Raw genomic sequence first — 144,179 nt, forward strand, 5'->3', positions numbered from 1 at the left:
AAAAATAGGAATCACTTTTTAAATCTAAAGATCAGTCTTGTTCAAATTGTCATATTGTGTTGAATAAATGGGTATTTCATTTATTTATTTTTATTTAATTTAACAGTTACCCTATTCATATGTGTGTACGTATATCTTATGAACAAATATCAAGATTTTTTTTCATTTTAAAAGCTAAAAGGTACTATATATTATTGAACTAAATGTCCGGATTAGAATAGTAAAAGAGCCGTTTTTACGTATCCACATTAGAGGAATCCAGTCTGTTACCTAAACTTCGCGCATGTGCAGTGTCCTATATTTTCTAGCCCGTGAAGCTACAAGCCCGCTAGACAACTGTAAGCTAGCACAGATAAATTGGACAAAGAAAACCTTGTGAAGAGACTGAATGAAAAAGAGTCCAAAGTGCCGCACGGTGGAAGGAGCGATTAAAACACAAAGCTATATGTTTCATTCGATATATATGGGAGTATAAAATTAAAAGGTACGTCATTACGACGTGTTTTTTAAACTTTTTGTAAGCAGACAGGAGGGAGAAGGATTAGCCTTTCGCTAGCTGCTAGTTAGCCGATGTTGTTTTTACTTCCAGTAACAGCGTGAGGATTTACATTAGCTTCTGGTTAGCATCCTGTCATTGGGATCCGTGTAGGGCCTTTGTTTTCACCGGGTACTGCGGAGTCCAAACATCATCTTCCTGATTTAACTTGACCCATCCCTGATTTGATTGTGTTACAAGCCAGGAGTAACATAGCAAAGTGAAGCTTACAGATGGTTCGTGAGCAGATAAATTCGCTACATTTGCACTGTGAAGGCTAAAGTGAAGTTAATCTTGCTAGTGGAAACATTAGCTTGGCTTAGCCAAATATGTACCGTTTATTATATCGTGTTTTTCTCTCCGTCTAGTTATGATTATCGTTTTTGAACAACTCTTAAGCAGGGTTAAATGTGTAATAACTGAACAGTGAAGCCATGTAGATGACGATCGGAAATGACTGTTCTAACTGAAACCCGTGTTCGCTAACAGTTCTCGTTTCATCTTTTGTCACACTCGTTTTTACATCCTGAATATCGAGAATTGTGAGCTTTGTCCCGCAACTTTGGCAACAGGAGTTGAAGATAATGCAAAGATGCTAGAAAAATGTTTGTACGCTTTGCATCCTCTGTTGCATTTTTGGCGTTATTGCAAAACTCTAGCTAACGTGTTAGCCAAACAGTAGTTTCTGGTGAATTCTTGAGTTCATCAAATTGATTTCACAAGAGCGTTTTTCTTCTTGAAAACTATGTTTACCATAAGATGAATATTGCAGTTTATTTCAGTTCTCTCGTAGTGTAGGACAGATTTAATATCGTTGCAGTAATTCTGAACTTAACGTTGAACTTAATGGGGGCAATACATTTTTATGGTGTAAGTTTTTAGTTCGTTTTGATCTTGGTGGCTTTTTTCATATATATTGCTATGATTTGTTGACAATGCAGTTTTTTATACAGCATTATTTTTAATCATTTGCTATACCTAATCTTTATTTGTTTTTTTCTTTTCACTACAGGAAGATGGGACAATGAAGGACTCTACAAATACATAGAGGAAAAAACTCCATATTTTACGTCTTTCAAGAATTCAAAAGGTGATGCAAACGTTTTTCATTCATTACTCATGTTGCATGACTCAGATTTTGTAGGCAAGCTAAGGGGGAGAAGGGGACAGGGACAGCAACATACTCAAAACAAATTTTGAGTAGCAAGCCTATGCATGCTAATACATGTATTCTCAGTATGTGATCTCATTACTGTTCGGCAAATGATATTTCAAATGAACATACAAAACATGTTAGTGTTTTTTACATAATCAAAGTGTTCTACTTCACTTGGTATTGCATATTTTCTTGCATTTTAAAAAATTGCATATATGTACATTTATTTAATCAGCAAATGTAAACTTAAACATGAAATCTATAATCACTAAAAGAGCTGCTCAAGTTAAACACTAGGCATAAAGGTACCATGCTGAGATTTTCACATTACAACTTTGAGTAAAAATGCCACAATATTTCACATAATCCCTTACACAGAAATGTGCAACATGAATAAATTGTTTCAATTTAGAACACAAAAGTGACAAATATTTGGACTCTTGCAAAAATAATGAAAAATATTGATTAATTTTAACATATATAGAGGATCATTTATATAAACTGATTTTGATACGTACACTGAAGCAAAGAAACAGAATGACGACCTGCTAAATTTCTCAATAGCACCAAAGTACTTAGTGAGTATAAAATGTGTTTTAAGTTTTTAAGTGAATAATTAGCTAAGCTTTCTGCTCTGGTAGCTTCTTGTAAGCATAGGAAATGTGACGGAGCATTCTTTAAGTTAGCAGATTAGCAACACACAGTAGCAGATGAGGGAAGGTTATTTCCGCTGTACTTTTTGCTATGTATAGGTGCAGACCTAAACAAACATTAGACTGTATCGTGAATAAGTTATCACAGCAAGTATCATAAACATAAATGGCAGTGATTAGTAAAACATTTACAGTCAGATGTTTAAGAAGCTCATATTAGTGAAATGGGGCTTAAAATTCATGTGATTTTGGAGGTAATTTGAAGAGTTCGGTGTGGCATATTTAAGTTGAACTAAGTGGAATTTCATTTTCAGTTTTTCTGTGGAAGGAACCGTCAAATCTTAACTAGAACAGCAGCAATTCACACACATAACTAATTTCTTGTGTCTTCCTGGTTATTGATGTCCCGGCGTTAGAACACTTTTTTTGTTGTTTTTAGTTATCTTGTTTAGTGTGACTGTTTTTTTTTTTTTTTTTTTTTTTTTTTTTTTTTTTTTTTTTTACTTCATAGTGTTTTCTAAGCATTCTTGATCAGACTAGAAGGTATAAAATGAACCCATAAGTTTTTGGTAATTTTCTCTGGCCTGTCAAATTATGAAATGTTAGTATGCATTGAACAATTTAGCAGCAGTGAATTTGCACTGGTGTGACTGCCAGATTTTGCCTTTGTCTTTGCACAATACTTTCATCAAAACGTGTCCTGGCCTGCAAAATCTCTGAAGTCAGTAAAATGTCTGTTCAAATGTTTCTGGTCTGTTGAAGAACCAGCGTCATCTTGCAATATCAAACGTTTCACCTCAGTTGTTGATCTTGTGTGGAATGTCCAAAGATTTTCCTCAAATGTATTTTAATTCAATTTTGATTATTGTCGTGTATATGTCATTCTTTCTCTGTGTGCAAAATGTTAGCAAGTTCCTGTAAATATTCCCACCTAAATAACATGTACAAGTATTTTGAGTAACACTGCTTTTAAAGTTCAAATGGACTTTACAGAAACTAATTTTCTGCAAATAGTATTTGTTGCTAGCTTCTAGTGTTTTAATGAACACACTAAAATCATCACGTCATTGATGCTCTCTGTACGGTCAGTTTTATTATTCTTGTTTAGCCGTGACCTTTCAAATATTTACTCCGAAAATGATTTTTGCTCAGTTTAAAAACCTAATAAGGAGTTGGGCATTCACCATATCGTTATCAAGAAACGAAATGAAATTTTACTAATTTTCCTACTGTTTGTTCAGTGAAGCAAAGAAAAATGCAGGTTTGTGCAGTTTGATGAGAAATACACTTTTTTATGCCACCAGTGTCCTAGGAAGCTTATTTCAAAAATAGCATTGTTTCTGAGCAGTGCTTGTTTGTGGGACTTTGACAGTCATGGTATGTAGTCAAATTTGTCTGTAAAATTCTAAAGAGAAGTGATATTGTTTTTACCAATGTTTTTTTTTATTGTTATGATGATAAAGGACAAAATTGTCTTGCACACTGCTTGTTTATTTTTGGGAAGAAAGCCAATCATAGTGTAAGTTAGCTGTGATTGTGATTTGATTCATTTTGTTACACTTTTAGGAAGATTATTGTAATGCCTCAGAAATATTTGGCTATTCTGTGTGATTTACATTTTAAAATCATTTTAAATGGTTTTGTTGCCAAATTTAACCAGAAAATCAGAAGTTGCCATAAACAATGTTTCCAACAAAGAAGTTGAGATAGACTGACAATAACTAAACTACACTTAGTCGACTTTAACTTTGTGTCTATAAGTGACAAAAGCAGAATTACTATGTGTGTGATTTACTATAATTTAGAAATTTGTATTTTGGCTTTCAACAATCAAAATATATGTGGCATTTTTACAGAAGATGCATCTTATTTAGGTTTTGTTTATGTTTTAAGCCATTTATTACCACAATAACTTTCCAATCAAATGTGACTTGTTAAATACTTTTAATTCAAGTTAGTGAGTATTTTGCCAGGCATTTTCCACTAATATTTGAAAATGTTGAAACCATAGCTGATGGTAAGTTTTCCAGAAATAACATTTGTGTTTTCTTTTTACTTGAAACTGTCAGAGCTTTAAGGACGTCAGTGAGTGGTACATCCGAGCCAGTGATGTCACGGGTTCCCACCCCTCCTCCTCCTGGGGAGATGTCAAGTGGACCTGTGGCAGAGAGCTGGTGTTACACACAGGTGCAAGAATAAATTCATTTATTTAATTATCTCTTTTGGACATCATGTTGATGAGAATGATGAGAAATAATGTAGTCCTATTTTGAAACTCATATATTTAGGTTTAAAATTGGATATTTATCTTAAATTGTCCTTAAACTTTATCAGAAATCGTAGGAAATTAATTTCATTATATTGTAGAAGATAGAGGACAAACCAACATGCCATAATGAATTTTTGAAGTTATTGACTTTGAATCTGTTTGGATTGATTGGACAATACATTTTTCTATTGAAACTGGATCTGTCAGTAAAATGAAGCAATTGTTTGAATTGATTAACTTCCAACCCATAATATTTGATAAAATCAAGTTATATTTGTGCTTTAAATAATAAAAAATAATCTAATTTTCTTGATTTTTTTTTAACATTGGTTTTCAGGTCAAAGTAGTGAAGTTTTCCTACATGTGGACCATAAACAACTTTAGTTTTTGCAGAGAAGAAATGGGAGAGGTGTTGAAGAGTTCAACCTTCTCTTCTGGTCCTAATGACAAAATGAAATGGTTAGTATGAAAGTATTTTACTCTAAATTTTAGTCTAAAGTAAAAAGGTTATTGCAACTCATATTCATGCATAATCTAATCTTCATTACTTTAATCTGTGCCAGGTGTCTGAGAGTTAATCCAAAGGGACTTGATGATGAAAGCAAAGATTATCTATCACTGTATTTACTTCTTGTTAGTTGTCCAAAAAGTGAAGTCAGAGCAAAGTTTAAGTTTTCTTTGTTGAATGCTAAAAGAGAGGAAACAAAAGCAATGGGTAAGTAGCAGCAATTACTAATATTTTCATACAAACCTCACATTTATTTTTGTTGTTAATTAAGATGCAGATTTGAAGAATGTTATAAAACTTGACATTATGTTTCTATTTCTAGAGAGCCAAAGAGCGTATAGGTTTGTCCAAGGCAAAGACTGGGGCTTCAAAAAATTTATAAGGAGAGATTTCCTCCTTGATGAAGCTAATGGTCTCTTACCTGATGACAAGCTCACACTTTTCTGTGAGGTAAATGTGATTCTAATTGTTTTTTGTTGTTTTCTTTTCAATAAATGGTATATTAAATTGTTTTCTGTAGTGACTTTAAATCCATTTAAACAAAGCCGCATGTCAATAATTACTAAATGTGACCAAACTATTTTCTTGTTCTGTTTTGTTTATCTTTACAAATAATTAAGGGGATTTGCTCTTGTTTTTTTCCTGGTTAAATTTCTTCATAGTGTTAGAAATGTGTTGATTTTTACATCTCGTGCCTAGCCTTTTCAATGGGAAGAGTAGCAGAATTATGTCATGGCTGGTTTACTTCTGAGAAATGCTGAATTATGGCTCACAGTTTAAATTTGCATTAAATGACATTTCAACAGAGTCAAATGTTCCTCACATCTTACATTTAAATTGATGCTTGTTTTCAAAATAATTAAATTCAGAATGTCAAGAAGAGTGAGTATGTTGGAAAATGTTCTTTCTAGGGACAAGCTAAATGAGGTGTCAGTGCAGCCGCTTTAATATTGCCATGATAGGTGAAAAAAATGCCACTTTCTATAAAGAGAGTAAGACTTTTGTCATAAATTATATGTACACTGCTTTGCAAAGGTATCCCTACATCTCAAACCTTTTCACTTTTTGTCATGTTACAACCACAAACTGCAATATCTTTTCAATTGATAGATCACTACAAAGTGTGTGGAATAAAATCTAAAAGGTGCGGCATGCTTTTTATTACTCAACCTCTTTTACTCTGAGATAAAATCCTGTTTTTCATATTGTGCCAAATATATACATGTACTATATTACTTTACAGTTAATTATGTGTTTAACCTAAAATCACACATATTCTGCCATATTGTCTTCAACGTTTCTTTTTTTTTTGGTTTTGTTTCTATTTAATTTCTTAAAATTGTTAGTGATGTAATAAAGTGATGTCTGGACCACTGCAAGAGTAAAGGCAGCATAGCTGCAGCTTTACTCCTAAATATACACAGTGGGAGAACATCCTTTGATCAGATGAGACCAAAATCAAACTTTCTAGCTTATATTCAAAATGTTGCCACGATTACACATCATGGTGACTTCACAACGCTGTGTGGGGATCTGCTTCCTCCACAGAAACAAGAAAGAATAACTTAAACGCATCTAGTCCAACACACCTAAATCAAATGGCTAAACTTAAGAGTCCTATCAACAATTGATTATTTAAATCTGATGTGTTTTAAGCAAAGGTACAGCTCAGAAGTGCAGGGCACTGTCCCTTGAGAATTGCAGTTTAATACTTGAGATTTAGATTAAAGCTTTTTCATATTGTTCTACAATAAACTGTATCAGCGAGGTTAAATTAAAAAGCTCGTCATAGTGTAGATTTTTATTGGTAAGAAGTTTCGAAAACCCTGTCTTCTTATGCATAATTATGACAATTATGCATAACTTGGTGTGAATTATTACATAAAATATAAATAAATACTCTGGAGCTTATTTGTAAATGAACAAAATGTGATTAAGTAAAAGAGACATCAGTACTTTTGTATAGAGTTGTAAGAAGTTGACTAATTTTTTGTTCTAAGATGCTCTTGTTTCTTAATCTATTGTTGAATTTAGTCTTTTTTTTTTTCCTGTTATGTATGTACAGGTAAGTGTCGTCCAGGACTCTGTCAACATTTCGGGTCAGTCTAACATGAACATGCTGAAAGTACCAGAATGTCAGCTGTCTGATGACCTTGGGAACCTGTGGGAGTGTTCACGCTTCACAGACTGCAGCCTCTATGTGGGAGGCCAAGAGTTCAAAGCCCACAAATCCATCCTTGCAGGTAAGACATTTTCATCCCCCATCAGAACTGGCACGCAACATTCAGGAGCGCAGCTCACAAGAGGCACTTAAAAAAAAAGATACATCAATGCTTCTTGTGAATGACCTCTCATAGAGAGCCATAAGCACCTGAGAGGCTAAGGAGGCTCAGTGTGCTGGACTTGATGTGTTGTGGCCCAGTTCTGCAGTGGTTGCTAATCCACAACTTCACTCCTGCTTGGCTCTGCTTGACCCAGATGACTGGAGGATCCAGGAGATTGAGAGGCTGGCTCTATGCGCTTATCTCGATTAGACATGGTGGCTGGTGAAGTGTTCAAGGAAAAAAATGCTTACAACGTGACTATTATGGGAATTGTGCTGCAGTTTTGTTTTTTTTGGAGCTCTGAACGTTAAATGTTGATTTTCTCTGCGCATTGGACACGGGCTTTAATCCAGAGTGACTAACAAGTGAGCAACAGCATTTGAGTTTTAGTACAGGAGGAAACTGGCTTGAGGTATTACCTACCGAGTCTGTTCAAAGGAGAAAAGATGAGTGAAAATGTTTAAAGATGTGCGAAATAGGCATGCAATATTGTTGGAGTAAAAAGAGAAACCTCTAAGTGCACTGAAGCATTGACTAATCCTTTTTGCATGCAAGTTTATTCATCCATTTCTGTATTTACTTTAACAGCGAGGTCTCCAGTCTTTAATGCAATGTTCGAACACGAAATGGAAGAAAGTAAAAAGGTAAGAGCACCAACTTACTTCTGTCCCATGTCCTCAATTCACAAATTGTTTCCTGATTGCTAACATGCTGTAGCCATGATAGCAATCAAGAAGATGTTTCCTACCAAATGGGATAAGAATTTGCTCTACAGAGCCTCTTTTCACACTTTTTAGAATTTCTTGTGTTTTGCCTAGTTCCCTTTGTTTTTTTGTGCAGTGTATTTAGCTCTTAACTTTGAGTGGGCCATTTGTTTTTCTGTCAGAATTTTGTGCTCATGTTGTTTAGGTTTCTGCCACTAATAATGCTCTTCATGTGAGCCCAAAACATCCAGGTTTGGTCTTATCTGATTCGAACACCTTATTTTATGCATTTTCTGTCTTCCCTATGTGATTTTTAACTGTTTTTTTTTTTTTTAGATATTTAAAAAAAAATTCCACTACTAACAAACATGTATCAACTTTGTTGTTCAGATTGTGAAAAAAAAAAAATGAAGGGTGTAAAAAGTTTTGCAAAGCACTGTAATCCATGATGTCATAATTTTATGTGTAGTAAATTAACATTTTGTATGATCTGCAGAATCGAGTCGACATCAGTGATGTGGATCCAGATGTCTTTAGGGAAATGATGGGCTTCATTTATACAGGGAAGGCGCCAAACTTGGAAAAAATGGCAGACAATTTGCTGGCAGCTGCTGATAAAGTAAGTACCTGTGGAAAGTTAGCTTTGTCAGCTCTATTTGTATCTGATCATTATCTTCCTTTAACTTTTTCTTAATTGGAATCCCTAATATGGCCAATCCTCACAATTTCTAGATGATTATCAATTAATAATCTGAAAACATACGGTAATTATATATGAATGATGTATTTTTATTTTCACAAAGAATGCTTGTGCAGCTTCTCAGTTACCCAGGAAGTGGGTGACTGAAAATCTAAGTGTTTAAACAGAAGGAAACAGGATGACTGGTTGCTTGAAAACATTTCACCTCTTATTCTAAAGACTTCTTTGTCAGGATTCTACTTAAGACAAAATAGCTAGTTTAAATTAAATCTTTACTAATTGAACAGTCCATTTTGCATTTTATAGCCCTGAGCACAATTATGAACTCTCATATGCTCCACTAGAAATGTAAAACAGGGTAGAATATCCCATTGGATTTACTGACAACTGCTGAGATTATCACTCTAATTCAATGGGTCAACACCTACTAAATATGGATTTGACCCTGGAATGCATATCGCACATTTTCGCATCCCTGCTGAAGATCCTAAAAATAAATGTTTACATATTTTTTTATAGCAGGATAATATAACAATAAAAAATTATTTCATGTGGAAAATATCAACTTCTCAGATTCACCAGTAAGATGATGCATAGTGTTGTCCTGTTAAATTTTTACATGGTTGTGTTCATGAGCATTCAGAAAAGGGGATTTTTGAAAAAGTGCCCTTGGGAAGTGTGTTTTGCAAGTTATTCATAGCCCACGCCAGGAAAACACCTAACCCCACGGACGAATTTATTAAAAGTTAGTTTAAATTTTAGAAATGGTTCAGTTATAAAAACTTCAAATTAAAGATCACATTTTTCTAAAACTTTTAATTAGAAATTATTTCACTACAGTTAGGAATTTTTATAATTCCATCCACCAGGAGTTGTCAGAACGTGTGGTAGGCCATGAAATAAGCAAGTTGACAGGAAAGTCATCCTTTTAGTATATTAAATTGTGATATTTGTGTTGTAGCAAATTCTTAGATTCAATTTAACGTGATATTTGTAAAATCAAAAATGTGTCTGATTGTCAACTTCTGAAACTTTTTGCTGTACTGTATACTCAGAGGAACTCCCTGGAGCAGCATCTGAAAGTCACGTCTAGTTGGAAGAACCATTAGTCTCTCAGAAACTAATACAGCAATGCTAAAGATGCATTTACATCAATTTCATGGACTTTAATCTGGGCATTTTAAATACGTAAGAACTCAAGCTGCAGAGTATCTGAGGTTTAATGTGTTGGATAGGAAGAAAAATGACTATCACCTTTGAGAGCTTGAAGTTGTTTTTGTTTAAAAATGTCTTACCAAGTTAAATTAGTTCTAATAGATGATTTTATTCTGAAATTTTGCATGTTCCCTGTTGGAAATAAGGTAAAATACATAATATCTTCTATTCCCCTATAAAAATTGCACACTCTTGATTATTTTAACCATGAGACATTCTTTCTATCTTAACCCTCTGCTCAAAGCATTGCATTATTAAATGTTATTGACATGTTTTTGTAGCACAGGCACCTCTTGTGTCATATTAAATGTTATTGACATGATTTGTTGCTGCCTGATTAGTTTTGATGATGCTGCGTTTTTGTGGACACAGCTCTTTGAGAACTCTTGAGGTCGGCGCCTCTTCCTTCATCTCTTGTCAGTTTCATTGTAACAGAGACAGGAAACGCAGGGGAAATGCAGCACATTTGTGAGACGTTACACGTGTAACAACATGTGGAGCCGATGGGCCAAATACAACTAGTGGTTGCAAGCACATGGTGTACAGGCAACATGTGATTTAGCTCAATCCATCCGGAACATTTGTATATTGATGGAAAGGTGTGTTCCTGGATACAATAAAAAAAAAGTTTTAGACTTCTTTGAATTTATAACTGTGGCTGATGGAAAGGCAGAACCAGACACTTCATTAATAAAAGATTCAGTTTTTTAATAATATTAGGAGTATAATCAAGCTTTTTGTAATGATCGTGGGTTTACTGCACACATTTTAACTGAAAACAGAGTCTAAAATAATAAAATCTCTAAACCAAATGAATGTACTTCCTAACCTTTTAATCACGGCTGTGTTCCCTCTCTTGCCCCCATTCCAGTATGCTCTGGAGCGTTTAAAGGTCATGTGTGAGGAGGCCTTGTGCAACAGCCTTTCAGTGGAGAATGTGGCCGACACCCTCATCTTGGCTGACTTGCACAGTGCCGAGCAACTCAAAGCACAAGCCATAGATTTTATCAACAGGCAAGTATTGCAAAAAAAAAAAAAAAGGCAAAGTGATAAATTCCTGCTGCCATTTCTGTTTACCAGCCCTGAATGCTTACCTTTTTATCTCCTTGCCATAGGTGCAGTGTCCTGAGACAGCTGGGCTGTAAAGATGGAAAGAACTGGAATAGCAAGTATGTAATTAGCTGATATATGTGACACAAGATTAATAACACGCTCTTATCTCTTTCCCCTACCAGATGCATTAGAATTCATTGTTTTAGCTTAGGCAGACAGAGTGCTGTTTGCCTTTTCAGTTTGAAGCCGCTTATCTTTGGATCCAAGTTATTAATAGACTCATACTTGGATAAACCCCACAAAAAGGAATATTTGTTTTATTTTTTAAAGAAAGGAAGCAAGTTTTTCTTTTCGATGATGTAGTGCAGTGCTTCAGGACACCTTGAAATGAGAAACTTTATTTTGGTTGTTTTATGCATGCAGTGGTGGATCCTGGATCGAGCAGAATTTTATGGCTCTTTTTCTTTTGCTGGTTTTTATAAAGCTGCAAGTTGCTGAGGTGACATCCCACCGATCGACAAATCAGTCTTTATGAAGAGGATTTTACTTTTTTAAAACAAAGATGACATTTAAGGTTTATTTGGCACTTTTAAACAATGTTATCAATTAGCGGAACTAACATTAATGATGGATTCATTAGAGAATTTAGAGCACTTACCTGAAATTTGAAAAGGCAGGCAATATTTCTAAATTTCTTTCTTTCTAAAAGCAGGTTAAGTTCAGAATTCACATTATCTGCCTCAAGGCTGAAACAGTCGATATTTTGTTTTTGTTTTGGTGCATCTCTTAGAATTAATTATCTTTTTATCTTTGTGAAAAAAAAAATACTTCTGGTCCTTTTCTGGATGAAGATGCAGCTGCTGAGTCAGAGCTCTCCTGCATTACAATCTCATTTATGTTTATTGCTTTTTAATGTGCTGATCATGGCGTCTTGGTGTTAACTTCACTTTGCCTGTGCTTACAGTCACGCCACAGACATAATGGAAACCGCAGGCTGGAAGTCAATGATCCAGTCCCATCCTCACTTGGTAGCTGAAGCCTTCCGTGCCCTGGCTTCCGCACAGTGCCCACCCTTTGGTCTTCCGAGGAAGCGCCTAAAACAGTCCTGACTGCCCGACTTTGCTCCTGGACTATAAAGAAGGATGTGAAGCATGGGGTTTTTACAAAGACAAGGACTAGTGAGTGTGCCACTCTTTTATTTCCACCAAAACTGAACACACTTGAATAAAGAGAAGTGGAGCTTTCTGACCAGAGACGTGGGGGGGAGGCTGGCACATGGAAGTTTGACATCTGTGGATTGGAAAACAATTGATTCAATCGATGTTGCTTGCTTTGCTGCCCCGGCTGAACTCTGTTTAGTGCGGACAGCAAGCCAAGTTCTCTTCTACATTTTTTTTCCTGTAATTTTCAAAATGGCCTTAATATATCTGCCATTGCTCTGGAGCTGCTCAAGAGCACTTCGTCTATTTTACTCCGTGCCTGCCTTGTCACAGAGACCAGGCCTCCTCCAGGTTGCACTAGTTCCCATGTATAGTCATTTTGATATGGAGTTCTATAGGAACGTAACAAAGGTTTAACTAAATGGGAAATATTATATATTTGTAATGTTTAGCCCGTTTTGTGACTAGACATTAAAAAGCATGAACACTCAGTGCAAGGTCAGTTCTTTACACTTTTTGAAAATATGCGTATGCCCCATATTGATGGCACCATTTCTATGTAAATGACAATTGAACCATCTTTAGAAGACCAATGTACAAGAAAGTGTGTTCTATTGTGTATTTGTCAGGGGGAGGGGGGTAGTAATCTGCTATTTGAAGGCAAGTGTCAATCCATGTAAGATGGAAAAGTGTCTGTTTGGCCCAAATATACGAAAACATTGGAAGTTTATGGAAATATGTTCTCCGTCTCCCATTCAAATTACATATTCCAGATCATACATCTGTGAACTCTTACTAAATGAAAAAAAAAAAAAATGAAAATTTGTTCCTTTTTAGTATTGCCAACTTTCAAATATATATGCTCAGTATATTGTGGTGAACTAAAAGTGGAGAGACTAATGCATGGTTGTTTTATTGTCAAAAGAAAGTGTCAAAAGTTCCAGTTTTGCTTTTAACAGCTTATTTTCTGCAATTATTCGACATCTGTGCAGAAGTACATGAATTGAGTAAAAGGTTCCTCTAACATGCTTGGATATCTGTAGGATGCTGAGCATCACTTCTACTGGCGATGTTATTCTGTGTTTCAATAGGGGGGGTATTGTCATGGTTATTCAGTCCGTCTTGTATGTAGTGTGGTGTGACAGACACTTCGGAGGATTTTGTAAAGTGAGAGTAGCATCATTCTTCGATGATATTACTCGTCAATCAGCGTCACGTTGAAAACTTTGGAAAAAATTATGAAGTTGTTGTCTGCAAGAATGCCTGCATTAACCCATTAAAACATTTTCCAGCAGTCTGAAGTGACTCGGCTTCATTACTGTTTTTTTTTCTGGACTTAATTCAATGTTAGTCTCTGTTTTAGCACAGATCTCAGCTTATGGAAGAGTGATGATCATCCACGGTTTCTTTTTCCAGTTTTGTTAATGGATGTGGATGTTATATTGTGGTGATTGCTTTTTCTATTTTTTTTTTTTTTTGCTGCATGTCTTTTTCAATTATAATTACAAAACCGCTTAACCGGCCTAATCAAAAGGAAATGCTCAGAGACTGCACTGTTAAAGCCCCATTGTAAATGTTAACAACCTCCCCACCCGCACACCACCTTTAAAAAAAAAAAAACACATAAAAGACTTTTTCCCTCTTGTTTTATGTGAATGCGAGGCCCCAGCTCTAATTAAAGTGGATGTGCGGCCGCTCTTTCCTGCTAGAAGAGACGTCTTCATCAGCGGCTTGCTGATCCACGTCCGCCCCTCTCAGCACAGATCCTTCGAAAAGGCCTGATACCATCTCAGCTTCGGGATGCCTCTCCAACCTTTTATCTTTCTCCTTCGCTTTTCTTCACTAACTGCAGTGCTTGAAAGAGAAGCCTGCAGTTGTGCTGTCAAAATTGAAAAATTCTGCTGTCATTTAGATGGTAGCAAATATGCACTGGATGATGCCACGGCAAGAGAAACCTAAAGGGATCTTTCAGTATTTCTAAAGTGCTGAACCTACCTGCTGTTGATCATTTTTCATGTATTTCACTAAATTAGAATGTTACTCAAGTAAATTTAGTTCAGTAATTTAATTCAAGGTAAGGATTTAATGTTGATTTTAATGCTTTATGTTTGCTGCTGATTAAAACCCAAAATAAAGTAACGGTTCTATATTTTATTATGGCAATATAGAAAATTACTTTTAATTCTAAAATGTTCACATTTGAAGCTCTTGTTTTTGGACCATGGAAATTCTTGGCTTTATGATCTTTTCCACGCTAGTATTATTGCAATTGGTTATGCATTTTTTTCTATCACACATTGCACATGCAACTGACCACCAGCTTCTTTACCTGTGACCTTTTGTGACTTACCCTGTTTGTGGGGAGTGTTGGATACTGACCACTGGACAACCATCAAGTTAACATTCTTTCCACTGAAAGAAAGGTTGGCTATATTTGTTTTTTTCATTTTCATTTGCTGGACATATTTTACATTTTTTGTTGAAATGCACATGTATGAATCCGAATCTGTTGGTTATCCTGGCTGAAGGTAATGGCTAATTTAAGGATAGCCAGAACCATCTGAGTTTCAAAACAACTCAAATGTAGCTTTGGGGCTCTGGTGGCCTTTATTTGTTAGTAGCTGGACTGGAAGAAGGGTGGAGTAAGATGGGGAACCAATGCAGCAAATGGCCTGAAGCAGGAAATCAGAACTGGGTTTGTAACTTCTCCATATTGTCACTTACTCCTGATTTGTGCAGTTTTTGGTATGTGGTACTTGGAGATTGGAGGCAGTGCATCTTCATTGTTCTTCCTGAGTGAAACACATCCCAGTGAAAAAAGTTCAGTGAGTATGTAGAGTGTAAATAGCAATAAATCGCTGCAATATTTTTTCATTTTCCACCGCTATATTTTTGTCATATGTTTATGCTCACGTCAAATGTTTTCTGTTCCATTCCAGGTCTTCGTTTCACACAGAGGTCATTGCCTCAGTTGCTTTATTTACCTTGCTAAATGTATGAGCTACTTTGTGCTGTGAACCCAGTTCATTTAGCCTCCTGGAAAAAACAAACAAACAAACAAAAAAAAACTCCCAACTTTAAATAACAGTCATACTTCCTTTTTATTATTATTTTTTATACATTGTTTGGCCCACACTATATTTCCTTTCTCACTATGGCTTTAGGCACTGAAAATCTATTTTAGAACTGGCAATGGCATGGTGTAATGTTCAGTTACTTTTTGTGGTTTAGAACAAACTTTGCAATTGATGTCAATACATTTCCACGTGTTACTGGTATTTAAATGAAGCTATAAATTATGTAAACTAATTTTATGGTCTTATAAGTGTGCAGTCTAAACGCCAATACTAAGAGAGGTGAAGCATGAAAATAGAAATACATATCAGCATGGTTTTAAGGGATTTGGATGAGTGCAGCGGGGGAGCCTGGTGTGACTTGATGCTGAAGGAGTAGGTGCCTCATCCTGATCAGATAAGAGTAATGGAAGCGAATGAAAAGACCCCTGTCCCTGATGGCCACAGCAAAATGGATGTGCTCCCTGAGGTGTACCTCTGGTATCATCCACGCCTGTGGACACAGATTTATTGCCCATTAAAAAGCTACACCGAAATGTACCTCTTAAAAATGGTGTGTTTATCCTGTTGAGAAGGCCTTTCAGGAATGAAACGAGACAACTCTGAGCGCCAATAGACCGTGGAGACTCAGCGTGACAAGATGCTGGGGAGCCAATTTCTTATAAGGTTTAATGCCATAAAGATTTAAAGTGATCTTCAACCATTAAATGTTAACAAAATGAATTTCCTGTGAAAATGAACATGTGCAATCACGGATATTTTTTTCCCTATTTTACAGGAGTAGATTTTAAGCAAGTTTACCCAAGCAGGTAACCAAAACAGGAACACTGTAAAACACAGAAATGGGGAAATAAAACGATATGTAACAGTTGACAATAATTTAAACATTTATGTACATGATAATCATGATAAAACACCAGAAATGAGGAGGGGTACACATTGTGAAATATCCTTAAGGAAAAATGTAAATAAACTGACATCATTTACTTTGAAGCCATAATTAAACACGTCTGGTTGTAATTACAAGTAGTACACAGCATCGACACGAGGAGTAAAACTAAAAATATCATTTCACTGTAGATTGACTGATTTATCATACACCTCACCAACAAGGTGACAGGATCATTTACAGATGATGGGACCATGAAGTAGCATCGGCTGAAATAATTGCAGTGTCATCTGTGGCACATGCCCTAACCTAAAACCCAGGATGTGTGCAAGCAATGCAATCTACGGCTTTCCGTGTGATGGTGCGTTTCAACAAAACCTTTTAAAACTGTCTGGGTGATTGCAATGTCAAAGCACATTACACCGTGTACTGCTAAACTGCTTCTTTTCCACTTTAAGTCTGCTAGATTAAGCTTCCTGTACATTTGGGAAAAAGCCAGGATTTTTTTTTCCAAATACATTCCCACTTCTTGAAATCGCAGACAAGGTTTTTTTTTTGTGTGTTTTTTTTTCCAACTTCTGCTCATTTTCTTTCCTTTTTCAGTCTCTCTCCTCTTGGTGAATAGAAATTCCCAGGCTAATTAAAGCCTATTAAAGACAGGTAATGTCAGGGCTGGTAGCAGGACCATGACAAAGTGCTGATAATTGTCTGCCAGACTCACTAAATCCACCTGTCCTGCAATTATTGCATCCCTCTCCCCTTCTCTCCTGACACATTAATCCACTGCATGGCTCGCTCGGCAGGCTGCTGCCTCAAAGTGCATCCTGCAAACACAGATGTTGGATTTCAGACCGGTTTAGCACACACATGCCTTGGGATAATTGCGGCAATCAACACAGGAGAACTGAAATACATAATAGTGCCTGGCAAAAGTATTTATACCCCTTGGAGTTCTCCACATTTTCCCACATTGTAAAGACAAATATTTGTGTATTTTATAGAGATTTTAAGTGAAGTAGCATCTTAAAAAAGCAGTGCATAACTAACGAAGGAAAGAAACTGTACTTTGTTTTTGTTTTCAAAACGAATTCTCAAAAGTACTGTCTGCATCTATATTTAGTTTCCTTTACTCTAACACTGACAAAAATCCAGTGCAACCGATTTGCTTCAGATGTTACATAAACAGTAGGATAGACCAGTGGTAACATAGCAACTGATTTCAGAGATCCACAGCTCAGGAGCAAGAATATGTTAAAAGCACTATTAAAATTAGTATTAGTTAGGCTGAACACTGGTGCAGCTGTGTGTGGGTTTTGCATGGATACTCTGGGTTCCTCCTGCAGTCTAAAACTATGCATATAAGGTTATTTGTTTGCTCTAAATTGCCCTCAGAAGTGAATGACCCAGAAGTGAATGACCCATGTGGTTTTTTAAACCACATGGAGGAAAAGGATTTGTTATTATTATTATTAGCTGTGTACGTCACAAATTTGGCCTTTATAGATGAGCAATTAGAAGAAAGACATTTTTTAACTAAAACCTTAAGGGGTTTTATGCACAGTTTGACATAAGCTCTTTAGGATTTACAACAAAAAATATACTGTGGTCTACATGCACAATGTCATCTTGACATAAACCTAAATTACTATTAAACAAGGTGGTGGCAGCATCATGCTGTGGAGAGGCTGCTCAGACTTGATGGAAAGATGGATGGAGAGAAATATTGGGCAATGCTGAAAAAAACACGAGGCTCGGGTGGAGGTTCAGTAGGACAAGTGCCGTAAACATATAATCAGATCTGGAGTAAAATCACAGCATATTCATGTGTTAGAAATTCTCAGGCAAGGTCCAGAAATGCTCTAAGCACAGAAAGAAATAATTCTTGATTTGCAAAGCTAGTAGACACTCCAAAAGTCCTGCAGCTGCTACTGCAATGAAAGAAGGTTCTACAAGGAATTGATCCAAGGCAGCTGAATGTGGAAAACTTCAAGCAGTATGAGAATGTTTGCAGGGCATTATATGCACTATAAACCTCCAGAAATCTGTAAATTGATCTGTGTATTTTGTCATGTGTACACTGGAATAGGCTTAATTAGTCATTTTGATCATATTAATACATATGTAAGAAATTTAACAAAAGATGTTCCTAAATATTAATAATTATTCAAATCTTTGAGACACTTATTGGATAATTTTGAAGTAAAACACTATCCTTTTTGACTTTTCCAAATGCACAAATAGATATCCGCTCTAGTTCAAAGTCAAACTTTGAATCCATTCTCTGTTTTTGTAATACCATATCCTGACATGAACATTTCATTAATGTATGCCTTTTTAAATGCCAGAGTTTTTTTTAAAGAGAATTTTAAGATGCATCAAAATCTTGTCTCGTATGTTAAATGACTATCTCAATTAGGTGACAGTTTTTGGCTCCAGCACTGCCAGATTCCAGGTTTGCACTTTTAATTGGTGCAACATTTTGCCCATGGTCTAGCCTTGAAGAAAACATCTGGACAACACACTAATTACATCAGCGAACATGTGCTGTTGTGGGGAGGATTTATGCAGGGTTGGGAGCTAGCACTGCCTTTTACTTTGTCAAACCCTTAAAACCAAGTCTCAAAGGACCAAACTGTCTGTTATTTTTTTTTTTTTTTTTTTACTGGATACAACTGCTATATTTACAGAGGTTTTTTTCAAATATTTGAAGTGTGTTTGTCCTCATCGAGTTGACTTTCTTTCAGCAGACTCGGGTGTTTTGTGGACTGAAACCTTAGAGTTTGACATTTACATCGGTTGGAGATGTAACCAAAGGCTGCTGCACGCCAAGAGCTAGGTCATCCTGTGGAGGAGTAAGGTGTGTCGCTGTGGTAGTTGTAGTCAGGGCATACCTTCTGCACCAGTTTATAGTCCACACTATAAAAGGCAATGTAGATGCATATGACTTTGAACGGTTTTGAGCACAGCCATGACACGTGGCTCTGCGTGTGCTCCTGATAGCACACCTTGGACGGATCAAAGCCACACAGGGCGGTCTTCTTGTTGCGGTCCGTCTTCTCGTATTCAATGCGACAGTTGAAGGACTTGGTGTCTTTGGTCTCCAGTGTTGACTGCTGGGCGATCTCGAACTCCACGACTTTGGAAGGTGGCACCAGGCTCACGGAGACATTCCCCATTCCGGTGGAGTTGTGGCGGAAGTAAACGCTAAATGTGCCATTCCCGTGGTCCACGATCTTTCCTGTGATCAGTAGGTTGAGCTTGACTGTCTTGATGTTTGAGTGGAAGTCCCCCCACCCAAACATCTTTTTGAATTTGCCAGTCTTCACGATGGGTCTGCGTTTAGTTCTGGCCTGTGCACCCTGAACATCTGTCTGGTTAGATAACCAGTCCCAAAAGTCCTCCATGTTCTGTAAATGTGTCATTTCCCTCATGTTGCTCTTGAGCTCAGGGGAGCCCTTGGCAAACAAACGCAGGGGGTTGAGAATCCGTGATCTCACCCCCGTGGGAGAAATCTTCTGTTCGCTATCACTGTCCCTCCACTCGATGAGTTCTGTGGCGCCTCCATGCACTTTCCTGCATGCGACCTTTACAGAACACAAAGGAGAGGTAGAAAGAAAAAACAATTTTAAGTGAGATAAAAAACACTTCTAAGCATAACTTTACAACAGTTTGTTACAGATTTAGATGAAGGAATAATCAACAATCTGCCCATATAATCCAGACTCAGTTTTCTCATTAAATGTTACAATTTTCAAGTGCTAAAAAAAGGTTTTCCTTGGATTCTATATTAAATACAGATCTTAGTACTGCATGGCGACCCCTGACTTATATTTTTGAGAAAATATAAGCTGAAATTTTCTCAAAAAATTTCAGCTTATATCTTTAACCCAAACTGATTATTATAAGTAGGTTATTTAAAACTGATTATTTAACTGTAGGTTAAACTGCAGTGATATGTCACTATAGTATCAGTCTCTGACATTGGTTTGATGAAGGTAACCAGAATTGTCACTTTCAGCTGCCAAATATTCAACATTTCAATGAGATCAAGGTCTAAGCTATTTAAGGGCTTTTTTAAAATATATATATTTCTAAATATATTGAAGCCAATCTGTTGTGGATTTAATAATATAATTTTGGTCATTCTCATGTTGAAGAGTTCAGATTAATTTTTTCCCCCTGACACTCGGGTACCCGGAGGGTCTTTTCTGGTAACAATATAAGTCAGATTTCAACTCATTTGTAAAAAGAACATTATTCTAGAAGTCTTGGTGTTTCTGGCAAACTTTAGTCTGGCCTTAATGTTTGTCTTTTTTGAGCAAATATTTTCTCCTTGCCTAACAGTTGAAGGTATAAAATCTCTTTTGATTTGCATGTACTTTCATACAAACAGTTCCAAGGTGCTGATGTAGGTCCTGAGATGATTTTTTTGGACATTTCTTGTTGCGTCTTGTGGTGTGCTTCTGAGATGAGGAGACATGTTTTCAGCTCCTTTGAATATGTTTCAATTGTGAGAATAAATTTGAGACATGGAACATTTTCCTTTCTAAAAACATGCTTTTTTATCACATTTCCCCCTAAAATGCAACACTTTATGTTGTTCACGTATTTTGAATTTCAGGTATTAAACCTTTTACATATAGCAAAAACAGCAAAAACTGTAGGGAGTCCAATTATATTCAAATAACAGTAGTAACCATTCATTTTAATTTATTTTATAATTTGCCTATTTGTTTGAGGGGACTGGAATTCACTCATGTTGAATTTTCTCAAAAAAAGACCTATGTCTATATAAATGTGTTTTATATCCTGAGCCTTTGAGTCAAGATGATTGAAGTTAGCCAGAAATTTGAATCTCTCACTAATGTCCGACACTAAAACCCTCCTTTGTAGCAGCTTCACAACATACACCAAGCATTGTGCTAATCCAGACACTGCGATGGGCTGCGATCCCTCCTTGCATCGCTCCAACCCTGTTTTTGCTTCGGGAGTGATTTCTGGTCCACTTCAGATAAAGCTGCAGTAATTCACAGCAATAGGCTTAGCTAGTTTTATTAGTAATTAGTAGTGCTCTCTCTCCCCAGGCCCTGTTACAGGGATCACTGAGAGAAGCAGATGTTGAGAGCACACGGCAGCGGCTGTTTGAATCATCACTGAAGACGCTGTGCACTACTCCCAGACTAATTATAATTTTGCTGTAAGCCTAACTGAAACACATGTGTACAAAGCTAACAAAGTAGGTCGTCTGGTTCAATTTGTTTTGTCGCAGTCACATTACAAACCTCTCCATCTGACACGTAATAGGGCTGCATGTTTTATAATTACAGCTTCTTTTAAATGCTCCTAATATCCCACACTGTGGTGGCACCTTAACGCCTAAAGGGGAGGAAAACGACTTGGCTATTTGGGTATGGAATGTGAAATCAATATGTCTGCTAGAGACAGTGAGGCTGGCCAATCCATCAGCCTGCACAATGCTTAATTAAGACAGTTGCTCCCTGTAAACACGGATGAATGAGGCAACTCTGTAATAATGTTCCTCTGTGTAGTTCGCGACAGCCACAGCCGTTTAATCGACCAGCCACCAGTGGCAACATTCCCAGTGGATGCTCCTCTTTCAGTAATACCTCAAGTGAGTTCTGTAGTTAATTTGATTGGACTCTAACGACACCAAAATAAAATCTGTGTTCTCCCAACAGGAACGTTTCCTCATCCCTGCAAACAAACGGAGAGGTGACTCTCGTTTCCGCCAACAACCTCAAACTGTTTTATCCATTACATAGTAAGCGTCATGCTGCGCTGCTCCAGAGGTGAAATGAAATTGTCTTTCGTTGTGAATCTCAGGTGAGCTTTGTCTTGGATAATTATAATGGAAATGAGAGAGGAACTTTAAGTATGATGAGCAACTGGGGAAATTGCTGTGACAACAAGCGGATCAGCGCAGGGATATCTAATACTTAAATGCCTCGGGAGAGATGAAGCACGGGAAACTTGAAAGTGTGCGCTGAAAACACAGGCTTTGCTTTCTCTTCCTCTCTCACTTTCTCTGCTAACACCTAATTCATTTAGGTGAGAGTGTCTGACGAAAAGAATACGAGTGTTTGTAAAAAAAAAAAAAAAAAAAAACGAGGCAAGGTCTGATGAAGGAGAATCTACAAAAGCTTAATTAAGATTTCTTAATCGGTGCAGGCGTGCTAGAGGCATTTCAGGGCGACTTGAAACAAGACATTATTATGATAATAACTGCAGACTTCATTTCAGCAGCACGAGGCAAAGAGGCGGTGGATATCTGTCTCTGTGGTTTGGTTTCTTTCTTCCTTTCTTCATTTCATTCTTTCTTTGCCTGTACGTCCAACAGAAACACAAGGAAACATGCATACCAGCAAAGGTTTTCTCTTTTGCACCGCATCATTCAGTGTTATACCAGAGCCACAAACAGTAAGCATTTCAAGTTAATATTTAGCATCAGGTGGCACGCACATTAATTCTCTGTTTAAAAAAAAGCAACAGATTCATCAGACACGCTCAACTACTGCACCCTCCGGTTTTGTTAGCAATCCCTGTCAAAACTGTACAAAAACTTAAGATGTAGAAAAATCAAGAGCTTTAAGATAATATTAATATCTGTTTTATGTCCTGTCTTCTCTGGTCACATATTGACATTTTATGGAAAAAAATCAAGTAACTTTAATAAACAAATTGACTGTTTGAATCCAGCTTTTCCTATCTGCATCTACTGACCAAACTTAAATCTTTTTTAAATTGACTTGACCATTCACACATTTATTAGCTGTAGAGTTGATTCCAGTAATGGACTATATATTGGTGTCCCTCATTCTTCCCTGGTACGACTTCAACGTCTCCACAACGCAACTGACAGTCTTTTAAACCAACACCTCCAGACGTGAGAACATTTGTTTGATCCTGTTTCCATTGGCTTCCTGTCCATTTAAAATTGGTTTTAAAGTTTTATTGATTGTTTTTAAAGCCATGCCCCATTTTATTTTTTTGAATTTTTAAGTTATTTGGAAACCAGTGAAAGAAAATATAAACATTTTATGTAATTACTGTCTGTAAGGACTAAGTGTGTGTATGTTCATTTCCCTTTGTTGCGGTTCACTGGTTGTTTTAGAGGTATTTAGAAAAAAAATGTCAGCAGTGCTGATGTCTAACTATGAGCTTAGGAAATTGTTTTATCTCAATCTTAATCTCCCCACTGAGTGAGTGTGGTGTGCAGCAAAATCCCGAGTCCTTGTATAGCCTCAATGCCTGTGGCTATGAGAAACGGGCCTCTGTGTCACGTTATATTTATACCACTGGGAGAGAGTAGGTCAGGGTCTGTTAATTAAGCATTTCTAGAAACTCAGAACAACTTAAAAAAGAGGAATAAATAAAGAAACTCAGTTACCTTGGTTTTATAATTGGTCTCGAAATAATTGTGAATCCAGTTTCTTTTAACAACAAAACTTCCTTAAAAGGGGATGGGACGGTAAAAAACAGTTATCTCAGTGTTACGAACCAAATTTGTTTTCTATTGCTAATTTGCACAGTCAATGGGAAGTGGGCATTTCTCAGTGGTCTGAACTATAGAAATGATTGATAGGCTTGGTTTAAGTTATTTGGTATAAGTTATTTGCAATCTAATGCATTGAAGGTAATAAGAAATGAACCGCTGATGAACTATGCTAAAAAGTACCAGGGTTTCAGCCTTCAATAGCTGATAGAGGACAAGAAACTAAGTAAACCAAAAACAGAAAGTTCATTACTGGACTTTAACCAAAAGATAAACATGCATATTAACACCCCAAATTTGGACTTATTGATTTACAAAATACTATTTCTATAACTTTCAGAAAAAAAGTTAAAGAAATAGCATTCAGAGAGCAAACAAGAACAGAAACAGAAAGAAATGTGAAGCATTTGTACACATGCATATCTGAAAGGTGGAAAAATCTTCCTTAGCAACATTCAGAGAGGACTTTCAAAGCCAGGGACTCTCTTGTTGTATTAGATGAAGAAAACTGCATGTTTATTGTTCAATTCCAGTTGCATCTACAGGCTTTCATCTTCATCTTGGTCTATTTTAAATAATTTCACATTGGTCAGAAGTGCATCCTCAGCTGAACAAGACTTTGTTAGTGTAGCTTTGTTTTTAGATTATCTTCAAGATAGTGCTTATACAGAGTGTTTCAACATGCTTTCACTGTTTGCATTGAACAAAAATAGATAACGCTGCATAAATCCTAACACGATTTTATGAAATGTGTATCACATTAAATGCTTGGAGGGTGCATATCAATTTTAAACATTGTTGCTGTCTTTCTGAGTTAGTCAGGCATTTCTTACTGAATAAAAAAGCAAACACAGTATGCATAAAATGTGTTTGTTTTGTTACATTTGAAAGCTGTTTTCGGTTTGCTTTTGAGTTGTTTTGTTGCATTTGAAAGCTGTTCTGTTCGCGTTTCATTTAGAGACTTAAGCACTAAAATTCACACAGTTGCCTGAGCACCAAAGATTCGCACAGTGAGTCGGGATGAATCAGCTCTGACATTTGTCTGTAATAAGCATTAAGGAGCTGGCTGCCTGTTTGTCCCATGGGTAGACATATCTTTTAGAGCCCTGACATAAAGGTAATTGCCACAGCGACCAGAACTAGCCTCTCGAAAGTTATTAAGAGGCCAGTGACATCTGGCCTCTGTATCATGCGAAAAGATGCCATTGAAGTGTATTTGCAACAAGAAGCTGGCCACATTGCGCTTTGCTGTGATGGGTGTAGGCCTAGGGCCATGGGAGAAGCGGTGGTGCTGCTTATGATGGCAGCCACAAAAAATGTGTCGCCCAGTTATCAGTTTGGTCTGTGATTGGTATGCAAGAAACTGTTTTTGTTTAATTAAGATGCTGCCTATGTAACAAAAATAATCAGTTTGAATTTTTCATACTGGATTTTTTTCCCCTGCACATAAGGCGGGGATATGTGTCTAGCGGAAATTGGTTTCAGGAATTTCTCACAATAAACAAAATGGGCAATTAACCTGCTCATCAGTGCAAGCACAGTAGTCCCAATCATGCACCTAGCTGTTCTTCATGGATTGATCTGTGCAAATTGACCTCACTTAGGTGGTGCAATTCATTTCTCTGCTAATTTTCTGTGTCCAAAGCTTCATTAACTTGATGTGTTTCCGCGTTGTAAAAATCTGGACACTTCAGTAAAACTGCACCACCTTCGCCATCGCCTGTGGTAATACCGTTCCAGCACCACCGAAACACAACACCTGTCAGCTGCTCAGGACGGTGCTGTTAGCATGAGGCCACAGATTGACTGCAGCATTTTGCTTTCAAGCATCCAACATGACAAACAGCTCAGCTGACATTAAAACCACCACAATCTCCCGACTGCCCACAGACCTTCCCATGCCATCTTCTTCCTGATGTTACGGGGCATATAATTTGTAATGATTCACATCCAGAGCTGGTTCCAGGAGAGGAGGCCCCTGAGGCGCTTTGGGAGCACTGAGCAAAGAGCCTCCACCCTGCCGAAGAATAGATTGGTGCTCTGATCGCTGGAACAGCCTCACGCTCCAGAGCCATCACTTTTAATCAGAGGCCGGCCAGGGAAATACATGGCAGGTGCTTCAGCACTGTGGTGGATCGCAACAGCAAATCCACACCGGGGGGCGCCTTACCAATCACAGAAGGCTACCGTCAGTGTGTGCGTGAGCATGCACCATATCTGCAGCCCCCCAGCATGATCCTTCAAGTCATTACCAGCTGACCTCTGTGAGAACGAGGCAGCTTAGTGTCTGCACTCAACCCACAAATCCTAATTCAAACTGATATGCGATCAATTTGAAATCAATATTCACATAATTTAATATAAATTGCACTTTATGTAATCAGGTAATGTTAAATCAGACTTGATTTGTTAACATCTGATCTGTGTCTAACTTATGTAAAATATCAGTGTTAGGCTTAGAAATATAATGTACTTATTAGTAAAACCTTAATAGTTTGTAAATTACATGTCACCTCCCCACGACCTTCAAGTAGTCGGTTTACTAATTTCAAAAGCACATTCAACATGAGATAAGTGTGATATTGTAGGACACACTAATGTAAAATAAACCATTGCAGTGATATTTATTTGGAGTTCTGCATTGACAAGTTTGTGCAGATCAGACTATCAATGCTGGTTAGAAGAGGAGCATAATTTACAGCCCATGTTTATGCTGCTAAGATTTGAACTTAGCAGTTCTAGTCAAGCAGACTGGGCTACCAACAGATCCCTTTGGTGCTGGTCCATCAGGTTTTCACACTGCTGCTCTCAGAACATGTTTTGTCATACAGTCAGTGAAAGCCACTAATTTGTAACTGTAAAAATATTAGTTAAATTGAGCATGCAAAAGTGACAAAGAATAAACAATGTAAAAATATATTACACATATAAAATATAACACATTCTGCTTAGGGCCTTATTAAACCACCTCTATGACATCTACCATGTAACGAGTTGTAAAGGTAAATGAGAGGGTATAATTTAATACAAAACACAGTGATGTGATTAAAAATAAATTATAAATCAAAGACATGTATGATGGCTTTAAAAAATAACTGCACATATGGTTTTGATTGATTCTGGATATTTTGTGTCTAAGTAAATTTAGACACACAAAGTTGTCTTTTTAATTCCTCTGAAAATGAAAAACTAATAAGAACATCATCCAGAACTTAGCAGGTCATTTGCGCAATAGCCCAAAACTAAAAGTACAAAGCCCTTAAAAGGCAAAACATCCACTTCTAATTCAAATAGTGCCATGTTAGAACACACTACTGTAAGAATTGACCCTGTACCACCAGGCAGTCCAGGTTGGCTTTATTTGTAGTTTCCAGTGATGCTAGAAGAATCTCTTGAAGACTCATTTTTGTAAGGAGTACCACCTCTCCCAACACCTCAAACATAGCAGATCATGCCTCACCTTTCCAATCTTGCACCTCATTCTCAGCCTTCATCAACATTTAAATGAATCTTGCACCTAATATTAACTTTATTGAAATTCCTTATTTTTTCTTCACGAAGGCTTGAACTTTGGTTTTCACCAGTACATCCTGGAAAAGACAGTGCATAAAATATAAAACTAGAGACTGGAAGCTTTCTTATTGTAGTTTATTTTTCAGAAAGTAACAGTCAACAATGTCCTTTAAAAATTTTATTTTGACATGTTACCTATATTAAACTGTTTTACAGATGGTGTTTAAAAGTGTGAAGATTATTACATTTTAGAGTCGTAATAAAACAAAAACATCCCAGGACTATGAGAGAGAAGTAAACTGCAATAGGTCTTTTCATTGTTTTTTATGTTATTTCAGCACACAAAAAAGAGCTATAACGCCACGTCGGCCGTACCAACATTATCATATTCTAAAAATGTAGCAGTAGGTCATAGTTATTGTTTTTGTTTCTTTCCCCATCTTACTTCCACAAAATCAATGTGTACATATTTTCAAGTGTACACATTGAAGATGAAGACTTTGAAACCACTAAGTTTTTCTTTGTGTTATGCATCGGTCCTGTAGTCTAATTTTCTGTACATAGTTCTCGAATATAAGTGTTGAGAGCTGCAAGTCTGAACACAACTGAATGGAAAAGTTGTAAAAAAATATATGCCCTTTTAAAATTGAGTCAACCATCAACATGAGCAAGCAGGCCTGAGCAAAATTCTGTTTCTATATCTTCCAGACTTGTTGATATCACTCTCTTCTGAAAAGGTTGTCAGGTTCACATTCTTCATTGAAAACTTCCGTATCCTTGTTTAGTTTTTAAGTCTTAAATTTAAAAAGTATGTTTGCTCCAGCTGAGCTATTCTGGTGTCAAAAAGTGTATTCTAGCAGCATTTTGTGTAGAGGACTTTTTGTGCCCTCCTGTTGTCACTCAAGGCTGTTCTGTGATTAGCATAAAATTATAGCATGTAACTTAACCCTCCTCTGGCTACCATAAATCTTAAAATGTGAGTCATTAGTCATGTTTACAGTGTCAGTGCAGCTCTGCTCTAGCTCAATCACAGAATTCTGTATTTTTCTTCTGCGTCAGAGCAGTCCGACTCAAATGATGCCAAGCCTCATCTCATTTGGACATTGACAAACTTGACTGCTCCAATGGGCGTTGACTTCATACTGAAGCATTTTGTATCATTAGAGAGCCACTTCCTTCAAGAAGTGATGCGCTAAACTCAACAAATTGCTCACAGTTTCTCCCCTTGCAATGAAAACGCTGCATGCACAGACTTGTGAAAACTCTCCACTGATCAATAATAGAGAGCGAACAGTACAGCAGGTGCTTTTTGCTCCTTTGTAACCCTGTCACACTAATTTGTATGTATCTTGGGCTTCAGTAGACACAAAGATGCTCATTACTCAGTAAATAATGCTCAAGCATCATCTTTACAATGCATCTTATACCACAGCATAAATGCAGTTGTATTCAGTAAATTAGAACATGTGTTTGGAGACTGCTTTGGTCAGATTAAATGTATTTTGAAAATAAAGGAGCTAAAACACACTTTCAAGATGCCAAATCTTAAAATCAAATTTTGTTAAATTGTGCTAGTAAATTCACGTAATGTCTAAATTCTAATTCTAATAATAATAACAGAAAAATTGTTCGAGGAAACTTGAACGACTAAAACTGCTTCTGTTGTCAGTGCTTTCATCATATTCCCAACACCGTAACTAACTGATGTTTAGCTAGAGTGAAAGAGACAGGTGACATAAATAAAACAGCACCAAATGAGTGAGCGAGTGAGAAGAGACAGGGAGGGGGTGTTGCAGTGAAGGTGTGTGTGTGTGCATGTGTGCGTGTGTGTGTGTGGGCGTGTGCGTGTGTGTGTGTGTGTGTCAAACGGCTCTCGGAAAACAGAAAGGGTGAGAAAACACAGCTGATATGAGTTTATTGATGTTGCAGAAAATGAGTTTTGAAACTGCTGGCAAATACAAACACAATTCCAAAACTGTAATGAAATTCTGTCATTTCGTTGTACAGATGTTAAGTTGTAGTCAAAATATTAAAATATTCTAAACAAGAAGGAAAAGACAGCAACCTTCACGAATGTAATGGTGTTGTAAGGATATTAACTTGTGTCAAATTCTATCATTGTTATAAACCAGCCAGTATTATTGAATCCTTAAAAATAAATCTAAAGAAAGAATTCTTTAACTTTCGACTGAGGGATTTTATGATATATTTAAAGAATTAGGAGACTTCTGTGTTTGTATCAGGATAAAGTCTATGTAGAACAAATGCAAAGATTATTCAGCACTTGAAAGATCGATGAGAGCTAATCACTGATAGAATCAGAAATTACATCTATTTTTAATTAAACAATCAACCCTCATTAATGATTGTTTAAGAAAATGAAACAAACAAAGATAACCAATGCAATAATAATTAAAAGGGTAACATTTTCAATCCTGGAAATTAAATTGGTAATCTAATAAATAAAGAAATAAAGACTCCATTCCCAGAGGGCTGGTGTCTTTCTGCTCCAACACATCTGATTCAAATGATCCAAGTATCTTCTCTGCATGTTAAAGTTCTACAACAAATGAACCATGATTTGATTCAGGTGTGTTGAACCAGGGAAAGAACTAAAACTGACCTCTGAGGCTTGACTTTGGACACCTTTGGCCTAAGGATAGTGATTTTATGACTTAGTTCCAAGTTTAACTCTATACTTTAAACCACAATGTTTTTGATCTTCAGAACTAAGTTGGAATGATCAAACTTTCAAAATCAAATAACAGCTACATTAGGGAAAACTTTCCTTTGGTCCAAATCAAGCTTTATGCCAATTATGAAACATGCGGAATCTGTGCAGATGTGCGGTTTTAAATCAGCCTTGTCCTCCTGTTTGGTAAACCAAGAAGTTGTCACACAAAATGGTGATCAAAATGGCTGGAAAGCGCTCTCAATATGACCAAAGGAAACTCCCTTATATAACTAAAACTGCTAAATGCTAAGACTGGAGGAAAACAAAACATAGCCATGCAGAAATTTGTGTTATTAGTTTATTAGAACAGCCAGTGATGAAGCACATCAAACCAGTTCAAAAGTCTTAAAACTGGCTCCCTGGATCTCAGAAAAGATTTATATAAAAATACTTGTTTTAGCTTATGAAGCACTGAATGGCTTAGCACTGAAATATATTAAAGACCCATTGTTGTTGTTGTTGCATCAAACTTATAGCTCATGCAGGTGTTCTGGTTCTACTTTGCTCTGAATCTCCAAAATCAAAACCAAACTTGGAGAAGCAGCATTTATTTTATGATCCATAAAAGCATAAAGGCATATTCTAGGTTTCCAGAATAAATTTCTGGAAACCTAAAAAAAATTATGAAAACATTGACTGACCCATTTGCTTAGAGTTGCCTTTAATTAATGATATCTGGGATCTTGACTAATTCTAGTCTTTATTCCAATATTTCTGATGATTTTGATGTAGGCATTTGAGAATATGCAATGTGCTGTTCATATCTTAATTGTGTAATTTTACATCTTGTTTTGCCTGCTGCTGAAATTTGCTGTATAAATAAAGTTGCCTTGCCTTACTAAGCAAAAGACAGATTTGCTTTTTACATATTCACAACCAATAATAAATTTGGGTGTAAGTATGGCTTTCATCATTTCTAAATCAGTAAAATAATAATACTGGTATTAGAGGGACTTTAACATGTCCCTCTTATACCAGTATAACACTACGGCACTCAGGTTTCCAGACTGCAGGTGTGGATAAGGGGTTTGCATTGACTGGTTAAGTGAAGTAATGTTTTGATGTGTGCCCACTCACTTTTAGTTTTATATTTAATCTGCACAATGGTGCAATGGTCATAATTTTATTGAATAAATGTATATTTGTTGATTTTGCAATGCAATATTTGTCAAGATTTCAGCAAATTTGTCATCGCATCTAGATTGCAAATATATTTCTACAAAACGAATTTAAATCAAAACTTTTTAAAAGCATTCATAACTATGCTATTAAAATCAATAAAAACATACGTATGTTAATGATGTAAATAATCCAGCTTAATGACAACTGACTAAAATTTTAATTATAACACACTTTTAAGATATTCTTCTTCACGTCCATTTGTGAATTAACTGCGAAAGGCCCTGGGGGTGAAAATGAGATGTTACCCAGCATTGCTCGGTGTTGGAAATTTAAATGTAGCGATGCTGTCGGATGTTGGGGAAGTGTTAACGAAGATCCTGGCAGGAGAGGAGGAGCCAGCGAGCGGCGCGTCTCAGAAGAGAGCCTCCAGGTAATCTGGATACTCTCCGTTATCTCGGCACTTGTCACATACGACAGCGGCAAAGCCCTCGACACTTCACTTTCAGGCAGCCGTTACCTTTCAGTGCATCATCACTTTCATAATCCCCTTACATGGTCAGAGCACTAACTCTGTGTGTAGGCTCCTGACACCTGCCGCACACCTCTGGATTTCTGATAGCAAGGATTGAAGGGGATAATACCGCAAAGCATTTAGGACTCAGTGTAATTATCTCTTGACCAGTTTTAACACCGTGCAACAATAGTGAAAGCACTTGTAAATCTTTGTAGTTAATACGAGAGGAAGTGTGTTTTTATTGTTTGTCACTTCACTGGTTTTCAGATTTCAACCGTAAAAAAAAAACGTCTGAGCATTTCTTATCCATGTTTCTGTGACAACTACCGTTTATCGTTTTTGCTCTTTTCAATACTGAGCCGAAAATGATAACAGTTTTTAATGAAAGGAAAAAAGAAAAAAAAAATAGGAGGCTGTTTTGCTTGATTTGCTCAAACGTACATCCGCTAAATTTGACAGAGCAAATGTTTCCATTCTCAAAGCTGACTGCGCCGCGTCTGATTTCACAGAAAACGGCTCCCTTTGAAGAAGAAACAGGAGCTGGCAAGACGCTGCTTCCTTTCTCTCCGAGACGCTCTGAAGACAGGTATATCACAAGAAATACACAAAGACACTGGGAAGCTGACAGAGCTTTGTCAGGGCTGAAAATGACAAGCTGCAAAAGAAAGGCCTCAAAAGCTTAGCGGCAGCAGGAAATGCAAAAGTGGGAATAATCAGAGGGGGAGATTTATTGTACTTATTCTGAAGCTGTCACACCTTGCCTTTTTACAGGGAAGCCATGCACTTTTTAATTAAAGAGGTCAATCATTTTCCTGAGCTCTGACATGTGGTGTGATTGCCTGCTACAGGACTGAAGCGGGTGGTAATTAAAAACTCTACACGTCAGACAGTAAAAAGGAGAAACCGTTTGCTTGTTTGAGTCACAACAAGTGAGAGAACAGTTACAAATGAAAGAATGCATTTTGAAGAAATTGGCCATGATTCCAACTTTTCACACTTTTTTCACACCTCTATTCTGTAACTATTTGGTGCCAAATTAAGACATTTGACAAATAAGTTCTGGAAGAGAATGGAGTCAAATATCTATGAATTTTTATAAAATTTAGAAAACTAATAATCTCCCAGGCTTTCATAGTTTCTTACAACTTTCTTCTGATGAGCAAAATTGTTTTAAAGCAAGCCACTGCAGAAATCATAGCAAGACAAGCTGTTCTATCACACTGACGATCAGGAAGCAAATATTGTCATTTAAAGGAACCCAGACTGAAATACGTTGTTACTGACAATAAAAAAAAAAGCTAATTGGGTTTACATTTGTTTTGGTCATCACATAAATGATAAAGGCATACACCGTAAATTAATAAAATGGAAATTTTATTTTGTTGCAGCCCGGCTGAAAAAAATAAAAACACGGTCAACAGTCTGTTGAACAGTAATAGTTCCACATAAGAAAATCCTGCCTGTTTTTGATATTGCAGAGCTGTAATGACAGAGCCATAAGGTAGCAGAAGCTCCCGGTATAACTCGCCGGAGGCTGCACAACGGCTATAAAAATTCATAGCTTTGGACCTAGACCACAAATCTCAACAACACATTTAACATAATGTTTCCTGCACCAGGAACACCAGCTCGTATATGGCTCAAACAAAGAATAATTTGCATTTGAGTTCATCCTGAATGTTGCCAGTATATTTTGTGACTTTTATTGTAAAGGTGATAAAATTAATTAAAATTCATGACAGGACTTTTAGTCAGAGCCTCTTAAAATCAAACATTGCACTAACAATAAAACTTACCAGTTATATTATATTGTTATATTTATACAGCAGTAATATTCACCTGAACTATTTAATTCAACCAGAGCTTACAAACATCCCTATTTAGAGATTAGAAAGGCTAATTATTCATCGAAATATAGGTTTCTTTTTTTAACGATGACGATAAATGACACAATAATTGCCAAATGGCTCTCATCAAAAGAGCAGCAACTACAAAAATAATCATCGTGTTAATAACTGTTTGGCTCAAGTCTTTAATGGGCCTTCCAGTTTCCAGATTAGCGTTTTTGTCAGCGCAAAGGGCAATTGTGTCACAGCGATCAATCATTCAGAGCTTCTGTCTCTTCATTCGGAGACCTTTAGCGAGGATTCATCGCCGCGTTGGTTGTAAATGAGGATGGAGAAAGGAACAGCTTGCAGGGATCCATACAGTAAAAGCGCAACCTGTTGTGGCTGCGGGCTGCATTTGAGGGATTTAAGCCTCAAAAACGACAACCTTTCTCCTCGCAGAGGTGATGAGCAACATGCGGGCCGAGGACGGCAAATGCCACAGACGGGTATTGTTCATGAGGGATTATCAAGTCAAGCCTTCTGGCTGCAAAGATTGTAACCCCAATATGTGCACAGATACACATCAGCACCATGTAAGCTCCGAAATGATTCCTGGAAGGCTGCGCATGCATACATGCCCTCTTCAACTCCGTCAAATCCATGTTTTAATCACTTCCACAGAAATTTTCACCGGCCTTGCCTTGCCCATTTTCTCTCACATTTTTTCTCTCTCTCCACCCAGTTTCTCTGGTGGCTTTTTGAAGACTTAAGTTCTTCTCATTTCTCCCCTCCCCGCTCTCTTTCTTACAAGGCAAATCCTGGGAGAGGTTGATGTGAAGACCAGGCAGAGCAGGGATGTGAAGAATATAAACACATTTTTTTTTATTGTCCAGGGGGAGGAAGGAGGGGTGTGTGTAGTGCAAGTGTGCAAAAGGGTTGGGCGGTGGGGTCTGTAAAAGAGACGAGGACCTTATCACAGCCCAGCAGCTCTGTAATTCGCCACCATGATAAAGTGGCAGCGCGGAAAACCTTACAAGGCTGGCACAATCCAAAGACGGATTAGGTTTTTCTGACATAAGCTTCCTGAAAAACTAATCAATCAGCCCGTGCAGCATTATCAGGAGCGTGAGATTAAAGAGCTGCTCCTAATCCCCCCAACTGTACATTTTATTACACTTCCCAGTGTTAAGTTGCCTTTAAATATAAAGTAAATAAATAATAAAACCAAACCTAATTGAGCATGGGTAAGAGAAAGAGGGTTAAAAGGTCCTTAGAGAGGGAATTTGTGTGGAATTTGTGTTTTGTTACAAAGACATGGATAAAAGTGTTGTCCTTGCTGGAGCCGACTCTGACTTTGAAAGGAGCGTCGCTCTCTCTGCCGCTGCGGAGAAAATAAGGAGCACAAACTGCTTTTATTTAAATAAACTAGCGGCAAATACTACATGAGGTTCGAATTCTGCCCTCCTTCATCTCCTGGTGGAGAGATAAATCATCAAACAGCCAGGGGCTTTTTTGACGTGGCTCAGTAGCCGGGGTGCCATGTCAGAACACTCCGAACACTGAAATGGACTTTTGATTCAAGGGCTACTTTACTATTTTATTCATTTTTAAAATTATATTCTTCGATTATTATGTATTTCTGGAACATGTCCACTTTGTCACTGAAATCTACAATACCGGTTTGCGTAATTCTAGACTACGTACATAATATATTTTTCTCTTAATGCCTGAATTTATTTACAATTATATAGGAAACTAAATAATGTAATTTTTCAGTCAAACAGATTCTAGATTAATGTGAAAATAGGGCATCAACTAAAAAGATTTAAATATTTTGTTTTGATTAAGTTTAACTTTCACATAATTGGGTAAAACTCTCACATGGCAGCATATGTGCTGAAATTACATTAATAGGCGTGAATCTTATGCAATGAGGCAGCCCTGCAGTTTGAGGTGACTGTCGCAAAAATAATCTAATTTTAGATTCACGAAACCTGATTGATCTGTAAAAACAAAAGAAGAGCAGTTTATTTATTTTTTTGTTTTCATTAACGTAACAATGATTGAGACAAGCGTGAGAAGCATGATAACCCTAAAAGGTCAAAGGGTGCAGAAAAAAGGGGCTCATCCAGGACCAATTATTGCACGAGCTGCTGCCACTGCATGCAGCACACGTAGATAGATAAATAAATAAAAGCTCACAACTACTGCCAAAAGCTTTGAGAAATCACTTGTAATCCCTTAAATCACTGCACATCAAAGTTCGACGGAAGAACCGCAGGCATGTCACAGTTCCGAAAACAAAATGCATCCAGGCTCGTTTCTTCACTCTGATCTAACTTTATTTACTTTTTAAACACAGACGTGTGTGTATATATATATATATGTCCTTTAGGTGACACAGGAGGTTAGCACTGTCACTGATCCCATCAGCACGGGCCTCGTTGAGCCTTTGTTCCAACATAATACGACCACAGAATCGCTATCCTGGCTATAACAGCTCAAGCTGGTAAAGTCTTTGTCAATGTCTCTTCATACTTAATCCTAATCTGAGTTTTAAAAGCTACACATTCCACTGTGAGAAACTCTGTGGGAGTAGAGTCACCCAGGGCAGGCAGAGGGGAAAACAGCGGAGAGGCTTTAATAAGTTTCGTCTTCATCTGTCCTGTTGTCATTGAGCTGGGGATAAGTGCAGCACATGTCACAGGGCAGAACCCACTCTCCCAGCATGGCTTTGACCCTTATATTTGTCCCTGGGGTTTGACAGAGATGCTTACTTCTTCTCCACTTGAAGTGTATGTAAAGTGAGTGGGAGGAAATGGATGTCCAAATGCAATGTAAAAATGTATTTTAAACTGAGCATTGCTGCATCCTATTGCAGTTTTGACTATGTGTTGTCTTGTCTGTTCTATTACCTTTATACATAAACATCTTTAAAGTTCAGTTTCTTTTATGTTTTGAGTGAATCTCAGCTAGATTTTGTAGCCTACAAAACTGAAGTGATATTGATAAAGTCTAAAATTTCCCCAGTCAGACGTTTGTGGGTGTCCTGGGAGGAAAGCCACCGAGGCATATAAAGAGAGCCTCCCCTGGGAGGTGGCCTGCCTATTTCTCTCTGGAGGCGCAGCTCCCAACAGGCTCAGTGCTGATTACAACAGAACAGACAGCCTTCTGCTGCTGCTGCTGCTGCTGCAGCTGCACGGTTCAAGGCTATCTTTAAAAGAAGCTCTCTTTGAGGATTGAGCACAGATGTGAAGAACTTTTTTCAATCCGATGGCATTTCGCGTTCAAGTCTGATCATGGAAAGGGGATAATCAGGATAAAACCAACAATGATAAAAAAAAAATACAATATATGAAGGAAAAATGTAGAAAGGACACATCAGCAGATGTTCATCAAAGAAAAGAAAACCCTTTGAATTTCCCCAAAGATCACAATCTTTCTTTATAGGGTTTAAAGCAATAAAAACAAAATCACACTAAAGGAAGATTATATCAAAAAAGCTTAGCACAATAAATTTCTAGTAAAGCCGAAGTAATTTTCCTTGCACTGACGTAAGCCTTATGTGAATTACAAAGAAGAAGTAGCAAAAGCTTTACAAGAAATCCCCTTTTTTACTTTAATCTCTTACTTGAATGTGTCCTTTTTAAAACTCTGGCTTATTTTGTTCTACGCCAGAGCAAGTATATTTACCAAATGTTACCAGTTCGACACAAAGGTTCCAACTCACAGCTGGGACCAAAAATAAATCTTACTGAAACAAAGGAGGTGTTTTAGGTCAGGCTGCAAGTCAGAGAAAAAGGACATGAAAGTCAGCTTGATGAAAAATAAGAAAACTCGGCAAGGACACACAAAAGAAAGGACTTCTCTTGACATTTTCTCAATAGCTGTCATATATATATATATATATATATATATATATATATATATATATATATATATATATATATATATATATATATATATATATATATATATATATATATATATTAGATGTTATTTTACAGGAAAGGCACTGTGAGGTATAAGGGAGTTTACTTTAATGTCTGATATTTTGCAAGCGACAAAGACTACAATCAAGTGATAGTATGTCTCTATAAAGTATGGTACTCAAGTGTGTAGCTTTCTCTAGTTTCTTTTGCGTTCTTTCTGAAATGCTGAGACTTGAGCAATTCGGTAATAAGTGCCTCCAGTCAAGACCAAATTTCAGCACAATTTTGTAAAACTGAATGGGAGGTTTATGGTCTGACGTTAATAAGTTTTATCTAACAAAATAAACTCCATGCAGTTTCAATAAATTGTAATTCAACACAATGAGGGCTACCCAGACTAAGTTTCAAAGTGCAACTTCAACACAGAATAGAAATGAGCTACTCAGTGAACCCAGTACTCACCTGGTGCAGGAGAAAAAACAGCAATAATGTTTGCAGGGCTCTCATCTTCAGCGACTCGTCAGTTTTAGTCAAGATGAGCGGCGGTTAAATCCTCTCTGAAAGACTTGGAGAGTAGAAGACGCGCATGCCGCTGAAACATCGCTAATATCACCTGCAATGAAAGTGGAGAGATTTACCAAAAAAAAAAAAACCTTCAGTAATAGAGGGTTTTATTTGTCCTTACTGTTCTGCAAATTTACAGATACCTCGCGCTGGAATCCTTCCTGTTCAATCCAGCAAAGAGTTCTACAATCCTCTTTAAACGTCCCCGTCTCTCAGGATGCTGGAATTTCCTCTAATGAGGCGCCTTCAAACAGCGACTTAGTTGTCTAAGTTTCAAATCCCGCCGAACACTTTTCTTCTTTTTAATCCGGAGCGATTTGAGCAAGAAGTTGTCTCTGTGCGTCGTGAAATTCTACCAAATGAGTCCCGAACCGCCGGTGCCAATGACTGCGGTCAGTCAAGCAGATCGTTCCTTCAGCTCTACTTGACTCCAGTGCGCAAAATCCACCGCTGCGCGCTTGGAGACTCCAAGGTCGGCGCGCATCTGCTCAGAGCCTCAGCACCTGAAGATTTACCTCTGAGAGTCTCCCTCTCTCCTTTTTAAAGACATAAGTAAGAGGCTTGATGTCACAGTTTATCGCTCTTTTCTCTCTCTCTTTAACCCTTTAAATGAATAGAAGTGATTAACTTGAAAGAATGAATGGAGGTTGTCGCATTTTCAAAATGGCTTGAGAAGCGCGTTAAAACGGTCTTATGGCGATGTCAAGAAAGCTCTTCATATTTGGAATAAAACTTATTAGGTTCTTGTTTTGTTTTCAGCTTATAAAAGTGTCTCGCCAAACTGGGATTTATTTATTAATTTTCTTTAGATGGTGAGTAAAAGTTTATTGTTTGGGAAGCAAACTCACTTCAGATCATACAGGGAAAGACAGCAAACGATGTCAAACTGCATGCAAGTGAAAAAGCCTTTTCACTCTGTCCACGGTGGACAAGACCGGACCGATGAAGTTGCTCTATAGAACGTGTTCCACTCTGTAAAATGATTGAAATAAAACAACTGTTCAATGATCCATTTATTTACTCTGTACAGAGTGCACGGCTGTCGTGTGGTTGCAACCACACGATGGAGCCAGAATGTAAAAAATGTCATCGGTCCGGTCTTGTCCACCGTGGACAGAGTGAAAAGGCTTTTTCACCTATATGCAGTTTGACACCGTTTGCTGTCTTTCCCTGTCTGATCTAAAGTGTATCTTCAGCTGCTTCCCAAACGTTAAACTTTTACTCACCATCTGAAAGTTTTCCACTGAAGTTAATGAAAACATGACACTGTAGATTATGTAAATAGAATAGGGCATCAAACATTTAGGACATTTTTTATGGAGAAATATAAGTGTATTGAAAAGCATTGCTACTTTGAAGTGACCTTTGACTTGGCTAACAACCATAATCAAAATGCATATTTTAAGTTACTCTATATACACTGAACACAGAAGGCTTTACAATTGTGTAATTAAAAACTGGTTTATAACCAGGATCCAAAATTATAACTACTGAGCCTTTTCACAAAGTTTTTACTTTACAAATACATGTTGTGATGGGTTGTATTCTGTGTGTCTGAGCTGTGTCTGATTGTTTTGAGTGTCTCTAAACTTCAGTGTAAAAGGTTTTGAGCATTTTTACTTTCATGGTTTCCCTATCAGCGCCGTCTCCTGTCCCAGCATCTCTGATCAACGTCCTTGCCTTACCTCATTCCCACAACATGCTGCTGTCACTGCTGTTTTTACCAAAGGATTTGTGAGTTCAGGTTCATGTTAAATGTTTTTGGTACAAAGCATTTCAGCAAAACCTTTTCTCTTGCCACTCTTTCATAAACGCCACATTTATGGTGTTCATTGCTAATAGTTTTTTGTCTGCAGATTGTCGACCCTGAATGTCCATTATTTCAAATTTTGTAAATTTCCTTGAGTTTGATATGTAACCACCCGTACACATCCACCATGGATTGGATTTACACTGATTTACTCTCAAAAAAGTATTATTGCAAAATAAATTTCTGTTAGGAAAGATGATGTCTTATCTGTCTTTTTAACTTTGATAAAATACTTACAAAGAAATATTAATAAAATAACAACAAATGATAGGAAGACATGATGTATTTTAAACATTTCATTTATTGCATCAGATCCTTAACTATCAAGTAATTAAAGCAATCAAACAAAACAAGCATGAAGGTAGAGCATACAATACATATTATAAAACCGCAAAATTAAAAACAAGGAGCACATAATTCCAGTGTTCAGAACTGTAAATATATAGTAAATGTGCTTTGTCACTTTGCACCAACTGAGCCAGATCTATTGTAGAAACAGTGATAAGATGATCAAAGGCCAGTGCAATAACTGCGGTTATTTGATAATGCTCCAATTTATCACTCATTCACATTTAATCTGACAAATTTGAATGAATGAAGGCTTAAAGTACAGAAAGTTACTTTTGACACATTTTCTTATCATTAATCATTAAGCTAACAAACTTGACTATATGTCTTTGCTGAACTGCTGACATAAGTATGACTGCACATGAATACTATCAGACTTTACACCTCAGACTGACTCAACCTTTCACATGAGCTGGACCTGCGCCAGCGGTACAAACTCAAAGACCTTAACAAATGGTTTCACATCATGGAGTTTCTTGGCTTATTCCTTATTTGCAGTTGGAAAATGGCTCAGCAAAAAGAAAGAACGTTTTAAAAGTTGAGGATTTCTGCTTCTGTTGGTGTTTGGCGCCATCATGTGGCAGATTCTGTATATTGACAGCTAGATTTGACACTTCTGTGGTTTTCCTCACGCTTCTTTAATCCGACTTGGCTTCAGAATGATGACGATCACACAGTAATAGCTTCATATTTTTCTAACTAAAACGTTGCATTTTCAACAATTTCTCGTTCCTGCAGTGTTTATAGTTGCAATTGGAACTTTCCAGTACATTTCATCATATGAACTTACTACAAACACCACAGAACCATGGCATATTACATTAAGAAGCCTGCATTTCTCTTGTCATCAATTTCCAAATTTCATAACAGATGGAATAAGTCCAGTAAGAGGCTCTCAAACAAAGCACCACAGGGTAGACGCGTGAAAAGAGCCACAGACTTTTCTACAGAAGTCCGATACATAGTCACTTAAATTATATCATCTCCTTGATTATTTGTATCATATTTATTTACTTTGTACTTGATATTTAACTCTTGCAATATTATAAGCAAAGTTCAGTTGCATGATTGTATTTGTGTATAAATCACAGAAATCCAGTCCACGCCTACTTTTTATCAGTGTTTTCATAGGTCAGGACAGTGGGGCTGAGTTCACACGGTGACACTTTATGATACAGACTGTTTGTACTGAACAGGACATTCAAGTAATGAACAAAAGAAGGGCTGGTAGGAAAGACTGGGTCATAGTGTTTCCACTCTCTTTTTAGAGAAAAGGTTGATTCGAGGACTATGTACACTGCTAGGTGTGTGTGCTCAACTTGTCATCCCTATGCTGATTAGGCAGAAATATTTCAGACTGAATGTATGTATCAGGTTGGATATGACAAAACAACCTTTTAGCTGTCAATTACATCATAACTCTAATGTAAAAAAAGCAATGTTTAAAATGATCGTTAATTGGATTTCATGCATGTGGCACACCACTGATGGATCATACCTCCTTGTAGCCTTATGAATTGAACAGTTTTCCACTATATTCATGGTTAGATATTGCATGAAACTATACAATAAAATCAGATTAAAAGTAAATAAAAATTAACAAAAGAAAACTATACCTAGGGTAAGTCTTGCAGTATAATTATAAGTGCAAGACTTATAATCACAAGTTAGGTTAATTTGTCTGAGTTAGATGTATATGTTCCACTTGTCAGTTTATGCTATTTCAACTAAAACATTGCAGCATCATCTCTACAGAGTAAAAGCTTGCAACAGAGGTATTTTCACCATCTCCACATCGCATCATCCTCTTTCTTGTATATTCTAATTTATGCAATTTTCACCTAATTCCATAAGAACCTTCTAAGGTGTTTAAGTGAATAAAGTTACACAACAGAAACAAAACACAGTACATTACAAAACGACAGATTATATTAATCCTTGAACTGAAATTCACAGTAAATCAGCAGTAAGGTGAACAATATCAGCAAAACAAAAAAGTAAAAATATTTTTGATTGGTGCAATGAACAGAAAGAATATATTCCACACATATCAATTAAATACAGTTGTTTTTTTTTATTGTAATCTATTTGTTGATCATATAGATAGATATGTGTTGCCTGTCAGAAAACAGAAATTTTATAGTAAAAAATGAAAGGAACAAATCAATGTCAATGTCCTATAATTGCATCATTTTCATGAAAGGGAGAGAGAGTATTAGTATTTTTATATTTTAACAAATGTATTTGAACGAAGATGATATTAATCATTTGGAGATTTCTCATACATTGAGACCATAGGATACTGGAGAAAAGACTAACTGATAATGAAGGTACAGCGTGCATGGACTGCTTTGCATAGTTTTTAACAAAAGTTGTCTGACTACCTCAAAAGTACAAACTGTTCCAGGACAGTTTGATTGCCAACTATGTATGTCATGCAGGTGGTCAGGTAAAAGAATGAACTCTTCCAGAGCGCTTTGTCTTTAGATTAAACATATGTTGCTCAACAGATCTGCACAAAACAGAAGTCAAAGATTTTCTCTTTTTGTATTTAATTGAGATTTTTAAAAAGAAATTAGGCACATCAGTTACTTACATAAATCAGTTCCGTGGGCTAAAACAAGTTGCCCAGAAATTCTAGGAATTACTGGTTTGATAGTATCAGTTTCCTCTTTACAGAGGGGAGTTGGTTTCCTATTACAACAGGCTTTGCACGCCACCACTTTCTACAAACCTGTGAGGCACAAATGAGAGGGAGGGAACATGTAAAGTAAACAGACAGAGCTTTGCTAAAATCTACAGTCAGTACATGCAGTCACGCGATGACTTGCAAGTTATGAAACACTAGTCATCCAAGAAAAAAACTTTTAAATCATCTTAATGTTCTTAATTAAAGGCATTTAGGAAGACTTTCAGCGTGAACAGCAAAGTCATAAAACAATAATTAACTGACAAACCAATGAATGTTGACGCTTTCAACGACAAGCGTTGGGAATCTGCCCTCTCTTCCTGTTATTATATAACAGCCTGACTTAAAATGCAGCCCGCACTTCCTACAGAATTTCGACACACACACTCACTCCAACCCCTCAACAAAAGACAGGACCGACTCTCACACAAAGCTCAGCTTGCAGCGCAGCGAGGAGGCAATGAGAAGCAGGGTGTGGTTTCTTCTTACGGGGCTGCTGGCCTGGCTATGCTGCCTTCGTCTGGGGCCCGTTCAGGGGGAGAAGGTGCTGGTTATGCCTGTGGATGGCAGCCACTGGCTCAGCATGAAGATTCTGGTGAAGGAGCTCGGACACAGAGGCCATGAGGTCACGGTCCTGGTGCCTGAAAGCAGCTTGTTGATCCAAGGTTCTGACAGCTACAAGACGGAGGTCTACCCAGTGCCGTACACTCAAGCTGAACTGGATAAGAACTTCAAGAAGCTCAGGGAAGGACTGTTTGACCAGCAGCCAGGATTAGCAGATTTATTTGTGAATGTGGAGCGTTTGGTGACTTTTACGTCTCTACAGACGGTCGGTTGTGAGGCTTTACTGGACAATGAGCCTTTGATGACTAAACTCAGGGGAGAGGGATTTGACATGATGCTTACAGACCCCTTCCTTCCCTGTGGGTCTGTCCTAGCACGCATGTTTTCCATTCCTGCTGTGTATTTTCTGCGTGGGCTTCCTTGTGAGCTGGATATTAAAGCTAACAAGTGTCCCTCTCCTGTTTCCTATGTTCCTAAGTCTTTCTCTGGTAACACAGACCGTATGAGCTTCTCAGAGAGGGTTAAAAACATGATGATGTCTTTTATGGAGTCGTACATATGCACGATCATGTACAAGCACTTTGACACGCTGGTCAGCAAGCGCATCCAAAATGGCATGTCGTACAAAGAACTAATAAGTGAAGGAGCTATCTGGCTCCTCAGATATGACTTTGTTTTTGACTGGCCCAAACCTCTCATGCCAAACATGGTTTTAATAGGTGGGATCAACTGTGCAAAGTCGGCTCCTCTTCCAGCAGTGAGTATGATGATTTATGTGTAGAGCAAAACAAACAATGTGTCTCATCTGGATTCACTTAAGGCAGATTCTTTCAACACAATCTCTGAGTTTAAGGAAGTAAAAACTGAATCAGTGAAGACCAAAATTTATATTTCAGTGTTTTTCCTTGTTAATTATTTTTATGAGATACGGAGATAGTCAAACAAAAAATATTTGAATCTGCATAATACTTCATTTACTGGAAAATGATCAAAAATAAAGTGCCACAGAAAAATTGAAACACTTGGTGCACGTCAGCAGATATGGTTCATTGTTTCAAGAATTATTTGTTATAGAATGAGTTTACCTTCTCATGCACTACACTTTGAGAGCAATGAAATCCAGATTTCTGGTCTAAGTCCAAAAAAGCTCTAGGATAGGAGATGTGGGGCCCTGCTGTGTCAACGGAGATCAAGTAATTTGCAAAAATAATCGATTTGTTTGTATAGGTACAGAGACGGTTATGCTTGCAGATTTAAATGTCTTTATGGCTGGTAGTTGCATACAATGTTAATGGTGTAAATTTTATTACAGTGGTTCCCAAAGACTTTTTTTTGTGTCCCCCAAGGGATTACAATAAAATCTCCCAAAAAAAGAAAAGAAAAATTGAACTGTGCACACACATTGTTCAACCAGGCATAAACCAATACACATATTTTGTTTTAAAACTCCACTGAAGTTTATTTCACACTTAAGGTTGCAACAAAACATACTACAAACCATTTTTACTGGATTTTGCTTTAGTTGCTTTTATTTTTTTGTCTTTTCCTACTTTTTTGCAGGACCTGAAGGAATTTGTGGATGCTTCAGGAGACGATGGCTTCATTGTGTTTACACTGGGTTCAATGGTGTCCGACATGCCTGAGGCTAAAGCCAAGCAGTTCTTTGATGCATTCCGGCAAATTCCTCAGAGGGTAATTAATACAGGGTTCCTATCAATTTATTTGGTTTAATCCATGTATACCTAAAAGTTAAATCCCAATCAATGGGTTTTATATGGCAGTTTGTTTTCTTCTTGAGAAAGCCATTGATACTTTTTATGATTAGAACAAACAAGCACATTGCCCTTTTTTACCCACAGCATAATCTGCAGGGTGAATCCAGTTGATCTGCTGGACTTTGTTCTCTACTTTGCTGCCCACGTGCAACACGGATCATTCTAAACCAGTTCAAAAGTGTTAATGATTTGCTCTGATTCTTATTGTAGGTGATTTGGAGGTACACAGAAATACCCAAAGATGTACCCAAGAACGTCAAACTTATGAAATGGGTACCTCAGAATGATCTTCTAGGTGTGCTTAATAACACAGATTAATGAAAAAACATCTCATGTTATTGAATTTGGGGAGAATTTGAACTACATGTGTTTCTTTTTCTCTACAGCTCACCCCAAAGCTAAAGTCTTCATGACTCATGGTGGAAGTCATGGCATCTATGAAGGTGTCTGTAATGGCGTTCCCATGTTGATGTTTCCACTCTTCGGGGATCAGGGAGACAACGTGCACCGCATGGTGTCTCGCGGTGTTGCTGTGAAGCTCAATATATTTGATATGACAACAGAAACCTTGGTGGATGGACTGAAAAAAGTAATCTATGACAAAGAGTAAGGAATTTCAACTTTCGCGTACTAAAAACTAATGAGTAATGTGTGTTTTATTTATTCCATTCATTCAACTTTCCTTTCATCCTTCAAAACAAAATCATAACTTTTATGTCTCATGCCTAAAAGAAAGTAAAGGGATGATAATACACTATTTCCTGGGAACTGATCCAGTATGCAATGTTTAACCCGAACATTGCATACTGAATCAGTCATCATTTCTATGTTTGTACTTTTTTACTTGTCAAAACGTTCTGACATGTGCTGGCATGTCTACAGCATTCATGTGGTAGCCGAGTCGTCAATTTAACAAATAATCTGCAGGGATTGTGAACAGTGCCTGCAAAGCTACATGTAGTATGCAGCCCTGTTGTAACTATTATGTCTTTTTCTGTAGGTACAAAGAGCGCATGGTGGAGCTGTCTCAGATACACCTGGACCGCCCTGTTGAGCCTTTGGACCTGGCTGTTTTCTGGTCTGAGTTTGTAATGAGACACAAGGGAGCATCACATCTTAGGGTGGCTGCACATGACTTGAACTGGTTTCAGTACCACAGCCTGGACGTTATCGGCTTTTTAGTTTTTGTTTTTGTCGCCGTTTTGTGGGTGACTCTGAAATCCTGTTTGTTTTGCACTCGCAAGTGTTGCGGGAAGAGAGGTGGAAAGAAAAAATCTGAGTAGTTTCTGCCATTCAGTAGATAGTTTGAACACTGCTGTGAAATTTTGTCTGGTGTACTGTAAAGTGTATATATGTGATTTGCCAGAACACACCTTTTTTTGTAATGAAACTGAATAAAATTGTAATAAAATTAATAAAACTAATTTCTTGAACTTCATTTATTAATTATGGGAGAATATACAAATCTTTGCATTCGGATGAATTTCTTGAACTGGCACTTAGAGTTAAAGATGTTAGTTTAGTTCTGTGTCATAGGAATGTTGTTGGAATGGATTATGAAGCACTTTTGTTTTGTAAAAGCAGTCATCCTTTATGTATGTACAGATCATACAAAGCCTTTACATTCATTTCTTCCTCTGTAGCAAATTGTCTTTGCCATTTTAATACAAGTTGGCTTCTGGAGGAAACCATTTTTATGTGGTGTTTATTGCTGGTTGTTTTTTTTTATTTTCCCCTGTGAATATGCATTTTTATTTTATTTTATATTATTGTCCTTGATTTTGATAGCATGCCCATACATATGCACCGTACATTGAAGTTACACTGATTTGACTTTTTGCTTTGATAAAATACATATTAATAAGTAATGACTTCTGAAAAGGAACAAACAAATAAATAAAAAATAACTTACCTTAGAAATACACAGAAAGACATGTTGTATTTAAAACATTTTATTTATTGCCTCAGATCCCAAACTTTCAAGAAGTTAAAGCAGTCAAACAAAACAAGCAAGAATGTAGAGCATGCAATACATAGCATTAAACTGCAAAAAACAAAAAACAAACAAACAAAAAAACCCAACAAGAAACACATAAGGCGAGTCTAACTGTTGATATGAAACAATGATGGGAACCAGGGCTTTTGGGTGCTGTATGGGTTGTTTTTGTCGTCTTCTTTCACTTCCTCAGTTCCACCAGAAGGTGGAGCCATGGAGCTGCTTCCATTAGAGGGTCCAGCTGTTTTTCTTCCACTCTGCTTTTGCCTTGTATTTTTCCTCTGGTCCTTTATTTTATTGCGGTCTTGCTTTGTCTTGTCTTTTTTTCCGGTCTTGTTTTGCATCGGCTCTTGCCGTCTTTTGCATCCTATCTGGTCTTCCTTCTGCTTTGGTCCTTTTCTGCGTCTGATCTTGTTTTGCTTCGGCTTCGTATTGCTTCTTTTTCGGTCTGTTTTTCTTCCGGTCTTGTTTTGTTTCTGGTACGCTCTTGTATTGTCTGGTCTTTGTCTTGTCTGGGTTTTGGTTCGGTCCTTTTTTTCTTGCTTCCGGTTTTATTTTCCCCCTCCGTGGGTTGCCACCTTGTCGTGGTGGTGGGGTTTGAGTTTCCCAGAGATCTTAGGAGTTTCATGGTTCTGGGTCGAGTCCGTTATGCCAAACGGCTCCTCGGTGAGGGATCTGACCAAGAGCAGCCCGAAGACAACTTTGAAATATAGACAACTGTCCAGCTTAAAAGCTTGGAGGGCTCCAGGGCTTTATGTTCCCCCCTCCAGGCTAAGCTTTTTGGAAAGTTTTCCTGTTAAAGGCAAGTTCACATGTCCACTGTCACAACAATCCTCAATAGCATTGCTTAAAGTTACTTTCAACCAATGTGGATAATTTGTGCAGTGATAGAAAAACACAGTCAACGTCATGCAGATAGGTGGCCTGATCTTTTTTCACAGCAACAAGAATAGACCTTAGATTCAAGATCGCATAAAAACATGTTAGGCTACAAAAATGTATTGGGTCTGATGTTTGTGAAAGCAAGAAGAACATATCTTCAGTTTCTCTATGCAAGAAAAAGTCTTTGCTGATCATGCTTCTGGCCTGTTCCTGTTTTTTCTTCTGGTCTTGTTTTAGGGTTTTTTTTTTTTTTTATCTTCAGGGATACAAATCAACTTGATGAATCTAAAATTTTTAAAGTTCTACTCTTTATAAGTATATATTTGAGTAAAATGAACATTGTTCTTTTATTCTATGAATTACTGACATATCTCTTAATCTTGTTTGTGAATGTATATAAATAAGCAGTTAGATTTAGAAAACGTACCAACGAATATCTTCTCATGGGTCTTAGCCCTGCTGGGGGCTAAAGACCCCTTAAGGTCAGATCCAATAATTGCCCCTGTGGCACACCTGCAGATCGTCACCTGTCATCATCCAGGCTTTAAAATGAGATGATTGTCAGTCCGTTAGTGCCTGAGTGTTAAACTACTGTGGTACTCCGACCCTCTGACTATCAGATTTTGGGCAAGAATATATATCTTTAATTATTGGGCATTATTTGCAGGAATGTCTTTGTGAACAAACCAAGCTCAAAACATCAAGATTACAGAAAGCGACATATTGAAGTCATGGCAACACAACAATCAAACACTGAAGATTTTTTTTGCACTTTTACAAAATAAACTTTTCAATTAAATCTGAAATGTACAATTGCTATATTTTTTTAATGTTATCTCTCCTGTGCATATTAAATAAGATTTAATGGCATTGTCATTTTCTATAAATGTATGCTAAAGTGTCAGATCTGTGTTAAAATTTCAACCATTTATAGGTGCCCCTGAATAACTGGGGGCTGGGAGGGTCTCTTACAATTCGAGATCTCTCAGAAGTGCGAACATTGAAAAATGACATAAAATTTACTTCCTCTGAGCTTTTTCATCTGTAAAGCAGTCTGCAGCCAAGATAGAGGTTGCAAATTATTAGGGTTTATTTACTAAAATGGCAGCAAATTTGCTTATTTCATAACATATTTCATAACCCGGCGACCTTCTCTCATGGTCTGTTTAAAAACTACAGACTCAGATCAACAGCCCTCCAGCACTGTCAGCAGCAGAAAGAGCAACATTATACATTTCAGGAGAAACACAGACAACCTTTGCTTTGCAATGTCCCCACAAAATGAAAATGATGTAGTATGATCTGATTAAATATTATATTTTTGATTAATACGTGTTACTGTGTTGTTGCACACTGTTTTCAGATCGTTCTACGTGCCCCTTTGTAACTTTGAGCACCTGCCCCTTTCTGCTTACGAGTGTCTGTTTCCCAGAGGGAGAGAACATATAAAGAGAGAGGATTCTGCTCAAATCTACAATTACTACATGCAGTCGCGAAAGTAAGTTATAAAGCATGAGAATTTCATGACTTTTCACCAAAAATGCAGCAGATAGTCATGCAAGAAAATAAACTTTAAAAATCATCTTAATGTGCTTCGTTAACAGGATGTAAGAAGACTTTCAAAGTGAACGGCAAAGATATATCAATGATTAACAGATAAACTGAATGAATTCTGTGCCAAGCGTTGGACATCTGCCCAATTATATAACAGCCTGACTTAAAATGCAGCCAGCACTTCCTACACAATTTTGATACACACTCACTCCGACCCTTCAACAACAGGCAGGACTGATTCTCACACAAAGCTCAGCTTGCAGCGCAGCAAGGAGGCAATGAGAAGCAGGGTGTGGTTTCTTCTTACGGGGCTGCTGGCCTGGCTATGCTGCCTTCGTCTGGGGCCCGTTCAGGGGGAGAAGGTGCTGGTTATGCCTGTGGATGGCAGCCACTGGCTCAGCATGAAGATTCTGGTGAAGGAGCTCGGACGCAGAGGCCATGAGGTCACGGTCCTGGTGCCTGAAAGCAGCATGTTGATCCAAGGTTCTGACAGCTACAAGACGGAGGTCTACCCAGTGCCGTACACTCAAGCTGAACTGGATAAGAACTTCAAGAAGCTCAGGGACGAACTGTTTGACCAGCAGCCAGGATTAGCAGATTTATTTGTGAATGTGGAGCGTTTCGTGACTATTACGTCTCTACAGACGGTCGGTTGTGAGGCTTTACTGGACAATGAGCCTTTGATGACTAAACTCAGGGGAGAGGGATTTGACATAATGCTTACAGACCCCGTCCTTCCCTGTGGGTCTGTCCTAGCACGCATGTTTTCCATTCCTGCTGTGTATTTTCTGCGTGGGTTTCCTTGTGAGCTGGATATTAAAGCTAACAAGTGTCCCTCTCCTGTTTCCTATGTTCCTAAGTCTTTCTCTGGTAACACAGACCGTATGAGCTTCTCAGAGAGGGTTAAAAACATGATGATGTCTTTTATGGAGTCGTACATATGCATGATCATGTACAAGCACTTTGACACGCTGGTCAGCAAGCGCATCCAAAATGGCATGTCGTACAAAGAACTAATAAGTGAAGGAGCTATCTGGCTCCTCAGATATGACTTTGTTTTTGACTGGCCCAAACCTCTCATGCCAAACATGGTTTTAATAGGTGGGATCAACTGTGCAAAGTCGGCTCCTCTTCCAGCAGTGAGTATGATGATTTATGTGTAGAGCAAAACAAACAATGTGTCTCATCTGGATTCACTTAAGGCAGATTTGTTCAACACAATCTCTGAGTTTAAGGAAGTAAAAACTGAATCAGTGAAGACCAAAATTTATATTTCAGTGTTTTTCCTTGTTAATTATTTTTATGAGATACGGAGATAGTCAAATAAAAAATATTTGAATCTGCATAATACTCCATTTACTGGAAAATGATCAAAAATAAAGTGCCACGGAAAAATTGAAACACTTGGTGCACGTCAGCAGATATGGTTCATTGTTTCAAGAATTATTTGTTATAGAATGAGTTTACCTTCTCATGCACTACACTTAGAGAGCAATGAAATCCAGATTTCTGGTCTCAGTCCAAATAAGCTCTAGGATAGGAGATGTGGGGCCCTGCTGTGTCAACGGAGATCAAGTAATTTGCAAAAATAATCGATTTGTTTGTATAGGTACAGAGACGGTTATGCTTGCAGATTTAAATGTCTTTATGGCTGGTAGTTGCACACAATGTTAATGGTGTAAATTTTATTACAGTGGTTCCCAAAGACTTTTTTTTGTGTCCCCCAAGGGATTACAATAAAATCTCCCAAAAAAAGAAAAGAAAAATTGAACTGTGCACACACATCGTTCAACCAGGCATAAACCAATACACATATTTTGTTTTAAAACTCCACTGAAGTTTATTTCACACTTAAGGTTGCAACAAAACATACTACAAACCATTTTTACTGGATTTTGCTTTAGTTGCTTTTATTTTTTTGTCTTTTCCAACTTGTTTGCAGGACCTGAAGGAATTTGTGGATGCTTCAGGAGACGATGGCTTCATTGTGTTTACACTGGGTTCAATGGTGTCCGACATGCCTGAGGCTAAAGCCAAGCAGTTCTTTGATGCATTCCGGCAAATTCCTCAGAGGGTAATTAATACAGGGTTCCTATCAATTTATTTGGTTTAATCCATGTATACCTAAAAGTTAAATCCCAATCAATGGGTTTTATATGGCAGTTTGTTTTCTTCTTGAGAAAGCCATTGATACTTTTTATGATTAGAAGAACAACAAGCACATTGCCCTTTTTTACCCACAGCATAATCTGCAGGGTGAATCCAGTTGATCTGCTGGACTTTGTTCTCTACTTTGCTGCCCACGTGCAACACGGATCATTCTAAACCAGTTCAAAAGTGTTAATGATTTGCTCTGATTCTTATTGTAGGTGATTTGGAGGTACACAGGTGAAATACCCAAAGATGTACCCAAGAACGTCAAACTTATGAAATGGGTACCTCAGAATGATCTTCTAGGTGTGCTTAATAACACAGATTAATGAGAAAACATTTCATGTTATTGAATTTGGGGAGAAGTTGAACTACATGTGTTTCTTTTTCTCTACAGCTCACCCCAAAGCTAAAGTCTTCATGACTCATGGTGGAAGTCATGGCATCTATGAAGGTGTCTGTAATGGCGTTCCCATGTTGATGTTTCCACTCTTCGGGGATCAGGGAGACAACGTGCACCGCATGGTGTCTCGCGGTGTTGCTGTGAAGCTCAATATATTTGATATGACAACAGAAACCTTGGTGGATGGACTGAAAAAAGTAATCTATGACAAAGGGTAAGGAATTTCAACTCTAGCATATTAAAAACTGAGTAATGTGTCTTTTATTTATTCCATTCATTCGACCTTCTTTTCATCCTTCAAAACAAAATCATAACTTTTATGTCTCATGCCTAAAAGAAAGTAAAGGGATGATAATACACTATTTCCTGGGAACTGATCCAGTATGCAATGTTTAACCCGAACATTGCATACTGAATCAGTCATCATTTCTATGTTTGTACTTTTTTGCGTGTCAAAACGTTCTGACCTGTGCTGGCATGTCTACCGTATTCATGTGGTAACCGAGTAGACAATTTAACAAATAATCTGCAGGGATTGTGAACAGCATGCAGCATACTACATGCGGTACAATACATGTAGCATGCAGCATGTAGCATGCACCATACTACATGTAGCATGCAGTATACTAAATGTAGCATGGAGCATGTAACATGCAGTATAATACATGTAGCATGCAGCATGTGGCATGCAGCATTCTACATGTAGCATGCAGCATGTAGCATGCAGTATAATACATGTAGCATGCAGTATACTACATGTAGCTGCAGCATGTAGCATACTACATGTAGTATACTGCATACAGCATATTACATGTAGCATGCAGCATGTAGCATGCAGCATACTACATGTAGCATGCAGCATGTAGCATGCAGCATACTACATGTAGCATGTAGCATACTACATGCAGCATGTAGCATGCAGCATACTAGATGTAGCATGCAGCATATTACATGTAGCATGTAGCATGCAGCATATTACATGTATGCTGGCCAGTTGTTTTGACAATTGGCCAGTATGTTGTACTGCTAAGGCGTCTGTAATACACTAATGTTAATCTGAAACTTGCTGTTATACGGCGCTGTTGTAACTATTACGTCTTTTTCTGTAGGTTCAAAGAGCGCATGGTGGAGCTGTCTCAGATACACCTGGACCGCCCTGTTGAGCCTTTGGACCTGGCTGTTTTCTGGTCTGAGTTTGTAATGAGACACAAGGGAGCATCACATCTTAGGGTGGCTGCACATGACTTGAACTGGTTTCAGTACCACAGCCTGGACGTTATCGGCTTTTTAGTTTTTGTTTTTGTCGCCGTTTTGTGGGTGACTCTGAAATCCTGTTTGTTTTGCACTCGCAAGTGTTGCGGGAAGAGAAGTGGAAAGAAAAAATCAGAGTAGTTTCTGCCAGTAGTTTCTCGCTTCTCGCTTCTCCTCTTAGGTCCACGCTTGTACATTTGATTTTTTTTCACAGCAGACAAAATTTCACAGCAGTGAAATTTTGTCTGGTGTACTGTAAAGTGTATATATGTGATTTTCCAGAACACACCTTTTTTAGTTATTAAACTGAATAAAATTGTAATTAAATTAATAAAACGTATTTCTTGAACTTCATTTATTAATTATGGGAGAATATACAAATCTTTGCATTAGGATGAATTTCTTGAAGTTGTTGGAATGGATTATAAAGCACTTTGTTGTGTAGTAGAGCTTTAGCACAGAGAGATCTGGTATTTAAAAGAGCTACTATAAGTGGCTGGGAGGCCAAAAGTTTTTCAGACTGAGGTTGCTTTAGGCAGGGGATCTGTCTGACGTTTGAATTAGGACCGCTGTATTTTGTATTTCTGTTTCTTGTATTTCTGCATTCTGGATTTTCTTGTAGTAATCCAGACATGTAATGTTCTGTTCTTCAGTACCGGGGGGCCAGACACATTCTGGAGGAGGACGGGTATAAAGATAATATCTGGACCCCAACCTCAGACCTCCGAAACGCAGAGTGATGGATCCTCTGGGAAGTCAGAGGCAGATGGCTTAAATGAAGTGCGGTCTGCTCCATGAGTGCTAAGGAGAGACGTGCCGAGACGAACCTGTTGATTCATTCCATCTGTAAATTTAAGAAACTCTGGTCCAGAAGACATTTCTTCATTGGTATCTATTGAATCCTGTGAATGATTGGAGGAGCAGAGAGGGAGGGGGGAAGGAAGAAGGGAACCAGTCGCGCTGTCTCCACTCAATTCATCAGCTTGTTTTGGAATATCGTGCTCCTGATACGAGGAACGTTCCATCCTCATCAAACATCCTTGAGCCTGTTCTTCTGAAGCATTGATCACATTATTGTCCTTGTTGATAAAATAAAAAAGGTTTGCAGTGAGTTGCTTTATCCCATGTTTATTAAGATTGCATCCTCCTCTTCCAAAAAGGTGAAAGCGCTGCCAATAGATTCAGAGGTTATCGATGAAGGTCACTGAGCTGGTAGAGCAGCTTTTAATCAGCCATTTGTTTATTGTGAGCAGCCTGGAGTGTTTTTTGTCTTCCCACTGAGGTAATGGAATTGGACCACTGAGAAATAACTTCATTTTTATTTTCCCATAGTGTTCAGAAGAATATTAAAGTCCTTTTTGAGAATCTCAGATCATTACCAGATCATTGGCTCCTGCACAACTAAAGTCTCGATATCTGGCTGATCAGTGGTTAGAGAGAGCAGTTTGTTGGTTAAATCAGATACAGTGTCACTAGGAAAATACATCACTCTTGTTTTCTTGGGATTGCAAACATCACTGATTCCCTTTACTCCCTCATCTCCAACAAGCATTTTTGGGATACCTTTCGTTTTCCTGGTGGTCGCTTTGTTCTTTGGAGCTTTGGGGGATGGATATGTTGGTCTTGCCTCACTGTTGATGTTTGAAGGCGAGGTTTCACTCAGAGGATCAGGCTGGAGTGCAGAAAATCTGTTTTTCAGTGGGATTCCCACAGAGTCAGAATGTTTTGAGGCTCATGCTGGTTGCTTTGTCCCTGGGAGTGGGGTCAGTAGAGCCGTTTTGGTTGCAGCTGCTTGTTTATCCTTCTTTGGCGGAGCAGGTGTTGAAGTTGAAGGTGGGTTTTGGCTCAGAGCCGGCCACGCTGATTCGTCCAGGTGAGGGGTTCTCTCTGATAGTCATCTCATCGGATCTGCAGTGTGAGACTTATGTTTTTGCTTGGCACCCAGAGCGTTCCAAGGTGAGCTGCTTGGTGTGGGGTGCACGACCTCTCATTTCCACGGGTAGCGTTAATGTCACTGTTAATGACCCTGGGGTCGACCGGAGGCATTTTGCCTTGGTTCAACTAGAAGATGAAGAAAAGTAAGGTAAAAATAAAAGTAAGAAAATTCCCAGTCCTTAGGTTTGAAGTGATCCAGTTAAGATGTCGATAATGTAATATAAATGTAAAAAACTGTCACTTTAAAAATGGCTCATAGGCAAAGTTATCAGTAAGGACGAGAGATAGCAGGTTAAGCTTTTCCTCCTTCAGGTTTCATAAGCATCCCTGATAATTTCATGACTTTTCACCACAAATGCAGCAGATAGCCATGCAAGAAAAAAACTTTAAAAATCATCTTAATGTGCTTTGTTAACAGGATGTAAGAAGACTTTCAAAGTGAACGGCAAAGATATATCAATGATTAACTGATACACTTTGTGCTGTGCTGACGCAAAGCACAAAGTGGGAATCTGCCCTCTCTTCCTGTTATTATATAACAGCCTGACTTAAAATGCAGCCCGCACTTCCTACAGAATTTCGACACACACACTCACTCCAACCCTTCAACAAAAGACAGGACCGACTCTCACACAAAGCTCAGCTTGCAGCGCAGCGAGGAGGCAATGAGAAGCAGGGTGTGGTTTCTTCTTACGGGGCTGCTGGCCTGGCTATGCTGCCTTCGTCTGGGGCCCGTTCAGGGGGAGAAGGTGCTGGTTTTCCCTGCAGATGGTAGCCAGTGGCTCAGCATGAGGATTCTGGTGAAGGAGCTCGGACGCAGAGGCCATGAGGTCACGGTCCTGGTGCCTGAAAGCAGCATGTTGATCCAAGGTTCTGACAGCTACAAGACGGAGGTCTACCCAGTGCCGTACACTCAAGCTGAACTGGATAAGAACTTCAACAAGTTCAGGGAAGGACTGTTTGACCAGCAGCCAGGATTAGCAGATTTATTTGTCAATGTGGAGCGTTTGTTGATATTTACATCTCCACAGGTGGTGGGCTGTGAGGCTTTACTGGACAATGAGCCTTTGATGACTAAACTCAGGGGAGAGGGATTTGACATGATGCTTACAGACCCCTTCCTTCCCTGTGGGTCTGTCCTAGCACGCATGTTTTCCATTCCTGCTGTGTATATTATGCGTGGACTTCCTTGTGAGCTGGATATTAAAGCTAACAAGTGTCCCTCTCCTGTTTCCTATGTTCCTAAGTCTTTCTCTGGTAACACAGACCGTATGAGCTTCTCAGAGAGGGTTAAAACATGATGATGTCTTTTATGGAGTCGTACATATGCACGATCATGTACAAGCACTTTGACACGCTGGTCAGCAAGCGCATCCAAAATGGCATGTCGTACAAAGAACTAATAAGTGAAGGAGCTATCTGGCTCCTTAGATATGACTTTGTTTTTGACTGGCCCAAACCTCTCATGCCAAACATGGTTTTAATAGGTGGGATCAACTGTGCAAAGTCGGCTCCTCTTCCAGCAGTGAGTATGATGATTTATGTGAAGAGCAAAATAAACAATGTGTCTCATCTGGATTAATTTATCCATCTGGCAGATCATCTAGGATAGGAGATGTGCTGTGTCAAATGAGATCAAGTAATTTGCAAAAATAATAGGAATGTTTTTACAGGTACAAACCAACCTCTTGGTGAAAGCCATAAATGCTTCCTGGCTTTAACTAGCCATAAAACCAAAATGGTGTTGCATGTGTTGTTAATGATGTAAATACTATTAAGGTTTTATAAGACAGATGCAGTCTTTACACATGTAGAAATAAATTTACACTGGATTTTGCTTTTGGTTTAGTTGCATTCATTTTTTGTCTTTTCCAACTTTTTTGCAGGATCTAAAGGAATTTGTGGATGCTTCAGGAGACGATGGCTTCATTGTGTTTACACTGGGCTCATGGGTGTCCGACATGCCTGAGGCTAAAGCCAAGCAGTTCTTTGATGCATTCCGGCAAATTCCTCAGAGGGTAATTAATACAGGGTTCCTATCAATTTTCATTGGTGTAATCAATGTATACCTTAAAGTTCAATCCCAATCAATGGGTTTTATATGGCAGTTTGTTTTCTTCTTGAGAAAGCCATTGATACTTTTTATGATTAGAAGAACAACAAGCACATTGCCCTTTTTTACCCACATCATAATCTGCAGGGTGAATCCAGTTGATCTGCTGGACTTTGTTCTCTACTTTGCTGCCCACGTGCAACACGGATCATTCTAAACCAGTTCAAAAGTATTAATGATCTGCTCTGATTCGTATTGTAGGTGATTTGGAGGTACACAGGTGAAATACCCAAAGATGTACCCAAGAACGTCAAACTTATGAAATGGGTACCTCAGAATGATCTTCTAGGTGTGCTTAATAACACAGATTAATGAAAAAACATCTCATGTTATTGAATTTGGGGAGAAGTTGAACTACATGTGTTTCTTTTTCTCTACAGCTCACCCCAAAGCTAAAGTCTTCATGACTCATGGTGGAAGTCATGGCATCTATGAAGGTGTCTGTAATGGCGTTCCCATGTTGATGTTTCCACTCTTCGGGGATCAGGGAGACAACGTGCACCGCATGGTGTCTCGCGGTGTTGCTGTGAAGCTCAATATATTTGATATGACAACAGAAACCTTGGTGGATGGACTGAAAAAAGTAATCTATGACAAAGGGTAAGGAATTTCAACTCTAGCATATTAAAAACTAATGAGTAATAATTTATGAACATAATTTTATGCAGATATATTTGTATTTAGTTGAATATTTTTAAAAGAAGTGTTGGCTGGAACCTAAATCATCTGTGTCTCCATCAGAAGACATCAAAAATCTTTTTGCTTTCCTTGTCATCCTTAATTTATTTTATGTCTGTTTATCTTTCCAAGCTCCATCCTTCTTGCTTCTTTGTTTCAGTGACATACCTCTATTCATTATGTCGTCTATTCATTTATTTCTGTCATTTATTCAATAGACTTTTCTTAGGACCTTCAAAAAAAAAAAAAAAACCTATTAACTTTTATATTTTATGCCTAACAGAACGTAAAGGACTTACTACTCCGGATAATAATAATATTTTACCTGAACATTACGTACTGAATCAGTCTTCCTGTGTATGTTTGTACTTTGTTGTATGATAAAACTTCCTGACCTGTGTGGGCATGTCTGCAGCACTCAGCTTTCCTTCTTTGTGGATTCCAGTGACATTTCATAATTTTTCTGTATAAATACTGATAATTGTTATTTCATTATACACTTCTATTGTTGAATTTTTCAGAATGTTAATTTTATCTTAGTTTCATATGTTTGTTTATGCTACACACTACCTATTTTGACTACTATCCACTGTGTTGTGGCTATTCACGCATCATAATAAGGTCCAAAAACATAAATGCTGGAGTAGTTTTTCAGGAGGAGGTTTTCAACTCACACAAAATAAAAAGCAATTGCAGAGAGTTTCTGGTTTCAAAAATAGTTTCTTTTCTCGCAAAAATAACAGAAATATTCTCTGAGTTTATTTCATACCAAATTTTAATGTAAATGTTAATTTAATTTTGGTAGAAAAACTGTTTCACTCCTCAATCCTTCACCAAACAGTCAGATCAATCACAGCAGCTGCTTCTGCTTGTTAATCACAGCAGGAGGTTGACTGACCAGGAGGAGAGTCTAAGCAAAATGAATAAATAAATAAAAAAACAATAGATCTACCATTTGCATAATCTTGGTTCTGTAACATTAATACTTTAGCAAAAAAATTAAGTTAATTTACTTCTTAATAAGCTCCAACACATTGTATGGCACTAAGGAGCAGAGGATGGTCCAAAAGTGTTTGGCACCCTGGGCAAACCACCTTTCCTTTTCCCCCTCCCCTTTGAATGTATAAGAAATTAGACTACAAAGGGTTGCAGAGTGGCACAGTTGATACAGTTGATACAGTTGATAGCACTATTGCCTTGCAGCAACAAGGTCCTGGATTCGGTTCCCGGCCCAGCGTCTTTCTGCATGGAGTTTGCACGTTCTTTTTGTGCATACATGGGTTCTCTCCGGGTACGCCGGCTTTTTCCCACAGTCCAAAAACATAATTGTTAGGTTAATTGGTCCCTCTAAATTCTACCAAGGTGTGTGTGCGTGCATGTGTTTGTTTAAGGGTGTACCCCCACCTATCTGGAGATCGCGAGAGTGAAAATGACTCTTTTTAACATACAAATCTGTTAATAAATCATATTATGACTCTGTCTCTAACATACCCACAGTTTAAACACATTTTGAGGGAACATGTTTGAGTGTCTGAACCTTGCTGTTATACGGCCCTGTTGTAACTATTATGTCTTTTTCTGTAGGTACAAAGAGCGCATGGTGGAGCTGTCTCAGATACACCTGGACCGCCCTGTTGAGCCTTTGGACCTGGCTGTTTTCTGGTCTGAGTTTGTAATGAGACACAAGGGAGCATCACATCTTAGGGTGGCTGCACATGACTTGAACTGGTTTCAGTACCACAGCCTGGACGTTATCGGCTTTTTAGTTTTTGTTTTTGTCGCCGTTTTGTGGGTGACTCTGAAATCCTGTTTGTTTTGCACTCGCAAGTGTTGCGGGAAGAGAAGTGGAAAGAAAAAATCAGAGTAGTTTCTGCTATTCAGTAAATACTTTGAACACTGCTGTGAAATTTTGTCTGGTGTACTGTAAAATGTATATATGTGATTTGCCAGAACACACCTTTTTTAGTTATTAAACTGAATAAAATTGTAATTAAATTAATAAAACTTATTTCTTGAACTTCATTTATTATTTGTGAAAGAAAATACAGACCTTGAAGGATACATTTATTCAACTTGCCCTGTGAGTTTAAAATGTTTAGTTCTGGTTGAATGGAATGTTGTTGGAATTACCTTTTATGAAAGGCTGAATTAAAATTGTATTTATTTTCAGAGTAAGAGTTTGAAATCACAATAAAACATGTATCTTGAAGTTCTTAGCATATTTTTAAGGTTACCAAAAATGTTTGAAGGTGCATACAAATGTTTTTTTCTGTATTTGACCATTTTGTTTAATCCGTAATAGTTGTTACTATGTAGCTTGAGATGACATTGAAGATTTGGCTTCAGCATGTCTAACACTAGTAATCAGGAAACTTTGTTTGCCTTTGGCAGTGATTAATGAACGTTGGGCATTGACAGAGGAGCAACTGTTTAAACAGTCCCTGTTATATTGGTAGCAGATACTCCTGCTTGCATCATTTTATGTTATTTTAGTTATATCATAATTACCTCGTCTGTTTGTTTGAAGCAAGTATTTTCTAGCCAACTTGCTTATTAGTAGCTATGTCATGTTACATTAAGTTTCTAGTATACTGGCTCTTGTAATTTGAAGAATAACATATTTTGCAGTTTAAAAAAGTAACCTAAATGTATCAGTGTGTATAATACAATGGGCAGTGTTTGCAAAGCATTTTCAAAAATGTTCACCAAAGATCTTTAACCAAAGACTGTTTTCACTATGGCAGAGCCAAGGAACTCAGGAAGGAATTGTTATATTTCAGCCACCAGTATTACATTTACATATTCTAAAATCTGTTGAACTAAAGCTATAAAATTTTAGAGATAAATTATGGGATTTGGAGGATTTAGCTTGCAAGCTGTAGGTGACATTAATCTAATCTCTGTTTTGTCTTGACTTTCTGAACATGATAAAAGAAAAAAAAAACGAAAGAAACAAATGTATAATTATGTATTTTGTATTTCCTTGTAATGCTGTTGCAAACTAACCTTTTTGTTCAGAGTGAGTTTTTTTTTCATTTCAGAGGTTTCTTGCTACAAAATGTATTTCCAGTTTCAGTTGTTTTGGAACACAATTAAAAATAAAAACTAGTAGCACAACTCAAATCAGGGGTTTGGATAAACATAATTTCTCAACAGTATTGTAGCTTTTATGATGTGTGGTTTGCATGATGGCAGGCTGTGTTATTCAAGTTGACCTCTCCGCCATCTTGTTATTGTAGCAATATGCACATTGTTCCTCAATCTCAGGAAGTTGACTGTATGTGTATATAAACACACTCTATTGTGCAAATCACACAGGTGGCCAAAGAAAACAGATTTCTTGCAAGAAAGCAACTGCCTTTTACTTTGTAATTTTGGATTTTGGCCTCAATAGAAACAATCTGAGTTATTTAGCAGGAAGCTTGACTATTTTCTTTTTTTGCATTGAACAGAAAACAGGACTGACTGCTCCCTTGCTTTGTAGTGTTTACTGTGATCTACTTCTTATTTTATTGACATCAGTGTAAAACGGCTTGTAAATGTAACACCAAGTGAAAGTCTAAAACGTACATCTGCCTAAAGCAGGGTTGTTCGACGCCTCAAACTCTTTGGCTTCCTTGTTCACACTAACCACTGCAAATGTTTGTGAAATGAGTACTGAGGCTGAATAAGTTAAACTCTGCTCAGATGCCCCACCAAGTGTACAATATATTTACAACTCTGTCTTTTGTGAGGAAGTCAAACTCTATTTCCTTACAGGATAAGTTTTTACCCTTCCACTTCTTCATATGTTGTCATGTTACATTTGCAAGTTTCTAGTATATTTTGTAACAGGCCCACACAAGGTGTTTTGTAATACTAAAATGGAAGAAACATTACACATCGTAGCTGCAAGATTAGAAATGCAACTGATTTCACAGTTATTTCTTGCATGCAGCAGCAAAGGTGTTAGTGAACTGGAACATATCAACCATCTACCCACAAAGTTTCCGTTTGACATGGATCACACGTTGACTATAAAAGGCGGTGCTGGAAGTCTAAAAGTCATATGTTTTATTCCTTCCGTCTCTGCTATCATGATACATACAAGCACCATCATTTGCATCCTTCTGCTGGCGCCACTGTCTGGTAAAAGTAGTTTTTCTCATATTTTTCCTCTATTTTCTTAATTTATTATAAAATGAACTTTTTTTTTTTCTGATTTGAAAATTTCTCCACATGTCAGGTGCTTCTGGAAGCAGCATAGTTGGAGGCAAAGTTTCCAAGCCCCACTCCAGACCCTACATGGCGTCCCTCCAGTACCAAGACAGACATTCATGTGGTGGAATACTTATTCGGAAGGATTTTGTCCTTACTGCAGCACACTGCAAGTGAGTATGTTTCCCGTGTCACAAAGTTATTTTTATGCAACACATAAAACACATAATTTTATGGTTGGGATTTTTTTTATATATATAGATGAGCTTTTAATGATTTTCAATAATTAATCCCAAACATGTTTTCTTTCTTATCCCAAACAAAACATCAAAAAAAAAAAAAAAAAAAAAAATATAAAGTTTTTTTTTAATATTTTTTAGTATTTCTTTCTGGGGAAAAAGGTTAGCTCTTTTCGAAGTGGTCTTCAATAAAATGGATAAATCTAATTATGTTTTCAGATATCCAGGTGACATGACGGTGGTTCTTGGAGCACATGATCTCAGAAAGAAGGAGAAAAGTCAGCAAAGGATCAAAGTGGCAAAGTTGTGTTCACATTCATTTTACAGTGGAAAATTTGATTTTGACATCATGCTGCTTAGAGTGAGCAAACTGTTGAAAATTCATTTTTGCATTTATTTTTTATACTCCCCCCACGTCAAATAGTGTTTATACATTTTTCCCGTACAAAGAAAAACTAATTCTTGTTCAACAATTTGGTTTTCTGTAGTTGTTTTAGACATCCTGTTGGGCTTTCCGTTGACAATTTTTTTTTTCAATATATTAAAAACCAACCTGAAGAACCTAACCGAGTTAACAATATTCACCTTTCTCTTTTGCAGTGAGAAAGTAATGCCACAAAGAATAAGTACGTGAAGCCTCTGGACCTGCCCAAGAAAGCCAAAAGCAACTCTGACAAACTCAAATGTCTTGTTGCTGGCTGGGGAAGAACTGGATCCAGTGAGCCTGATTCAAATGTTCTGAAAGAAGGGACAGAAACCACTCTGCCCATCACTGACTGTGAAAATATTTGGGGAGAACATTTCAAATCAGAGCAAATGATTTGCACCAGATTTGACAAGAAGAAGGGAGGAGTATGCCAGGTAATGAAATGACGCCACCAATACAGAAACTCATACAAGTGAAATCTTATGTATACTATATTAATTTTATGTGCATCTTACAGTTTTAATGAAACTACTTTCTTCCTCCCCTCTCTTTTTCCTAGGGTGATTCTGGTGGACCTCTAATTTGCAAAAACAAGCTGCAAGGCATAACTGCTTTTACTGCTGAAGGTCAATGTGATAATCCACAGTATCCTCATGTTTTCACGAACATTAACTACTTTCTACCGTGGATCAAGAAAATGATGCAGACTAAATCATTATGCTGAGTAGATCTTTATTTGTGCATTACCAAATTGCAGAAAAGATAATAGCATGAAAATGTTTTCAATTGTCTGTATTTTCTAAATTTACAATAAAAAATTACTCTTGTTAGTTTACCTGCATTTGTTAAATTTTTTCTTGAGTCTTTTTATTCTCTGTTTGTTGAAACACTATGTGAAGTTATTTGTACTTGTCATAAATAACTTACTGCATAGTGGTCACTACAGTGGACAGCTATCTAAAGCCATTTTCTTGTATTTATGTATCATGTTATAAATGCACACAGACCACTGAAGTAGACACTAATGCATCATAAAATACATTATCAAATGCAAGACATTATTTTTGTTAAATCCAATATGGCCGACAGACAAAAAAACATGCCAACCGACCCTGTCTCTCCTTCTACTATACAAATAACTTTGTATTTGGAGAAAATTACAATTGATCACCTAAAAAAAATAAAATCCTTTTTTATTTTTACAAAAATGTTTTTCCTACCATTGTTATGCATTAAGAAAATAAAAGGGTTAAATAGTGGATGTACTGTGATAATCTAAGCTTGTTCTGATGCTTCAACTTAACATACTTTATAGAACCAGGAATTCTGCTCTAATGAACAATGTCTGAATATTAGTTTATGATCCCTGTTTCAAAAAAAATCTTGGGTTATGCTGCAGATTAATGATTTGACATGATCTTAAATAAGCTGTATACACCATAGCATATTTAATGAATTCTGAATTCATTGCGATTGTGAAGGACAAGTAGAAGTAAAAATCACTCACTGACATGCGACAACACGGATTGTGCAGTTGCAGGTTGTTCACTTTTCTTGCACGAACATGCCCACCAATTTGACGCCTGCCCACCAAGTTTCAGCTTGCAACAGTTTGGGGTTTGACTATAGAAAGGTGTGAGGGGAGTCAGCAGAGCAGATGCTCTGTCCTTTCCATCTGAGCAAACATGATACACACAGGTTGCATCTTCTACATCTTTATGCTGGTCATTCTCACTGGTAAGTCTAACTTTGAATACACTGACATTTTAAAAAGTGTTTTTAAAAGTCTTTTTTGATATTCATTTGACAAATCTCCATTACAGGGGCTTCTGAAAGCGGCATCTTTGGAGGCCGCATTTCAAAGCCACACTCCAGGCCCTACATGGCATCACTTCAGTACGGAACAGATCACATGTGCGGTGGCATCCTTATTCGAAAGGACTTTGTTCTTACTGCGGCACACTGTGTTAGTATGTACGTATATTTAACTTAATCCCTAAGTTCAAAGTTTATGTTAATCATAGTATTGTGTTGGTGAAAAGATTTGCTACAGTTGAAACCAGATATTTTCAAACACCAAATAAAAAGAGAGATTTTTCTTCTTACGCTCTGAAGTAAAATCTTAACAAATGTATTTTTCTTTAGTTCCCAACATTATTTCTATTTGCTAAATGCCACAAAGTCACAAAGATTTTTCTTTGTGACTTTCCTTGAATTCAGAAACGCACCTACATTTAGTCAGTATCATGCATAACTGTCTTTTAAACTATATGACTTTTGTCACCTTTTCAATTTTCTTCCATAAGATTCTCACAATAGTTTGTCCTCACAGAACTCAGTCAGGTTTGTAAGCTGCCCCATTGGCACACTCATTTTCAGATATACCCTAGTTTGCTGGTATTTAGCAAATGGAAATAGTTTTGATAATTCTTACTAAGCTAAAACAATTACATTTTATACAGTGATTAAAAATATTGTCCAATGTTCTATTCGATGTATGAAGACTTCTGCCATTATGGTATTATAAGTTCATGCAATATTGGAAATAAAAAAATGCTCTCTAGTTTTAAATGGATTTCCTTCTATTAAGCCACTCATTGGTTATGAACGTTTTAATCTAAAATGAAACTGTTTTCTCATTTTTCAAAACTCAAAGTGACCAAGTGGTGCTTGGGGCCCATAATATCAGTAAGAAGGAGGAAAGTCAGCAAAGGATCAAAGTGGCAAAGTTCAACAGACATCCAAAATACAAAGGTTATCAAAATGACATTATGTTGCTTAAGGTAAGCTAAGATGGGCAAAATGTTTATTTTGTTTTAAGTATTTAGTTCACTGTTAAAATAAATGTTCAATAGAGTGAATGGAGATGCATCAAAATAAATCTGAACAACAGTAATTCAATTCAAAAGCAAAACTTATATGATAGTACTTCCATTGTGTAAGCCATAACTTGACATCCTTTTAAATTATGTGTGTTATGTGACATACTGCATTGTACAATGTGACTTTTGAATTTACACTAGCTGTAAGCTGTGAGCCACAATCATCAAAATGAACAGAAATAAATGTTTGGTCACTCTGCATGATGCATCCAATACTTGACTTTCTGAACTGAGGTATTAAATAACTGTTATTTATTCAAATGCAGCTGTAAAACAAAATATTTTTGCATATTTGTTGAACTTATCACTATGTTGGTTAGTAAATCTTTTATGAATCACAAGTAAAGTTTTAAAGTTATTATGTGCTTTATTTCACAGCTGGAAAATAACGCCAAACTGAATAAAAACGTCCAGCCCATTGAGTTACCAAAGAAAGAAAAGAATATAAACAGCAACCTTGATTGTCTAGTTGTTGGCTGGGGCAAAACTGGACAACATGAACCCATTTCCACTGTTCTGAAAGAAGCGACAGAAAAGACACAATTCAAGGTTGAGTGTGATAAAATCTGGAAAGAGTATTTCATTGCCCAGCAAATGATTTGCACCAAGTTTAAAAAGAACACGGGAGGAATATGCCAGGTAAATTACCTTGAAGCATTACATGCTGTTCATTCAGATGCAGAAAAATATTTTAAACAGCAAATGGTGATCTGTTTTTCTTTTTCAAAAATGTATTATAACTTCTGAAGCATGTAATTCAGGTCTTCTTGCCTTTTTTTCTAGGGTGATTCTGGTGGACCTCTGATCTGCAAAAACAAGCTTAAGGGTATAACTGCATTTACTCTTGAAAACCAATGTGACAATGCAAAGTTTCCACATGTATTTACCAAAGTTGATTTCTTTCTTCCCTGGATCAAAAAGATAATGCAGGAATAAGACCAATGTTGTACCCACTTTATTTTCTTTTAGACTAATAGGTGTGACAACCCTTCATTGCATTGTTTGAAAATTCTTGTTCCAGAAAAAAATGAACAATATATTTAGAATTTTGTTACAATCTACAATAAAGATTCTAACAATATTTATTGTAGTTTTGTTATTCTTTGAAACGATTGATGACAGTTTCAACATTTGTTTCCTTCTCATCCACATATAGAAAAGAGTAACCACAGGGTTGTTGTCTGTAAGTAACGTGGTTGAATACTATAGCTGTGAGGACCCAACCGCAAACTCCCTCACACAAAACACTGTTCATACGTAAACGCTGCCACAACCATCAGTGACCTTTTCATAAATAGGACTCAGAAATTAACTACGCTGCTCAATGAAGAACCATAGTTGATGAAGACCTTTCAAATTTGCAGAATCACAAAGAAAAAATATTTTACCCAAAACTAAAGACTCAAGAACACATCAATGATGCTGTGGCAGCCAGAATAATAGGCCAATGGGAAAAAATCATCATCACACAATTGTCGTATGGGTCAAAGACCCTATTCCATGTCCGACAATGAAGCTGAGAACCTCTAACACTTGCAGTCTCTGCAGTGACTAATTTTTTTTTGTGCTTAGCATTGATAAGCTTTCAGAGCCTTCACGATATTCAGAGAAAGTCTTAATGGGTCCCATAAATTCTAAAACAGCAAGTACATGAATAAATACATAACAATAAACGGATCTTTCTTTCCTTGATTATTCAAAATAAATTAAAATAGTGAGAGAAAAGCTTCTTCATAATACAATGTTAAAACTTAGCTTGATTCTGAAATTTTTGGGTGTTTTTTATGAGGAAAAACCTAAGTCAGACATATTTTTTTTTGCCACCAATAGTGCAAAATTAAGTGGGAGATTTGTGCTTTCTGGTCTGAATACTTTCGGTCTGAAACCAAACAATAGCGTAAACTCTGACTTGTGACACTTTGATGAACTTTGACTGGAAAAAGGGTGGAAAACACAAGTTTCTTTCTAGTCCAAAGTAACCCTTTATATCTCTGTGGTCATTTGGGGAGCCATATTATCTCTTGTGCTTCACAACTTTTTTAATGAGTCCAAAGTTTCTTCTCTCTGCTAAGAAGTTTCATGGAGGTGCGGAATACGTAATCCAGGAGAACTTGCAAACACACCTGCATCATGTCCAATGACCATATGGCATCACTCTGCTTGATTTTAAGGTAAACTAAGCTAAACCACTGATTTGCAAGCACCTAAAAATACCAAGAGAAGTCAACAAAAATCAAATGAATGTACAATATAAAGGTCTAAAAAGTCGATAAGGCCTAAGGTGTTTTTTTAATCCCCCGTCAGGTAATGAAAGAAAACCACCTCACATTGTCACTGAAAACAATGTGGTACAACGTGATCTGGGCTAAGGATTGCATTTCATTTTGTATTTATATTAAAAAGACAAAGTGATTTTGAAATGTTCAGCTAATGAGGTAGTTTAGCCACCAAAACTTCAAGAGATGAACAGCTTTTTGCAGCCTTGACATTCTAATTATTTGGACAGAGTGTAAGTTTATATTTGTGTGTGATCTATTTGTCTCTTACTCTAGAGACAAATTTGAATGCTTTCTCCTATATTCAAATGCTACCACATAAAACTAAAAAAAAAACAACTTTTTGACCAAGAAACGTCAACCCCATAGAATAGAAAGTTGGTGGTTTAAAGTTGTGGTTTCAGTTTCTATGCTTAGTAGGTTAGTCAGCTGTAATATATCATTAAAGTCATCCACCAGAAAGTTACAAAACTGTTAAAAGCAGAAAGTCTAGCCAAAAACAAATATGTTAATGGTCCAAAAATATGGATAAAATGCAACTTAATTAATTTATATATTAGTCAAAAATACACCCAGCAGGAAGAAAAAAACAGCACTGCTGTTTAAAAGCAACAGCAAAGGTCTCTGTGATACAGGTTTCACTCACGCATAAATTTTTTTAACACCTCCCCACCAGTCGATGTTTCCGTTTGTGAGTTTTGAGGCTGAGTACAGAAGGTGTTGAAGGGTCTCTGCAAGCCAGGCTGTTCATCCTTTCCCTGCAAACATGTTACACGCAATTGCCGTCATTTATGTCCTTCTGCTCATCAACTTCAGTGGTAAGAGTAGATCTTTTTTTTTTTGTATGGGAAACAACTTTAAATTATAGATTTTTTTTTTCCAATTTTCAGATGTCCATTTTGGCTTTTGTGTTTAAATAGCCAGAAAATGCCCATTGTTTGCCTGATATGAGGTTTTATTTGACTGAACCTTCACATTTCACTCTTAAAGGGGCAACTAAGTATGGTATAACTGGTGGCAAAGTTGCAAAACCACATTCCAGACCCTACATGGCGTCATTACAGATTCAAGGACAGCATGTATGTGGCGGGATGCTTATTCGGAAGGATTATGTTCTAACCGCAGCACACTGCAAAGAGTGAGTGTGTGGCAACATAAAAAAATATATATATATTGCATTTTACAACAAATTAACATAAAAAGATTAACATTAAGAATAAACTAAAAAGGAAATTAAATATGAATTCTAAAGCATTTGTATCTAAAGTACATCTTTGTTATTACTAGCTGTTACCAAGACATCACGGTTGTCCTTGGGGCACATAACATCAGCACGAAGGAGGGAAGCCAACAAAGGATTAATGTGAAGAAGTACCATGTACATCCGCAATTTAAAGCCGACCAATACGAGTATGACATTATGCTCCTTGAGGTAAGCCCCATTTATACAATTTGTCGTCATTGAAAATTTTGCCATGTCAAATATTTCTGGTACTTTATAATTAACAGTAAGGCCAAATACTATGCATTAGAAACAGACAATTGTGTTTATTCTTTGTGCCATAAATCTATTTTGTGAAATGAACCAGTTCATATAGCAGCTTCCCACCATCAGTATGTGAATGAATGAACACGTGAATGAAATGTAAAGCGACCCCAAAGAGCACTGTACAATTACAGGCCATGTACCATTTGACTTATGCAAGAGAGGATGTTAAAATATTGCAAAGTCAAGATGTAGGATGCAGAAAGACTTGGATCAAAGACTGAATGCTAACATTGAAATAAAAGGTGATCCAACAAAGCATGAGTTGAACAGTATGCAACTTTTATTTTGTAATGTTTTTACTCCAACAGATGTATCTGTCAAATAAAAGGTGAACAATGTTTCTAAACGTTAAATCTAGTGATGTGTACACTTCTGAGATATGCTGTAATCACATAATTGTGGTGCACAATTCTTTTATTATTATGCAAACCAGCTCAAAACAAAGGCTGAAACATATTTGAGACCAAAGGAAACATTTTTAGAAATGACAAAGTAAAAATCCTTAAGACAACAGCTTTGATTTTACAGTAATTCTAATTATACTGTTTTTCTTCTCCACAATATCTTCTCTCAACAGTTGGAAAAAAATGCCAAAGTCAACAACAATGTAGCGACAATTAATTTAGCAAAAAAAGACGAGGACATTCCAGCCAACACCAATTGTGAAGTGGCTGGCTGGGGAAAAACTGGACCAAACGAACCTATTTCAGATGTTCTGATGGAGACCACAGAGAGTATCCAATTCAGCTTTGAGTGCAAACATATCTGGAAAGAGTATTTCAATTCCTCACATATGATCTGCACCAAGTTTAACAAAAAGACAGGAGGAATATGTCAGGTAATCAAGAAATATACCATGAATGAAAATATGAAAAACAAAGCATTTCATTAGGAAAGAAGAGCTGGTTCATTTAAAAACCTAATCAAGTCTTTTTCTTGTCTTTTGTAGGGAGATTCTGGGGGACCTCTTATTTGCAACTCCAAGGCTCAAGGAATAGCTGCTTTTACTTTAGAAAAAAAATGTGATGACCCAAAGCATCCACATGTTTTCACTAAGGTTTGTTCCTTTCTGCAGTGGATGAAGAAGGTGATGAAAGGCTGAGGCAACCTCATTTAATGGAAAGTTTAGTAAAATCTACCTGTAGAAACCTGATAGAAGTGTTTGTGGACAAGATGATAGGATAATAAATCAAGTAGTTCATTTAAAATAAAAAGATACTCCTGAATAATACATCTTGCATATTATCTGTAAAAGATTTATTCCCACGTTACATTAAGTTTCTTTTTGAGTTCACATTTAGGCCAAAAAAATATAAAATAACAGAAAGAGGAAGAGGTGAGGTTGTTTATGTTGCTAACCCTGGTCTCCAACATGTCAACCCACAGATGTGTTGGTAAAAAAAAACAAAACAAAAAAAAAAAACCCACAGACCACTGCTGTTGCATTCGTGGAACTCAGTCATAGTGCAAACTTTTGAAGTTGAACCTTTTTCTGTCAGTAAAGCCTGTCATCTGCAAGGAAATGAAAGGAAAGTTCAGAAATAGTCATTTCATTTCACACTTTAGTCTACATTTGGACCTATATGCTATTTAAACAGTGAGACATTAAATTTTTGAAAATGTTTTAGTGTCAGATTTTATTTCTTAAACTTCCATAAAAAGCAAACACAAAACTCACCTGACTTGAATCTCTGGTGAAATATCTCTTCTCTATTACCTACCAAAAGTCATAAGATTTTTCTGATTACTACAAAACATGACAAATAAGGAAAACTTTTTTGTTTTTATTTAAACGTTAGGTTTAAAAAAATTTACAATGTATATTTGTCTAATTGGGTTTCACTTTCACTTTGTCTGAAGACCACCAAAACAGAGACACTTCAAGTAGCCTTAAAACAGAAATGTTCAGTTGTACTACGACATCCATGATCCACCAGACTGCCTAAAATTAATAAGACAGTGCATTACACCACACAGTTTTCTCACCTTATCAAAGAAACGGCTAAGTTTCACAGCATTTGATGTGCCTGCAGCAAAGTATCTTGGGTTTGTGCAGTCCTGGAAAAACATAGTAATATTCAGCTTTTTTCTCAGGTGGTAAACCACTATGTTTGTTTCCACATGCAGGGGATTTTGGTAAGTAAGACAAAGAGAGTTGAGGAGCGCCTCTCTGCCAGAGTTCCTTTTGTATTTGCTCTATTGACTGATTTAGTACTAATGATTCAGATTAAGCTCATTTTAATACTATCATTTTGTTTCGTAATGAAATATTGTATTGTTTTAATGCCCAGCATTAGCTTCAGGTCACAAACTGATGATGGGAAATTATCTCCTATGATTTTGTGCTAGAAAGTAGAATTCATAAATTGGACCTGGAGTACAGCATGGTCAGCCTAATGGGACGAGACCTCGTCCCATGTCTTTTTTTCTTGATTCCACAGGTCTAACAGTAATCAAGCTTGGGAGTGGCTAGTGAAATTGAGCTCTGCCTTTCAAAAAGTGTTTTTATCCATCCATTTTCCGTGCACTCTGGTCCCTAGTGGGCTCAGGTGCCTTCCTCCAGCAAGACATTTTGGGCGAGAGGCACGGTACAAGGCTATCTTTGTCTCATTGCAAGTTTTGTTTGATGATCTCAAAACATTTAAAGGTGACGAAAAGAAACAAAAACAGGAAAAGTGTGGGGTGGAGAAACATTTCTCAACACTTTATGATAAACTGAATCATAAACCAACAAACATATGAAATATTACTGGATGTAACAGCCTGTTGTTCTAACATCCAGTTTTCAAAGTTCAGTTAAAAAAACAACTTACAAGATTGATCTCCTCTGCGTTAAAATCTTCAGAAAGGAAGGCTGTCCGAGTGAGAACTTCACTGCGTTTGTTCTCTGGAATCTGGTCAAACTTTGTTCCAATCAGCAGCAAAGGCACTGCGTTCTCAACAAACTGTTCTCTGTCATAGTCACTGCATTTACATGAACATAAAAAAAGAAGTAGTTCAGGTCACACGAGTTGCAACTTTTTGCATGCTTAAAGGTTTAGAAAATAATTTGATGATGAAAACCAACCCATTTGAGACAATAACTCCTGTTGGGGAGGAATCCTTATTCAAAGCTTCCATTGACCAGCGGTAGAGATTTTGGGAAGATTTCTTATTTGTTAAATCATGTACCAATATTATTCCTACAAAATGTAAAAAAAAATAAAAAATAAAAATAAAGTCACTTCAATAAGATTTGGGAGCTCTGAACTAGATACAAATCTTTTCTTTATTTTATTTTACCATTTACTGAATTGTAGAAGACTGCTCTGGTGCTTTTGACACTGCTGGCACTGCCCACTGATCCTCCAATGTCCCATAGCTCAATGTAGAAAGTTTTCTCCTCAGGGGTTCCTTCTTTGTAATCTTGAACCTATAATTGGAGTAGATATAAAGTGATATAGTGGTACTTTTGTCAATAAAATAGGAAATTTAGAAGAAGTGTCATTTGGTAGTTATATTTGAATATGTGTGCATAACTCAACATTAAATCTCACGGCATCCAGATGAATGGCAATAATGATTGTGCATGGTAAATAGACTTTTGTTTCATATTGTGCAGCATTTTCCAAATAAATGGTAATCTGACAAGCCTAACAGAATCATTTCCTTTCATTAATGATGTGACATGTTTGCAGTGCTTACCCGTACATCCACAGAACAGCCAACAGTCCAAGAAGGATTTCCAAAAACCTGATTCTGACATATTAAATGGACTAAGGAAGATTTGCCAACCCCTGTAAATGACAAAATAAAAAAAAAAATATATAGAAAGGTTCAATGAAACGATGTGAAATGCATACACTTATATAACAATTCCTGAACACAACAGGTTAGGAGATGTTGGTTTTCAATATCTTTTAGTGCTACTTGGTGTTTGCACTTCCCTTTTGTTGAATAATGCAAACAGACTCGTTTACCAGCGTTTAATAATTTTCCACACAACAGGAAATGAGGCAAAGTCTGTAAGCCTGGAACAAATATTCTGTACAAACTGACACAAAATCCCGTAAAGCTAGCTGGTAATTGTCTCAGTGTCTTTATCAGAAGTCTTTATTTTTTATATCAATTCAAAACAGAGCTTTGTTTTGTTTCCTTTTGATGCGCCAGAAGAGCTGAGCTTACTTATACGATAGTAATATGGCTAGTACTACATTTATCTACATTTGCAACATCCACAAGTGTCATTGCTTTTTTTTTCTTTTTTTCTGCAAATGAGTCATTCATAGCTGCAAAAACAGATTTGTAGTTACAGTTTGTAGGCTCTTAATCAAGATATAGTTTTCACACCACCGAAACTAAGTCTGGATTAAAAGAAAACCAATGATAAAAAAGTAGCTACATATACGTTTGCTGTCATTTGTAAAAGACAAATAGAGCGTATCTTACCAGAATCTCCTAAAACTAACACTTTTACCCTGTCAAGAGAAGCCATTTCTGATGACGAAGAGCACCGGAAGAACAACAAGTTACACCCGCCCTGAAGATAATTTTATGTACACTGATTGGTCCATTCCAAAAGACCTTTCCGCCCAGGGCCATTTCTGCCCAATAGGAATTTAGTAAGAGCTGGGCTATAGTTTTATTTCCGGAGTTACTGTTTCAAGATAATTCTTGAAGCACATTAGCTAAACTTAGCAACTGAAACATTCGGAAGTGTAGAATAATACTGATTGATTTAACGTTTTTGTCTGATAATATGATCGAGTAACTTTAATCTGAAATGGCTTAAGTTAGCGTTTCGATCTGTGTTACTGGTGAAACAGGAAGCGTAACGGGTAAGAGGCTAACGAACTTTTAGAAATGTAGTTACCATGAGGTAAACTCTTATAGCTTGTTTAAATCTGTATGGATATTTATAAACAAACTGTCGCGTGTAAAGACACTGTTATCAAGGGCTTTCCATTAAAGACGAATATCTCGACCAAATTCCTATAAATGTTTGTTCCTTTGTTAGACTTAGCTTAAATGACGCCCAGGTAAATTGTGATTACTTTGTCGCTGCTATTGTATGGTTATATAAAATTAGCCATCATTTTGTATGTTTAGAAACTGAAATCGTAAATAAGTTGGTCAAAATATCCAATTTTCTCTGCTGGCAGTTATTAAAACACTTACTGCGTTTTTGCAGTCTAGGGTATTCATTATTCCTTCAAATTCTGAACTTCATTGAAGCACCGTTACTATTTCATACTGTATTTTTCCTCTCGAATAAAAACAAAACGTCACGAGTAAATGAAACCTAAAGACATTTCAACCTAATGTCTTTAGGTTCAAAAAGTCATAATATTTCAAACCTGATAGTGATTGCTTAAATTTGCTTCATAAAGATATAAACATGAATAAAATAAATTTTATAAATAGTATTCCAATTCTCCAGTGTCCTTCCAAAGCCATAACATTTACAGTATGAATTCAGATTTTTGCAATTTCTGTTTGTTGATAAAAATGAAAATAAAATAAATCAAGCTTAAACATTTATTCTTTGCAGATCTTTTCTTCTATTAATCTTCTTGCTTCCTTTCTTACTTTTTTATTTTATTAGATCGGTCTGGACTTTTTTATAGATATGTTTCTTTCTCCACAGCTAAAAATGATTGAACCTGAGGTACTAACCGAAGTCCCTGCATCGCTGAAGCGGCTGGCTAAGCAGGTTGTAAGGGGTTTCTATGGAGTAGAACATGCCTTGGCTCTGGACGTGCTGATACGTAACCCATGTGTCCGAGAAGAGGACATGCTGGAGCTGCTGAAGTTCGACCGGAAACAGCTGCGCTCCGTGCTCAACACCCTGAAAGCGGACAAGTTTGTCAAGTGCCGTATGAGAGTGGAGACAGCACCTGATGGCAAGACAACGCGTCACAACTACTATTTCATTAACTACAGGTTTGCTTAATTTATTTATGAAGTTCACTCTGCAGCATAGCTAAGATGCATTTAATTGCACATAAACTACAAAACCTGTTTTTTTTTTTTTGTTTAGAGTGCTGGTTAACGTTGTAAAGTACAAACTGGATCACATGCGACGGCGCATTGAGACTGACGAACGGGACTCCACCAGCCGCGCCTCCTTCAGGTGCCCCTGCTGCTTCTCCACTTTCACTGACCTGGAGGCCAATCAGCTTTTTGATCACATGACTGGTAAATACTTGACACAAAGCAGTTTTCCCGAAACACTTCCTGCCTTTTTCTTGTTAAGCATAAAAGACAAAAGTAGATGGACAGTTTTGGGGAAACACAGATATCAAAATCTCATGCACCATTTTGAACTCCTTCCTACTGAGCAGAGTTTTGACAATAATTGATATTTTTATATAATTGGTACTTGAAGAGATCTATGCTCAAAGACACACCATCAAAATTAATTCACAATTTTTTTTGTCTCATGCAGCTTAATTTGCCTCTAGATGGCAGTGAAAGCACATGTTGAAAAATAGCTTGTACTAATGAAATGATTTACTATATCAGTGAACCTGCATTTCTTACTTTAAAATGTTTAATCATATTGAAATGGCTATGAACTCTTTCAGAGATAAATCCATAAAACCACACTATTCTCTTTAGTATATTTTGTGTACATTGTTGCTTAGTTCCTGCTTAGTGGCTTATTCTTCCACACAGATCAGTTCAAACAATTTCACAGGACCTATGTTATGGATATTTGTTGATATGAAATATTTTCACTTCATCCAAGGTTGTTTCAAAAAATAAATAAATTAGAATTTGTCCAGTCATGGTGCCCACCCCTCTTTCCTCCAATCAATTATATGTACGGAAATAATGGAGGGTCACTGAATGTTGCAGCTGTGGGGATTTGAGGGATGAAATTATCTCTAACATGATGTGCACACAAATCTTCAAAAATGTCTTGTTAAAACATGTATTTTTAAAATTCTTTTCTTTATCTATATAAGACTGTACAAGCAAAACTATGAAAATACCAGACTGTTAGGTTAATTATACAGTTACACAGATTTTTTTTTTAAATTACCATGTTTAATTTTTTTACGTTGCATTCTTCCTGTTGGAATTGGGATTTGCCCATAAAGCTTCACACTTACATTTTCTAGAAGTCTCTGATTTCCAGTCATACAGCAGTGTTAAGTTCTTTTTTTTTTTTCCAGATTTCTTTATGTCAGGCAGGTTGAAGGTAGATTTATTCCAAAGAGACAATTCTTCTCTAAAGTATCTATGATTTAACATATCCAAGAAAAGGTTTATAAATGTAGTTGTGCATTAGAGTTGTTCATTGCCCATAAAAGCTTATGCAAAGAACCCAGTACACCTTCCAATTATGCTGTCAATTTGCATTATTGTTGAAATGACACACTGTATTAAATTCAAAGCAAATACTATTATCAGCTGCTTAATATTAGACAAATCTAATTTTCTGGTGTTGACCATATGTCCACCCGTCTCCCTTGATGCCAAATTATTTCCAGCAAGAATAGTAGTCAAATTATTTCACTGTGAAATGTGATAAATTGTAAATCCCATTATACCAGATTCTTCTGAAGAAAATCAACAAAATATGAGCAAAAAAACAAACAAATCACAAAACAAAATTCAAGGATGCTACATATTAAACTACATTAGCATTCACATTTTGCAGCTCCTATGTTGAATAAGGAAGAAACACAGACAAAAAGAAACATGTAGTGAGTTCAAAACATTTCAAACTAACAGTAACAGCATGCATTTCTGCAGAGGGTGAACACAAGATTCACTTTCCCTTTTTAACCGTCATGTGGAGACTGATTTTCATCCTACAGTATCCTCTCAATTTTTGAGCAGTTTCTGAATTAGTTACTACTGTAAAGGGACATTATTCTACCAACCAAAGGAAGCTGTTTAAAATCAAGTAGCCAGATCTCGTAATAGTCTGATGGACTGGTAGCCTCTGCGGGGCCAGCAACACTCAGTGGGATCCCATAGGGATCGGAAATGACAGTGCTGGACTTTCAGTTCAATCTCAGCCTGACCCTCAGAGAAGAGCCAGAACCCTGCAGCTTGAGCAAAACACATCTTTTTTTTCCCCCTTTCCTTGTCAGTTACCTCCATTTAGATTATTTCTTTTTTATTCAACTTGGAGAAATATCAGCATCTTTACTGTTTTGCAACTGCTTTTTTGATTTTCCTATCATGATTACCTCATGATAGGAAGCAATCACATTTATAGGCATCTACCTGGTCATTAACAACAGTTTTTCTCCTTGTTTATTTAAGCAGGCATATCTCTCACTGCCTCAAGCCCAAAATGAGCATGCATTCTTTGATTTGCTCCATCCCTGATGCACACAAAGGGCTAAAAGCAGACATGAGGTCTGTGCTAATGTTGGAATGCGTCCAATTATTGAAACTGAGATCAGGAAGAGAAGCAGATGGTCAGACACATCCTTCTCTTACTGTTTGTAGGCAAAGGGTAGGGTGCACTGCATACAATTTCCAACAGCCCTCAAAAAATAATTAAATGTTTTTAAAATTATTACACCACCCTTCCAGCAAAACGATATGGTTACGTAGGTTACCTGTCGCATATTCTCTCGACACATTATCTTCACAGTCAAGGCTGAGTTAGTGTTTACCTGCTGGTGTGCTATTTCCACCAAGTCAGAGCGCACACAGAAAGCTATTTAAGTAAAATTTTTGTTGTGCAGAGAACAAAAAAAAATCAAGTAACCTTGGAAAAAACATCAGCATCATTTCTGATAATTACTACAGACCAATAAATGGGCAAATCAGCAACCCATTGGACAAAAAAGAAAGTGACCTTCAAAATTGGGGACATCTCTAATTACTGCTCTTGTTTTAGGTGTTTCAGTTTTTGTATGTTTTTTTTTAAAGATTTTTATTTCGTAGCTATTTGCATAGAAATAGCATGCTAATCTATGTTAGATCCCAGAAAAACACCGTGTGTTTTAAGTAATGCACTTTATGTAATCTGCACTTTATGTACAATGGATACACCTAAAAAGCAGAGCACATTGTCATGCATCAGTTAGATGGTCAGAAGAACATATTTCTTATCAAGTTAGCCTGTTACAGTAGCTTCCATGAAATGCAATTTCTTGTTTTAATTCTGTTTTCTGCTTCATTCTGAGTTCTTTGCTTCCCTGCAGGTATGTTTCGCTGCACCTTTTGTCAGACTGAGGTAGAAGAAGATGAATCGGTCTGCCCTGATGCCAGGACACTTGTGGCCCGCTTTAATGAGCAAATCGAGCCCATCTACGCACTCCTACGCGAAACCGAAGACATTAACTTGTCCCATGACCTGCTGGAGCCGGAGCCCACCGAGATCCCCGCTCTCAAACAGAGGTCCGTTCGAAACAAGTCTCACAGCAACACACCACTTACCGCCTCTGTCAGGAAGCGGATTGTAGCTCAACTTTGTATTTATTCATCTGCAGAAATGGAAAATGGCTTTTATGTTTTCATTTTATTGTCGGTGCTTGTTTTATTCTAGAAATAATTGAACTAAAATGTATCATTGTTTCCCTAATCTTGTTGTTTTTTATTTTGCTTTTTGAAATTGCATCTTTTTTTCCTTTAGCCGTGAACGAGCTGCAGCTGCTGCAGGAAATGCTGCAGGCGGACCACATCGCGAAGCCTGGTCTAATAAGGGATCAACCTACGCTGATTTGTACATCCAGAATGTAGTTATCAGCATGGAGGAGCAGGATGACCAAAAGAGGCAGGTCAATGAGGGCAAGCCCCTGAAGGAGCGGCCCGTTTGGTTGACACAGAGCACGGTGCAGGGGGCTTACAACGAGCCGGATGCTCTCAAGACCCGTGAGTGAATTCGTCTTTATGTGAAACATTCCTCTGTGCCCTGCTTTCTTTCTGTTCAGAAAAAAGTTAGACTTTTTTTCTTTAGCTTTTGCTTATAGAGTCATAAAAGGTACAGTTGTTCTTCTCTCTTTTTTTTTTCTTTCTGTTGTTCCGGTTCTCTGGTTTTTCTCTTCAGTGAGTTGAGGTGAGAAGAGGGATTTAGAGCAAAACTGAGGATCAGAGGCTTGAATAACCCTATTGTTCTGGCAAATTGGACTTCAGATGTTCTTCTGGTCCAACATAAATCTTCTGAGCCTTCCTCAAGTCGGTCAGTCACTGCTGTTGAAGTAGTGGGGGCTCTTGACTTTCTCTACTCAAAGTCAGAGTAGATAAGTGGGAGGCTGCCAAATGGCCCAGATCCACATCACGTGCTGTGTTGCTCTTACTGGTTGTAAGTCTAATTATTTGGGTCCAGAGGCATTTTGGTCCTAATCCCCTGATAATGCCTTTGAGAAATCGAAATTCAGCTAATGGGTCCTGGAATGACTTCATTTATTTAACTGTGCTGCCATGTCTTTATGTTGGTGAACTGTAAAAGACTTTTTTTTCCCAAATACATCATATTTTAAAACATTCTTTATTGAAAGCCTTCTTTCATGGCCTTATTGCTCATAAATCAACTTCACAGAATCTAGATATAAAATGGCAATGAACGGTTTATTTGTTCCCATTTTTCTGTGAACCTGAATTTTAAATTACCAGCTGTATGTTTAGGTACATTGTAAGTAACTGATTATTTTAGCAATCAAATATTCTATTGATTATTCTGAAAATTAATCGAGTTAAAAATAATTTTTCATCTGACCTCTTAAGCTTATTTTAGACATTAGAAATACTTAAAAAAAATCCTTTTATCAGATAAGAAAACAAACATTTTCTTCCCTAAAATGCAATAAGAGCATTTCTTTGTGTATGTTTGATCATTTGTAGCAGAGGACGCATCTGCAGCAAAAAAAAATATGTTTAACATCAACATGTGAAAAGCTCTGCTGTTTCTGACCCTACATCAGACAGCTGTTTTGAGTATTAATCATTGGATAGCAATCATTAATACTGATTGCAACTGATTAATCATTAATCAGTTGCTGCTAATGATCAGCTTCACTTCAGAAGTAAGTGAAGCTGAAACTATTCCACTTAAAGAGTGACAAAGAATTTTTTTTTTACCTTAAATGCAAAAACTATAAATTTTCTTTTACTGTTTTAGATTAATTACTCCTCTGAGTATGTTGTTCTTTCAACAAATTACCTTTTTTAAGTGTATTAATGATTAATAAACTACCTAATTAATTGACAATTATTTCACTAGTCAACTAATCTTGATTAATCTGATTATTTGTTTCATTGTCCTGCTGGGGGATGAATTTTTTTATTTTTCTGCAGTCACTTACAGGTTGTCTTCCAGGATTGCTCTGTATTTAGTGCCAGTAATTTTTTGTGGATGCTGAGCAAACTACAACCTCAAGACCTGAGTGGTCCGGAAGGTTGATACAATAACCTTCCTTTAATGTGTTTCAAAGCTAAGCCATTGAGTGAGGTTTATTTTTCTTGGGGAAATTTTTCCAACATTTTTTCTTCCACAGGTGGCGACATTGCAGCCGGAGCTCAGGACGGCGCAGCCGGTCACGGAGCAGGCCAGGCGGACGAAAACGAGGAAGTAATGCGCGCCCTGCTCATCCACGAGAAGAGAGCTGTCGCCGGAGCAGGTGTGGGTGGAGCGAGCGCAGCTGCCAGGGGTCTTGCCTCTGCCACAGCTAACGCCAGTGACTCAGAGAGCGACACCAGTGAATCAGAGGACGACCTCCCCTCAGGCCCTACCACTGCCACAACCTCTCAGCATCGCGCCGTTGAGGAGGTCGAAGAAGAGGATGACGACGATGACTTTGAGGAGGTGGGGGATGAGCCGATGGTGATGGTGGGGGGTCGGCCGTTCTCATACAGAGACGTGAGCCAGAGGCCGGAGCTGGTGGAGCAGATGTCTATGCAAGAAAAGGAGGCTTACATTGAGATGGGACAAAACCTCTTCCAGGAAATGTTCTTCTGAAGACACAGAACTTTAGATACTTTGAGTTGCATTCATTGACTGATGTTTCTGCTGTCTTACACTGTCAGTGGACAACTGATGAGGAAACAATATGCTGCTCCATAAACTTCAGGAAATGTTTGGTTTGCCAGTATTTTTTGCACCGGCCATATTTGTAGTATTTCTATTCGAAGTATTTTCAAAAGTCACCAAACAATAACAAACTTCAGTCTGCCAGCTGCGCTTTCTTTCTTTTATCATTATTGTTTGCTTCAATTCAAAATTAAACAGTTCATCTTTACCAGAAATGTTTTAGCCATTGCTCTTTCATTTACCGGACAGAAGGGACACGTTTGCTTTAATCGATGCAGCCGTCTACACACCGGCATATATCTCATGCCTCCAGTCAGTTTTGTTGAATGGGCATAATTGCATTGATTGCGTGAGAACTGGTGAAAGTTATCTGAGCACTTCACAGTGCGGGGATTGGACGCTGAAACACTGAACAAGCGACTGCTGCTTTCATTATCCCGCCTGTTCAGATGATGTGAGTCAAATAATTTTCTACAGTTCAACAGGCTTGGTCTGAATTCTCATCTCAGGCAAAATACAGAGATATTGTTGTGTTCCCCACAGTAACACTGTTACTGTTGTGGGAAACAGTGAAACATTTGAAACTTTGAGATACTTGTAATAAAATATTACTGCTACCCTGACTAAATGTGTCTATAAGTTAAATGTGATGTTTGCAGGTGTTAATTATTAAACAAGGTGTCTTTTTTTCTATATGTTATTATGGGACACAGTTCTCTCAGCCAATCTAAAATTAAATCTCATAAATGTTTTATGGAAGTAAAAGTAAGGATTTGGCTTTATTGGGAAAATATGTGTGTGCACAATTATAGGACAACCATGACTTGAGTGGAGGATTATTATGCAGCTGATTGAATAAGGAAGCTCAATCTGAAATGCATGCTTTAATCTGTTGAAGTTTTATTCTGTTCACGGGTTCAAATTTACAAATAAGCATTTGACACCTTCTGTTTGAGCAGGGATTAGAAGTTCTTAGTTGATGTGTGAGTCGTCATTTCTTTTCTTTAAGGCCTTTGACTGGCCAGTTGTGTTGTGAAGTACATAAATGTAGGTGAAGGATTATTGCTGTTCATAAAAATAATGGTTTGCTTGAAAGATGCAGACTTAGTTTCCTGCACCACTGCTTTAAGTGTCATGTAAAAGCTATGTAGGTTTGGGAGTTTGTTTTTGAGTCTATCTTCAAGATGAAAAGATCCAACTAGCTCATCTTTTAGTAATGCCAAACTCCACAACCACAATTTTTAAATGGTAAAGTTCTATCCTGGTCATTTAACTTTAACCCAGTCAATGCATTGGAAGTGCAGGAGGAGGAAAAATCTTACCTGTTTCCTGCTGCAGAGACCCGGACTTAAAAGGCAGAAAAGTAAAGATTTGTTTAATTTCATTCAGCTGAGAGAAACCTTCCAGTCATTCCTTTTCTTACTTGTCAGATCAGATTCCTGAGGATAATGTGAGATTTGCTTCGCAATCACTGCTCTAGTGTAACCACAGCATCTTTCAGCATGAAGTGACCCACTCACACAGAGAGAAATGTCCCCTCAAAGCCAAGGCCTACATTCTGACAAAGCCATTGTATTTGCATAAAGATACGCCAATGTTGCACTTGTCATGTTACCGACTGTTTTAATATTCTGCCTTTGCTGTATCTTTTATTTTGTAGTGACTTTTTAAATATTTTTTCTCTGAATGTGAAAATAATAGAAATTGTTGGAATGCATGGGGGTTGAGGTAGAAGAGGTTGCCAATTTCAAAACAAGCAGAATTTTGAAGAAACACGTAAGTTCACTGATTGGAGGGCAAACTTCAAGCTTGAAGGAGGTTTTGTTAAACAGCCTATCCTGAATGTGCAAGCGCATCACTGAACCAACCAATCAGCAAACTGTGACTGAAATGTAAAACACAAAGGTCATAGACAAAAACATCAATTTAATATCTTAGATTTCTTAAAAGAAATAATTATTTTATTCTAGTAAGATGTTTAACTTTATTTGTTAAACTTTTCAGGAGGCAGTATATCTCCATCTTTGGATATTTCAAACAAGACTATTTAATAATGTAAAAAAGTCTTGCTTTATATTTTAAGTACTTTAATGCTTTCAACAGTTTTCTTTCAAAAGTTTCTGTTGAAAGAAAACTGCTGTGGTCTAGCCTGTTAATATTTTTCACCAAGATTCTATTCCTTTTCACACTGATAAAACATACATTGAAATGTGTCTAGTACTTAATCACAATAAAATAAAAAGCCTTTGGTACATATTAAATTCAAGTTGAAAATGTCATCCTTTGCAGACGACTGTGCGGAGGTAAAAACCTCTGGGGTAACCCTACAAGCCCATACATTCTTTTTAAGTTAGAGGATGGACACCTGTAGAGAAGAACCTCAAAGGTCAGGATGAAAACAGGACCAGGGCTCATTAAACATCCCCTGCCCTTCAGGACAGCTCAATTAAAAAGCTGAGCCCATGCTGTTCCATTGATCTACCAAGGCAGGTCTGGGTCACAGGGTGGGTAAAAAAGAACTCTGGGGGGAATCCACAAAGCTGCAAAAAGTCACATCACCTGATAGAACAGGTGGGTTTGTGTTTTAATAAGTTAGAACATGAATCACTGAGTTTAGGACCCACACCTTGTTCATGACATTTTTTTTGTGATACATAACTTGATTTCCTTTTTTCTTTCTGTAATAAAAATAGTTTACAAAGAGGTACTCAGGGTTAAACAGAATAACAAAATCATATTTGACTTGGTCTGAATGAGGAACACAGTAGGATCTGACTGGTTTGTGTGAGTGTGGGAGGAGCCACACAAGGGCAGACTGTAATGAGTGATGCCTCACAAGGTTTGTTTGAGGAGATTACATAAAGATTGATTGACTGCAGGTGTCTGTCACTCTTGATCTAATGAAGCCTAAAGATTAACGACTTAATAATCGACCCCGTTTGTCTGTCTGTCACTCAGCCACAGCAATCTCTTTTGATCCCTTACTTTGAGCCTTTAAAAAGAAAGTGGTCAAATTAAAAAATTAACATCACAGAAAGATTTAGAATAGAGAAGCAAGGGCCATTGCTAACTTGCATATTTTGGGTCAGGGTTTTCTTCAGCTTTCTCTTTTTCATTCTTGCTCTAACCTATATCAAATTGTTTATTAATCAAGGACTCATAACTGAATGCAATATGCAACAATAATAATTCAAGCATGCATACATATTAACTTTTTAACCTGATGTGAAGTGGCTTTCTGCTTCACTGTGACTATTTAAACATAAGAACAGAGTTTAACACTGTTCATGTTGCAGAGATGATATATGATGATAAGACTTTCTTTCAGCAATTATGTTTCTGAAAAAATACACTACCAATATAGTAGCACTAATTAATTCATAAGTTTATTCATCTTTGAATTATGATCTCTGTCATGTTACCAAATACAGTTTTCCAGTTTCTCCATAGATAAATATAGAGAGATATAAGATAAACAGCTGCTGACATTCATAACAAGACACGTTAGATTCTACTGTTTAATGTCACATGCATGTTTTGGACTGTAGACTGAAAACCCAACACATGCCCAGGCCGAAAGGCCTGCTGAGATTTAAACCCAGAACCTTCTTGCCATGAAGCAGCATTGCTTGCTATTACACCATGCCTCCTCTCATAAATTGTAATAATATTTCCCCCCTTCTCATTTAATATTTTTTGCACAGTTTGGATCATTTGACCCCAAAAAATGTCTGTCACAGTTTAAGATATGCCAAAGAGGGATGTTTTAGGTTTGTTTTAAATAACAACACCTCAAGTATGACAGCATTCTGTGAACCTATGAAACTTATGGTCGAATTTTCAACAAAGTTGTGAGCGGATACAGTCAACAATTTATGAAGGAAGCCAAAAGGGGACAAAAACCTTTGATCTTCTATCAATTTCCCAGTTTGTCCAATCTACGTCTACCTCTTTTGTTGCCGGGAGGAATAGTAGTAAAATGTTATACAACCTTAGAAAACATACTCATACTTAATCCAATTAAGTACTTTGTTAGCAAATTGTTTAGTTTTCCCTTTGACTGCACTGTTCTTTTTTGGAAGGTAACAATTTAGCACTCACCTGAACAATCAAGCCTGAGAATTAAAACAGTGAGTTGCTGCTGTTGCTGCTAGAAGTATAAACATGTGACCATGATAAAAAAATGCTTAATTTAACAAATAATAAATACAAATACAAAATATGCAAGAGGAAATAGATCACTATAATATTTGGTTTGAGTCGTATTCTGGTCCTGAAAACCCACGGGGCTTTTGTCACATGTGGCTTTGTAAAGAATTTGTTGCTTTAAGAATAACAGGGTTAAACATTGGAGGACTTTATGTATTATAAGCAGTATTTTTTGGAATGAATCTTGAAAATGTATAAAGAACCACTAGAAAAAAGAGAGAACAGAGTAATATAATCTCCTCTGACGGTATGTGAAAGGAATCTGGCCACAGCATGCTGGACAAACTATAATCTCTTTAAGGAGCTGTTGGAACATCCAGTTAATGTAGCAGTGTAGTTGTCAAGTCAAGTTGATAAAATGCCAGGGCTATATATCTGAATCTCTTTGAAACAGTAGGTTTCTTATTTTGCAGGTGCTACAAGGGTGAAAAAATACACTTTTTTGGTGAGTTGTTTAATGTCACAAATAACAGCTAAGTCTTGTTTAAAATAAACTTCAAGGTATTTCATATTGGTATTGCCAATGTCAGTTCATCAAGTGATTACCTGATCATTTTAAAGTTTTTTTATGACCAAAAATCAATATTTCCACAATTTCTCAAATTCAGCTTGAAAAAATCAATTGACATTCCAGACAAGAAAGGGACTTCAGTAGGACATTTACTTTCAATATGACATTGACTTTTGACTTCTATAATATAATACACAGAGTGTATTAAAGTAATAGAATAGTTTATTACTTTAATACACAGAGTGTATTAAAGTAATAGAATAGTTTATTACTTTAATACACAGAGTGTATTAAAGTAATAGAAGTCAAAAGTCAATGTCATATTTTCTGATAATGTAGCCCAAGGGAAGCAGGCATAAAGAAACACAATTGGACCTAGTGCTGGACAGTCAAACCAATTTCTTTAAATCTGTTGAATATGTAATTTTCTCACAATAGATACCTTTTTCATAGTTTTCGGAGTTGTTAATTTTGGATCATAAAGATTATAACAGATCATAAGTGTTTTTCCTGCCCGTATGTGCCCTATTGTGCATGCACAGCTAAAGATTAAACCAAGACGGATTACACATCTTTGATTAAATGTATGCCATCTGAAGGCAAGTTTTGAATGGAAGGTTTGTTTTGTTGTGGGTTACAGTGACCCTTCAGCAGCGCAAGCATGACAAATGTTTGTCCTTTTTAGAGGCTGTTAACCTTTTATCGAAGGATTCACATCCATTAATCTCCTTATTTATTCATGAGAATCTTTGAACTTGTCCACACTAGCCAAGGACAGTAATGCATCTGAGGGAGTGTGTTTTGTTCAGCCTGATCCCAGATGTGGCACTCTCTTCCCCTGTTTATTTCCTAAAATTGCTAACCATCATGTTTCATCAAGAAAGAGAGAGCAACAGCTCAACAGCTTTTTTCTGTGTATAGTTTTGTGCTTATTAAATGACTAAAATGAAACAAAATGTTCCATTCTATTGAACTGACAGGCACTGAGACAGAATTTCAATTCATTCTGTTCAAACACTTAAAATATATCCTGACAACGGGCTGAACAAAATTAAAAATCATAGGCAACATTCTGAAAACAGGAGCTGGCTGATTAGTGTGTACATGTATTCATGATAATGAAATCTCACAAGTGTTTACAGCCTGATGAATGCAGGGGCACATAGTCAATCAACATGTGCTGATGAGACAGCTTCATGTAAAACCGTCTTCATGTCTCTGCTTGTCCCTGTGTATTACAGCTCTATTGAATGATAATTGACAGTGTTTTTTTAACCATAACTTTCTTCATGAGATATCTTGTGAGAACATTCTTGTGATCCATCATTTTCTTCTTTTAATATCTCAAATTGTCTTAATTAAAAGGAAAATGCAGCAGATGACGTCAACAGGAAAAATATCACATAAGAGGAAAAGGTAGCACAGAATTTTGTCAAAGCAGCTGGTGGGCAGTGTTTTTAATAGGCTCTACAGTCAAACATTGGTGTCATTTGTGTTGACATGTCACCCCTTCCCCCTATTCAGCCTCCAACTGTCTCTACACATCAGCCCTTTAATGACCGTGGAAAGCTGCAGACCTTGTCATCCTGTGTGTCCCCACTAGTTGCCCTCCCTGAGCTTTGCGCTGCGTCCAGTCACGTGATCCAATCATCCACTTCAGTTGTCCCTTATCAAGCTCCCAGTATGTGGTATATGGAGGACAGGTTTCAGTATGTGTTTGCCAGATTGTCTGTGGTGCCACAGCCTGTTATCTGTCTGACTCCTGCCTGTCGCCTGCGTCCTTCCCATCCTGTCTGCCCTGCTTTTTCACCTTCCCGTTCCGCCAGATGAGCCTTGGTTTAGAAAACTGCCTCCATTCTGACTGTCAAGTTTCAGCCTTTGCTTTTGTTCACACTTCACAAAATGAATATGCTGCAGTATCTGTATTCAGTACCTTTGTTGTGTGAAATGGAAATATCCAGACAGGAGTGTTAGACGTTCAAATATGTCTGCATAGATGTTTTAGGGGTCTTGTTTTTGTAGTAGAGCTGCAGAGGTAATTTAAGTCATCTTTGGTTGACTGCAGTCAATATTATCCAGCCATACATACATGATTGTGGTGCCACTCTATTTTAAGTAAACATTGTGATAAAATGTCTCCACGTGTATCTAAGTTACTAGGAGAATTAAGAAAATAAATTCTCATTTTGAATAGTGAATTCCACAGTGTTGCAGTTGGAAGCACTGTTGCCTTGCAGCAGTAAGGTTCTTGGTTCAAATCCCAGTGTCAGGTCTTTCTGAATGGAGTTTGCATGTTCTCCCTGTGTGTACATGGGTTTTCTCTTTTCCCTGTGTGTACATGGGTTTTCTTTTGGTACACAATCCAAAAACATGACTGTCATGTTAATTGGTCTCTCTAAATTGTCCTTAGCTGTAAGTGTGTGCAGTCACCAGTCCACTGCCTTGCAATGGACTGGTGACCTGGTGTACATGGATAGATTTTAATTTGTTGTAATTTTGAAAGCATTCTTACATAGTTCTAAATAACAATGATTAATCTGCTAATAAAACCTGCTTCAATATTGGAAATGAAATGGTGTGTTAGGTTTATCTCACATGATAATAAACTTTTACCTCCAGTGCAATGATTTTATACTCAAACAATTTGTTGCTTTCCTCCTGTCTAAAAGGCAGCTGAGTGTGTTTGCTGTGCACAATAAACTAAAATCTCATTGGATTTTAGCATGCTAAATAATTGGTAAGCTGAAGAATGCGTGCTTGAAATTGTCTCACTTTTAAATAGAGCTGAAGCCATGACATGGATGAATACACCTGATGGAAATGTAATGCAAACAGCGAGCTATGTTATCACCCATAAGTATTTACACAATAAAACATACCAAGCATATAGTCATCTAAAAATAAAGGAAGTTGCCAGTTTTGCTTAATCATAATGTTTCAATGAAATAATGTACAAAATTTGAGATAACATATACTATTTCCTCACAGCTGTTTGTTACACTGGATTTTATTTAGGGGTATTAAGGTAAGGAGGGCTGAAAACAAATGCAGATTCCACTTTTGGGATTTAATTTGCAAAAACAAATCATCTTTGTTTTCTCACTTATTAATTATGCAACAATTGGGATCTATCATAAAACATCTCAGAAAAATAAACTACAGTTTGTGATTGTAACCAGAAAAAATGTAAATGACTACAATATAAATCAGTGATTTTGTATGACACTGTATCCCTGTATATACAGTGTCATATGTATGTATTTGGTATTCAAATACATACAGAAATGTATCCCGAATAAATCATTTCTGCATTTGATGTTCAAATGCAGTAACGATTTCCTTTGCCATGCTTTTGGATCTTCCTTCCTATGCATCCTTATTCCAGCTTAATTGTTTTTTGCCACTCCTGGTTTCACACTTCCTTCTCCTCCCACTTCTTTGTCCTGTGGGAAAAGTCCCAGGAGATCGCAGTGTTGACGTCACCTTTCATTAGTTGACCAACATTAGAACTTGTTGCTATGCCAGCAAACAAAAGCCTTGCTTCTGTCTCCTGGCAAAACGCAACTTTCAGGCCCCGCAGGAAAACAATTATCCACTAATGTGTGACTCAGTCATATCTGTAACATGCTCTCATTAACCCAGAGATTCATTCTGGTTTCCTCAGCCTGTTAGGAAACAAGCAGTTACTCGAGTCATTATTGATATGATTTCTATATTTCAAACATTATTTTACATGTATCACCCATCAGTCACTTGGCACAGATACCACAGGGTTTCGCAAGGTATTTACAGCCATACATCTTATCTTTATCTATGGGTGAAACCAACTTCCCTGTCCTGCTGAAAAAAGTATGATACTGTCTCTACCATGATTCCCTTTGGCAATTGTGTATTAAGCGACAACATAGTGTTGTACTATAAATCAATAATAAATGCTTTGTTGGGTTGAAACTGGTTGCAATGCAGTGCCGGTCTGACTCGAAGCCGTTCTGCCATGTGCCTTCACCAGCAGATCTGCTGATGACAACATTCACAGCTGTTCATCCAGTCATTAGTATTCAGCATACAAGAAACACACATCACTGCAACAAAATATAAAGATACATCCATCCATCCATTTTCTGTACACCTTTGGGAGTGCTGGCGCCTATCTCCAGCGAATGTTTTTGGCGAGAGGTGGGGTACACCCTGGACTGGTCGCCAGTCTGTCGCATCAATAAAGATACACTAGGATTTAAAATGGAAGAGTTCAACAAAAAGCCAGTCTATCCTTTAATAAAAGAAATTATGAATTTCTTTGTAGATTTACACACACGCACACACATGCACATGTACATATATATATTTAAAAGCAATTCTATACTTGACATGATTATGTAGAATGAATTAATGTTTCCCTGCTGCTCCGACCATGTTGAGTTTAATCACTGGCTTATTATGTGGAATGGAAAGTGCCCCGGACCTCCTCATGCATTGTACATGAGGTCAATAGCTCAGCAGCCCGGCTCAGCTGAGTTATCAAATTATGACTCTTTCTGTGGAGGTTGCACTCCAGCTCATATTTATGTCTGTGTCCCTCAGAAAAGACTAAAAATATATAAGTCAGTCATTTCCGACACATCCAGTGAGTGATTGAAACTGCAGAAAAAAACCCCAAAAACTTTTCTCCGACATTCCTCAGAAAAATGACTCATACTGGTGGACCACAACATGACATCTACCTCCTATTATGTTGTTCCCCTGCAAGAGTAGTTCTCATCTGTGACATATGAACATGGAGCCTATGAGAAGGCCTCTGTTTTAAATTGGCATGTTGACTCTATATCTTTGAGTCCTGAGGATGAATAAATCCCCAGATTGATTGATATAGTTTAAAAATAGTAAATTAAAAATGTTAATTTTTAATTTGTTTAATTCCCACTTGCAATATTTGATTTTTGAAACATCAGAGACTTATTTGTTGTTATTTACTCATGTCGTAACATCACTCATGGTTTTCTATCCTGAGTGAGCAAGACATTTTTTGACAACAGAGCATATCCATGCAGATGCATTGTGAAGTGGATTGACAATATGGAAACTTTAGTCATTTTTGTATCTAATATTTGAGAGACAGACCAGGAGTCGCTAATCAAGGGAATTGCTACAATTCCCAATGTACTGGTGGATTTTATGGGCCATAAAGATTGGTGTAAAGCCAAGTAACTGACTGGATTTAAATACAACAAGCAGGCTATTTTCCTTCACCTTGTACTGCACTAATCTACTGTAAAGGTAAGAATAAAAAAGGAAAAGGAAAATGTACCTCCAACTGTGAAAAATACAGTGCAATAAAAGACCTAGTTGAGAGAGTTAAATGGAAAACAGTGTGTGTTGTCTCATTTTAAGTGCAATCAAATAACGGTTGGCATACTGTATGTCTGCGTGACACTTAGAGCTACCTTTGTGCCAGCATTACTCAGTGTAAAATGATAGGAGGTAGCCCTGTTGAACTAACTACAACATCATTGCTGGTATTCAATTTTATGAATATAATTGGTTACTTGCCCCAAATGGCATGTAATATAGTCTGTATAATACCGACAACTACTTTCTTTAGCATGTTGTGGCGATATCTTGACGAGACACCTTTGGACCCTCTCTGCTGCAGCTGCAGCCATTAGCCCAGGCTGCTGTTAGAAAACCTGAAGAGCTGAGATTGAGCTGCAGCTGCAAAATCTTTAACTCAATCTGGCCAGGAAGAAATGCTTTCAGAGCAGACATTATGAATTACATGTTGTTTATCAAATGGGTGCATAGATTACTGAATAATTTAAAATAATACATAAATCTATCTAATTTCAGTCAAAAAAGATAAACACCCTCACTTGCTGTGACTTAAGTTAAGTTATATAGGTGATAAGATGGGGATGAGAGCAAAATTTGCTGCTACTTTGATACTTTAGATACTTTTGGTGTTTTTTTTTTTTTTTTTGTTTTTTTATTTTCATCAACCTGACCAAAATTTTGAACAGACAGAAAACAACTGACTTGCAAAAAGGAAATTAATAGCAGGATATAGAGTAAGGCAGTAGTGCTGACACACATCATTTCCTGTGTTGTTACACCATTTTGGCCAATTTTGAACAAACAGTCATTTTTACTTTTGAGAGGCAATAGCGATTAACATAGAAATTATTCCACAATTGCACATGGAGCAGGGTTGACCATGCAGTTGCATTACAGTCTCTTTGTGGACTGAAATCACGCAGTTGACAAAAAGGGGGTCCAAGTCATAAGTGATACATTTGAAAAAAGATTTATCCATATTTTCTCAAGGTAAGTTATTATGTTTTGCTAAAATGTATAATGGTGAATGCAGCTATTCCAGTATTTTTTAACCTTGTCTATAATTCTTTCCACCCTGATGGCCTTTGCAGATCTCTATGCATTTGACAACAAGGTTAAGTTGCCCTTTTAGAGAATACATTGGGCATTTTGAAATCAGTGTGAATTATGTAGAAAAGTAAAATAAGATACTGTTTATTTTCATTGATATTTAATTAGATTAGTCACTTTATTAGTTAATTCTGCAAGGGTAGCTATTTATTCTTTTATTTTCTGGAAATGTCTTTTTAACCCTATTTGCTATAATCAGTAACATTTTATTTATGTATCAGGACAAGACAAAGTTATTAGAAAAAGTAGAAACCCTGTGTTTGGATTTTTAGAAAAATATTGACGTATATCCGTTGATGCATCTCTACTCTTTTTTTGCCAGGTATTGGCAACATGGTGTAAAGCACTGAGCATCTCAAGCTATTTTTGCTTCATTCCAAATTACCTTCCAGTCTTTTGCTTCCTACTGGTGACTGTATTTTGTATTTTGATTAGCAAGCAGCAGGGTGCAATTCAGCTGCTCCGGTTGGCAATGACACCTGTGCTGAGTTATCAGATGATCATTTTCATTGTTTGTTGCACAGAAAACCACATTTAAGAGGAAAATGTATTAAATAAAGTGAATATTAATAAACAGAAAGGATAGGACCTAATGACATCTGCTGCTTTTAACCCTTTGACAGAGTCTAATTAAAAATAATAATAAAATACTGAGATATTCCTTTACATTTGCTGTGCTGAGACAAATGGTTTAAGATTATGGTATTTAAGGGGCGTTGAATTATTGTTTTCAACTGCAAGGCGACATCAGTGGACTGAAGTTACTCCATGCAACAAGGACAATGATGAAAAATAAAATACCTTTGGCCAAGCTCACTTTGACTTAGTCACATTTCCATGTCATGATTTTTGTGATTTAAAAAGGCAAGCAATCTTCCGACATCTGTTTTTTATATCCAGAATTGTTTAAGTAAGCAACATCACACCTAACTTCAAGTTAATCCCACACTTAGACATTCATTACCTATTTGACCTAAAAATTAGGTTCAAGTGAAATTCATCATTAATTTGAGTTTTTATTGAAAAATGAAAAAGGTTGATTTTTCCAAAAACTGGAGCCAAGGAATGAGAAACCAATGAGCCTGAAGGGTTTAGTCTTTTTCAATCTGGAAGCAGAAGAGAGGGAGAAAGACGTCAGAGAGACCTCCTGTTGTGTTTGATTGGCTGCACTCAAACACAGAACTTTAGAGGCAATTGAAAGCAACAGAAAAGGGGATTCTTGCCATAGCAACCAAAACACAGCTGAACTGTTGTCATTTTGTCAAAATATAACTTTTTTTTTTCTTATTCCTTTATTTTAGTACATTTACTAAAGGAAATATATAATTGAAAGGCATGGCTGTCACCTAAACACATTTATTAAGTGCCTCAATAAAATACTGCATGAGGAGAAATATGACTTTTATAATACAAATAAAAAAACATAGTGAATCATTTTCTGTGTATTCAGTTGTGGGGGTTTTGTAAATCAGAGAACTGTGACATAAATCAACATTGAAGCAAGTTTTCTGTATTGTAGATGTGAGATTTCATGACTTGATACTTCAAAACATGGCATGTTGTTCTTCGTAGGATTCTGGCTCCTGTTGTCTTCCAAAAAGGATTTTATTTGCTTAGGGGTGAGTATCCGGTCCATGCCATGTGTGATTGCTTGTCAGAAACTAACCATCTATGCCGGTAGATGGTTAGTGTAGATGGAAAGCACATCAAGCAGAGTTTCAGCAGCTTTGGAATAAAATAAGTTCCAAGTGAAAATGGGAAGCAGTCATTATCGTTGTCTTTTGGCCAAAAATGAATCTTGAAAATCAGGTGTGCATTTATCAGCTCATATATATGGAAATGAATATTCCCTACAGGATCTTCTGTACCTCCTGGGCTTTAGCTCCCTCTACTTTAACTCAATTACAAGTAGTCTTACTGATAGGGAAGCATTCTTAATTGGAAATTGATTTAAAGGGAAACTTTACATGACTTCACTTTGCTTCTGAACCCTGCTCTTCTGCTCCTTTATCGGATAACCCGGCGGGCAATTGAAAGGCAATGGTAGCTTAAATAAGAGGTAGTTTTAGCAGGAACGTAGGGAAGTACTAGACAAGCAGACATGAATAGATTCAGCAACAGAGGAGGAGCTTTGACGTAATTGAAAAAGGCAAAGCTGGACATTAATGTTAGGTCAAAAAATGTGAGAACATTGAGCTTACGATGGATTTAAGATGAGAAGTATCATGAAATCCCACAAACTCTTAACATTACCATAAAAATGGCCGTAGTAAAAACTGTTCATACTTGTAGTGCTTTCAAAAAGACAAAGGCATAATCTTAACAAAGTCTGATAAGTACATTTTAGTGATGTGCTGAATTGTAAGAAAATCTGTGATACCTGCACACTGAGGAAGTTCATTATGCCAAAAATAAATTACTCTAAACCTTTTCCAAATGTTTTGTGCTTTCTAGAACAGCTGTGTGATGCTTCATTGTTTATTTTTATTTGTGCAGAAAAATAATCAGATGTCAATAAAGACCCCCATGTGGTAGTTAATCAGCTTTCCTCTTCTGAAGTTCATGTGTAAAGGAAGACAGGTGTGTGAACTCTCCACCATGGAGGACTTTGAAGTGACTCCATTGCTGAAACAATAGCACGTCAAAGCCCAAATAAAGTTTGCCCATTTGAAACATGGTGATGTGCTTTGGAGGTCGGTTATTTGGTTTGATGAGACTAAACTCAAGCTCCTTTTTGGACGGGGCAGCGAGAGGCTTTCAACCCTAAAAACACATTTCCCATTGTTGAACATGATGGTCAAAGCATTGTGTTGTGGCACTATTTTGTTGCTTTAGGCCCTCAGGCCATGCATTCTAATAAATATGCAATATATGTGATGGCAGAGCCTTATAAAAGATGCAAATATTTGTATTTAGACCAAAGTGCAAGCATTTTTTTTCCAGACTAAAATAATAAAGAAAAAAATGAACATCTTAGCAAACAAGATGTGAAGCAAAGCAAATGAAATAAATATCTGAAATTATTATTTTTTTAATTAAATGAAAGTCACAAGTGACCAAGAAAAACAAGGATAGGATACAAAGAAAAGTGCCAATGGAGAAGGTTTAAATACATTACCTGATTTAATAATGCCTTAGAAAAACACAAATAAATCATAATGTGTGAAAATTATGAATATTTGTATAGTATGAATAGTTGGAGGTGAGTGAACAACCGTAATTATATTTGCATGATTTGTGGTTGCATTGTGTTTTTTCTTTCAGGGCGTTTGGTGATTATGAAAAAAGGGGCCTGTTTTTTTCTTGTTTCTTTTTGAAAAATCAAATAGCTGTTTCAGATTTTGCTGAGAGCAGTCTAAAATTTAAAAAAGTGCTATTATTCTTGCCCCCTACTAAGTCCTATTCAAAGTTAAAGCAGGCTGTCACAGCCATTGGGCACTAGAGGAAAGTTTTGTGTTTTGCATTGAGCTGCCAGTGCGACACAGGATGTTCAGAATTACGTGTTATAGACCTTCAATATATTCAGCATTTATGACACGATAGCTTCCACAAAACCTTGTTTGCAAATGAGCCCATGAGGTGAGTCATGGTGAGTCAAAGATGGCAGGTGGATAAAGAGCAATAGCCTTCTAATACAAACATGAGGGTGCAGCATATGGAAGGTTGAGTCAACTGTGAGGCAATCAGAAAACATCCTGTCAGTGGAGGAAGAGCTGCATCGCTGTTCAGTTCCATACTGATGAGAATGTTTTCCTAGCAGGCTTTTTGATCTCAAACGCCTGACTTTTACAATCACTATGGTACTCTAAAAAATCTGACCTTTGTAACAGATTTCCCAAACAGATATACATGATGTAACATTACCAAAACAATACAAAAACTCTGCACAATTAATTCACCAACACTTTATGATGTAATCTTGCTTCAGCATCCATGAAACATTTACATGCTGCACACTGGCTAAGACATACATAATTGAAAAGCCAAATCTGTGATCTAAATGTAAACCAAAGGTCAGAACTGCCCACCTTTTAAAATTTTAAATGACATTTAAAAAGGCTATTTCCAACAAAAATCCTTATATATATTTTTTGTCCATCAATAATATTCGCAATGATATTCAGATTTATTAATTATCTTCATTTGAGAAAAAAAGTTGACAGGTATGTGTTTAAGCACATATCTGAGCAGCAGTCATATTAATGCTCCATCCCGTTTATTTACTCAATAAAGAGGCTTATTTGTTCTGGAGAGCTTGCAGCAGTGGGACATTCACAATAGGTTGAGTAAGCAAATCTGTGAAGGGTATAAATAAGCATACCCAGATAAATAAATAAACATGCTTTGACCTTTTCTTTTGAGGCTGCATTGCTCGCTATTAAAATTTTCACATGAATTGTTAGCTCCACCCTGACTGATAACATTGGTCCTACTAGCTGTTCCTAGGTTTCAGTGTGGGACACAGTGATGCCTACAATTCTCCCTTTGAAACACCAATTTATCTGATTATCTGCTGACTGACATAAGATGCATTACTAAATTAAAAATCCACTGTAAGATGGCTTTCTTTGTAAAACAAGTTGGCAGGGCTGTGTGCTTTCAGATAATAACAGGATTCTGATGATAACCTCAATCCAATATATATCTCCCTCATTCATCTCTTTTTCTTTTGTCATTGCAGTGATTTGAACACCTGCTGTGACCTCTACTGCTGCAAGTGAGAGAGGTTCGATCAACTTCAAGGAATATATTTGAATCATGAAGTGTTAATTTAATCACTTTGAAATATAAAACTATGTATGAGTATTGCATTAAAAAAAATTACTGCAAGTTTTAAATGCATTTTACATTTTTGCTGTATATTTCTTGACTTTTTTGCACTTGCCATTGTTGTTACAAATGGAATTTAACTGGGGGAAAAAAATCTGATTCTACTGGTGAATTTTACTGTTTAGCATTTTTAGTTTCTGACATCCATCTCAAGCATCTGAAATCTTACAGGTCTTTTACCAAACTGGCAACACATCTTAAGGTCATTTAACTGCAACTTAACAGGTCAAACCAAACAACAGATGAACAAAGAAACAGGAATACAATTATTAATCTGACAAATTTATGTAAATGGTCTGCAAAACAAAACATGTAATACAAGGCAACCAAAAGATTACTTGGAAAACAAAACAAACCCTTCGTTTGGTTGAACCCAGTGATGTAATCAATGACATCATGCAGCCATTTAAGCAGGAAATGCTGGGCCGGCCCCTCCCATCCACCTACTCAGAATGTAGCATCTAAAAGAGACAAACAATGGTAAGTAAAATGAAAAAAACTAACACTTTACCAGAAATGCACCTTGAAACAAACAAAACATTCACATTCATCAAATGGTTTACAAGAGTTAAATTTACCTAAAACACATGCAGAAAAATAGACTCCAACTTACTTCTGCCACAAACAAACTCAGGATATTGAGTGACGCAAAGTTACATCAGCATTTTTAAAGAATTATGACCAACTGAAAACAATTCAATAAATCAGAAATGTTTTTAAGGGACAAGTGGTAAACACAAGCTGAACCTTTTTGTCACAATGATTATTACGTTTGTTGGTCATTATTAAAGTAGTTTGTAAAACTAGTCATACTCTTGAACTTTCACGCATCATGACGTTACAATGGTAAACTTAAATACATTTATAGTTCCATAAAGTGGTTCCTTTATGGAACCACTTTTCACTGCAGTAACAGCCTTTGCCACAGAATTTCACTTGCATATGAATCTTGATTTTCATTGGCCTCGGTAATATGAACAGGATTTGATTAAAAAAATAAAAAATAAATAAAAATAGTTCCATTTAAGGTTTGATGCTATGCTTAGGATAAGTTTGTAACTTTCTACCAACTTTCATTTCAGTTCTTCCAGTAATTGCAGACACATCTGAAAAATTCTGACAAAGATTGTGACAGATTTTATAATGGAGAGAAGAATGTCAATGTTAAGGAGATTGCTATGATTAATCTAATTTTCTGACCTATTGGTTGGGCTTAACCTTCTAACATCTTTAAAAGTACTTTGTTATTCCCTCTGAACTAACTTTGATTTAGGGCAATTTTTTTCAAATACCTCACATTTTATGTCACAAACTATTTCAAATGTTTTTTGTAAAGTCACAAACAGTTTCATCTGTTCAGATTTACCTCCAGTGAGTGAACTCTCACTCGACGTCTGCCTAAAACTGAGAATACTTTGTGGTAGAATAAGAAATTATGTCAGAATGATTTATTTCTAGATACAAACATAAGCAATAATGTGACACTTAACCTTAGTCAAGTGTCCTTATTTTATCCTTGGCTTTGCAGCATTTGTGCACATGCTTGTTTTTGTGAATTTCTGTTTAAGCTGACATTTCTTGGACAGACTTTTAATTACACCCGCTTCTCAAAATTAATCAACCTCGACAAATCATCTCTGAGGTGAAGCTAACTGAACACAAGGGCAATATTCCCTGCAATGGAGAAGTCAAGCATATAATCATTGTTCGGAGTTGCTGCTTTTTTCCCTCAATGGATGGTGAGCTATAATTATCCTAAAGTGTTTCAAGACATCCTTTGATGGGTCTTGATATCAGCCAAACATCAATCTGAAAATGGAAAGCACGGTGTAATGAGGCTGTTTGTGACTGCCATTTTAAACAGAGATCACATCAGCACAACAGGCTTCAGTTGCAGACATGTGATTTAGTGCACAAAATATCCCCGCCCCCCCAAAATGACAAAATTGCTTTGTGTTTTTAAATTTTGACAAAGGCTGTTGATTATTTCTGACCTGTGATTAGAGAGCAGCCTAATTACCGTGCAACTCCCAAAACAAATCCATATGTGAGAGCTTGTTTGTGTACTTATTGTCTCTGAACTGAACACACAAGAGACATTGCTGTAATGTCCTGAACATCATGCACTTTCACAGTGAGAACATCTTTAACCAACATGATAATCAGAATGCTAGTGTCTGAATCTCAATTGGACATATTTCAGACTATCACAATATAATAATACTTATACTTTCTGCAATATTTGGTTTATTTTCTGACCCTTCCTACTAATGGTAATACATAATACTTAAGCAATAAAATAATGACCATTTATTGATCCAAGAGCTTGTGGTGTTGAGACATCTTACACTATCAAACCTAGTAAATGCCATGCTTTATTATATTGCCCTAATAAATACAATTTGAGTAAGACTCAAGCTCGTAATATATCTAATGGCAAACATCCAACAATGAAGGGCTATAGACAGAAAAAGAGAAAATTAAATAGTTTAAAGTAGCAATAACTTAAAGTAAAATGTAAAAAGCAAAGAAAAGGTTAGTTCTACTGTTTTTAAAAACCAAAGTCCATGATAGAATAATAAATGAACCAAGCTAAGTGTACACTCCTCTTCTAAAACCAGTCTGGATGCAGTTACAGCCTTTCTTCAGGCCATCGCAGACACACAGCCCTTCCAACTACAAGAACAAACACTGAACCAGAACTGAATTTTAAGGTCCAGAAATCACTCCCAGAAACACGCTGTCAGTCAGGCGGTGTCTCTCTCATGTTCCTGACCTGTAGATTCATAGAGAAACGTGTAACACAAACTGAGCATATAATCCGTCATGTAGCATCTCATCTTTTCAGAATTTTCTCATTTTAATAATCAGATTTTTTTTCACATATTGAGCATATGATATGACATAATGTTAAAGTTTAATTGATTTTTTTTGCAAAACACTTTAAGTAATAAAACTTATCAAAACCGATATTTAAAGTGTTGATGGAGTGCTGATGATGAAGAGCAGAAACTGAAAAGTCTTTGTGGTTACAGTGACATATGCAGAGCCTGCAGAAAATGCTAGTTTAGTTTTTTTCTGTTTTTCTATTTAATTAGAGAACAAAGAATAGCAACTGCGCGTACTGGGTATTATTAAGGAGGGCCAGGAGGAAGAGGCTGGTGATGTAAGTGATTATGCAACATCACTGGTCTTGAACATTTAAGTGAGGTGAACATGCTTAATATTTTGTTTATCCTCCAATGCATATTAGGATGGATGCAATCTCTCACTGTACATGCGTTTGAGTTGTATAGTACACAGAAATTAATTTAATTACAATTATTTAAGTTTCTTTTTTAGGTTTTCCATAACTAAAAAGCCTCAATATTTTTTTTAAGCATACAAAATTTTGTTTGCTTGACTTTAGAAAGAAAGTAAATTCACAAAATTTGATTTAAAAGCTTAAATCTGAAGCACCTCCTGGTCAGGTTGTGTCAGATGGTTTTGCGGTTAAGGTGCAGTCTGTGTGTTTCTCAGCATAATCTAATAAAACAATCAAGAAGGTAAAATGCATTAATGGCAAAGGGATGACAGTTTGAAATCTCAATTATTTCAATGTCATTTGTCCTAAATGCACATGCATATACACTGTTTGACATAAAATAATATCTTGTAAAATGCTTTTTCAGTGTTTGATCTACTAGCACAGGTCAATATAAGTATATAGTGAAGTCAAACATTCCTTGTTCCTCTGCTGGAGACTTTGATTTAAAATTGTTTCATTTAAAAACCAAAACAATGTTTTCTTTTAAGAAATTAGGCAAGTATCTCTTAGGTTATAAAAATAACCTTTTTAAAATGTCAATTTAATAAAACACATTATAAACTATCTATGCCTTCTTTAATAGCTAATCAAAAAGTATTTATTGATGTTAAACACTTTATATAACTTCACTTTCCTGCCTCCTGTGGTATTTTGCTGATTTATCAGGTTTTTTAAGTTACGAAACCTCTCTGCCATCACCCTAAACTTTAGCACCTCCATACTTTGTCTGGTTCACTCTAAAATATTCATTTTGCTTCCAGTCAGAAGAAGCAGGTTGGCCTTAAGTAAAAGATTACTTCAGGCCTAAATCTGCAAGGGATTTTAATAATTGTGGGCTTAAATTTACATTCAAAAATGAGAGGCTTAACATTTGTTTTTTCATCAGCTGGTCGGGTTTTTATCTTATTCTATTATCGTTCTAATTTATATTGTTCTCTGAAATATTTAGAATTCAAAGTTAGACCTAAGTGACTGTATTTAATTATACTGCATAGAGTATACAGTATCGGGTAATACATCTTTTTATGCATAATCAGCTGTGGAATAAAATGTTATATTTCCACATTCTGTGAGAAGGAAGTGTGAGGGAAGCAGATATGAGGAGTCTTAAAGAAGTAATTCCTGTTCAACACAATCAGATGAAAACTACAGCCTGCCTGATATTTCCATTCTACAGCTTTATTAAAATACTATATTCTCTGCAGCGCTGATATTAATCGTCATGACATTTTTGCAAGGCGTGAAACAAATGTGGTTCAGACTCTGATGTTGCGGAGGAGACAAATCTTTCAAAAAAGGGGACACAAGCTGTCCAAGTGACCTCTAATGTGTAGCTGCATTTATTTTACAGCAGTACACCTGCCAGGTTTGAGACAAGGTGGCCAGATAGCTGCAGGAAAAGTCGATATGCATAATTAGATTTGAGTGTTGTGCAAAAATACCTTAAAATTAGACTTTCATAACTTGTATAACAACTATGAATAAATTAATAAAATCCGGAAATGTGAGAAAAAGAGCAAAGTAAGTGCTGTTCGTAGTGTAACACATACAAATGATCCTTTTATTGATAATATATATACCTCTTTCTTTGTTTTAGACTTAATATTATCTCAGACATTGAATTGCCACAATTCTTGAGCCAATTCAATGTAGACAAATTATAAACATTGTTAATATTTGCGTAAGTTAACAGTGTAAAAGGTGTGAAATGAATCAATCCTTAGGGGAAATCTTCTCAAAGATAACTGCAGTCCTCGGTTTTCCACACGAGGTGCTTTCTGATCTTCTCGTGTCTTTATGGAAAGAGTGTCAAGTCAATCCTTGTTTTCTGCAATATGTTGAAGTGGATCACTCCATTGTCGTGGTTTGCCTCCGTGTCCTGATCATGCCGTTTCTCTGATTTAGAGCTTTGTAACCAATCGTTGAGGCGAAGGTGGGAGGAGAAACAGCGAGGTGGGGCGGGGCGCAGGGCTGGCTGGTTATTTTAGTTTCCCCCCCCGCCCCGCCCCCTCAGCACCACGGCAGCTCCCCGCCACTTGTGTGTGGGCTGCAGCGAAGCGACGCTCAAAACGCGGCAGGATCAGGTTAAAAACCCCGACTCGTATCGATCTGCAGATGAACCACGAGTTCACAGCGCGAACGTAAAGCTTCCTCTTCTCCCCTCCTTCTGCTTGATGCCTGAGTTGTCTCGTTTTGTGGCCTGACTGAGAAGACCAACCTCCTTTAACTGCATTGCCTCTGCGTCTGCTGGCTTTTGGCTCCTCATTCTCCTCCTGTTACTGGCGGCTACCGTGTTGTGAAAGTGTGTGTGTGTGTGTGTGAGTGTGTGTGTGTTTTATTGTTGTTGTTGCTATTTGCAACAAACAGACAGAAGAGAGTGGACTGACCTGTCCGAAGTTGTTTTTCTTCCTTTCTTTCTTCTTGGATTTTTTATTTCTTATGTTTATTCTGAAAGAATCTCTGCTCTGGTCTGTAATTAATGAAATCAAGGAACTGAGGTGCGGGATTTGTTTCCATGCACAGGAGTGGATCTTACTGGAGGATGCAGGGAGAAGATGAAGTTGAGTAGTTTAACTGGCCTGTGGTGCATAGTCTGAGATGAGATAGACGACCTGCATCTGCAACATTGGCGGAAATTATCCCATCAGAGTGGAACATTTTATATGGGCAACACATTAAGCTCAGGATGAGGTGCATTTGTGACTTTTTGAACTGCACCTAAGAAATAGAGGGGGGGTCCCTCTGTACATCCTGCTTCCACAGGAAGAGACGCTTTTTCCCCCCTTTTGCTGCCAAACGAATTCGGGTTATTGCATCAAAGTGAACACTGGGAAAACAAAGGAAGCAGATTTTCTTTTGTCTCCTCCGTTTCACTCAGTTAAAAGCATCCGACAGATCGAGTGAAAATGAAGAAGTTTCGGAAGGTGCTGGACGGTTTGACCACCTCCTCTCCTGGGGGGACTATGGGGTCCCCATCGTGCGGCAGCGCGGCTGGGACTCCCACCGCGGCGCCAACTCCCAAGGAAATCGACGTCCAGGAGACGCTGGTGTCGGAAAACTTTCAGCTGTGTAAGGTAGGTAAACGCATTGAGCTGGAGGTCTGCAGCAGGGACGGCGCAGAGTCGATAAAACCATCGACCTGCTGGACTTAATCTCAATCCATTTTTTATATTCACGTTTCTTGCCAATGTTTGGGAGAGTTTACGGGCATGAAAAGTTAAGTTTCGAGTTCTGCAGCTCCGATCCACGCCGATCTCTAGTCCGCCGTGTAAACGCTTCAGCACCAGGGACAGCGATTCTGAACAAAACATGCAAATTGTCTCTGCTCTTCTATTAGACTTCACGCTTTCAAATGAGGCGATTAGTTGTTGCGTTTAGTTGACATGCGAGGCGCTTTTGTTGCAGCAATGCTGCTGAAAGTGCCGTTTGTGGAAGTGTTACAGTATACAGTTCTGGGCAGTCTGTTGTCCCCATCTGTATGTGCAGCACGGCTCCCGAAATGAGCGTGCGGTGTAGCTGCAGTAGCTCACACACATGTGCTACAAACAGTGCAAAGGGAGTCAATGAATAGCAACCAGCCCGCGTTGCATCAGCAAGCGAGCACGAATGGTGTGGCAGCGATGACATAACTGGTGTCCCTCCCTTTGCATAAAAAAAAAGTGCACATCAAGCCAGCGGAGGGGCCCTGCAGTGCTGTCCTAGCTGATGCGCCTTTCACTGGGAAGGAGGGAGAGAATAAGGGAGGGGGTGAAGCTTGAATGCATGGGTGGGGGTATTTATAGCAGCGACCGTGCATATCAGCCAGTTTTCAGAATGCATTTTGCTGCGTTTATTTATTTTTCCCCCTCTTCCCCCCCTGATAAAAACTGGGGTGCATTGTGGGCATGGCTGTTAATAATTCATTGAGAAGCCAGAAGAAAAAACAAAACAAAAAAACAAAAACAAAAACACACACACAGGGTGTTTTGCAGAGCTGGATTATTACTGGGCAAAATGAAACTGGTTGGGGAGGGAGTGGGTTGGAGAAGACTGAGGAGGGAGGTTGATTCACAAGCTGAGAAAGATGCTGCAGAGCACCGTATAGCAAGTAAGAGAATTTGCTAGAAGAGAGCAGAGCAATATAGACTGGTCCCATGCAGAAGGCTGCATCCCCTCGTTTAATGGCTCAATACATTGACTTAACTTCTCTTGAGAAAGCTGTGAATGCAGAAATATCACCTTCCAATCTACTATCACCAATTATTTGTAGCTTATTTGCCTGTTGTATGAGTAGATTTGGTTTCTTTTTCTCCCAGCAACAGAGAAAACGTGGAGAGAGATGAGGACCTGGATGTGTCCCCATCTTTTTCTACATTATCTATAAAAATCAGGGTGGAATGAAAAGGTTGCATGTGAGATTGACATCATGTTCTATGATAATAGCTGCATTTTGTATCTCTGCGGTGAGGATGTGCTGATATTTCTGCTCTCCCTTGTCAAGCAGAAGGAGAGCATGATGTGCAGAATACAATAAATGAAACTATCTTTAGCTTAGCTTTTTGTCATGAACAGAGAACAAACCGGTTTTACACAAAGGAGCCTATCTTTCTGAATTTAAGTGTACATTTCAATTCTATGATGACAATTGTTTCGAGTCATTGTTTGGATCAAACTGAGCAAGCAGAGACAGTAAAACCTGTCTCAGGAATGTTCGAGCCTGAGATTGCCTTTATTCTCAAATAAACAGGAGGAGAAGCAAAGAAGATATCTAATTTTACTCTTCCATTCATTATCCCAAATATATTTAGACAGGATCTAGACTTTCTGGAGTGGATGTAAATCTGTCAGCTGGTGCAGTACGATGTGTGGGAGGGTTTGGCAAACTTCTCAAAGTAGTCATGACTTCTGTCCTTACTGTGGAGTGTAGGAAGATGCATTAACTCATTTTTTATGTAATACAGTATTTTTGTTTACATTGGTTACAAAAAAAATTCTGGCTGAGGGGTTATAGCTGAGATGCTGAAACAAGCTTTCAAATGAAATCAGTCTAAATGTTGAAGCTAATGAAGGAAATGGGAATCATGGTGGTGGGGAGGAGTTTCAGTGGCTCTGCGTATTGATTTTTCTAAAAGAGAGAAATGAGTTAATTTTGTGATAGAGGTAGTAAGAAAAAAAACATAAATACCCACCAAACTAAACTCCCTCACACTAAGTGGTAGCTGATATGTCAAATATCTATCATTTTTTCTAAGAATTTTTATAACATTGCTTTATTTACTCCTTGATAACAAACAAAGAAAACACCAAAAGTATGTTTTGTGTTTTTAACAAGAGCAAAGTCTTGATGACAGTTAGTCATATGTATATGCCTGTGATTCAGAGACTAAAGGTTATCTCACTTCTTCAGAAAAATGTTACTCACTAACATTTATGCAACTCCCAGAACACAGAAGGTCACACTAGTGCATACTGGAGACTTCAGTCTTTTCACAGGACAAAACAGTTATCAAAATACTAACAATCTTGGTTACCTAAGCAAGACCTAACCAGGTCTTGCTTAGGTAACCAAGACCTGTGCTTTTTCTGAGCTTTTTTCAGACTTTAACCCCTTGATTGACTAGAAAATACTTTGCAGAGTGTCACATTTCTCAATTCATTACCTGAAATATCAGAAAAAGAATTCAACTCTGATTAAAAATGTATTTTATGCTTTTGAAACGATCATTTTAAAAATATAACTCGCAATACTTCACTTTCACCTGAACTTATTCACATTTTGTCATGCTAAAACTCTCAATGTTAATTCCTTTTATTTGGATTTAAGTCAATAGACCACACAATTGTGCAGTTGTAGGACAATGGTAATTGTTTTTTGTTTTTGTCTAATTAATTTTAAGTTAAAATGCCTCATTTTGTTCTAGAAAATTGCATAGACTCATTAAAATACATACAAATTTGTGACTGTTTTGGGATATCTTCATATACGGTCCAACAAAACAGTAGAATATATAACTTTCAGAGTTCCTGGGATGTTTAATCTGTTGTGCCATATTTTGTGACAGAACTTTGATCAGGCATGAGCAAGATGCAATAATTGCAGTTATATGCCTTAAAGTGGAGTGTAGCCTGTAGTTTCAAACACAATCATCAATGCTACTACCACTGCATAATGCTTCTACATCTGAAAACGAATGAATTACTTTCATCATCAAGTTGGTACAATTTGATTTTAATGACTGTTATTTAAATTTTTTGAAGTCTTTTCATCCAAATGACTTCATTCATATTTCATGTGTAACTCACATTTACTCCATAACCTCTTTGAAGTGAAGTCCTGTCGGTAATAAAAAAGGTTCCATATTCATACTGAAATTAAGATTATGACTGATTATGGGTTGGGTGGCTGAACATGTTTGAGGTGCATGATGCGCAAAGGTGTGCGCAAGTTTTAGCTCCCTCACAATGAGGCTTTATAATTGTGTGTGATTAGACTGAGGCAAGAAGTAGAGGGTAGGTGAGGTTAAGGACTGTAGAAATCGGAAAACCTGACCATAATCATTCTCTGATGTGTCAAACTGTTTCTTATTGTGCCTTATAAGTTGGTGCATCTGCAAATCCAAACACAAAGAGCATTCTTTTTAAGTGCTTGTGTAGAAGAAAATGGAACTTCTCAGTTACTTGGTTTAAGGTGTGCACATTTTATACAGGGAAAACAGGTTATTTGAACAAGGAGTGAGTGAAAGAAGCCATTAGTGTTAAATACGAAAAAAAAAGACTCTAAAATAGAAGGTGGCCTCAGGTTTAATCTTTCTAACACCTACGGAGAAGTTGTGAGTCATCCCCGGCAGATTTACAACATTCACACCTTGGAACATGTGACTAAAACAATTCACGCAGCATCATTAGAGACGCATTTCAGATGTCAGGCAACAACAACCCAAACATTGAATTGAGTAGAGGACAATACAGGTCACTGACACTGACCTGTCCTAGTTACCCCTTTAGTGACCTTATAGACCCTACAGTGAGATGCATTTCTGATTACAAAGTCTGTTGCCATCCATGGGTGGATGGATGGTTTATATGGATTTCTTGTTAACTTTAGTTTTTCATGTCATTTGTATTTGTTTTAAACTGTCAGTCTTTTACTTGTAGTTCTATGTCTTAGATTTTGTTTTATTTTGAGAACCTTACTTTTCTTTATTTGTATTGCTTCTGAGTTCTCTTGTCACCTTTTGGGTTTGAATGTTGATCACTTTTTGTGTTGGGTTGTGTTTCTGATCTGTTTGCATTTCTGATTTCTATCGGTCATTTCTCAGCTCATCTTCAGTTATTTGCCTTCCCTCTCAGCTGCACCCAGTTTCTAATCAACCATCTGCTCTTTGTTCAGTAATCAACTGTAGAGCTTGAATGTCTCTCAGGTCGTCAGCTCCTTTTACATCATCCTGTTATTGTCATCAGTTTGGTTCCTTGTGTTCTACTTGAATGTTACTTTGGATTCTCCCCTGGACTTTAGTTTTCTAATATTATTTTTCAACATGACAAACTGTTCATTTGTACCTGCCTAACTCCTCACTGCATTTGGTTGCTGTTTTCCACCATTCTATGACAATAAAGACAAAATATTTGCCGTGTCAGCGACTCCAAACATTTAGCAAGCTGGTGTAGGTCAGTTTTTATCAGAATAGACAAAGCATCAGCGTAATACCAGATATTAGGCAAACTTATAAGTTCTATTTCTATTAGTGTGACATTTGAGTATGTGTTTATGTATATACCTCAGTAATGTGGTAGATATATTGAAGCCCCTTAGTTGCAGTGCTAATGGCAGGACATTGTTTAGCCTGGATTTTCTAATGATGAAATTATGAACCAATTAAATTATGCTAGTGAAACACCAGACAAATATTCAGTTGTGAAGATGCAACTATTTTAGTCAGTTATGTTGATTATTTTATTAAATTTTGAATAGTTTTATATATACATGCTTATATCACTGCTTTTAGCTCATGTGAATCTCTTCATGACTTGAGGCAAGTGAAGATACTGCAGTCTGCTGAAGGTGAAAAAAAAGACTTACTTGTGTTTGCTGCAGTATTGCAATAATTGCATTTTCGTCCCCGTAGCCATAAAAGTTTCTGTTAAATAAAGGAAAATTTAATGTATACTGGCATGCTTGGATCGTCTCCACATCTGCATTTAAATATTCAGTTCTAACCTTTGATACATAATTCTTTGTGTGGAATTTTTTAATTTAAAACTGAGTCCTGCTAGGTCATCTTGACCTCAATGAATTTTTTAATCTGCTTTAATAAGTGATTAATCTCAGAAGGAGATGTACAATTAGCCAGAACAGCAGCGCAGTGTCTGATTTTGAATGAGACACTCTTTTTATATTGTTATCCCGTTTGTCCCTGATAGGATGCAAAGATGTAATTAACAAAAAAATGTTTTGCTTTGTTATAAAAATAAATCTGCTTTATTTAAAAATTGTTTTGATTTTTGATCATGCATTGCTTAAATACAAAAATTATTTTTGAAATCCTATAATTATTCTAATCTTCTATTTTCATTGTCTGTTTGTCTCATGTAGAAAGTATTTGTGCTACTTCATGTTTTTTTAGGATTACACAGCCATTTACTCAACTGTTTCCCTAACAACCATCTGCTTTTCATGTAATGTCTCCTTTTGATTCTGTTTCTCTGTGAACAAAAGTGCAGTGACACAAGTCAAACCTCAGACTTGTTCTGTCAATAAAGGGCTATTCCATATCATACACAGCAACCGCTTAGATGCCTTAACCTTTACAACCATAGCATAAAGGCTCAGGGTGTAAAATAAAATTCAGACGTAACGGATAGGTTTAAAGAAAGTTTTCCTTACATGTTTTTTATTAGAGGGAAATTACATATTTCATGCTTTGTGTATGTACATTGGAGAAACCGTTCAGAATATGATGCTAGTTGTAAAGCCAACTTTCTTGTTCTTTTGAAGGAATTTTAGATGAGTTTATATTCTTAACCTCATGTTCTAAGTTTAGTATTTTGGTGTTAACCTCCGCTTTTTTCTACGTCTTCTTCCTCCGTCAGCACCATATATTTGCTTGTAAGGATGACATCACCCGCACTCCCTCAGCAGCGACCCCACAAGCTCTCCAGGGGTGTGATGACTCAGTGGGTTGACTTCCAGCTAGTCTCACATTACCATGTGTCGGCTGCCTGTCAGAAGCCACAGTGTGGGATCAATTAAGGAGTAGCTGATGTCAGGCTAGGAGGATAGTATGGAGGAAAAAAAAAACAACATATGGGATACATTTTCTGTAATCCATATTCAGGTGGAGCATGAAATTCTGTTTTCCTCAGCATCTTTAGAAAACACTGAACCCTTGAAAACACAATACGCACAGATTTCTGTAACGTCTCACAAATGCTATGTAAAACCATTTACTGTTGTGTCGTACTCTACATTTTGTTGTTGTCTGTGACAGCATGTGTCTGAGAGAGTGAACGAGAAATAGACGCCTCTTGATTTTTGTGTGGGCTTTCAAACACTTTGTCCATTCAGTGACAGCAGACTGCCTGCCTCACCTCACGCTGTGCAAATATAATCGAGTGAGCTTTTCAAACAGATCACCGCTTCACTTCGTTTTCAGCGTTTGCACTCTCAAGTAGAATGAGCTCATGCAATGGATTTTGTATGCGTTTCATTTAGAGGATGAAATTCAAGTTGCATTCATTTTTGAGAAATAAAACAACCTGTGCATGGGATTGTAGCTCTGAATTTGTCACTAAAGTTGCCAAAGAAAATGCAACAATAGCCAGTGGCTCTTCTTTCCATCCTTGATGCAGCTGTTCAAAGTTTTTAAACCTGAATGATACTGTTTCCATAGAAACATCAGTACTCAGGAAATAGATTAAAGTCAAATGAGACCCATGATGACACAAAATATGTCTGTACTGAAAATTCACATACAGTATAGTAATGACACACAGGTGACTCAAGTGATTTGTTTCCATTGTTGTGTACTGGCTCAAGATGACGCATTGTTGCAAGTCTTGATTTGTTTTAACTTTTTTACTGCGTGATGCTTTACCTGAATTTAACTTACAGCATTTTAACAAAGATCAAATTGAGAATATGATTCTATTTGTCTATGTGGCTCAAATATAAAATCAATTGTATTGAAACAATTGCATATCTCTGGACCTAAATCAGCCTCCTTTGTTGCCTAAATATTACAGTCCTGCAATATTGTAAATGAGTTATGTGTAAAAACTAGACTAAATTTAAATTTAATTAATAACCTCTAAAATGAAAATGGTCCTGTAATGGACTGGTGATTCCTGTGACTGCTTTAGGTAGGAACCTGCTCTTCTGCAACCCTGCAAGAACAGTAAGATACGAAGTCTCGATAGGTTGATGGATAACCTAAATGTGACTCGATTTCAAGAAGACTGAGATGCTTCCACATTAACGTTATAGCAAGGCTTCAGTGGTGGGTGGAAAATATAACCGCCTGGGTAAAATTGACTATATCCTCTTCAAGGGAGTCATAAATTCTCTTAAAATGTTCTGCTTCCCCCCTTTTCTAACTTGAATTGGAATTGTATACGCACAAAAGTAATACATACATTTTTAATCCCATCCAAAATCTTTCTTTGTCTGTTTATTTGATTCGAGCTTTAATTGGAAATGGTCAGTGTGTTACGAACATAATTCCCATCATGCAATTTATGTGCATGATTGAGTCAGTGACCAGGCAAGTGCAAACCAATACCTTTGGAGTAAAATTACAATCTAAGACTAAAGGTGAAAATTCAGCAAAGCTCCAAATCAAACATGAAGTTTGTTCAAGATATATTTTAATGTGTAAAAGTTCTTTGTCATACACATTTGTTTAAAATTTCACAAAAATTTACTTGATGTCTCTTAGGAAGAAATTCTACCTCATGTTACTGTTACAATGCATTTTCAGCATATGATATAGCGAGTGGTAAAAACACACTCTCATCCACGAGACTGTTCAGGGAACTACCAATTGCATTAGCTTGAATGTATTGCGTAGTGTTTAATAATTCATAAATGCAAGAAGCTCAGCTTTTAGGACCGTCATATGGACCAGAATACCAGGAAATACATTTTAAAGCAACAGTTTTTTTTTCTTCCATTTTTAAATATTTATTCCTTTAGTTAACACAAGACATTCAGGAAGACATACTGGACTCCTTGGTATTATTCATCCTAGTTGAATTTACATGTGATGGACAGCCTGGCTGTTTTGGTTTGTAAGGTTAAACCACATGTATTGTAGATTACCGCATGGTTGCTTTGTGACCTCAGGGATGCATGGAAACACAACTCAAAACCCCAGCCTACAGTCTTAACAATCACCCTTCCACCCACGCACACATGTGTACGCATTGCTCTGTGATTACGTAAAATGAATTATGTATTTTTGGATATCAAGCCCACGCTCTCATCTAAAGTGATATGTGCTTAACATTGAACGGTCAAATGCATAAGAGTGATGTTAAATGCTGCTGAAGAAAAAGAGGCCGAAACCTGGATGTGTCACAGCAACTTTTTATTGGGAGTAATCAAGTGAAAAATAATTTACTTTCCAGAATAAGGTCAGGTATTAATAATGATGTGAAGACAGGAGAAGAGGTAAAAACTGAAGATGAAAGAAAAATGTTACAAAGTCAAGCAAATTAGAAGCAATTTCTGATAAAAAGTGGTGAAATATTAGCTCTGCTAAACAGCGATGCAAAAACATCAGAAACTTTTCACAGCCATTAGGGAAATATGGGTGTGTATTTCTTTCTATTGTTCTATCATTCACATATTGCTGTAAAAAAAAGTATTTCCCTTTTTAAAATCTTCTTTTTACACTTAAACGTTTCAGATCAACAGACCATTTTTCTATGTTAAATCTCCCAAGCCAAAATACTCTCTGAAGTATCAAAGAAATAAATCAAAATAGAACATGTTGTGGTCTGATCTAAAGAAATTCAAGAACAGAGAAAAATGGTAATTCACATCTGTTGTTCTATAAAGAGTTGCAAAGACATTTCTAAGGTCTAAAAACTCAAGTGAAATACAAAAAGAGCTATAATCCACAAATATAAAACATAAGGAGCAGCACTGAACTTCTGCAAGGGGTGCTCGCCATCCAAAATAATTCCAAGAGCAGATTAATGACTCATCCGGGAGTCACAAAAAGACCTATAAAGAACTACAGGCCTCACTTGCTTCAGTTAAAGGGATCATTTGTGTTTCAACAATAGGAAAGTGACAAAGGAAAAATATGAATGTTCCAAGGCCAAAACAAAAATGCCTCCAGGAAGTCTTGGTCATAAAATAATTATTGTTTTGAAGGAGCCCATTCAAAATCTGATAGAAATGCTGTTGAATGATCTTGAGCAGGGAATTTGGGCTGAAAACAACCTCAGGGTGGCTGTGATGAACAATTCTTTAAAGAAGAGTGGGTCAACTTCCTCTGCAGAGATATAAAAGAGTCATTACCTGTTTTCACAAATTCTTGAGGGCAGTGGTTGCTTCAACCAGTTTGATTGTCAAGGGAAATTATGTCTTGATATATGATAGGGCAGGGATGTTTGAGCAGTTATTCTCTATCATCTTTGGCTGGCATAAAATGTAATTATTAGATTGGACATATAGAATAACACACTAATGGACCAAAGCAGTTTCCCTTTGCATCTTTGTGCATCTTTGTGTTTACTGGTGCTACTGCTCATGGTCACATAGCTTGTAACCTGAACTGGTGATCATCTTTAAGGTCACAAATCAGGCGTAAGAGCCAGAACTGTGGCAATCCTTTTGAAGTTACAGATGGCATCTCAGTGGCTTTGACGATAGTGGCCAGAAACAGGGAGTAGTTACACAGCAGGCCATGCTTTCATAATAAACTAAGAGGAAAAACCTGCAAAATGGAGTATGCTTATTTGAACATCCTTAAACTACAGACTGCACTCAAGAAAATCCCCTGATCACTGGATGACAAATTTCAAAGTAATTTCTAAGCTCTCTTTGAGAATTTGGGAAGCACCATGAATGACAAAATGCCTTTAAGCTATTTTTTCTGGTTGTAGTACTGAGCACAGAAATGCTAGAACTTTTAATGAATTATATTATAGTGTAATTATCGTAATTATTATTAATTAAATGTAATTATTAATAATCTCAATGGTAGGTTATTGGTGTATTTTTTTCGCATTGTATCCAGAGTTTCCATCAAAAACTGCTCTTTATATCTGCGTTTAAAACCTTCTGTTGGTCTCATTCTTATCTAAATCTGGTTGCAGTTCAAGGAGTGTGTTCAAAGAAGAGTTACATGTTTCTAACACATAACTCCAAAAGTGGCCTATGCCAAAATAGGTAGTAGCTATGAGTAAATTAACTGGCTGCAGATGTCTGTTGCTCTACAAGTGAGATCATCAGTCTGCAGAGAAGGAATCTTTTATGGATTCACGGATTAATTTTTAGACTTCTCACCCTGTGTGCATTTAATGGTTGTTCTGAATATGCATGTGTATGCGTGTATTTAAGTGCAACAGTATTGTAGAGTTGCTGATTAGACCTGGTTTATTTTTAGTGATGAAAGGAAAATCCCTTCATCACTTCACTTTCACAGATCATCAGGATGTGAAACTCCTGAACTTCTTCATTCATGTAGAAGCTCAAAGGAGCATTTAGCATCATAAGCATGAGTAGCTGACATTTCAGTCCAGTCTAGGAACCAGCAGCCAATAATTTTTTACAGATAATTCGTTACAATCAATCAAAACTTCTGTTTAAACTTGTTCAATAATCTAACTCTGCCTGAAGCTTCTTCTTAACTTTATTCCCTGTGTCATAGATACTCTGTCTACTAACTAGGGACAGTAGGTGGAACTGAATCAGAGTAGAAGAGTGTGGATGCAAATGGATGCCACATTTTCAAAAACGATGAAAAAGTGATCTGAATGCTTTTGCAAAACATTTAGACTGTGATATGTGCACTTTTATTAAGTAAGACAAAAACAATTAAGGGTCAGTCAAGGATGACTTAACTGTAACTTTTAAAAGTAATTTAAAAAATACTGTTAAACTTTAACCTTCACTTGAAAAATTAATGCATAGATGTTACTTACTTTTTATGAATAATTGGCACAAGGCCAGGCTTTTTTTTTTAACCAATTTATTTTTTTCAACATTTGTTCCCACGCTCAGACATATCTAATCTCCTCTTCCACTCCTCCTCCCAGAAATCTTCCTCTCCAATCCACGTTCTGTTATGCCTTCTCTTTATTTTAGGCAGCTTCTGACAAGATCAAAGGAATTTTAGAGCAACCTCAAAATATCTCCCTTCTTCAAACGATGGTTGGCGAAAGAAACATGCGTGATGTTGTTTGTTTGATGGGTGCTCTGACTCTGTAAAGTCATGTTGATTGGAATGGTTGGTTATGACAGGAATAAGCATCTCTGATTCTCCCTGCACCACCGCCTCTCATCCTGACACGTAGCCTTGGGGGACAGGTGCTAAAACACCTGGGTGATGCATAAGAACAGTTTGGGTGCACAAAGGCAACACATTACAGACACTGAAGCAGGCTATGTACACAATAAGTTCATACGGTAATGCGAGACGACGTGCAGAACCAGTTTATATTGTCACACTTTTGCTCCAAAGTTTGTTTGTTTTTCAGATTTCTTATTGGCCAAATTTACCTGCCAGGTTTCCTTGGTAACTTTCTGAAACATTTGATCTCTTTCTTTTTTTGCAATAAAGAATTTCTTTAAACTTCAGCTGAACATATGAGGCCAACATATTGTTAATATTAGTATTTGTTTGTCAGTTAGCTAATGGCCATCTCTTTTATCAATGACTCAATCTGAAAAACAGATGCAGAATACATTATTTTAAAAAGGTTGTCTTTGTTATTATTCTTTTTATTTATCACATTGCAACATAATTAGTTAGATGATGGTCTGTAGTTCGCCCACTGTTTTTGTGGGTTCATGTTCCTCATGAATAACTCACAGCATTCCAGTGTCTCTTGTCAATCAAGACAGCGACTAACATGTGCAGTTGGATTGGTGATCAGTTCACACTTCGTTTGTGTGTCTGCGACTGTGGTCAGATAGGATTGGTTTTCCTCACACTCTTGCAGGCTCCAGTCTTCAACCAGTGTCACACTAAGAGTTTCGTTTTGACTCACCCCTCTTACTGACTGCAACTGTGGCAGACAGATGCAAACATTTTCCGGCTTGGAAGCAAGAATAAAATCAGGCAGAAAATCATGTAGAGTGTTCTCAGCTTAACTTGAAAATAAGAGCATTAAACATAGATTCAGTGTGTGAAGTTTGAAACATTCACTTTTTTTTTTATCTGGGGAAGTTGGTGCACACTTATTTCTCCAGACAGAAGCAGATGATGATATCTACTAAAGATAACCCTTTGCAAGACATTCTTTAATTTAAAATGAAATACTTTAGAGCAAGATCTCATTCCATCTCCTTGTTGGCATTCATTAAACGTTAACTGTTTAAAATATAGTTATAATCCAAACTAGTGTCAATAATATGTCTGTTTGCTGAGTGGCAAAATGAGTTTTGCTCAGCATTATATCCATACAATAAAGAAGGGTTTACTTGTTTTAAGCATAATTATTTCAGAACTATCCCCAAAGGATCAACTAAAACTGAAGTTAGTATATGTTTTAGTACAATCAGGGTGACACTAACATGCTCTTATTTAATTGGAAAACACCAGTCACACATTGGATCCAGGTATGTTCCCATTTAAATAAGCATCATCTATGAAGCAGTATAAACAAACTGTATGCCTTAAACATATAGAAAACTTAAAAGGATTACGCAGTCATATGCTGTTTGATGTCAGACAAATAGTAAACACCTGAAAGGTATTTCTCTGAAGCAAAATATAAAATTTATTTAAAAGAACAATTTGGCATTCAAAATATGTAATGAAATCCAGTTATTTAGAGTAAATATATCAACCTAATGTCTCCCCGCCAAAAATTATAAATCCTCTCAGACCAAACAGCCTCGCCAGGTTAAGAAGAAGGAGAACAGTTTGGCACTGTTGCAGGAAGACCACATGTGCCCTATTTACTTACTAGAGTGATAAAATAAGAGCTAAAGATACTGCAAAGTGTAGGAGGGAATTACCTGTTTGTGCAATACTTTGTTAGTGTATTTTGTATCAACACCTGTTTGGTCAGGATTTAACTAACTGAAAATAACACCATCATTCCTCTTAGATTTATTAAATAGACACAAGATATTTGAGATTCATGAAAAAGGGTGTTTAAAATTGCATAGCCAGATGATATAGTAAAAACCACTTGGTTGAATTTGATGCATGGATGGAGACCAAATCTCGAATTGCATTTAAAACCTATTGAAATATTATCTCCACACTATGAGCAAGAAAACTAGTTTACCTCAAAAAGCTTTGGTTTTAATTCACAGTAAATAGTTAAAGTGTAGACTATGTGTGCACAAATATAGGTTTTTGAAATAAGCAAATTATAAGTTGAACATACATGTGCAGCGTGTGGATTTTTTAAAAACAGCAATTCTGAAATGGTGCAAGAAAACCTTTACATATTTTGTTGGCATATCTTCCTTTAGCCTGATGTCTGGCCTAAACACCTTATGTCCCTCCTTACTCATCTTTAGATCTGTTGTGGCATATACACACGTCAGCCTTTCAATAACAAACTTAGCCTAGAAAAATTTGTTCATAAATTATCTATTGGCCCACTTTTCCGTTCCAGCCAAAGGAAACAGAGCAACTTCTTTTGGCTTTGAAAAATAAGTGTCTTTCAATTTTTTATTAGTGAAAAATGTACCGGAAAGCTTTAGATGTGAAGGGCCAAGCACAAGCTCAGATAAGTTAAAAGCAGGAGTTACTGCTGCTGTTAGTTTAAGACTAACAAATTCATTTCATAGTCCTGCTATGAAATGAAAGGTAAGCTAACTAATTGTTAAACATCACCGATAAACACTCACTTTTAGCAGCAAGGTAAGTTTTAGCCAGAAAACCAAATATATAATAATATATATATATAATATAATGTTTTATCAAACCAGATTTACAGTACTTTTGCTATGTAAGATCATCAAACAAACTTCAATATAAGCCATTATATGTAAAGTAAATAAAAATAAATAAATATTTAATAAAGGACTAATCCACACTGCTTGTTAAATCATAAATTAACAGAATAACATCAATGATTTTTAAAAGTTCAATTTTAGTGACTTATTAATACCAAAACTGTAACATTGATAATCTTCAGTAAATAGGACTGGTCTGACAACATGAAGTAGATTTCAAGATCTAAAAAAGCAACGCAAGTAGAGATAAAAAACTGAACAGTTGATGTAAAGGTCTGGGAATGGTAACAAATTCATTTTTAAGACTTCGTTGCTTCACTAAACCACAATGCCAAACTTTCTGCATAATACTATTCAAAGCAGAACATACAGTTATGTCCTTGAGAGTTGTGAAAATAATCGATGCTCAGTTACAATACAAGTTCCAACCACATGGTGGCAGTAATGCAACAGTCAGTTGTTTAACAAGCCCTGACCAGCAGAAGAATAAGCCTGCCACGAGATTGTAACATATGGTTATCGAGAAGAGTTTAAAATGGAAAAAAGAAAAAATATTTGCGAAAGTACAATCCTGACTTCATTAAGCACAGTTTTGACAATGGAGCTAACGAGGCAGAGCCCAGAAACACACTGTGTGGAGTGTGGGCTAATGCTGTGGAACAAAGTTCTGAACTCTTCGAAATTAAGGTGCCATTCAGAAATTAAACATCCAATGTTGGTTGAAAAACTGGTTAATTTTATTTTTATTTTTTCCAAGAGAAAGGAAGATGGGCTACAAATCCAGGAAAGGTCAGTCATGTCACCCAAGTTTGTTTTCAAAGCCAGACTTGTATCCAAATGGGTGGCAAGGAGTAAGAAAGCATTCAACACAGCGAGGAGTTTATTTTTCCACTGTGGATATGTTCTGTGAGATGATTGCTGCCATGAAGTTGTTGACCATGGCACTCTCAAATGATACTGCGAGTGACCGTATTCCAGACATGGCTTCAGGCATGCAGGACATACACTAGCTTTCAATTTGGAGCTAGACAAGTCCACTGATATCACAAATTCTGCACTGTTGCAGAATTTTTGCTTCTACTTGGTCTTTGTTCACTTTTGAGGGGACAGTAATTTGGATAAACACATGCTGTGTTTGAAGAGCAACTAATCTTGAGCTACAGCTCTGGAATGTTTCTGGTGCATTGGTGACTACTTACGTGAAAATGGCCTGTCCTGAAAGAACTGTGTCGGGGTGTGCGGTGAAAGTGCAGCATCAATGACTGGAAGGCATCACAGCATCATTAAGCATATACTTGATTATGCACCAGAAGCTAAATAGACCCACTGTTTGCTCCACCATGAGAATCTTGCTGCAAATAAGATGTCACCAGAGTTAACTTTGAAAACTGTCAACTTCATCAGAAAGAATGCTGTGAACTTATGGATTTGTTTGAACTGAGGAATGAGGTTCTTTCTTTTCTCACCAGAAAAAAAAATCCCTTTTGAAAATACCCACATAATATTCACAGCTAAACTTGCTTACCTGTGTGGCATCTTTCCACTACAGAGCCTTCTGAATAACAGGAAATAAGATGTTTTGTTGCAGACAAAGCTCAAGAATTCAAGAAAAAGCTTGCTTTGTGGAGAAAAAAGGACAAACGAAAAGAGGATGGACATGTTTCCACTTTTGTCTGACATTTTTGAAGGGTCTCTTTCCTCAGGTGAAGATCAGTGAAATAGTCTCTCGGCATCTGTCACAGCTGGCTGAGAAATTTGATGAGTACTCCCGAGGATCCTAGAGGGGGATGGGTGTGGATTTTGAACCCATTTTCTGTGGATCCTACTAAAATTATGTCGTTTTCTCTTTACATCTGGAATCCCAGCTTCTAAAAGTTTCTCCTGTCACCAATTTAAAAGTTACAGTCATGCAAACTGGACCTGGGCTCCTTGTGGATTTCTGTCTCAAAGGAGTATCCATCTCTAGCAATGAGGAGTGTGAAACTCCCCCTACCATTCACATCAGGATTTTCCATTGTGGCTACAACAAAGACCAAAGCCCAAAACAGACTCTTAGCTAATCTGTAAACTCTTAGCTAATCTGTAAACTTCTCTAAGAGTGATTCTTCACCCCATTCAAAATGGACTGGATCCGATTGTGTGCAAGAGGCAGGCCCTAGTGTCTCATTAAGAAGGGAACATAAGAAAAGTGTGGTAGTTTGCCAAAAGATAAACAGTTATGATTGTAATTTAGATATGAAGAGCAGCTTCTGGTTCTACCATGTAAAAATGAAAGTTATTGAAGCAATTGTTATATTAATTTGCAGATTATATGGTTATATTTTCATTTGCATTTTATTTCAGTGTGTGTTTTTACAGTATGTTTAATTTTAAAATTAATTTTCCAATATATGCTTTTTTTTTTTAGCATTTTATTTCCCATTTTCCCATATGAAAATATTTGAGTATCTTTAAAAGTTATTTTTGTGGTCATAAATAATTAAGCAAAGTGAATAATTTTTGTTGCAGTTTTTGTTCCATGAATTGCTGACTTGTTCAGATTCTTGTAAATGGAGGATAATCTTGTGATTATCTCATTAGGATATCATATTATTTGACATTTTTGCTCGTTAAGCTGTACATCCAGTCAATTTAAATAATGAATAGAAATCTAACAAAAGTGAGAACAGTTTGGTAAATGAATACATTTGTAAAAATGGGCCTCAGGTCACATTGAACTAGAAAGGTTGGGATACAAAGTATAAAAAGTTTAAGAACCCCTTTGTTAGAGAATACTCATTATCATGAAGTCTAAAGAAAACAGCAGAAAGAAAACGACATAGCTGTAAAAAAGATTTTAAGGTTACAAAACAATAACCCATGCTCTGGACATCTAATGCATCACCATTTCAGATATCAATCAAAAAAGAAAGCATAAGATCCAGCTGTGACACTATCAAGATATGACTGTCCTTCTAACTGACACATTGGTTGACAGGAGCATTAAGCAGTGAAGAATTAACAAAGAAGCCCACAACAATTCTGGAGATGCTGCAGACATCCACACCTCTAGTGGGAAATGCTGTCAAGAGCACAACTATTAGTAATGCACTCTAAAAATCTAGCCTTCATAGAAACATAACAATAAAAGTATCATATGTCTTACAAAATATCATTTGTTGTGGCCAAATAAGATCAGTATGCAAAAACAAACAAAAAAAAAAACCTCAGTACTCTCAAGTTTGTTCTCCTAGAATGACAAAATGTGAAAACATCCCCAGGTATGAATACCTTTGCATGATATAGCATGAGCAATTGCTAGTTGTAGAGAGTGGATTATTGGGGGGTTGCTTCATTGGCATGATGTTTTGCAGTGGCTTATGATAACAGTGAGGAAGAGACAGTTGTTATTTTACCATAAAAAGGCAATGCAACTCTTAAACTTGAATTTACTTGGCTATCTATTGACTCTTATGTGCAGACTTTTTGTTTCTACTTAGACCAAAAAAGAAACAACATTTCTGACCTCTTGTGCAGTTGCAATGCATATTTCGTGGGATGCCAACCTTCCTGAAAAGTGAGAAAGATCAATAAAACAGGATACATCGACTTTACTAATAATGGCAGTCACCATAGGATTTAGCTGAGGTATTCAGACAAGTTTGCTAAAATACATATTTCACATTGTTGCCAAGACCAGTAAAGTTAATTTATACAGCACTATTCATACACAAGAAAAACCTTACGTCCGTCCTTACATAACATCAGTGGAAAAACATAGAAAATAAATAAGCAAAACATTCTGAGAGAATAGAAAATATTGTTCCGTCCTTCTAAGTAACAAAACATCAATTTATGTTATATAATAATTATGGATAATTGTTGTTTTTGGACATTTGGGAGGTAAAATCTGATGTGATGTTGTGCTGATATGTGTTTGTAGATCCAGCTCCTCAGTGCACAATTGGCTGGCACTGGTAGACATGGATGCTGACTGCTATTTATAGAACCAGGGGTCTAGACCAGCTCTGCAGCTGAGCGCTGCATAGAGAGCGCGAGAGGCTGGTGGGTGGCATGTGGTGGTATCAGTCTGCAGGGGGTGGGGATATTTGTGAGGACCGTATCTGACAGAGCATAAGGCGTGTGCATAAATGTGTATTTGTGTGGACTACAATGTGAAGAGTAAAGCAGGTAGATGGAGAACATTTGTATAAGATAGATAACACATTTTTCAATCCCTTGGCACTTTTGTGTGTACATGTAGGGGGCTGGCACTCCTGTATCCCAGCAACTGTGCAATGGAGTCAGGGAAGTCTAACTACAGAAAACATTGGGGACGAGTGGCAACACCTGAAAGAAGAAGGTGTGAATGTGTTTGTTTAACCAGGTTGGTCTTCAGAGAGATGTATTTCTTCACCATGAGCATGCAGTGCATTGAATTGAAGATTCTGGTGCCACAATTCTCTGACAATCACATAATTCAATATTTATCTATTTTAATGTAATTTAAGCATAGGAATCTGGTTACTTAGCAAGGGAGTTTTCCATTTTAAAAATGTCTCAAATGTGTCTGTATTTATTTACTTTGGTAAAAAATCAGCTCCTTTTTCATGCTTTATTTCATACTGAAGGTCTTAACCCTCAGCTTTTGAGAAACATTTGATTCCAAGAAGTGCAAACCCTAAGTTTGAATGGTTGGATCTTATTTTACCCAATTGCTAACGTTTGGCTGTTACATATGCAATACGCCAGCTCGATCATGAAGGATGAGACACTACGAAACTTACCGGAAATTGTGTTTGCTGTAAATCACGATCCCCCACTGCAAAGAGAGAAGTGCCAACCGAAACGAGATGGCTGTTAATGAGAGCTGCAGGCTTGGAAACAAAATCTTTGCCAACAAGAGAATGCCTTTAACATTCATCATACCCTGACTAATTGTTTAATATTTGGAAGCATGCCCAACACGGACTGAGTGACTTTGTTCATGTCCTCGGCTGCCATTGCTAAAACTACAGGCAGGCTACAATTCAAAAACATTCCACAAAATTAAGGTTATCGTTCACAACTCCGTCCCCTCTGTTTGCTGAATGTATCTTGAGAAATCAAGCTGAGTGGCACAAATCCCAGTGTCACTGTAGGGAGGTCAGAATTGAGCCAGGTTACGTTGGTCACCAGAGTTTGATACCACCAAAAATAACTTAACAAGGTTGCAGTAGATTTACTTTTGATGTTGAAATTTGCATTTTGTGTCTTGAATGTAGGTCATTCACTGTTTACAATAAATTTTTTAATGAATTTGAGCACACCAAGTCTGTTTATAAGGAACCCTGCTATGTTTGCATGTTGACCATCGGATATAGTTGTGTCTGAAGGTCAGGTAGTCTTAATTGGTCTGCTGCAGGACCGCTTGCTCTAATGCATGTTGACACACAGCATATAGAGTTACAACGAAGCTTATGTGCATTGTTTTTCTGAGTGGGAAACACATTTGTAAACCTTACCCTCAGGGAGTGTAATATTTCTACCCATTTCTTCAGAATGGCATATTACATTAAGGACTAGCCTCCCAAGCAGAAATATAGACATTTTATTTTTTTTATAAGATAGTTAATGAAATTCTCATTTATAATTGGAATGTATATGCCAAGATTTGGATTAAAATGTGGCGAGTACTCAGGCTATTTTCAGTTAACCCTTATTTTTATGAAACAATGACACAGTCAATGTTTTGCAGTGAAACTATTGTCCTAACTTTCTATGACTGGAAGAGACCCCAGGAAAACGACAAGAGAAACAAAGAAACTCTTTTTGTACTGAAGGAAAGAAATAATTTAAATCTAAATAGTGTTTAAGTTTAAATATGGATTACATTATGTTAATTTGAAATGAAATTTGTAATACATATGAAGATACAAAGTGTTTAAAGAGTATTTATACCAGTCTACCTTTTTAGGTCATGATTTTTTTTTATCTGCAGTTCATTGTGATGTCACTAGATTATGATTCTAATTGTAAAAGGTAATATAATGGATATTTGGAAGTTCTAGTTATACTGTTAAACTAAGTTGGCCTTAACATTACAGCAAAAAGTTCTGAACAGAGCAGAATAACTTCATTAAGGCTTAGCCTCCCCAAGTAGAGCGGTTTTCATTTTTTTACCTGATTGTTGGTTAATTTTGTGGCTGGTGTCAAATTTTCAGGGTCCAGTTTGACAGTTCTTATGTCATCAGATGTATGTTCAAACATCAATTACACTCATGTCACATTAACATTTAATGAGCATTACGCTAACCCATAGGCCTGCTACATTTTTTATGCTACCCACTGCTATGGCTGTGTGATTCAAAGCCTGTAACAATTACAAAATGCTGATTTTGAGCAAACAGGTGAATTTTAAAGCTTTGACAGCCATTCCTTTAGTGGTTTGGTGTGGAGGCTTTGTCTCATTTTTTCCCCCTGGATATGAAAGCACATGTGTGTGCACCCTTCTGAATCAGAGCACTGATCACCTGAGGCTGACACATTCAACATGTGACTGCTTTTGTCTGACAGTTTGGTACATTTTGCATCATATTCCTACTGGTCAGTGATATAGTGATGCTTTCTACACGGACAGATTCAACATTCTAAAAATATAATCATTTCTACTTTTAAAATACCCACAGTTTTGAACCAAAATAATTTCAGACAGAAACTAGTTATGTAAAAATTTGTATTGGCCCCAAACACAAGCGAAGAAAGGCTGTGAATAGAGAGCGATTTTTAAATGAGTCTATTTTTCAGAAATACTGTTTATCTAAGCAAAAGTTATAACTTGCAAAAAGCTATGCCAGAAATCACATTAAGAAAAAGCCATTGTAAACGGAAGGGGTTATGTTTTTTTTTGGTATCTCTGCATGTGCAAACCCTGTGCACATACATGTGCAGTGAAGTGGGAATGAGACTGCATCTGTCTTGATTCTCGCACTGCTGTAAAACCTGCTGTGATTTTACAGCAGGTTTACAAATGCATGCCTCTCCAGCATTAATGAGAGCAACAACATCAGACTCTGTATAATCAAGGTGGTCAAACAAATATGTTTTGTGCTGGTGATTGGGTGCTTGGGAAGGCTGGATGCTTACAGAGTTATCCCAAATTGGCTTGGGATTTTAATGATGATGATTAGTTTAACATTTTACTAGCCGTTCAAACTTGTTGATTAAAATCAGTCGTCAGATGTTTGCTATCATAAGTTTCCAGAACTGTTAATGATAAGCATGTTTTGTAAATACACATTGGTTTCTTTCACTGGTTTATATATATTTGATTTTTGCATTGTGTCAGATTTATTTCTAACAACCAAACTTCTGCCTAGTAAATGTGATCATTGGCTTAGCAATGTGTTTGGATTCCATTTTTGTCATATTGCATTTTTTGTTGTTAGTATAAATGTTATCTTTTCAGACTCTAGCAAAACATGGCTCCCTGTCGGCATGATGTCCCTTCGATATTACTGCTCTTCTAGATCAAAATTGTGAATGGATGAAATGCTACAAAAGACAAATAATCAAATTAACTGCAGCAAGTAAAAGTTTTCAATCTTTTCTTTATTTTATTTAGCCTCAGAATGTTGAAGCAGTAGTCTAACCTCCAGAGTTAAGAACTTCTCATTTCATTTATTTTTTGATGCTCAGTCATCAACTCTGTTTTGAGGGAACAAAGAATTTTTTTTTTCATTCTTACTGATATTCTGTTCATGCTCTATTCTTGCAGCATTTTTGAATGATTGATCGTATTTCGGATGATGAGATATTACGTGCAAACCAAATAACGCTGTGGCACGAGCTCCTCGCTCCTCGTACAGTTTGATCCATGAACCCTCCATCTCTCTTGGCCCAGGGGTTATTAGAGGTATTTGGGAACATTTTGTTCCTTGTGAATATAGTTTTTTTTTATAAGTCATAAAAAAAAGCAGGGGAGTTTCTCATGCTGCAGAACTCAAACTGAAATGTCACATCGAGTCAAAAGAAACATTTTATTCCGTCTTTTTCTTATTGTAGATTATTAATTATACTGCATTTGCACATTCTGGTTTCTACTAAACCAATTTAACAACAACCAGCATTATAAAAGTAACTTGTGTATGCTATGGTGCCCTGTTTGTGCAAATGCTTAGGAATTTGAAATGAATGATTCATGTAATGAATCATGAAAATGATCCATTACATGAGCTCTGCTTGAATTCATTACTATAAATATTTGGTACTCTACTCACTGAATGTGGAACTTATGACAGAAACTGTTTCCATTATTGACCCTGGCCAGTGAAAAGCAGTGAGGCATGTAAGGACATGCTTTATGTGCCCCTGTCTGGACAGTGGAGCTGCATTCACACGCCTACACAAGAAAAGCTTAATGAGACTCACAAGAGTGCAAGAAGCGACTGAGAGCAGCTCTGAGTGCCAAGGGAGTCAGAGCTTCTTGCTCATGACTCCTGAAGATGGAGTGGGATTCATAGTGAGGACACACCAGAGATGGAGGGACTGAGGTGGTGAATGGGTGAATAAATGGTAGCTGGCAAGGAGAGACACAGATCTATAACAAAGATGAATCACACACTTCTACCTCGTTTACAGGATGTAGTACTGAGGGAAGGGACTATACAGTGAAGAATCAAATTGAATGATTTAAAAGAGAAGATGTCACTAAGTGACCTTTATGTTTTTCTGATCCCAAATGTTTCAGTGTGTGAGCATTGCTTGATAACAGTCCACGATGGGTATGAGATGACTACCATAATTTAGTTTCATAGAATTACGTTCTTAAGATACTTCACTTCATCCGAGTGGATAAGTTGAAATGTTTCTCAGTGTAACAAACTCACTAGCCACATTATTGTCTACGCCTTATCAAATTCTTATTAACACAAATGGCAACAAAGCATCACATTTAAGCATTTTGCCGTCTTATGGACTTTAGCTGAAGATTAAGCTGACCATCAGAATCAGATCAGTCACCTGATCTCAATCCAATAGGTCTCGATTGGGATTTGCGAACCCAAAATCTTGTCAAAGTGTTTCTGACACCTTGCTGAATCTATGCTCTGAAGTATTAAGGCAGTTATGAAAGCAAACAAGGGGCCTAGCAAGGTGTACCACTGGTGAGCACTGTAGTGTTATATTTGATATGGTTGTCTAGGATCCATTTTTCCTCCCCCTAATTATGCTAAGAGCTCTCACTGTCAGATGTCCTGTGCAGCACTTTGGATCAAACAGACATCGCATTGTTCAAGAATAACAGTGAAGTCTTAAATGGCGACAAATGTGCAATTTCAGACATACAGACAATGAAGTCTTAAATGGTCAGTGAGAGACTGAATTTCTGAGCACAGGGTGAGTTTACAAACAGAAAGCAACGAGAAGACAGAAAAATGGGCACTGCCATATTACCCTGGTATTATATGTCCCTGTGTAGTGGTGTTTACCACAGAGTCCAATTAAAATATCAAAATTATTCATTGCATTACCTTTTTTAATTGAGTTTGTTTGCATAAGGAAGACTGGTTACTCCTTCAGTGGGTTGTTTGTGTCACATAATTGATTTAGCAGCTCTGCATAGGATGTTTTTTTTATATAGCATCTTATTAGGACATTCCCTCATACTGCTTTATGGGCTTTTATTCAGCAGCCATCATGTCCGTGTTTCTCATGTACATCCCCTCAGAACAGGTTTATTGCAAGTGACAGTCCGCTGGGATATTTAACATGACTAATGGCAGACAGCTGCAGAGCATTCAGGGCCTTTCAAAGTGGGCCTTGAGAGGCAGCCTTGTTTTGCCTTGTCAGCCTCTGGAATGAGACAGCTGAAGCGAATTCAATTAACTTCATATCAGAATCCAGCTGCATTATGAACAGAAGGTACTATTTAACAATAAGTTCTCAAGAAAATATTCCCTTGCATCTCAGTACAATGATATAGATTCTGTATTAACTTAGATTCTGTATTAACTTACTGGAGTTCAAAATGACGGTAGGTGCACTGAAGTGGTTCTGGAGCTGAGTATAAAGTAATTTTGTTGTTGATTAGAAAAAGGTGAACTGTGAAATGTAAGTCTGAATAATAGTAGGAAGACGTCAGTCGAGGACAGACGTATTTGGGCAATTTTGACAGTGATGTGAATCCTGCTGTGAGTCATTGTGGTAAAGAAACACCTGAGCTAAAAAAAACAAGCTCTAAATGTTCCTTTCTGTCTATACTCCAGTGTGGATTAAACTACACCAATGTAGTTTAATCTCATCCACTGCATGAGAACTGGGTTCAGTCTTAGGAAAGAGTGTGTCTATCTCAAAGCAGAGCTGGGGCTTCTCCACATAAAGAGCGTAGAGGCAGTTCAGGGCATATGATCAGGATCTCTCCTGGTGCTTTAATTCAAGTTGCACTGGATGGTCATGTGCTAAATCAAAACACTTGTTTCAGGAACTATACGTATAAAAGATTTTTGGGTTTTCCCTCATGTACTTATTATTGCTGCGACCTGATCTCAGATAAATCAAAGACAGTCAATTCTCAGATAAATGCTTTTTCTCGACTGCAAGTTGCAGGTTTTCAATAAATGTTACTAAAGTAGCAGCCAGGTGCAATAATAACAAAGCAAAATTTCACAGGTCGAACATTTCTTTTTTTTTATGTCTGCTACTATCAATTGTTCTCGACAATATGAAGTTAAAGTTATGTGCTACATCTTGTGGGATTCTTCTCTCAGGTGTTGACGTAGTCCCTGCTGGAGCAATAAAGAAAGACATAAAGTCTTAAACTTTAGTATTTTCCTTGCAGTTTTTAGCTGCAAACAAGAATATTTTCTTTGCAAAATAACTTTTGATTTAGTAAATATGAAAGTAAAACATGTCATTTGTCTTGATATTTTACATTACTGTTTTTCTTGCAGACGGTTCGGCATGGATTCCCGTACCAACCCACATCTTTGGCCTTTGACCCCGTGCAGAAGATCCTGGCCATTGGTTCAAGATCAGGTGGTGTACGAATGTATCCTTGAATTTATGTCGTCTTTCATTTATGGGTTTCTAGAGTTTTGTTAAAAGTATAATGAAAACACTGCATCATTCTGTAATTCAAGAATGTGGCCCACACTATTGCATCTCTCAATCACAGTGAAGACTTACTGACTTCTGCTGAGAGGAGTAAAAACATAAGTAGATGTAACTGAAACAATGTCAAAAATAACATGCCTACTTATGAAATATTTCCAAATGGATATCCACTTAAAACTTTGCAGTTTATCTTCCCACAGAGATCGTATTTTGAAGCAGGGGTCTCAACTCTTCAGGCTTTCCCTTCCTCCTCTCCCCTTTCTCTGTCCTGTCATATCATGTTGCTCAGTTGTCGTGTTGCAGTCTCAGAACCGTCCATCCAACAGCCCATCCATCCCCTGGGCCACCCAGTTACAGGGATGGGAGAGGATTTGCGAGTGCAGCCCAGGTAGGATATTACATCCTCATAAATACCGAGGCTTCCAAGTATCTCTTCAGGGAGGCTGTGCCGAAGGTGGCAAGACATAGTCGAGGCTTTCGCATGTGGTTATACACAAGTAGATTGAGTGCCGATCTGTCTGTGCAGAGAGAAACGGAATAAAGGCAGCAACAGAGGGAGGTGTTGCTGTATATTTCTGAAGTAATTAGTCGGAACGAGCTGAATCATAAGGTGATTTGGTGGATTACACTGATATATTCATTGTTATGCAATGAAATGCAAACATCTGTTAAATTCCTCTTTACCTCAACCCATCCGTTTTCTCTGCATTACACCTGACTTTGAAGCAAGGCTGAAATCTCAGTTGGATGAAAGCCCTTGAGTGATTTAGCATTTGTATTGACATGCTGCACACACCCTCCCCAACTCCCATGTGGTTGTCACTGACTCTGTCTCTCTCTCTCTCTCCATAGTTCAGACCCATACACACACTTCTCTTTTCTTTTTTTTTTTTTTTTTACTTTTTCTCAGCCTCACCCCATAATGCTGGCTGTCTGGAGGACCTTTTTTCTTCCTGCATTTATCCAATTCACCCTTCTTCTGTCCTTTGTAGTATTTCTCAGTGCATTTCTCCTTCAAGGCATTTGAAAGTCTGCTGTCCTTTTCTGCAATGTTCCTCAATCTTTTTAAATGAATTTTACCTTTAGCTTTATTTGACTTTTACATTAAATCTTTTTTGATTTCAAAGCTCAAATGTAAAGAACAGAGATGCCAATATTTATTGACTGTTGGCAACTGTGTTTAGTGGTTTCTTTAGGGGTTAGCTTAAATCATATACTCTATAGATTTAAGTGCCTGGAGGCACCAATAAGGCCTTTGTAGACAAGTGGCTAGACTAGAATATAGTACAGGTCTGAGAAGCTTCTTCTCAGTAAAAGCCATATGATATCCTGCTGAGGTATTGCTTTAAAGTAACCAGAATGAGTCACACCAGCTGAAGGAAAAACCCTCTGATCTGATGAAAGGAAGATTGATTGATTTGGAAACGATGTCCAGTCGTAAGAAGGGAAAGACATTTGATCCTGCAGTTAAATATGGTGCTGCCAGGAATGTAGGAAACGAGAATAACTTTTAGTTTACAAAGGGAAATAATCCTAAAACGACGACAAAAATGCTGCAATTCTGAAAATCTATAACATAACCATCTTCGAAGTAACCCTCAGTGATGAATGTGGCATCAACTTTGAACTTATTGCAAAACACTGACTTCTACAAAGGCCATAAGCAACATAAACTGCTTTAGTAGGATAACGCAAAATGACTGTCTGCTTTTCAAAACTGTACCTTCAAATAGGTAATTACAGCCTAAACAGTTTTTTCTTTTAAACCACTAGAAAGAAAAAACTCCTCACATAAAATTTAGATATTTCACCTGTTGAGGTATTGCTTTGGGGCAACCAGCTCACTTTCAAGGTGGTTGCATACTAGCTAGTGGCTGCAGACCTTTTCAGATACCCAAACTTTTAAGAAGATCCTTCTATCCATTATCTTCTACTGAGTGAGTGACTGAGAAACGTAATCTCCCCAGCATGTCCCAAAAAGGTGTTTGTGGAATTTTGGTTTCTCTTTACCCCTAAGATTAATTAAACTCCCAAATAAAAGACCTGGTAAGCTTGTATGGTTGTCACAAAGTAAAATGAGTCTTTGTCTGTTTGTCTAACATGTTTGTGCCCCAGCTGTGTGCAATTTTGTAAGACAAAGGCACATTTATTAAGACCACGTTTGAGGATGGGTCTAATTTAGGGGTCTATTTCTGTTGTAAATTTAGGATTTCTAAAGAAAGGTGGTGTCTATTATCCATGTTATCTACTTCAATTTCCTCAGTGACAAATTGTCTTCTGTACCCAACCATTTACCACATTCTACTGAAATAACTTCAGTTTGTATGACCCATGCTTACCACATTTCTGTGACATATTTAACTTGAATAGCTGAGTCACTCACAGTATGACCGGCCTTGCTCTTGTGAATAGTGCATAGCAACAATGTCATCAGGGTTGGCGCAGTGGGTTGGCAACTAGGCTCTCTGCAGTGGCGTCCCTAAGACACTCCTCCCTCTGCCTGGGGCGCGACTACCAACATATGCTGAGGTGTAGTTTATTGAGTACAAACAGAATACAGAAAGAGCTTGGCAGGAGTGTGCAATTGCATGTTTCCTTCTTTACTTCTCAGTGTAAACTGGCTTGCTGAGTGTGCAATCTTTGGCTGTCTACATGAGTCCATGTCTGTGTATCTGCTTTCACATAAATATATTACAGGTCTGAGAGCACACATGTTTGCCTCCCACCTGTGAAGAGTTTGTGTGTCAAAGCTGTGAAAATAAATTCACTTTCAAAAGGCTTCTGGTAATAGAATTGCCAGAGCCTGATAGGCCGTCAGTTCTCATAACAGTCAATAAGACCAGGAAAGGAGAAAACAAAAAAGATCAGACTGGGCAAAGAAAAGTGAGTTTGATATGAGGATTGGAAAAAATGGTAGAGGAGAGGAAGAAGACAGTGAATGGGGGAAAAAAAATGATCTCATGACACAGAGGTCAGATAATATTAAGCTGTGTGACACTTTATGACCAACTCTCCAGGCCAGATTCAGTCTGAAGTGCCACATGTGTTGGGCAGCAATTCAGGATTATTGTGGATCAACTGTCACAAATGTTATTGTTTCCTCATTATGCTACTTAAGATTTCTTCAGTTTTACAGAATAATGTATTTTTATTTTAGTTTTGCTTTAATGTGACACAAAACTCAGGAATCAGAGACCAAATTGAAAATCAGTTTCACACTGCACTGATGGTATGTTCTGAAGGCTCCAATATTTTATTGCTAATTGCATTGTTTCCCTATTCTTCCTGCTTATTGCAAATGTGTTGACAAGACTCAAGAGGACATGTATAGCAGGGAATTTTGTTTTCCTTTAGTAAAACTTAACTTATGCTGTGGTGTGCGTTAAGAAAATAAACAAGTTAGTTTAAATTGGTCTTTTGAAGTTGATAACTCAGGACAAATTTGAGTGAAACCTGTTTCACATGCCCTTCCATCAACCACGGGCTCTGCAGAGACTTTGTGGAAATTTTGTTGACAGTGCTAAGTAATCAAGATAAGTTAAGCAGGCACCATCACTGAGTGAAAAGGGACTTGAGCTCTGGTTTTGAGGATGAAACTTAATTTGGCCAGTGGAGCGTGGGCTAGGAATGGGACAAGGTGGCTCTGAGTAAACACACAGCATCTGTTATAGTTTATTATTAATCAGACAGTCTTTACAATGGGGGGGGCAGAGAGAGACGGGGCGGGTCGTAGTGCCAGATAGACAAGCACACACATCAGATAGTCTATTATGTGTTCAAGATTGTCACTGTGCCGGTGGCTATGTTTTATATACAGCATGATGAACATGTTGCTGTGTGTGCAACATGTGACTGCATAAGGTACATGGTGGCCAGTGCTATAATCAGATATAGCTCACTTAAAGGCTATGGCTGTATTTCACTTGCGCAGTTTTCTATTTTCTGATGTGTTCAGAAGCAACACAACTGTTGCCATGGCCATGCACATGTGGAAGTGATGACATTATATAGCCACTGTAGAAACTTATATATTTTTTAAAAAATTCGAAGAAAAGCCCTAAAAAATTATAACTAATCAATAATTTAACTTTTTATTATAATGTTAGATCTACAGTAACGTCAAAAATCCTATTACACTCATTTCTTCTTACTTCGCTTCCAACAAGCTCCACATTGTCATGACCATTTTTTTTTTTCTGCTTTTATCTGACCATGTGTGCTAAAGTGTTCTGCCTCATCTTGAGAACAGAACCTTATCAACTGGACTTTTACAATTTGGAGCAACTTGACTGACTTTTGTCTCGACGCATCGTATAATAATAGTGTTTGAGATTTGAAAGCTCAAGCAAAATGGTGGGCCACTGTGATGAAGACAAAAGTAACATTGTTCTTTATTTATTCAATATTTTAAAAGAAATATTCCACTATTATATCAAAATTCTGTGTTCTCCTTCTGTATTCCTGCAAGTGCAGATTCCTAGTGTTATATTTGTATTCTCTCTGGTTCTTCTCTTCAATTTTCACTTCCCTCTTTTCCTGTTTCTTGTCCCCGACATCTCTTCGATTTTTCTCTTTTCTATGTTTTTGTAACGTGTGATAGAAATGAGCCCAAAGCAAATTATAACAGTTTTTATTTTCAAAAATATAAGTGAAGTGAAGCGATGTAGCGAAAGCTGTGATGCTTTGTGAAAGTAAAACTATTGGGCTTCTTTTTGGCAATCAGGCAACCATTCTGATTGCTCTACAGGTGGACAACACATGGTTAAAAATAGTAGCATCATGTTTTCCTAATATCATATACAGTGTCAGTTTGAAATGGTTCATTTACTGGTACAAAATGAAAGTGGGTTGGGATGAAATAGTAATGGCTGGGTACAAAGAGGCAATGGGGCAATTTGAACAAGATCCTAGGCCTCTCTTTGACTTCTTAATGCTTGTAGTCCCATTACCTCTGGTAAAAATATGTTGTATCACTGTTATTTTGAACAATAGTAAGTAAATATTCAAAGAAGAGGAAGCCTAACAACTTGTCAGATAAATCATTACATTTCAGCAGCTTAAAAACATGAAAATGTTATTTCCAGGACATCAATCCAAAATGGATTTTTTTTTCCAAAATTACAGTTATGTAATATTTGTTTACTGTAGTTAAGATAATTTAGCTTAACTCTTTAGGTCCTTATTTACTCATATTGCTTCTATAATGGTTGGTTAACTTTATAGAAATAAAATAAAATAAATAAAAAAACAAGACTTAGAAAAGTGCATTAATGCACTAAATTGATTCATAAAGACCTATCTGTTAAAAACTTGCAGAACAACACTCCATGTAGACTTTCACATGGTGGTTCTCTCACAATTAGAAAGTTAATAAATGCATGCTATTATAATACACAACCATTTATTTGTAAGTTTCCAAGACAGAAGAAATATTAGTGTTTTTGACTGGTCCAAGTCAAGTGATTGAAAGTAAAATGTATTCACTTTTGCAAATACACGTTGTAAATAATTAAGTCTAATTTGACACATTTAGTGCTATGAGTCTTAAAAATCATCCATAACCAAAATAAATCTACATTTTCATATGCTGTTTTACATTGTCCCTATGTTAAATTAGTCAACATAGGGACAAGAAAGTATGAAGTTAACTAAGCTGAGTGGATGAGAATATGGAAACATAGTGAATATGTCATGCAGAATCTATAGTGATTTGGGCTGTAACTGACAAGAACCTTTAAAAATTCATAGTCGTTCCATTGCTCAGCACATGAAGAGAGTCTATGATGCCCAACAAAATTCAAATTAGATGGCAACTGTTAAAAACATGGGTTCCTTACTGCAGCAAGATGACGTTATATGTCAGTCAAGCTTAACAACATGCAAGAAAATGTATTTGTTGTGTGCTAAAGTGTGCAGAAACAAAAAATGCACAGATTTTTTTTTCAATTGACATCGCTTGTGTGGTGTGAATTGTTTCACAAACTTATATTGTAGTAGATTTAGATGCTTTTGACTCAAATTTATTCACTATTTTTACATTAGTAACAGAATTTTCTGAAGATCCATCCAAATAGTCAGAAATGGGATACAAGACAGAACTGTCTTGCAGAAATGTTCTTTCTGGAAAGGCTGTTGCTTTCCGATTATTGAAATGTTGTTATTGTCAGGTATGCACTGATTAAATAAAAATAAAATTAATTTCATATTTTTTTCACTTTCCTTTCACTCTTGGCGGGATGATAAGTTGGAGGATAAAAAGTCAGAAGTCTAATATTATCGCCGCTTAGTGAACTTCTGAAAATCACCAATGGTTCTGATTACTAACCGAAAGGTTAATTAGCCATGGAGCCAATTTGCTGAATTTTTTTCCCTTTTAAAAATGTAGAAGTGGAGGCTTTTTAAACAGGTTGTAATTTTGCAATCATAAAAAAAAAAAAAAAAAAAAATCTAAGTTTCACATAAATGTGTGATTATTAGTCTTTGTTCAAGTCTTCACAAGGTATTTGTTGCTACATTGATTGCAGCATTTTGAAGAGTTTGCCCTTTCTGTGGGCCTGTCTCTCTTTTTATTGTTATTCTAGACTCGTATATGTAGTGATCATTCTACAATCATTCATTGAAACATAAGACAAATGTAAATTTTAGCTCAACTGTTTGACAGTCACAAGCACTAAAAGTATAGAAACCAAGACAATTAATCTTTAAATTGTTAAATAAGTGCAGAAAGGTTCATGTTTGTTGTTGACCTTTGCTTTTTTCTGTGACATTTAAAGCTTTCTTTAGTACCTTCATGGCAGAAAGGTCACTGAAAACTTCAGCAGAACCTCACATTGTTTTTAGCAATTACCAAAATCACACAACTGAATGGGTGAATGCTAAGATCATAAAGGTGCTATTGAGTCAATGACAGGACAACATTTTTGTCTTGACAACATTTCAGCTAGCTGTCTGACTTTACATCTTAGGATGTGTGAACAGGTTTATGAAGGTTCTGTTTGTAGATGCAAACAGTAGCAACGTAGATACACAAGGCAAATAAACTGCATTATTGTGCCAGACTCCTTTTAATAAACAATCATGTCCAGTTATGGAAAGTCGTCTGCATCCTATTAAAACATAAAAATAGAGAAATTATAATTGTGATAAAAATTACTGAGTATACTTTTGACTCTTAATGGTGTGTGAGTGACAAAAGACACAGTATTGATTAATTTTGTTTGTCAAATTGACACAAATTTTACAGTCTGAGTTGGAATCTGCTTTCCCCTGCCTCACTGGCAAGAGGTATTAATTGGGTCGGTCTCAGACAGACATCGCAGTAATAACCCCACAAATTAAAACAGAGCTCTTGTCAGACTGTCATGTGAATGGTACATCCAAACGCGAGAATATTTGAAATTTTAACCACATTTGCACGCACCGTCTACGTCTCACTAGTCCTTACAATATCTCAGTCCTTCCATTTCTGAAGCAAAATCCTGCAAAAGTGCCTGATTGGTAAGCCTTTAATTCACACAAGCCTCATAGATTGGCAGTCTATCTAAATTGTCCCCTGTACATCATCTATACACTGTAAAGAGGAGGGTCTCTATAGATGCAGAAACTTAACAAAGAAAAGTCACAATTTTTAACCTTATTGTGTAGTATTCTGGCATCTTTACATTTGGATAAAAATTAAAATGACTTCTGCTCATTACTCTCAAACCCGTGCCCCCTTTAGTACAGTTTGTGCTTTAGAAACTTGAGATCTGCAGCAAATTTAGAATTTTGTCCTTGAATCGGTAACCGTGTGTCCGACATCCCTTGTTATAATAGCCTGTTGCTATAAAAATTAAGTAGTTTTGACTATTTTCACTGATGAAAGTAGCCAGTTAATCAATGAAAAGGGGAGCAATAAACTCACTGGATATTGTAGTGTTATTAAAGCTAAATAATAGGAGATCTGGGGAGCACCCAATGTTTCTCCACCCCTTTTTCATAAAACCGTAAGCCCATAGAGTTAACTTCACAAAACAACACAAGACATAGCAAAAAGCCGTAAAAGGACACATGCAAACTCCTTGCACAAAGATGCATAACAATTTCTAAAAAAATTGTTGGTTCTCAGTACGAGAAGAGATGGAAAAAAAGTCAATCACTGGATGCAAATAGAAAAAAAAATATTCTTTTGTTCAACTATATTTATTTCTAACATAGTTTTATTCCCTGCCACTGCTATAATGGCAAATAAACAAGAGGCGTGCCTTAGACTATGCATAGTATACAGAGGACGTGTGGAGACTGTCATCAGTGTCATGAGGTGAAATAACGCAGTGTCACACATTATATCCCATTAATTCATTCTGTCTATCAGCAAAACAACAGACCCTTGCCAAAGGGCTTTACCAATGCCAGCTGCTTCCCTTGTTAATTTGATTCTTCACCTCATTGCCCAGGCCTGGAGCTGTCAGCCCCTGAGCAGACCAACCGTTTTGTCTAGACATCTGTTTTGGAGACAAAAGGACTTTTTTTTTTTTTTTTTTTTTGGCATTTGTACATCTTTCCTTCTCCAGCACAAACATGTTTGTTGAAGGGATTTGAACACATTGTCTACAGGTGTTTTAGGAGAAAACATTTTCTCTTAAATCACCCATGTGGCTTTGTGGATGGCAGTAATGGTTTTCATGAGAACAAAATATATAGGTCAGATCAGAAGATCAAGCTAAAGAGCTACAGCTGAAAAGATTGATACAAGAAAATGAAAATGATACATCTGACAGCCTCCATGTCACAAGTGGATGGCGTCTATCACAATGGCAAGGACATAGTCCAATATGTTGCAAAAATATTACTACCCTTTCTAGTAGATTTTACTTGTACCAAATCTACTTAGCAAACCTTTCATCAAATTTGTGAAGTGCATCTATGAACAGAAATGTTTAAGATTTGCCACAGATTCTTAAATACAGAAAGAAAATAAAGGAAGACGCCGATAAACAAAAACGGCTATAGCTGAAAAAATTATCTGAGACAATGGAAATTTGTATATCTGAGATGTGGATAAAGCCTCTCAGGGACAGATGTTTATTTCGAAAAGGTTTAAAAAAGCTTTCAGTGAGATGTCAGACTACTAGGGTTTGAAATGTTATTTAATTCATCACGGCTGTTGAGAATCGGCATTCAGTCAAATCATACAAAATCCAAGACTACCTACTTTTAGAAACTCGAGGAATCGGTAGTAAACATATGAAGGAAAGCTAAAAAATTGTATCTTTCTTTTCCTTTAACCAGAACTCTTTCTGCTGTGTTTTGGATAAACTGAGTTTTGTTTAAGTGTTTCAATGTCCGTATTTTTAACAACATGTTATGAAACTACTCAGACTTGAGCTACAGCTGTGAAATCGGTTTTAAAGGCATGTTCTTGACATTCATTTTCAGTGAACCAAGAGTGGTTATTTTCTCATTCTTCAGTGAGTATAATGTGGCTACTTCTCTGTGAATTGGATTAAGCAGCTGTTATTAAATCCCTGAAGTGGGTATATATTTGCCCAGAAGCTCCAGAGCACAGAGCCTCTGGAAAACCACATGAGATGTGAACAGATACCACCCACAACCTACTTGTACCAGATCACTGGTCTTTACCCACATGTCCTCACCTGTGCAGCTAGATTGTATGTAAGTGATGTGGGAGAGGGGGATAATTCATAACAAACTTTTTAAAATGTAAATAAGATCACTTTGAAGATCATTGTATGCAGGGATGCCATTTTATTCCAACAAAAATATATATTGATATATTTATTGTAGTTACCATGAAGATGGAGCGACAAATTGAGGATGATCTGAAGGAAAAAAAATGTAAATTGGCATGACAGATTTTTAGCTTCAAAGGGGTATGTATTTGGGTTTTGTATTATCAAATAATTTACCTTAAATGATGTTAGTATGTGTACAATGGAATTCTATGCAGGGCATCTGTAATTTGATAGTGACAGCTTTTACACAAAGTTCAAGCTCTTTCAATAGTAGTTTTTTATCTAAACGTATAATTTGGAGAGACACAATCAACCACTGGCTCATTTTTACTGCATGACTGATTCCATTGACATCTATAATGCAAATCTAGATGAGAAGATTAATTCTCATCTTAATCTTAAGAATTAAGGTGCATCATCATAATTTTTGTGACTGAAAATTTGTTGTTTTGGAAAAAGCACATCAGAATGTTTTGCAAAATGACGAAAAAAATATTTTCTTGACATTTGATGTCCTTTAGAGCGGAAGGAGTTGTTTTGTTATTTTAGTGATTTTACTACCAAGAATAAAGGTTGCCACTGCTGAAAACTCAAAAATGATAATAGGCCACCCAGTAGAAAACTTTATGGATCTTCCTACTGTAATAATGTGGTGGGATTAGCTATTCAGTCAACATCTTTTCTTACCTTGATCATCCTTTGAATTATGAACACAGATTGCTATCATCATTTCAAAGATCCAGGTTTCCACAGTTTTTTAAGCTTAAACTGAAAGACTTTTGCAGACGAGTCTATCCTCCAATGTTTTCCTGTATTTATGTATTTTTTTTAAGCAAGGGAGACAAATTTTAGACTTTTTTCTGACGATCAAGAACCATTGAATCGTCATACACCACGATACTCAAAGGATAAAAACAAAGAAGTCAAACTTATCATAAGCTTTGTGACCTGCTACTCTCATTGTGATAGCTGTCTAAGGAGGCATCCATCATCATTACCATGGAAGATGTTGCCATTGCCAAAATCATGATGCGTAATATTTTTTTCTGTCTTAGTTCTTAATCTTTGCATTCCTTACTTTACTCTGCTTTCTCCAGTTTACGAGGAATCCCTGTTTCTAGTTGTTCTAAACATTTGCAGTTTTTGGGGTGAATGAGTCATGCCTCAGTAAAACAGCACTCTAATCTCTTCTGTAATACCGCCTGCAGCTTTACTGAGAATGTAACATGCAAACACTGTTACAAGCTCAGTGTTGAATCTGCGTGTTTATGTGTAACTCTGCATGCATTCTCAGGATGCATTCCTTGACTCATGTGTCTGCAAGTGAGAAAGGGAACAAAGCAAAGGAGAGGTTGTGGGCTTTTAATAAAAGGATGCTTGCCTTCGATTGTAAGCAGGCGATTGGTGTAGGTGGAGATGTGTGAACACAAGGGTGAACGCAAAAACGCCTGCATGTTGTAGAGGAGGAGAGAAAAAGGTTGCAAAGACAGATAGGTTGTTGGCAACATTGGAGAGTAGGGCTGATTTATCTTCCCACATTGTGACTCACCATTAGCAAACCACACAGTTTAGATCCTAGAGCCGTTACTAAAAAGATGATGGAAAGCAGTAGAAAATTTGGTAGAAGAATAGAAAAGATGTAAAAAAGTAAAACTGAAAAGAAGAAAAACCATACAGCTGAAATTTGTGAAAAACAGTTTTACCTTTCAGTTACAACGAGTTACGCTAAAATTTGGAGTAAATTGAAACTGCTAAGAGAAATTAACATTCTGATGCATCTCCTATTTGAATGTTTCTTTTGCACACGTTTTAGGTCACGCAGATAATTTAAACGTACACGACGCAAAGACTCGTAAAGAAAGAGCTTTACCTTCTTTGGACATAAAATGGACCCTCAACTAGCCAATCAAGTCAGCTGAACAACATTCCTAGTATTCAACATCTATTGGTGAGCCTCATAACTAATTTACTCGGTGAAGATAAAGCATTTAAACAGTGTAGGATGAGACAATTTCTAGAAATAAAATTTTTCTCCAATATTTGAATAATACACTTACCAATTTCTGCATGCTCCTGTTTCAGAGACAGAGGATAGTGATGTTGGAGTGCCACTTAATGAAGGGAGCCTTTAAATCTTGCGTCTGGTATGCAATAGCATTATGTGAGCCATTTTTTCCCATGTAATGGACTATGGTTAGGCTGAGATAGTAAAAGCACAACTTTTACCATATATTTAGTTATTGTTTACATAAACAATGGGCTTGGCTTCTTTCTCCAAGACTTCCCAGAGATTATTTAATGTCAGTTGAAAACCTTCTTCATAGCCTTTCAGCAACCTAGGTTTTCCCTCTGTAGCTACAGAAAATGCAATCTTTTTGACTACTCAATACCTGTTTATGGTCTCAGGAGTCTTTAGCATCAATCAAATTCCAAAAGCTTCTGTTTCAGCTTAATGGTTTCTATTATTGCTGACATCCACCACCAGATCCTTAGGTTGCCATTAACCCTCACCAATGTCCATGAAATATGGATCTTCCAAACATTTGATTCCAGATAACGGTAGCTGAAAATAACTTCCTAGATTGTCCAGGGTCCACTATAGTTACAGGCAGAAAAGCTCCGTAATACTTTTGGGAGGTTTGGCGTTGACCGTTTGCTCCTGCAAGAAAAGGAATAAGCTGAGGAGCAGGCAATATGATGGGAATATCTCCTGGGCATGTCCTGGGAACATTCTACAAGTAGGAAAGCCAACTATTGCTGGAGAGGTTTATATTTCCCAATGTAGCCTTGAGCTCCTGGGTTCATAGCTCTTCCTGTGAACCCAGGAAGAGCTGGAAAATGCAAGAAAAGAATCACCGGGTTTTCCCTCCTGGACCCGTTTTGTCTGCAACCCAATTTCCACACAGCAAAATATATTCAATAAAATATGTTGTATTTTATATGTATGTGTGTGTTATATAGATTTAAGTTAAGTGTTGTATGTATGCTGTGTTTTCAATATAAGCAGGTAGAAGTTTCACACAACCTCCAAACAGAACAGTTTTAGATATCCGAGGTTGAGTGTGCTGACTGCTCACACAGCATTTTGCATCCTGCTTACACGCGGTTGTTTTACAACATGTGCGAGTGGGAGGACTTCAGTGTTTGGGTGACTGCCTTAAGCAATCACTGCCATGTGAGCCAAGTGAAACTGTGTCGCTCCTGAGCATGTGCACAGTTAACACCTGGCAAGGGTCTAGCATGTAGGAGAAATATGGAAAAATATACTGTACATCATTACCTTTGTTTTCAAATTTGACAAGCTACAAATGCAGTTGGCCTCAGAAGCCATGATCCTGAATAGTTAAGTCATGTTTTCCTATGAGGTGCTTCTGTGTATTGTATTCATTTGTAATTCACAACCATAAACTAACACAGCTGTGCCCTCTTAGTTACCTGATGATGTTTCCATTTCTTCCCACGTCTGAGTCTTAAATGCATTTGAGAAGCACCACAGAACACTTAAATACACCAAATAGAAATGCATTATGGAGCATTATACAATGACAGGCACATTGTTCCATTCAAATCTCACCTCACTGTATGATAAGACTGTAATTGTGGATCTGTTACAGTCCTAAATCATATAACACACTGTATGATTTATGTTTTCATAATTTTTCTGAAAGACTTTCCCAATTCTCATAGGTTTATTTAATTAATCTTAAATAAAAAAAGGCATGCTTTATTTCTGAAGGTCAAATATGTTGTCATACAAAACAAAACAAAAATGAATTAATATAATATTATTAGTGGTCCATACCTAAACTTCCTCACTTGGTTTGGTGTGTATACAACACATGAATTTCATAGCAGTGAAACTACGTTCTTCAACATAGCTGTTTTTCCACCATGAGGTTTTCACCCACAAAATACTCACTTTTTAGGAAGGGTACATGTGTAAAACTGATAGCCAGTCATTGACTTGTATTCAATGGTTGTACTATTGTAGTATTGTACTATTAGTTATGTACACAAGTCATGTTAAAGTTCCTATCCATTTGTAGGAGCTGCAAGACGACGTTGTTGAAAGAAGTTTATGGGATGCTCTGTGTGGTGGTTTGCCTCTGGTCTTGTAGGAGCCACTGAAAACATTTGGAAGAAGGTTGGCTTCTTATATGCAGTACTTCAATGCACTTATGCATCTACTTTTGGAGAAGATGATTGCTGAAGTTCAAAACGACCATGATAAAATGGGTTAAAATGCAATTTAAGTTACTCTGAATTTGGCAAGCTTGATTAAGCTGCTACTGAGACATGCTACTATCTCAGTAGCAGTGCACAGAAGTTTTTCCTCAGACAACTATCTCTCAGGTTTACAGAGGATAAAAAAATAGAAAAAAGTCCAGTGGTTGCAGTATAAATTAAATAAAACCTACAAATGTTCTTCCGTCACCACATTGCTGACAGTGAAGTGACAGACTGCATAATAAACACATGACAAGTGCTCAGATAGTTCAATATCATCCAACATCTTTGAAGATGTCATTACTTTTCAGTCAGTACAACTTTGCAGTTGTGCATAATTATGCCAAAAAAGAACTGGACAAACATGATTAGTGGATGATTTTCTTTTAAATCAACTGACAAATATTACCAAAGCCAAAAGCTGCACTGAGTGCTTTTAAAATGCCGTTTTCTCTGAGATCAACTGAACAGTTAACAGCTCTGACAAGTGCAAAGAATTTGTAGATTCTGTCCAATTCTCAGTACTGGAGGAAAACACAACCTCAGACACCTAAAGTGATTCTTAATAGGCCCTGACATATACTTTGTTCCTCACTTCGCCATGGGAAAATTGGATATCTGAAATAACAGGGTGTTTGGATGACATTACAAAACAATTGTGTAACAGGTGTTAAAATGTTGTCAATAACATGTGCCCATCAAAAGGCTTAATTCTGCTGCACCTACTGCTACATCACATGGATGCTCTTATTTTATTAATTTTATCAACATGCTTTGAAACACGTCTGGTACCTCTTCATGCTCTGTTTGAGATATCTCAAGATAAAGCTGTTAAACTGAGTCCTTTTGGTCAGAGTTGTTATAAAGATATAAGCTAGAAAAATAGGTAATAAATGAATAACAATTTGTTGTTCAGTGAAAAAGTATTCATATGATTAAATATAAAAGTACATATTACTAGTGCTTGTCCTGAACTTTCATTATGCAAGATTTATGAGTGCAAGTTGTTTATTGCTTAGCCGACAGATGTTTCTGAACACCTGGTGGAGTGCCTATTGAGTGATA

At 37.0% G+C, this 144,179-nt stretch overlaps 8 protein-coding genes and 2 pseudogenes across 23 annotated transcripts in view; 8 read left to right on the forward strand and 2 right to left on the reverse strand.

Annotated features, from left to right (window-relative positions):
- The first annotated feature begins 316 nt into the window (after window positions 1-316).
- On the forward strand, window positions 317-13,574 carry spopla (speckle type BTB/POZ protein like a). Of its 3 annotated transcripts, none has more exons than XM_055032233.1 (12): window positions 317-484; window positions 1,548-1,625; window positions 4,414-4,531; window positions 4,951-5,072; window positions 5,177-5,328; window positions 5,444-5,571; window positions 7,187-7,364; window positions 8,034-8,089; window positions 8,646-8,768; window positions 10,936-11,078; window positions 11,180-11,233; window positions 12,082-13,574. In XM_055032233.1, the coding sequence occupies exons 3-12, from the start codon at window positions 4,454-4,456 to the stop codon at window positions 12,224-12,226; spliced, it is 1,179 nt and encodes a 392-aa protein (XP_054888208.1). In that variant the 5' UTR covers window positions 317-484; window positions 1,548-1,625; window positions 4,414-4,453; the 3' UTR covers window positions 12,227-13,574. The 3 variants fall into 3 exon arrangements, with proteins under 3 accessions (XP_054888208.1, XP_054888209.1, XP_054888210.1); XM_055032234.1 differs by lacking the exon at window positions 317-484 and adding an exon at window positions 564-771; XM_055032235.1 differs by lacking the exon at window positions 317-484 and adding an exon at window positions 1,053-1,140.
- A 1,785-nt stretch (window positions 13,575-15,359) lies between these two features.
- On the reverse strand, window positions 15,360-38,449 carry nxph2a (neurexophilin 2a). Of its 2 annotated transcripts, none has more exons than XM_055031586.1 (3): window positions 38,105-38,449; window positions 37,860-38,010; window positions 15,360-19,824 (listed from the first exon to the last, which is right to left on the reverse strand). In XM_055031586.1, exons 2-3 carry the CDS (start codon window positions 37,902-37,904, stop codon window positions 19,078-19,080), a joined length of 792 nt encoding a protein of 263 aa, XP_054887561.1. In that variant the 5' UTR covers window positions 37,905-38,010; window positions 38,105-38,449; the 3' UTR covers window positions 15,360-19,077. The 2 variants fall into 2 exon arrangements, with proteins under 2 accessions (XP_054887561.1, XP_054887562.1); XM_055031587.1 differs by having other exon boundaries at window positions 38,083-38,449.
- A 4,707-nt stretch (window positions 38,450-43,156) lies between these two features.
- Window positions 43,157-46,838, forward strand: LOC129361002 (UDP-glucuronosyltransferase-like; annotated as a pseudogene).
- A 2,887-nt stretch (window positions 46,839-49,725) lies between these two features.
- Window positions 49,726-53,733, forward strand: LOC129361004 (UDP-glucuronosyltransferase-like). The gene is made up of 5 exons (XM_055031589.1): window positions 49,726-50,718; window positions 51,522-51,653; window positions 51,949-52,036; window positions 52,128-52,347; window positions 53,243-53,733. Exons 1-5 carry the CDS (start codon window positions 49,858-49,860, stop codon window positions 53,523-53,525), a joined length of 1,584 nt encoding a protein of 527 aa, XP_054887564.1. The 5' UTR covers window positions 49,726-49,857; the 3' UTR covers window positions 53,526-53,733.
- A 2,139-nt stretch (window positions 53,734-55,872) lies between these two features.
- Window positions 55,873-61,191, forward strand: LOC129361417 (UDP-glucuronosyltransferase-like; annotated as a pseudogene).
- Window positions 61,192-62,150: 959 nt separating this feature from the next.
- LOC129361332 (granzyme B-like) lies at window positions 62,151-63,774 on the forward strand. The gene is given in 5 exon segments (XM_055032127.1): window positions 62,151-62,238; window positions 62,336-62,480; window positions 62,766-62,907; window positions 63,147-63,407; window positions 63,533-63,774. Coding segments are annotated over 5 exon segments (765 nt in total). The 5' UTR covers window positions 62,151-62,186; the 3' UTR covers window positions 63,698-63,774.
- An 851-nt stretch (window positions 63,775-64,625) lies between these two features.
- Window positions 64,626-70,855, forward strand: LOC129361229 (transmembrane protease serine 11G-like). Its single transcript, XM_055031976.1, has 10 exons — window positions 64,626-64,710; window positions 64,797-64,947; window positions 65,630-65,756; window positions 66,234-66,494; window positions 66,639-66,781; window positions 68,870-68,949; window positions 69,122-69,269; window positions 69,419-69,563; window positions 70,258-70,518; window positions 70,630-70,855. The coding sequence occupies exons 1-10, from the start codon at window positions 64,659-64,661 to the stop codon at window positions 70,780-70,782; spliced, it is 1,521 nt and encodes a 506-aa protein (XP_054887951.1). The 5' UTR covers window positions 64,626-64,658; the 3' UTR covers window positions 70,783-70,855.
- rabl3 (RAB, member of RAS oncogene family-like 3) lies at window positions 70,748-74,164 on the reverse strand. The gene is made up of 8 exons (XM_055032408.1): window positions 74,109-74,164; window positions 73,365-73,456; window positions 72,963-73,092; window positions 72,748-72,862; window positions 72,494-72,644; window positions 71,667-71,738; window positions 71,359-71,397; window positions 70,748-71,192 (listed from the first exon to the last, which is right to left on the reverse strand). The coding sequence occupies exons 1-8, from the start codon at window positions 74,152-74,154 to the stop codon at window positions 71,136-71,138; spliced, it is 702 nt and encodes a 233-aa protein (XP_054888383.1). The 5' UTR covers window positions 74,155-74,164; the 3' UTR covers window positions 70,748-71,135.
- Window positions 74,165-74,304: 140 nt separating this feature from the next.
- On the forward strand, window positions 74,305-82,277 carry gtf2e1 (general transcription factor IIE, polypeptide 1, alpha). Its single transcript, XM_055032421.1, has 6 exons — window positions 74,305-74,497; window positions 75,307-75,602; window positions 75,700-75,857; window positions 78,836-79,031; window positions 79,267-79,505; window positions 81,128-82,277. Exons 2-6 carry the CDS (start codon window positions 75,313-75,315, stop codon window positions 81,586-81,588), a joined length of 1,344 nt encoding a protein of 447 aa, XP_054888396.1. The 5' UTR covers window positions 74,305-74,497; window positions 75,307-75,312; the 3' UTR covers window positions 81,589-82,277.
- A 20,706-nt stretch (window positions 82,278-102,983) lies between these two features.
- Window positions 102,984-144,179, forward strand: part of stxbp5l (syntaxin binding protein 5L) — a 132,136-nt gene continuing 90,940 nt past the window's right edge. For 12 of the 13 annotated variants that reach the window (XM_055031926.1, XM_055031930.1, XM_055031928.1 and 9 more), the window contains exons 1-2: window positions 102,984-104,029; window positions 128,991-129,088. In XM_055031926.1, the coding sequence (XP_054887901.1) occupies window positions 103,862-104,029; window positions 128,991-129,088 (266 nt within the window). In that variant the 5' untranslated portion in view covers window positions 102,984-103,861. Of the gene's footprint in view, window positions 104,030-128,990; window positions 129,089-129,117; window positions 129,542-144,179 lie in introns of those variants that run through there. The other variant, XM_055031927.1, reaches the window with a different exon arrangement.

Source organism: Poeciliopsis prolifica, unplaced genomic scaffold (genome assembly GCF_027474105.1).
Source record: "Poeciliopsis prolifica strain line A6 unplaced genomic scaffold, Auburn_PproV2 SCAFFOLD007, whole genome shotgun sequence".
In the NCBI taxonomy this organism is placed as follows: domain Eukaryota; kingdom Metazoa; phylum Chordata; class Actinopteri; order Cyprinodontiformes; family Poeciliidae; genus Poeciliopsis; species Poeciliopsis prolifica.

What these genes read in the sequence shown, in the direction of transcription:
- spopla (XM_055032233.1), top strand. Translation starts at nt 4,454, where the DNA reads ATGTCACGGGTTCCCACCCCTCCTCCTCCTGGGGAGATGTCAAGTGGA. An exon ending in AAATGGAAGAAAGTAAAAAG is followed by an intron (nt 8,090 to 8,645) that starts GTAAGAGCACCA and finishes TATGATCTGCAG; the next exon opens with AATCGAGTCGACATCAGTGA. An exon ending in TGCTGGCAGCTGCTGATAAA is followed by an intron (nt 8,769 to 10,935) that starts GTAAGTACCTGT and finishes CCCCCATTCCAG; the next exon opens with TATGCTCTGGAGCGTTTAAA.
- gtf2e1 (XM_055032421.1), top strand. Translation starts at nt 75,313, where the DNA reads ATGATTGAACCTGAGGTACTAACCGAAGTCCCTGCATCGCTGAAGCGG. An exon ending in TACTATTTCATTAACTACAG is followed by an intron (nt 75,603 to 75,699) that starts GTTTGCTTAATT and finishes TTTTTTGTTTAG; the next exon opens with AGTGCTGGTTAACGTTGTAA. An exon ending in GCTTTTTGATCACATGACTG is followed by an intron (nt 75,858 to 78,835) that starts GTAAATACTTGA and finishes GCTTCCCTGCAG; the next exon opens with GTATGTTTCGCTGCACCTTT.
- LOC129361229 (XM_055031976.1), top strand. Translation starts at nt 64,659, where the DNA reads ATGATACACACAGGTTGCATCTTCTACATCTTTATGCTGGTCATTCTC. An exon ending in TCTGCTCATCAACTTCAGTG is followed by an intron (nt 68,950 to 69,121) that starts GTAAGAGTAGAT and finishes TCACTCTTAAAG; the next exon opens with GGGCAACTAAGTATGGTATA. An exon ending in ATGACATTATGCTCCTTGAG is followed by an intron (nt 69,564 to 70,257) that starts GTAAGCCCCATT and finishes TTCTCTCAACAG; the next exon opens with TTGGAAAAAAATGCCAAAGT.
- nxph2a (XM_055031586.1), bottom strand. Translation starts at nt 37,904, where the DNA reads ATGAGAGCCCTGCAAACATTATTGCTGTTTTTTCTCCTGCACCAG. An exon ending in TGTTTTTTCTCCTGCACCAG is followed by an intron (nt 19,825 to 37,859) that starts GTGAGTACTGGG and finishes TGTTCTGTAAAG; the next exon opens with GTCGCATGCAGGAAAGTGCA.
- rabl3 (XM_055032408.1), bottom strand. Translation starts at nt 74,154, where the DNA reads ATGGCTTCTCTTGACAGGGTAAAAGTGTTAGTTTTAGGAGATTCTG. An exon ending in CTTCTACAATTCAGTAAATG is followed by an intron (nt 72,863 to 72,962) that starts GTAAAATAAAAT and finishes TACATTTTGTAG; the next exon opens with GAATAATATTGGTACATGAT. An exon ending in GGAGTTATTGTCTCAAATGG is followed by an intron (nt 72,645 to 72,747) that starts GTTGGTTTTCAT and finishes ATGTAAATGCAG; the next exon opens with TGACTATGACAGAGAACAGT.
- LOC129361004 (XM_055031589.1), top strand. Translation starts at nt 49,858, where the DNA reads ATGAGAAGCAGGGTGTGGTTTCTTCTTACGGGGCTGCTGGCCTGGCTA. An exon ending in AGTCGGCTCCTCTTCCAGCA is followed by an intron (nt 50,719 to 51,521) that starts GTGAGTATGATG and finishes ACTTGTTTGCAG; the next exon opens with GACCTGAAGGAATTTGTGGA. An exon ending in AAAGTAATCTATGACAAAGG is followed by an intron (nt 52,348 to 53,242) that starts GTAAGGAATTTC and finishes CTTTTTCTGTAG; the next exon opens with GTTCAAAGAGCGCATGGTGG.